This window comes from Ambystoma mexicanum, chromosome 1p (assembly GCF_040938575.1).
Source record: "Ambystoma mexicanum isolate Mex_15411 chromosome 1p, UKY_AmexF1_1, whole genome shotgun sequence".
NCBI lineage: Eukaryota > Metazoa > Chordata > Amphibia > Caudata > Ambystomatidae > Ambystoma > Ambystoma mexicanum.
In genome coordinates, this window is record NC_090921.1 from 1,236,637,737 (window position 1) to 1,236,781,915 (window position 144,179).

The following is a 144,179-nucleotide window of genomic DNA, read 5'->3' on the forward strand; positions in this document are numbered from 1 at the left end:
TTCCTGATGTCTAACCGCGCTCTAGGTGTACTCGGGTGTCTTTCCTGGGGTGTGGGTTGGCATGCCGAGCTTGTGGGTGGTCCTGTTCTGCACATTCTCTGAAGGTGACCTTCCTGGCCACAGTGCCAGCATGTTCGTCCAAAGGCTGGGTATGGTTGTCTGTGGGTGTGTTTCCACGCTCGCTCGTGGCATTGTTCTTTGCTCGGGCTTTCTTGCCAGTGTCTTCTCCTTTCCCTCCTTCTCCAGGGTCGAGTGGGCTCAGAGTATTGCGGTTGCTCTTCCGTGAGGGCCGCGATGGCGTCGCGTTCAGTTTTCCTTCCAATGGCGGCTGCCTCTGCGTCAACTCTCTCGCATGTTTTTGCCATATTGAATATTTCCGCTAGGGGTAGGGGCTTTATGAGAAGGTGTTTTCTGAACGCTGATGAGGTGCACCCTTCTATGATCCTTAGTCTTATAGCATCTTCATCATTGAAGTTGGCGAAGTCGCACTCTCCTATCCTCTGCTGGAGACGTATGACGAACTCTCCAATCGATTCGTGTGGACGCTGCCTGTGTTGGTTGAATGCAAGGCGTTTGTAGTCTTTGTTGGATCCTACTATGAGTTTGTCGTTGATTGCATCAAGGAGACGTTGGTACGTGATTTTGTCTGTAGCTGGGATTGTCTTGATGATGTCCTTTACCCCTTTTTCTACCAGGTTCCTAAATATGCTGAGTTTGTTTGGCGGGTCTTTGTTCCCAATTGCACCTAGAAAGTCCTCAAATTCTTTGACCCATTCCTCCCATCTTGTTCCTTTGTCATGGTGCGGGATCAAGGCAAATGGGTTGGGCCTTCTCATGACGGTGGCATATGACGTGGGGCTCCCGTCTGTTAGGGATTGTGCACTTGCGGCGGTAACTGCTTGCTCTAGGTCAGTCATGGTGTGGGTGCGTTGTGGTGCTCCGTGTGGTAGTTGGACCTGGGTTGTTGCTCCTGACCCTCTGGATGGTTATGGGTGGTTAGTTGGCCTGTGGTGTGGTTACTCGCATCCTCGGGTTGAACAGCGGCAGTTCAGGCGCCGTTTTACTCATTTGGGGCTGCTGGCAGTATCCAAGTGGGTTCCCTTGGTCCTCTACAGGGGTGTGAGAGGTATGATGGCTCTCCACTTTGTTATTATCCTCATTCTGTTGCACAATTGTGTTTGTTTCGTCCTTCTGTGGGCCTGTCAATATTCTGCGCCGGTGGCCTGCGTGGTGGGGCTACTAATGTGTCTCTTAGCCGTTATGGAGCTGTATTGGGTGTTCCACTGACATAGGTCCACTGGGTAGGTGGCTCGGGGTGTTTTGGCGTGGTGTGGGTGTCCCAGTTAGTGCTCTCTGTTTACAATTGTCCAGTTGTTTTGTTCCTAGGGGTGGTACTCCCCTCTCTGCAGCAGTCTTCCTATTGTGCTTCTTACCCCTAGTTCGGGACACCGTTGTAGACGTGCGTTGGTTGGGGTGACCGAGGGTGCTTTGCTGGCGTCCTATGGGCCGTGTATCTGGGTCATGGGCTTCCTGCCCAAACTTGCTAGTGTTGTGGCTGAGCATTGGCATCTGCCGCATCCAGAGCTGACATGATGGCGCTGCTATGTATTGGGTGGCACGTGGGCACCGGTCTTAGCCGTTTCCGGGGCGCTGTGGGCACTTGTTTCGTGTGCCAGCATGTGTTCCTTCGTTACAGGTCACGTCGCCTGCTTATTCGTTAGGGTAAGGGCAGCCGTGTGATACTTCTTGTCTTTGGTCGTGCCTGTGAACTGTGGCCGGGCCCTAGTGTTTGCCCTTTATTGGCACTGCCAAACTTGTCCCTGTTATCCCCCTATTCTTTTTTTTTTGTATTTGTTTTTTTTTTGTACTGTCACTGAGTGGGAGACACGGGGTTAATGTTGGTAGGCCATGTTTTGTGCCATTATCCACGTTTACTTTCAATGTCACTTGCGTGGGAGACGCAGGGATTCCTTCCCGACCCCCGTTGAGACTCTTACCTTGATTCAGCGTGACCGCAGCTGTTCCCTATCTGCTCACGTCCTCCTCGGGTGGGCGGGAAGACGCGATCGGGCAGCCAGGCCTGCTGCATAGTCACAGGTGTTGCGGGCGCAGTCTTCTTTCCGGTCCGGCTGTTCTACAGCCGCTGGTCCTTTGTTCTGGGCGCATGGGCCCCACTGCTGGGCTCACGGGTCCACCTCCACTGCTGGGCTCACGGGTCCACCTCCACTGCTGGGCTCACGGGCCAACCTCCACTGCTGGGCTCACGGGCCAACCTCCACTGCTGGGCTCACGGGCCCACTTTCACTGCTGGGCTCACGGGCCCTTCCACTCTGGGCTCACGGGCCCACCCTCACTGCTGTGCTCATGGGCCCTTCCACCTTGGCCTCACAGGCCCACCTTCACTGCTGGGCTCACGGGCCCACCTCCACTGCTGGGCTCACGGGCCCTTCCACACTACGGGCGCACAGGCCCTCTGTTACTGTGGGCGCGCCGGCCCTCGGTCACTGCCGGCACACGGGCCTCCGGATGCTGTTGGGCATGCAGGTCCTGCACCTGGACTCCTCCGCTGCAGGGCTCACGGGCCCTCCGTCTTCCTGTTCTGCTGGGCGCATGGGCCATTCACCACTGCTGGTCCTGCGGGCTCGCTGCGTCACTCCTCAGACCTTCTGCCAACACGGGGCTCCTCATTCCAGGGTAGTCATCACGGCAGTGCTAGCGTTCGCATCGCCTCGTCGCCAGTTGTTAGACCCCCTCTTGGGGGCTATTTCACACGCACTCAATGACTGTACAGGAGCCATAGTGTGTTTCTGACCTTCCCTTTATTCATCCATTCCGTTACTGACTTCCCTCTTCCCTTGCCCCTCCCTTTCCTCCCGCTTCCCGCTCCCTCCCATAGTCTTGAGCTCCCCTCTTAAAGGGGCTCTGTCCTCTTTCCCTTACAACAGGGGCCAGTGTGCCCTGTCTGGGCGCTCTTCCCCTTTGTGGGGTCCCAACCGCATCTTGGGCGGCACCACCGTCGTTGTTCATGACGGCAGACTGCACAGCCACCTCTCAGCAGGGTCGGATTGGGACAAGAAATAGGCCCGGTCACCCAAAAAAAAGTGGCCCACCCGTCGCTTCACGACCCTTGACCTCTGATGACATCACCAGAAGTGATGTCATTTGTCCCCACCCCAAAGTGACATCCCGGGAAGCGATGAAAAATGACCTTTCAACCCTTGACAAAACAGGAAGTGGCATCAAATAGTATTGTTCCTAAGTACACTACAAATGATATGGTAATGATTTCACTAATGTAATATACATTTCATACAAGAATGGATCACTATATGTATCATTAATATCTGTGTGCATAGATCCATATTGTCAAATTACTGTGAATCCAAGCAGACTTCCAAGGCCTAATGATATGTTACTGTATGCCACTTACGCTTAAGCTCTTTTTTTATAGAACAAATATGCATACAATATCACCCAACCTGTGTTGGTACTCATTTATCAACCTAAGAAGGATGAAAGGCCTTTTGGAAGAAAAAAAAATGTCTTCACTTTTTTTTCCCAAACTGGCCCAGGCATGGCCAGAAACCATCCCCCACTCCCCAGCGACGATTTTAGTCCGGCCACAGGCCGAAAGGCCAATCCGACCCTGCCTCTCAGGCACGTGGAGGCCGCAAATCTTAGTCTTCTGGTGGTCTTCTATGGTGTTGTGAATGCACAGGCACCCACCCTAGGGCCACAGCGTGGAATTGTTCTGGGCTCCCGCCTCAGGAAAAATGATGGTTGCTTCATGGAAGGATGGCCATCCTATTCATGTTGATGGATCGGTGTAGGGGAAAAAAAATTGTTTTTGGGAAGGGGTCCCTCTTGGCACCCTGCTGTGGAGCCGCAACCACAGATCACAAAAAATGGCGGTGTAATTTTCCCTGCGATGTCGTACGTTCCTGGCAGGCGTCGGAGAACAATGCTGAAGCATTAATTGCCATCGGATTGTAAGCACCGTGCCCACAGCCGTCCTCGTTGCCAGTGTGATGCTTGTATTATGCCCCAGGCCCCCCGTGGTTAATCCTTGCCCCCCCGTACCTGAATGAGACGCGGGACACAGGTCTGAACGCTTCGGCTTCCCGGCACGCACTGGCGGGCATGCCCACTTTATTTAACTGACATAGAATAACTACATGGGCATCTATGCCCTAACCACTATTGACTCATTCCAGTCAGTCTCCACAGTGCTTCACACAGTAGGTACATTGGCCAGCAGTGCACATGGTGCGCGCTTCTTCTTCTTACTGATAGATTTGTATCCATCGGCTGTGATTTTAGGATACCGAGGCTTGAGCCTAATTACTCTATCTTCTCTGGTTGAGTATGTAGTCCTGGGTTAGAATTCTTCTTGGTCTGTGTGGTCTTGTCACAGTAGGGTGGGTGAAACATGGTGTAAACATGGTTTACTTTTATAGCCTCGCATACTTGCCAACCCTACCGATTTAGGCGGTTGGATACCGCTTTTTAAGCAGTCCTACGCCTACCGCTTTATTGGCAACAAATTCCGATTTTTTTTTTGTTTATTTTATTTTATTTTTTGTAAAAAATGTTTGCCCACGCCAGCTCGGGGGAGTCTTTCAACGGCTCGCCCGAGCAGGCGTAGCGGGAGAAGGCGCAGCATTCAGGCTTTTGATGTCAAAAGGCACCCGCGGGCTAAGTGCGCCCCTCCGCCGTGGGTGACTTTGACAAAAGGCGCCATTAACCCCCCACCACGCCAGCTCGGGGGAGTCTTTCAAGGACTTCCCCGAGCTGGCGGAGCGGGATAAGGCACAGCATGGAGGCTTTTGATGTAAAAGGACGCCCACGGCGATGGGCTAAGTGCGCCCCTCCGCCATGGGTGCCTTTGACAAAAGGCGCCATTAGCCCCCCACCACGCCAGCTCGGGGGAGTCTTTCAAGGGCTCCCCCGAGCTGGGGTGGTGGCTGAAGGCGTGGCAGGCGCCTCATTGTCTGATTACACCCGGCGGCGGGATCATTCAATAACAATGGGCTGCTGACGTGCCCTATTCCTATCATTACCTCCTCACCTGACTATTTTTGAAACTTTAAGATTCCTACAGATTTTTGGTCACAGAATGTCGGCATGTATGGCCTCGTAGATTGAAAAAGCTGTTGCAAACCATGTGAATAGGAAACGACCATCATAGAACGGGACTGAGTAACATTTAACATTGTGCTTTTAGCAAGTGACAGAGGTGGTGTTAAGGCGACCATTTCGCGAAGGAATGGACTATCGAAAAAGGACCAAGAATGTACATAGCTATGCGACGAGTAAAAGCCTTTTACTATGTGAAGTAACTAGCAAGTGGGATAACTCAAGATACAAAATCAGTTTATAAGATTAAAGCTGTAAGTAGTAAACTGATCAAAAAAGTATTTAATTTCAACAGTATAACAATCAATGTATTTCATGTTTAATTCTCTTTATCTAAAACTATATTCTCACATTTTTTCACTGCCTTAAAGACATGACGCTCCGTTTGAAAATGGCCGCCCTATTCGTGGACAGTGAGTCGTGGGCCCAAAGAGTGGCTCCGCCCCCTGAAAGACGTTCTCAATTTCAATGCCCATACGCTACGCCACAGTTCGTTTGTGCGCATGCTTGGTGATCGTACTGTTCGCATTAGGAGGACACGTGTGGAGTAGGAGAACCGGACGGAAGAACAAGCGACATGAGGCCAGGTATCGTTGCAGCGAAGTGGGGGTATATGTGGGTACATGCGTGAGGCGCTGGAACGAAATCGAGTGGCTTGTGGTATAATACCGCGAAGAGGATAACGTCTGGAGATGTGTAATCTTGTAGTTTGACTCGATCGGCTCTTCGCCAAACTCTTGAGGAGCGGGAAGGGTGTTGATTGCAAAGATTAAGGTTACATTTTGTTTCGAAATCCTTTGCATCGTGTGGCAAGGTGTTGGTTGCCCCGTGAGAAGTCGAAGGTAGAGTGTATGCAGTTGCATTTCGTGAGGAAGGCGTCTGAGTAGATTTAGCTATGCTTGTCTGTTATAGTGTGCCTGGCGGGAGTTGGAGGCGCAGTGTTTGGGGTGTGTGCACGCTTTGGATGCTGGGCATGGTGTTGGTGGAGCCCTCGGCCGTGCGTCGGAAGTCCATCCAGGGACGTCACCAGGGCCCTTCAATCCTCAGTTCGGGCCTTTCGTGTTTTAGATCTCCCCCCCCTCCCCCTCCCATTCATCGCCTTTCTGCATTCCTATGACCTTATTATATCGTAAGTTCCACATGAGCGCCTCTGTTTTTGCCAGCTGTACGGCAAGCTCCACCCCCACCTCAAAACATCATGTTGAAATGGCCCCCACCAGCCCTGCCACTTCTTCAGCTGCTCCTGAGGCCAACACTCCCTTCCGCTTCTGTGACTTAGTAAACGTTTTTTTTTATTGTATATGTTTTTACTTAACCACTTGAAATGTAAGAAAACTGCACATTCCAGAAATACAAAACCGTATTGAGTGGCCTTCACGTATGGCCAGGGGAAACTGGGTGTTAGCGGAGTCTGCCAGGTTGGTTGGATGCTCAGTCTTTCGCGGGGGGAGGGGGGAGAGATGTGTGCTGCCTGTGTTGTGGTGGGGGATATGTACTGCCTGCGTTGTGGGGGATATTTTATTTACTTTTTTACATTTGTATAGTGCACAGACAGCCCATGGGCATCGTGGCACTGTTACTTGCAGGGAGCTTAGTTACAGGAAGGAACATTTTACAGGGAAGTACTTTTGACATATTTTGAATTGATAATTTACTTGCATCTAGCTGACTGTATTATTGTGTTATCGGGAGGTGTGGAGTGGTTGCATGGGGACTGTGGTGTTGAACAAGGTGGTTTGTATGGCTCTGCGGAAGGCACTGAGTGAAGCTTCAGCCTGGAGAGTCGTAGGGGGAAGCTAGCGACTCCTGCTCTAGCTCTTTTTACCCTGGTCACGGTGAGCATGTTTGCATAGGGTGTTCTGGTTGGCCTTGTAGATGTGGCGGGGTGAATTCTTTGTGATAAGCATATGTGCTGCCTGTGTTGTGGGGATGGGCGGGATATGTGCCGCCTGTGCGTTGTGGGGTGGGGATGGGGGGGTATGTGCTGCTTGTGCGTTGCGGGCAGGGGGTGGGGATGGGCGGGATATGTGCTGCCTGTGCGTTGCGGGTGGGGATGTTATGTTAAAGGTACTTGTATAGCACACTGTCACCAACGGAATTGGTCCCCAGGTGCTCTGGCGGATCTGTAAATAGAAAGGAGGGCGAGTAGGTTTAGTTGGGAGGAGGCATGCACATTATTGGCAGGAGATTGGGGGGGCATGTGCTGTCTGTGAATTGTGGTCAGCGGATGGGGGAATGCATTGCAGGAGGGCTGAAGGGGGAGAGGTGCGCTTTCTGCATCATGTTGGTGGGGGTTGCGTTGCCTGCGTTTGCAGACAGGGTATGTACTTATATAGCGCACCATCACCAGTGGAATTGGTCCCCGGGCGCTCTGGCGAATCTGTAAATGGAAAGGAGGGCGGGTAGGGTTAGTCGGGAGGAGGCATGTAGGAGAGTGGGGGGATATGTGTTGCGGGCAGGGGTTAGGGGGGATATGTGCTGCCTGCGTTGCTGGAGAGGTTGAAGGGGGGTGGCGGCGCTGTCTGTCGTGTTGGGGGGGATATGCATTGCCTGCTTTGCAGGAGGAGGTTTAAGGGGGGGTGCGATGCACTGCGTCGTCTTGGGGGATATGCACTGCCTGTGTTGCGGGCGGTATTATGCACTCCTTGCATTCTGTTCCTGCCAAAAGCTTGGCCCTGCATGGAGACCGAACATATAGATCAGATGACAGTGGGGAATTGTGCACATAGTGCAGGACTATGATGCATGCAACTCAGCATTTGGAGAGGATGGACCCAAGTTGGACCTGGGAGGGTCGATCGGAGAGGAAAGTAGTCTGCCAAGCCAGGGCCTGACTGGTGATAACCAGGTTATCACGTAGACGGTTGAGCAGGGTGGCATGGCTGACCACATCAAATGCAGAAGAGAGATAAAGTAAGATGTGGACACGGGGTGTTGGGATCAAGGTCTTCACGGATGTTCAGGGGAGCAGTTTCCGTGCTTCTGGCAGCTCTGAAGCCAGACTGATGGTCATGAAGACAAAAACCGATTCCGTGTGAGGATTAAGCTGGGAGATGGTTAGCTTTTCCAGCAGTTTGCCCAGGAAAGGGTGATTGAGCTTGGCCGAGAGTTAGCCGGGCCGGACGGTTCGGTAGAGGGTTTCTTAAGGAGTGTGCACAAGGGAGTGCTTCGGGGGGGGGGGGGGGGGGGGAGACTCCAGTGGTGAAGGAATGGTTGCAGGAGTCAATGTGGTTTTGGGGGAACAGGGATAAACCTGTTTTGACAAGACTTTTGTAGATCTAGACTTGTCTAGAGACCTTAGTGCCAGGGGAAGAGCATGGAGTAGAGGGATGAAGAGGAAGAGAGGACACAATGTCCTGAGTTTTAGAGATGAAATGAGAAGCCAGAGCCATGCAGATGGCCTTGAAGGGGACAGGAGAGGTAGACTGCAGCAGGATTGGCCAGTTCCTTGCAGATTTTAGAGAGTCCGGCCGAGTTGTTAGATGCTTCAGAGACGCAGGCTTGGATGTGAGCTCTCCTAGTGTTGCAGACAGCAGGTATTGCCTTTGGAGCAGGCCAGTTTGTCAGAGGATGTACCAGACACATGCCATTTCCTCTCAGCCACCCTGTACTTGCATTGGAGGGTGACAAGGCTTGAGTCGTACCAGGAGTTGCACTTGGCTTTGGGCTTCAAGCGGATTCTCATTACAGGGGCAAGATCATCAATATAGTAGAGTGGAGCATGGAAAGGGCTGTGTCAGGGTGAGTGTCAGCCGAGGGGGGAGCGAGAAAGTGGCAGCGAAAGCTTCAACTGACACACGTTTCATGGGTCTGATAACTGAGAAAGTGGGTGGCAGTGTTGGAGTTGGCTTGGCCTGGGGGTAGAGAGGGTGAGCTGGGAAGAAATGAGAAGGTGATCACTCCAAGAGAGGAGTGGTGAGAGGCATAGCAAGTGGAAGGTCTGAAGAGATGAGAACATCCAGAGTGTGCCCTGCGGAGTGAGTCGGGCCAGGGGGGAGAGTCGCAGAGGTTGCGAAAAAGTCCAGAGGAAGGACTAGGAGCATCCAGGTGTGGATGTTCAACTCCAAGGAGCAGTTGAGTGGTCTAGACCAGGGGGGAAGAGGAGAGGAAGGAAATCTGACCATGTGGACGATAAATGGTAGCCACAATAGGGGAATGGGTAGGAGAGGGAGCCTACAGAGGAGGCATTCGAAAGAGTAGGCCTGCGTAGGAATGAGAGGCAGTGATCCACTACGGGGAGATCAGGGCTATACCCCCTCCAGATCATTTGCATCTGGGCGCAGAGAGGATCTTACAGTCATCGAGGAGAGTATAAAAGCTTGTGACAGCTGACCATAAACCATGTCTAGGTGAGTCCAAGGATGTTAAGGTGCAGTTCTTCCAGGAGACTGCAGATGTCAGTGGAGTGTTTTGACAGCAGAGCGAGAGTTGGGAGTGGCAAAATGGAGAAGGTTGCAGTCCTTGAAAGACTTCCGGGGAGGGGTACGCCCTGCGGAGTTGTAGTAGAAGCCTCCGGGGGTGGGGGCTGAGGAGGATGGAGAGGGCAAGGTAGCCAAGGAGTAGAAAGTAGGGGGATGCAAGGTAGCTGAAGGGTGTGTGGGGCAGCAGGAGAGGAAAGGAAATTTGAGGTGTGGGAAGCGTCTATCAAAGAGAAGGTTGGCCTGAGGGCCTTGGACCCAGGCGGCACCATTCGGATAAACCTTAATGATGACCTTGGAGGAGTGGAAGGGGGCCAGGAGGGCCTCCCACCGGTTGCCGCCATTCATGTGAGAAGAAAAAGGAGAAGGCACAGAGACCATATGAAGCCCATAGGTCTGGAGAGGGAACGAAAAAAAACTAGTCTGAGGGTTTGCCTGGAGGAGGCGCTGGTATGTCAGTGATAGGGGCGGTCTGAGTTGAGACCAGGAAGTCCCTTTTAAACTTCTTCCTGCCAGATTTAGTGAGTAGAGCAGGATAGTCGATTGAGAAGCAGTTTGAAAAGAGAAATGGAGAGCACCATAGAGTAGGTAGGGGAGAGCAGAGGGGGGGGCACTAGGGGAGGAGCGCAAACAGACAGGAACTCAGATAATGGTAGAAACGTTTGCTAGTTGCCTTCTTTGCTAAGAAGGCAAGACCACATGATGGCACTAATTTTACAAAATAATTTTAAATACCAGAGAAAAACACACCAACGTCTGAGATCCCTGTATAGTGGAAAAAAATTCCTAGGTTTCACACTGCAATTTTAAATACTGGAGAAAGGAACAGATCTAAGTCTGCAGAGCTATGTGGCTGGGTTAACTGGGTACAGTGGAGGCTCTATGCCTGACCCGGGCCCCTCCTACCTTACTTGGTTGCTTCTGGTTGACAGCTGGCAACTGGCTCCCCCTGCTGACTCGTGCAGACACTAGTTGACGCTGCCCTTTGCCTCGGGGCCCTTAGCCACAAGGGCTGCGAGGAGGGAGGGAAAGCAGAGGGAGGATCAACATGTGTGCCAGGCCCAGTCGGGTACACAAGGAGCAAAAAACAAATTTACAGGGCCTAGGAGGGTTGTGGCAAGAGCTCACTCACCTTAGCAACGCCTGGTGCAAGTGTATAAGGCAACCAACCATCTTTGCTCTCTAAATCCTCCTGTTGTAATTCCTCTGTATAATAAGGTCCAGAGAGTAGGAAGATCATTGCCACACAGGCACCCAAATTGTGCAACGTTCCTCCCACCTCAAACAAACTGCTCTAATTTGGGCAACTGCTCAAATGCTTCCCTTTCAAAGCCGTATGCAAGTTAACTTAAGACTTTATTATTTTATTTTTTTTACACCGTCCCAATATTGCTTGCACGTTTTAACTTGGGGTGACCCTGCCTGTGTGTATATGGGGTTCTTGTGTGCCTGGTTGACTGAGGTGTAGTGATTTTATGTACCGAATTGGGTGGGGCAGATTTGGAGATGCATTTGTGGGTGATTGAGAGACTTGAATTTGATTCTTTCTCTGATGGGCAGCCAATGTACAGCTCTGCAGGCAGCTGCGATGTTCTGATCTTGGAATGTTGAGGGGGGGCACGTAAAGCATGGTGAGATGGGTTTACATGCTGCACCTCAAGAGAAGGTTGCATAAAAGTCTCCTTGACATTGGCCCACTATTGGCCATATCTTTACACGCTCCACATATTGTATTTGGCCATGTTCCGGCCACTCCATGTGCAACTTGCTAATGCCAGGGCAAGTAACCATGCACACCTTTGACCATAAGGATTTATCTCTGACCTGCATTTGTACACTTATATCCGTAATACTCATCCTACTGTGCATTTTTATCAATGTACTTATCCTGATATCTATTTAGTGGTCAGTGGAATGATGGTAATGATGCACTGTTACAAAGGTGTACTTCCTTGCACTGTCCATGATCTAATTTGAATTTAGAAATGGTGCTAATTCTGTTTAGCTTAATGTTACTACCATTATGTGTTGAAGTGGTAGTGTGTTTTTTTTTCTTTCTTTTCTTCCCTGGAAGGTATTGTAACCAACTGACATGCCACATTGATCTGGGACACTGCTGGCTCTGGCGTCTGTCCTTAAAGGCAAACGCTACCCATTTTTTAAACTTTGTTTTACAAAAATACCATATTGCCCTACAAAAAGTGGAAAAGCTGCTGCACCCGTAGTCCTGGAAATGTCATAATCTGTCGTTATGGGCATATTTCAATTTAAGATTTGGAGCAGTCTACTTTGACCTTGATTCGTAAGCCTTGCCTAGATGCCCAAGGCCTTATTACGTCGTGAATTCCAGCTCATCCTCTCCATGATTAATACCTTTTCAATTTGACAGTGTGGTTCTGTTCTGCTTCAAGCACAACAAGGAAACATCAGTTACATTTTTATTTAAAAACATGTGTTCTTGTTTGCTAGGATTCAGTCCACGTGGTAGAGGCTTTGGTGACCGCGGAGGAGGCCGAGGCAGAGGTGGATTTGGTGACCGTGGTGGTCGTGGTGGATTTGGGGATCGAGGCGGCTTCCGGGGTGGCAGAGGTAAGTTAAATACAATGGCTGAGAAAATACTTTTTCAAGATTTGGAATTATCGCCATTATTTCTTTGTTATAGCTCCAACTCTCTGCAGATCTGGCGCTTCTCCAAGCAGTGTGGGAGGTAGATCTCAGTTCGGCAGGAGCCTCCCTCTGGAATGGCCTCTCTGCCTCTGACTTAAGCCGGAATCTGCTCAAGTAATTGCTTTTCTCTAATTTCTTCCCCCTTGCCCTCCCCTGCTACAGCTTCTGTCTGCTGTGACTGGTGACCAGGTCCCTTATGAATCTTGCAGGAAACCAGACCCTCCTCCAGTCTACCCCAGTACCTGACCTACTAGCACTGCCTTTCGAGCCCCCTCCCTGACTAGCCTGGGAGATTGGCATACCTCCTGGATCCTGTCCACCCCTTTCTCCACACTTGACGGTGATCCCTGTCATCCCCTTGCTATTGTCCTCCTGTGCTCCCTTTAGCACCTGCCTAACCCTGGGCCCTCCTTTCTCTACCCCTCCCCCAGCTCTTTTTGCTTTTGCACTTGCAGGATCCGAATGTCACAACGCCTAGTAGGATCGTTATTTGTGTTTTTTTTCTTTCCCGTTATACGTTTTGAAAGAAATGGGTTCTGGTTCATCAGTGAGGCTGGTAGGGGGTTGGCTAGCTTTCTTCAGGGGAAAACTGAAGTGATGCATGCATTTTTCAATTGATCATACATGTTGGCATGGTTGTCTTTCAAACTATATATTTTAAAGCTTTTCTGGCATTACACTGTGGCAGGGTGAAACATGCGGGCGGCCGCATATTTTGTACTGTCCGATTGTAGCCTAATTGACGGGGGTAGGGGTGTCGATAAATGACTGGTAATCTATTTGCAAAAAAGTCTTCACTCAGGCTGCTGATTTTCAACATGGAGTGTCGAACAGAACCTTGGCGGTGCTTGTGTGTGCGCGCCTCGGAAGACCTACTAGGGTTGGTGAATCAGATGACATTTTTGGGAGGGGTAGAGGCAGTTAAAGTGAGTGGAATCATTGCAGGTTTTGTTTAAAATTGTACGTGTGATATATGCATAGCGAATCCCATTATGCACAAGTTGCATAACACCACTTGGATAATGCAACTAATGAGACTTTGTTCTTTAAATTTAGCTTGTCCACTAAAGTGGGATGGCCGGGGACCAACGTATGTTTTACTGCAGTGGTCTTCAAACTTTTTTGGCCAGGGCCCCCCTGAGCAAAATTTGGGCAGGTCGGGACCCCCCAGAAATGCCAAATGGACAGTATATATTGCGCGCCGTCACCTGCTCCCATCAAAGTCGCTGGGCTCCCTCATCCCACTCCTACCCAGTCGCTGGTCTCTCCCCACCCCATCACACACCCAGGGCTCTCCCCACTCTGCTCCCATCACTATCCCATGGTTCCCGCCCATTGTGCTCCCACCATAGTCCCTCGGTTCCCCCATCCCGTTCCCAACGCAGTCTGAGGGCCAGTGGCGGCTGGTGAATCTTTTTTAAGTGGAGGGGAGGTTCGGGGGGGGTTCCCCCTGTGAATTTTTTTTTAAATAATAGGTTAAAATGTTGCATTGTAGAGCATACTTTTAACAAAAAATGGGTAAATAGCCAAACAGTTTGCAATTGTTGCTGGGAGTCCAGGGGGCAGGCATTGATATTTTATTTCTATCACGCTCGTACACAAGTGTTTCAGAGCGTGACAAGGCAAGGGAGGGGAACAGAGGAGAATAAAACAGCGATCTTACTAGGCCCAGTGACATTGAGAACGCGCAAGTGTGAGGGGAAAAGTGCATGGAAGGGGGGAGAAGTGGAAAGTGCGAAGCAGAGGAGAAACAGATAAATAACAATAAATAAATAATAAAGGAAACAAACAGTGGTAGTGCAGCCAGCAATTTGCAAGTGCTACGTTTAAGGCAGCAGACAGGGTAGGTCTGATAAGTGCAGGAAGAAAGATGGTTCTCCTCAAGTTTTAGAGTGGCAGGGCGCTGTTCCAGAGGGAGGCCCCAGCCGAAGACGGAGATCTACCCCCAGCTCGTTTCTTTGATAAACGACTGACCCCGAGGGAGTTGGAGGTAGAGGAGTGAAGAGCTCGAGAGGGGAGGTATTTGCGGAGGAATAGCTGAAGGTATTTTGGACCCAGGCCCCAGAAAGCCTTGTGGACAAGGCAGAGGGTTTTGAATGATAGATGTCCGGTAAAAAGATACCATCCCTGTCCCCTGGGCCCCACTGGTCCTAACACAATGAACATGATTATGTGTATATGCAAGGCGCTGCACATTCATACAGCAATCACTCTATCATTCACATGAGCATCCATCACCATACACTCACAACGCATCCATACACCTGTTTAAATAAAAACAATGAACATAAACGTACCTTCTGCATTGGCCTGTGTGTGGGTGCTGAAACGGCCTGCTCCAGCTGCTCTGTCCGTATGTGCGAGGAGGCGCAGGAGCTCCCCCTCGGACATACAGACATGCAGTGCCCCAGCCAGCATTTCCAATGAGCTATGCAATGCTGGCGAAGCAAAACGCCCCAGCACTTGCATGGCTCAGTGAGCATGTGCGGCTGGGGAACTAAACTGTCAAAGGGAAACAGTGTTTCCCTTTGACAGTTCAGCCAGCCCAGGAGCACTACATTAGCTGGATAAAGCAGCTGAGGGAGTGCTCACTTTTTCACTGGGCTGGCTCCTTGGCTCCACCATAATGGGTGAGGGGCCACTGGGTGGGCGCCTCTTGCCATTATGGATGAGCCGCCAGGCTCGGACAGGCCTATAGGGCAATGCCTGTACCAAAAATGTAAAATGCTAGTTTGGGCCAATCAAAATGGGCCACCATTTTGGCCAATGTGGACCATTTTGATGAGTTACTTAACTATGCAGTTAGTAATGTTGACCATTGTTGCTGAATATATCATAATTTACTTACATTTTAACACAAAGCACCCCTTTGGGTACTATTGAAACAGTGAGCTTCATAACTACTCTGGCGGTAGCTGTGCCGGTAAAACCGGCACGACTGCCACTGGAGTTGCATCCGGGTCTGGCACCCGCGAATGGGCAATTACTAGGTCATGCCGAGTTAGGCGGACATGATAATTGCCCTTTCGAAGGTGCCGGTAGATCCCCATTCGAGCCCCATATGGCTCAAATGGGAATGGGGAGCTCGGAAACACCGGCACCGTTAATAACGGTGCCGGTGCATCCGACGAGCTGAGGTCAGACCTGGGGGGGGGGGCTGTCAAGCACCCACGAGCACAACTTACTATGGCGGAACGGTAGCAATGGTGCCGGTAGCTTACCAGCACCGTTGTTACTGGTCCGCCATAGTAGTAATGAGGCCCAGTCTGTGACTAAAGGAATGAATATCCATTTACAACTGTGGGCCACTTTTTCATTGTTGCCTGAGACAGTTTCATGCTTCAGCCCGCCCATGTGGGCCACCCCTGCCCATTTCTTTCAATCTAAAAAAAAAAAAAAAAATCTTTTTTTTCATGCTGAGCTCTCAGGGCCCCCCTGGGATGCACCCGCGGACCCCTAGGGGGTCGCGACCCACAGTTTGAATACCACTGTTTTACTGTAAGACTGCCGACCATAATGTACAAAGATGCCTTTATTACATTTCATACTAGCAAACTGACAGTTTGGGGAAACAATGTCATTATTTTGGGGTTCTCTTGCCCCACTTCGTGGGTCCCCTAAACGTTGTTTTCTTTTGGCTGGCTTCCCTAGTTTTATTTTTGTGAGCCGAGGTTTTTTTATCTGGAGGGCAGAGGTACTTTTCAAGCACTCGCATTGGTCCTGTTCATCTTAAAGTATGCAGACGCGTAGGCTCGTGTGTTCCTCTTTCCCCCTGCTACACCATACTAGTATCACTTTTTACTGCATTAGTAGCACAGTTCCCCTACATTGTAATCGTCTTTTATATAGCACCTTTTACCAATACTAGTCTCAATGAGCTTGTGTTGGGTACACCCTTGGGGACCGCAGAGCATTGGAAATTTGCATAGAGGTTTAGAATGTATGTGTGCATATGGCCAAGATTAGGTATTTGTTGGGCTGGCTAGTCTCCAGTGTGCAACCTGAGTGATTAAGCATGTGGGTGGGTGCTGAAGGAGGTCACGATTGTGTACCAGTGCAGGAGACTCGTCATGTGTCCAGCTAAACTGGAATTATGTTGTAGGTTGTCGCTGTATTCCAATGGCAGGTGTGTTAAGGCAAGTCTGAGGGGGGAGTAGGCACAAAAGTGCCTAGCTAGAGCGAGTTTTCATAGGTCATAGCTGCATTCTAATGTGCATGGATGGATAGATGTGCATGCGACAGATGGCCAATGGTGTTTTAAAAAAAAATGTTTTATATGTACCTGAAGCTTATCTTTAATGTAACTGTCATTGGATCATCTGAGTGGGCAAAAAGCCAGCTACCATTTGTAATCTCTGCACGCTTTGTAGGCTGCCCTCAAAGTGCATGCAGGCTACTATGGTATCAAGTGTATAAGATTCTGACTTCGTGATGAACATACCCATACCCATAGCTTTAGGCTCGAAGGGTGGGCTTGCATTACATGCTGTCTTATCGAAGTGCTAAGTATGTGCTAGTCTTTGAAAATTCAAATGCAGTGCATGTTACTTACCCAGTTTGGTCCCAGTGCAGCACACTAGTTGGCCTATGTGTGCAGTCTGTGTGCAATGTCTGTCGTCCCCACCCCTCCAAAGACATCAAGTGCAACGGTGATTCTCATAGCAGGAACCATCTGTGCACAATCCAATTCCTATCCCCCAACTGTCCATCCAGGTGCAACACATTTCCTGTCCCTCACGAAAGCCCTGTAGGCATAGTACATTTCCTACCCCCAACAGTCCATCTAAGTCTAACACCTTTCCTATCCCTCGGATGGCCGCTGAAAACCTGTGTGCCTGCCTGTTGTGATTGATGGGCTGGTTTAGCCATCCACTGCGTTGAAGATTATGTAGTTAGTTGGGAGGCCATGCCTCTTGATCACTCTTCTGAACTCTTGAGCATGCTGGTGTAGCTGGGCTGCTTGTGAAAATTCCAGGCTTCACCTTTGGTTATTTAGTCCTCGTGTCTTCTACTGGTGGAATAATTTGGCTGGCCAATTTCCTTTGCTACTCTACCATCGTCCTAGCTGATTCGACTTACTGCACTATGGATGAGATGTTTACCTGTCATCTGCAGTGCTCTCTTCCCTACGAAATCCTCCTGGTATAAGCTCTTCGATATAGCAGATTTCCAGACCTGGACGAGTGGTGGGTGTCTGCACTCTGCCTCAGCTCAGTTTTGTGCCGTCCTGAGCTTCCTCCTGCCATTTGCCCATGTTTTGAGACTGTCCTCTTGCTGCTGGTTGAGTTCCCAATACCACGTGTGCTACTAAACCCTTGTTCTGGTTCGTCACTCGTCCTGGTGCTGTTCTCGTTGCTGCGTCTGCCATGTGGATCATTTCAGCTGGTTCTTGGCAGCTGAGAATTCAACTCATTTGTCTTGGGGGTGGGGGATGCAGGGTGGGAGGACCGGTGGTCTGGGGGATTGAGGGGGGTTCTACAAATGCTAGCCATTCCTAAATTAGGAAGCTATTGGTTTTGTGGTTCTGTGCTGTCTCCCATGCTCTGTGATTACTTGTTCCAGGATCCTGGTGGGGCTTGAGGTTTTGTATTGACTGGCACTAACCATGTGCTCTATACCCAGTTCTTCCTGGCCTGCTGGTTCTCGAACTCTGGCTGGTACTCTCTTGGGGTGAGAGGTCAGCTCTCCTCATGCTACCTTTGGCTGGTTGTTGGCTCAATCTGCTGCACCTGTCGTCAGTCTTCATTTTCTCCGTAGCCAAGGAGCGCCCATGTGTTTTTCCAATAGGGAAAGTTGGGACTTTAAAGTGACTGGTAATATTACTTGCCATACTGCCTTTTTTCTGTTCCTTGAACTTATTTTTGAGAGCAAAGGCCAGAAATGCAAAACGTAATTCTTTGCAACATTTTGTAATGCATCGCTGCAGCTTCCTGTCTTCCTATTTCTATCTACTAATGCATTGTGTGAGGGATGAATGGCTGTAGTAACCCTTGGGGAGACTACACAATCCTTGTCCTCTTGGCATTAGGTAACCCACCTTTTGGTATAGGCATTAATACAAAAGTTGATAGTGTGACTGAGCAGCCATTCCCCCCCCCCCACCCCCTCACCCGGCACTCTGTTCCAGCAGCAGCAAAGAAGTACAGCCAGTCATGGAAGGTGGTCCAGTGGAGTTTCTCTGGGTTAGTTGGTCCCCGTAACCCAGGGGGAAGAAGTCATCCCTACCGGGGCTTCTCTTGTCGATCAGAAAAGTTTCAGCACAGCAGCAGGGCTTCACCGGGTTAATTCAAAGATCCAGGAGGCTACAGCAAGCTTTGTTCATGGTTTCTTCATCGGGTTATTCTTCCCAGTAGTCAAGTCGACTCTGCCTCTAGTCCCAAAACCCTTGTCTCTTAAGCATGTTTCTCCCATCTCATGCACAGCCTAGCTGTCACGGGACTGGGTGCATTTAGGCATCCCTAAAGACAAAGGATGAATTTCGGTAACCTCCCTCACTTCCTGCCCTTCCAGACAGACTGGAGCCAGAGGCGGGTTTCAGTACTGTAGCCCGCCAAAGGCAAAACTAACAAAGGGCTCGAACCTGGCTTGGCGCGCAGAGTAAAACCCAAGAAAGACCTCCCAGACAGAAAATGGTGGAAAGACTGGGGCCATTTTAACAAAATGGTCACACCTGGGTGCTATACTACAGCTGAGGATTCAGCCTGCGGTTGAAAAGTACAATAGTAGGAAAATCAAACCATCTCCACCAGCCATTTAAAGTAGTGAGGGTAACATAAACCTTTTTAAATGATTAGGTAGGATAAGGGGCTTTTAAGTACCCCCCACTCCCTCACAGCACTCCACATATGCTGGTGTGTGCTGCACCTACAAAGAGAAAAGGAAGTGACGTCAATTTAACTTTTTACTATTACTGTAGTTCACACAAGAAAAGGTATTTTAAACCTTACGAGAAATCTAAACGATTTCTGACACTACACTGAAGGTGCAGTGTCACCATAAAAAAAGTAGATGCCTATGGAATTTGTTAGACTCCAAAAATAAAGCAAATTTATAATCCAAATCAGGACAAAATACAGTGAGGAGAAAGGGCTCACTCACTTCAGGGCTAAATTAAAAAGTCCTAAAGTCCAGCAAAAGAGCTGGGGGAATCTCGAAAGTTGAAGGGATTTGGCACAGAAACGAGTATTCTCCCTAACGTTCCTAAGAACGCAGACTGCATTTAATCTGAACACATTAAACTATGCGCTTTAGCAATATATTGTATGGTATACACTTTTTTTGGGGGGACTAACCTTACTTGGTACCCAGCAACACCCCCCTTCGAGTAAAGCTTAACTGCTTTGCCACTCTGTAATTAATTCTCACTCATCGAATATAGAGAACAAATCCACCCATGGAAGTGCCAAGCTGCTGGGGAGAAATCCAACCTTTTTGTAAAACTTTTTTTTATTTTTTTATAACTGCATTTGATGGCCCATATGCTGCTGGTTTTTCTTTCTCCCAAGCTTGACAGTCTGGCTCAGTTTTTGCGCTCTGCCTTAAGGTTTGACCCCTCTGCTTTCGGTACTCCAAAGGTGCACCCTAAAATGTGGCTAGGCGGTTGGTCCCCTTTTATTTTTTTTTTTACCAGTTTGACCTGGTGGAATCTATTTTAGCTGTCGTCCCTTTTGCCTTTCCACTTCAATGTAACTAACATGGATTTGGTCTTTTTACCTGGAAGACCGGAGGGGTCAAATGACCCTTGTTCCTGTCTGAGAGGAAGTGGCATTCTTGGGCCACTGGATGCCTGTATCCAAGCATTGGGGACTGGAGTCAGCATGCACAGCTTACTGACCTAGACCTATTGTGAATTCATTCCTGTGGTAAACCCTTCCAGGTGGCACGGACATGCTTGGAGGGATGGTCTCGATTGGGTGCTGTGTTGGCCCGCTGCCTCACGAGGGGAATAAAAGCAAGGCTCCCCTTAATCTACTGCTGAAACTCAGTACTTTTTAAAAATGTATATTTTTTTTCCCCGTTCTGGTCCTGTGCCTTGTCCGTCTCTGCACAGGTGGACCCAAGGTCGTATATCAGCCCAATGCCTGCATCATTGTGCTCAAGGACTGAGGCAAGCCCGGCAAAGCTTTACTTGAATGGTATTGATCACCATTCTAATAAAGCCGCTGCCTTGTCGACAACACCGGGCATATGCCTGTTTGATTCCATGCCTCCGCCCGCATCTTGATACTCCAATGAATCCTGCTCCAGGCAGTCGGCAGACGATGCATGCCGACTTCTAGGACCTGAAGTTTATTTCCCATGTCGGTCCGTGGCAGCCTGAAAGTGTTGCACCAGTGTGAGTATATGCCCATCCCGTGTCACAATTACATTGTCGGTGCCTACTGACCACCCTTGCCATTCAACGATCCAACTTTGCACTTCTCCCCTGGTCGTGGCATCACCCATGATGCCTTCTTGTGTTCTAGAGGACCTCACATTGATAACCTGCCCAGAAGAGACATGTACATAATCAGTGCCATGTATAGGCAATGCTAGGCGGGCACGCTTCATGACACACACATCTCGGCCCAATGCTCTGTTATGCAGACCAATGACACCTACAAAGAAATGAACATCTGCGGGAGCATACTAACAAAGCCACATGCACCTTGCTGTCCAGGCGGACTCCTTACTATGCTTGTCAGCTATTACAGTAGATTATTCTAAGATTAAACTTGCACTCTGCAGTCCCTTCATGGCTGCAAAAACCTTGGCTCCAGTTGCGCCCGACGCCACCTCTCGGGGCGACCCACCAGTCTTCCTCAATCAACAGATTAGCTCTACCATGCATGCCGCAACAAACTCAGCAATGGCTCAACCACCTGCATTAGGCCAATTCCAGGCCTTACCGCTAATGCCCACAGGTTGCCCAAGGTGCACCACTCAATTAGCTCAGGTAGGAGCTGTGCCACTAATCGCGACACGTCAATCACCATAGGGGCACTATTAAACCATGCCATGGTGCCACAAACCTGCTTCTGCCCTAACCCTTCGCTGGGCTTCTCCCCTTGTGATCAGAACTGCTGCCTTACTAGCACCTCTTCCCATATATGCTCCTTACACAAACCTACGGACCCTATAGTGAAAGGGAGCATTGATTAATTCAAGGTCCATACTAGTTCTCTCACTGGACATCTCTGACCTCATCACCTCTAATAATGCTAGCTATCTCTGAATCGAGGCTGCACTCTGCATCTGACCTAGCCATAGCTGCCGCACCCCCAAATATGCCATCTACTGGAAAGACTGATCTGACACTAGAGGTGCTAGGTACGCCCTTATAGCCTGAGATTCCCTCCCTATTGGAGAAATCTCAGTAACTTTACCATCCCAGTAGGAGAACTTCTGACCACCAATGAAACCCTCCCAGTAACTATTCATTTAGTCTATTGTGCACTAGGCCCACCACTCCTAAGAGGCTATCGTGCGACTTCTGTCCATTCCAAATCTTCCACGAACATTCTCATGGCTGACCTCAACTTGGTCTTTATCGATGAGGCCGATATGAACGATTTATCCATAGCCAGCTCCATTAAGGTGCTAGGCTTGACACAGCGTATCCTTAGCCCCACGCACTCCAAAGGCCGTATTCTGGACTAGCTACTGAACTGCTAATTTAGTCGCCTCCAATCTGTCCTGCTTTTCGTCTGATCACATCTTTCAATATACCAGCGTCAAATCCTGTCCCAACTTTGGCTACGCCCTCCCCCCCCCTACACTAACTCGGAGCCCCTGCAATATACCCACTACCCGTATTTTGCCTCTGATGGATGGGCTCACAACTTCAGACACTTGTAAGTGACCGTGCCACTCTGGTAGATATTTATAATCAACTTACCTGGGCTATCACTACTGTGGCTCCCCTTTCACAACGTAAAGCCAAACCCATATTGCATTTTAATTCCTGGTTCTCTGCGGACAGCAAAGCCCTCCGTGCGTAAAAACAAGAGGCTGAAACTAATTGCAGGAACCACCATTCTAATAAAGCCCACTTCACTTCTTCAGCGAAGGCTTACAAGCAGGTAAGGCAAAAAGAAACCTCACCTACAATACAAGAATTGCAGACAAACTCCCGAGAGCTTTTTGCAATATTACAGGAGTTGGAATCTCCTGCGCCCCTGCAACCAACTGCACCAAAGACACCACTTGGTGCACCAACATCCAGAATGCCTGCTAGATAAGATTGCTTAGCTCCAGAAGAAGATTGTATTGAGAAAAGACTCCCTTGCTTCTGTGCCCCCAGCCCCTTTGCAAAACTTATCTCAAACTTTAAATCTCTCTAAAACTGAGGTCCTCCAGATCATCAAAGGACTCAACCTTCCTGGTGCCAAGGGGATATCTGCCCTGCTACGTTCTTCAAGGCATGTGCTGAAGTGCTTGCACCCTTCATCTTCTCCCCCCTTTATTAATGCCTTGTTTCCCTCTGGCTCAGTACCAGCCAACCTTAAGGACACATGGGTCAACACCTTGCTAAATCCCCACAGTCCTCATCAAAATCTTGATATTGCGGCATACTGCCAGATCCAGTCATGTGTCGATCTAACAACCTCCTAGGTCTTCACCAGTCTTGCTTTCCATCAGGCGATGACACACAAACTGCATTTAAAAAAAAGTGCCCCTTCTCCTTTTGTTGGACCTGTTGCCATTGGCCTCTAGGACCACCAAATCATGTCAACACCTCTGCTCGGCAGCTCATTTCCCAGCTGAAGTGATTGCCTGGAACTCCTCCTTTCTGACCAACCGATCCAAGAATTTTCTCAGCCACTGCCTCGGGGCCCCTCCATCACCTGCAGTATCCCCAAAGGCTCTTGCATCTCACCTACCCTGTACAATATCTCTACCAAGCCCCTATTCAACCTGACCTGGTCATATCCTACACAAACTATACACCACAACTCCTGCCGCTCACAGGTGACTACTCTACTAACTGTAGTACGCTGCATCAGTCTAACAAACCATCCAGGCCTGTATGACCTCCCACATGCTATGCCTTAATGACATTAAGACTAAAATTCTTTTGGTCGACCTCGCAAACCCTACTCTGTAAACTTGACCTAGCCTACAAATCTTTCGTCAAGACCTTGGGTGTCTACCTAGATTCCACTCTTAGGCAGGTCAACATCATTGCATCTTCGGCTGCATACACTGCCAAGTTGATTAGTGCCTGCAGACCCTTTCTTTCTACCGATCGCTGCCTCACCGTTGCCTGTCTGCTCCAGCCTGGATTATTGCAACTCCTTATTTGCGGGCACCTCCACTCGAAACATTAGCAAACTGCAGGTCATACAGGATAAGGCTTTTAGGGTTACATTGAACATCCCAGACGAGAGCAGATCTCAGCTGCCAGAAGTGCACACTGGCTTCCATTTCAAGAGCGTGTTTCACCACACTAGCCATCGGCCTCAAATGCCCATCGATCACTGACCCCTCCCCCCCAGTACCTCTTGCAAAAGTGCAGTTACCCGGGTCATTGCCACTAAGAATTTGTACGCCATACCACTGGAACTAATTATGCGATCAATGTTCACCCAGGACGCAACCTTTGAGGCACTGTGACAGGTTAAGCAATGTAACCAACGTCTTGATGTCTCTGGGTTTAAAGCACTTTATAAATGAAAAATAAATGGAAGGCCGGCCTGCTCGAAAGGACTGACTGTGTACTCTTGGATCCTTCACTTCAAAGAATCAGACAACGAAGGTCTGCCTCTCCAGTACGACCATAAGAAACCCACTGACGGTCCCGTTCCGGTGGGGAGAATTGAGTTGCTGTTCCTGCTTGAGGCCGTGTCTTACTGAAACTCCCAAATGCGTTTGCATTTCTAGATCCAGAAGCTGGTACCCCTTTGCTGCCAGGACTCCAAAAGACACTCCATGCCAAAATGACCGGACTCTTCGCCCCATGACATCAGACAAGTGCATTGGTTTCATCTCCCCTTCTAAGAAGCTTCAGTAGCCTTAACTTCCTTTGTTTTGCAACCGCACTGCCAACTCTCAGCCTGGTCATTCCGTTGCTGGCATCTCTGGCGTGTGAACACGTTTCTTTGATCTTTTTCTTTTTTGGGGTCTCTCCAAGCAGTGTCCATCAGAAGCAGAGTCCAGTGCCAGAGGATGACATGGGAACCCTACATTGACTACCGCTGACCACATTAGGCTCTGTATTCTCAACTTGGAATTATCAAATCTTCATGGTACTTCGTTTCCCGAGGGACTCTCCTGCACATGTGTTTTTGTTGTAATTAAAGCTGGTTGCCAAACCATATGCGCAGACGCCGCTTCTGGAAACCACCTACTGTTTTTTTGCTCCCAGGGTATTGCTATCATGACTCTCTGGGGTTGCTGGAGAGCCCCTTCATTTTGGAACCTCCTTGCTGGGTACTTTCCCAGAAGGGACATTTTCCTGCTGGTGACTCCCCCCCCCCCCCCCCCCCCCCCCCCCCAAAGCCACACTAGACCAAGAAACACTCTGCATTGGGGGGGGGGGGGTGTATGGTGGCTACGAAGACTAATCGTGGTAATTTTGACCTGAAAAGAGTGCATAATATGTTAACATGTTGCAGGGAGGAGTGGTAAGGCGGGCCATTTAAAGAAGCCAAGTCTTAACTAACAAAACTAGCACCACTAAAAATGTTAGAAAACCACCTGGAACCAGGAACATTCTATTGCTTACCTGCTGCTCCATTTTCTCATCTAGGAAATACTTTACTGAAAGCAAACAGTCCCTCGAACTCTTACTCACCTGATGCATTGTGGCATCTTTTGATTTACAAAGTTTACCTCGAAGTGTAGTTTTTCGCTTTGCTTTTATTATATATATATATATATATATATATATATATATATATATATATATATATATATATATATATATATATATATATATATATATGCTTGTTCTAGTGTTAAGATATTTTCTCACGGAGTATAAACAAAGTGTCTATTGTACCAGTTAACCACCCCACTTGAACTGTTCGTTTCATGACTACAATCTGGTGTCTGGTGAGCTTGAGGGACTCATTGAATCTGTGCCGACCCTGACTTGCAAGGAAAATCTCTCTAAAACATGTCTCCTTTGTTTAAGCACCTACATCTTTTTTCAATTGACTTTGCTGTTTTAGGTGGCTTTCGATCCCCTGAAGGTGGCTTCAGGCGTGGGGGACCGCCTAGAGGAGGCAGAGGAGGGCGAGGTGGCCGAGGTGGTTTTGGAGCCGGAAGGAAAGTGACAGTTGAACCTCACAGACATGAAGGTGAGAAGAAAATGTTTGAACTGCGGCCCCTCGCGTGCTCTAGGGTTGATAGTTTTTCCAGTGTCTTTACTGAGCATAGTCCGCATGTCACGCTAGACATGGTTCTTTTGGAAACCCAGATTCCAGTTGTTCTCTGAAGCGATCTTGTTGACATGTTGAGCCATATGAACGTGGAAGAATTTAACATTTAGCTTGCTTGTTTAAGCATAACAAAGGGTGATGGCTGACCCTCCAGACCATTGTTATTCACCAGCCAAGCCATTAAAGGGGGAAGACTATGCAAATCAGGCTTGGTCCCACCCCCTAAAAGGGCAGTCCAACCAGAACTGCTTGATCACATCCCTTCTGGGGTGGGTTCAAGAGGAGCATGGATCCCCTTTTGCACTGGTGGCCTCTTAGAAAGAGCCTAATGTTGGGTTTTTCGTTATAAACTATGGTGCAACATACATATGGGATACTGAGAAGAATTATTTACTACACCCGTTGTTCACATATGGGCCTAGGGGTACATGAAAGGGCACTGCCCTCTTGTTTTCATTGGCTTGTTTTCGACATTTGATTTTTGCATTTGTAGAGCGCACATAACAAACTAAATCTTATATTGGCGCAGATGGTATCGGCAGAGGTAGATGAAATTACTAAATATAGGGTCCCCACATGAGGGGGGGGGGCATCTACCTGAAGTTTTCAGTGCTGACGAAATTGCAGAACCTAACTCATGGTTCTAAGCTGTAGTGGTAAAGAGTTCCACAGCTTGGGGCCAAAGACAGCAAATCTATCACCTCAATGTATAGGTTGAATGGGGGATGATCAAAAGATGCACATGGTCCCCATGAAACTCTGCACTGCCAGGTTAGAACTTGGCTAAGCTTCAGTAAGCTGCCCGAAGGAGGGGCGGGTGGGCGCGCGGAATTGTTGGTTTAGGATGGAGTGCTAGTGCTGGAGATTCGATGTGTGCCCAGCTGAGGAATTTAATCGATGGTCGCTGTATACTAATATCAAGTGTTTTAGGTATCTCTGGTTTAGGTGTGGATGCCTATGCAAGCTGCTACACCGGAATTGCATACCCACATCTGAATTCTAGAGCATATGGATGGGTGGCCGTGACTGCGGCCTGTGTCCAGACGTGGTGCAAGGTATACATACCTGTAACTGGGATGGAGTTCGTTTTTGTAGGTCCCTTGGATTGGAATGGCTCGCCAGTTGTGGTCTCCTCAGATTGAAAGTCTGAGCAGTTGGGGGGAGGGGGTACCTGGAGGGACTGGGAAGTGATTGACATTGTCTGGGGGTGGAGGGTGATATTTGTGTCACTGCCAGCACCTGTGGATAGGTGTAGTGTTAGGTTTGGGCTAGTGTTTGTGTGTATCGAAAGTATAAAGTGCAAGAGTGTCAAGAGGGGGAAGGGAAAAGACAGGATTTGAGGGCCTTTCTGAATGCCAAGTGATTGTCAATGTTGTGGATGTGCAGGGGCAGAGTTCCAGATCGGCGCTTGGCTGGAGAAGGAGGATCCGCCCAGTCTGGTGGAGTTGTAGTGTGGGGCAACTAGCAGAGGTGCTGTGCCAGATCAGGGTCCTTTTAGGGGTGGTAGTGAGCGATTTTTGTCTTTGAGGAATTCCTGGCTGGTGTTGTGGATGGCACAGTGAGTGATGCACATGGCTTTAAAGGTAGTGTCGACCAATAGGGAGCCAATGAACAATGACGGACTCTTGGTGCACGGCTGATGTGCAGCATTTTGGATTCTTTGCAGTTTCCTTAGCTGAAAGGCTGGTGCGCCTAGTTAAAGGTAGTTTGCATAGTATAGGTGGGAGAGGATGATCGAGATGATAGTTTGGGTGAGATAATGGAAGATACATCGTAGGTGGAAGAAACGGGTTCTGGATACAGTTTGTGTTGGGAGAGGGATAAATCTGTGTCCACCGTGCAACCAAGTTTTTTCAGAGGTGGAGGTTTCTGGGGGAGACCTAGGGATTGAGGCCAGGGAATTGGTTGGAGCGCGGTTTTCCTTTACCAAGGATTGAGGATGAGGTGGTTGGTAGTCATCCGGTAGTCCATATCCGAGAGGCTTGATGACCGAACTGGATGGTTGGAGCCTGGCGTTTTGGGGGTGTTAAGGATGATCTGGGTATCTGCCTAGTTGTAGCAGGTGAGATTGTGGCAGTGGACGAGTGCTGGGAGTGGTTTCAGATGTGAAGCAGTGGGGAATGGGGATGCTCCTCGTGGGACCCCTTTTGGTACTAGTTGTAAAGTAGAGGTGTAAGGGTGGAGTATAATTTGTGAGCGATGAGCGCTCCGGGTGAGGGCAGTGCCGTTGATTCCTTAAGAGTGTTAGCCTGTCTAGGAGAATGGTGTGGTCCATTTATCGAAGAAGTCATGTCAAGGAGAATTACAGTGCAACCTTCTGCGTCTGCTGTTGTCGTCCCATGCGGACACTAGCGAGGGCTGTGTTCCTCAGAGTGGTCTGAAGCAAGAGTCCGGGAGGCTGTTTGCTTCAGTAAAATGGGTGAGCTGTTCGTATGCTGTGCATTCCATGAAGCAGATGTTGGAGGTGGGTGGGTAGTTCGGAGGGGAGTGGTTCGAGCATCGTTTTTTAAGGCTTCCAGATGTTGGGAGTGGTTGAGCATCGAGTGTGATGCTGCCTGCACAGGTTGAGGCTGGGATGTTTTTTTGTGGGAGGAGGGGGGTCTGATGGGTGGCTTTGTGCTAGAAGCGAGGGTAACTCCTGGTGTGAGATTGGAGGGAAGGTGGTGAAGGGTTTGTACCGGGAGGCGGTTTGGGCGGTCTGTGGATGGGTAATAGGTGGGGGCATGATTTCTAATTTGGAGAAGGCAGTCTATCAATAGCGACGTTGTGATAGTGTTGTGATTGCATAGGGATTGGGAGTTTGGTGGAGTTGGGGGTGGATCAGCCCAGAGAATTTCAGAAATGATTCTCTGCAGTTCCTTGCTCGAGTTGCAAGAGTTTAAGATTCTGTTCACAATCCTTGCTTGGGTTTTGATTTCCAATCTGTATGCCCTTGTCTTGCTAGGGCGGTTTTGTTTGGGCGGTTGGGTTGTTTCTCCAGGTCCGTTCCAGCCGGTGCTTGAGGGTTTTATGTGATTTGAGGTTAGTGGTGTGGGGCCTCATCTGAGGACTGGTTTTGTTGGGTGCGAGGGCATTTGGAGAGCCAAAGGTCTAGGAGTTTGAAAGGGGGTGCTGGGAGTGAGGTGAGGAGGGAGTTGGCTAGATCATGGTTAACTACTTCGTTACAAAATGAGGTGTGGTGGTAGTGTGGCCATGAGCTGCTGTAAGTGGTATGGAGAAGATTACTGAGTGATTTGTCCATGTGGGGTGGGAGGGGGCATGTGGAGGCAGTGCAGATAATGTTTGTGCTACTAAAGCCTCCAGTGTGGGTGGGCGTGGAGATACGCTGTCGGATTGAAGGTTTCTGGGTTGTCGTCGAGATCGGGTCATAGGGTTTGAATGGGAGTTAAACCAGATCACCTAGGCTGGTGTGTTGGATGGAAGTTGGTGTTGTAGCCAGCAGGGTCTGTAAATGATTAGGAAGCTGTGGGAGCTGAAGGGTGGGAGTTGGGATTCATTGTCTGTGGTGGTAGCGGAGGTGCCCTTAAGTAGTGGAAATTGGTATTTGTGTAGTATCTCAAGTCCCCCAACCCTTCTTGGTCTGTTCCGAACAAGGTTGTAGTTGAGTGGGAAGGTCTTGTTCGCAATGGGCACGTAAATTGTCAGCAAACCAGGTATTTGTGATGAAAAGTACGTCTTCTGAGATAGTCAAATTTGTTGAGACTGACCTGACGTAGATGAGGATGCATGAGATTTAGTGAGGTTTGTTTGTAAGTGCTGGGCGGTTTGGGGATTGTAGGAGGGAGGGGGCATGGCCAGGGAGGGCATGGCAGTGTTGGTCGTGGTTGGTGGGGAGAGGTGGTTGGAGGAGGGGGTGGGAGGGCTACGTCTAGTTTGGCTACCAGCGGGGAGGCTTGGGCCCGCGAGGTGGCATCGTTTGGGTTGGAGCACAGGTGTTGCTAAGTGGGTCCTGAGGTAGCCTAGGTCTGGGCCTTTACTTGGCTTTTGGGAAACGGTCAAATGGAGACAAACCGGTGTAGATGGTATAGCTAATTAACTGAAGAACCTTTTCAGCAGGTCTACCTTTCAGGGGCGGCGGGAGAATGTAGCTGAGCATCTACAATGTGTTGCATCTATATGCACACTTGTACACAAACAAGGGTGCCATGAAGGCGGCATAAAGAACCAGTTTGGCTGTCGATGGGCTTCAGAACTTTGATTTTAAACCCCCAGTGTGCTGGGAGCTCTTAATCCTCGACGTATGTTGAAGGGGCGAGTGGTATCTTCCCGTGCTGTCAATCAAATCAGCATGCAGGAGGTCCATCCTCATGTTACAGCTGTCTACTCCGGGTTGGTGCTGCAAGATGAGTGGCCCTCGTTTGTCGTAGAGAGCATTGGCAAGCTCTTTAATTGTAATTAACTTGGGTGAAAATTGGTGATAATTATGGAAGTGAACTAAAGCGAGATGTTTACAAAGGGGATGGAGCAGCAGCGAGTTGTAAGATGCGTTATGACGACATTAGGGCAGTCTGTACAAGAATGGCAACCCAAAAGGCCAGATCGTCCCAGCGTAGGCAGGGCAATGTACATGTGTATATGCGTTTCCAATACAATCGTGCTTCCTGGATTGGGAAAAAGTTTCAAGGCGCACACTGTAGTGCGTTCATCAAAGAATCACCAACTTCCTCACCCTAGACTGTACATTGTCCTCCCAGACTTCGTCTCGTACACCCTACAACTATTATGTGTGCCTGGGGCTTTGAGTTGAGGGGTGAGTGCAAGATTGCGAGGTGTCCAGCAGTTGGTAGAGCCCAGAAACTGTATCAGGCTGTGGGATATGGGGGGTCACGCAGTGTGATGCACAAGCTGACATATGAGCAGGGGCGAAAAGGGATATCTGCTAAGGAGAGATGCCAACCACTTCTATTGAAGAGGGTGAGCGATATTTGCCGAACTATTTGTAGGCCTTCTATGGGAGAAATGCAGCGAAATAGTTCAGAGATAAACCAGAGTGCAGGCCAAGGGTATTGAGTGGGTGCAGTGACCGTGTTGGAGGGCTGCACTCTTACATTTTAAAGGGCTTTTGAAATTGGGTGACTTCTCATACAACCTGTTTGCGTTTGGAGAAAAAGGGTTGCAAACCGTAAATTACCTATTAACACGAACATTTAAGAAAACAATTAGCGGAATGTCCTCTGCACGGAGCCTTGTGGGCTTGAGCGACTCCATCCGCAGCCACTCGAAATTATTTGTCTAGTAATTTTCACTTTTCAGAAAAACAAAGTGCGATTTTCAAACTGCCTCTAAAGGGCAATATTGAGCACAGCTTTGATTTTTTTATATATCAAGCTGCAAATCTCTAGTAACAATGTTCTTGCCAGTCTTTCCCCTGCCCCTTTCTACCCATCTAAGAAAGACGGTGTACTTATATATCCTTTTTCATTTCTCACGAATAGATTAGTGGTGCAAATAACCATCATTTTAACAGAAGTGAAGAGAATGTCACACTTCTAGTCGACGAATATGACTAAGACTTAACCAGTTAGGTTCCTGACTCGTTGGATCAGAAGCAGGCGTTCAACTTCCATTATTTTACCATCTGAACATCTACAAGGCGCTATTGCGTTGTTATAGATGTAATCGTTCTTTACACCAAATTCTTACTTTGGTTTTTAGGGACTTGAAAAGGATTCTGCTAAAAGTGCCCTGAGCAAAAGAATATCCAAGGGTATGTTATCATCCTTTCTTTTCTGAAGGGCTTTAAAACGATTGTCAATGTTTAGTACTCGGCCTATCCTGGGCTCTATGACCTAGGCAAATTGGGCAGCTGGGAGCTCTGGAGCAGAGGGCATCACCAAAAGCAGCTACTCGGGCTGGGTGCGTCTTTAAACTGCAAAGTGTATGGAGTCTGGCTCCGTTCTGTGACTTTGATTCATCTTTAGGAATCCGCAGTCCATCTGCAAAACATTACAGGTAACTAACTTATTTCTGTAACTTTCATCTAGATGCTGGGGTATGGCATCCAAAAGCACTCCTGATGCTTCAAGATCTTGTATTAAAATGTGAAATTACTGCACATCTGTCTGCTTGTTTTACCTAGTTGACGCTTGCAATTTTTGTTTTGCATATTATGTTAATTGTTTTCCCCATACCTGTGCAACGACCCCTATGAGCGGCTCCAGTGAACACCCCCTTAGAGTTGACGTCCAACCAGTCACCTGTTGCTATCTTGATCCATGTGCCTTTTTAATAAATCTTCAATATGGAGTCATAGAGCATGCCCTCTGGCACGATTGCTATTTGTCTGTCTTGTATACGAGCCAGCCTGACCCTCACTGTTTCTTTTCAGGGGTGTTTATTTCCAGAGGAAAAGAAGATGCGCTGGTCACAAAAAATATGGTGCCTGGCGAATCTGTGTATGGCGAAAAAAGGATATCTGTGGAGGTGCGAGTTTTGTTATTTTTCATGGTTTGTGAAAGGGAGGAGGGAAGTGATGCACACCAGTTACGAAGACCGTGTTAAATCGGGTACTTTTGGAGATTTGGGGAGGGTGTGGGGGGCGACAGACATATGAAGCAGTGTAGAAGTTCTCCTAAAGCCCACCCAAACGTGAAATGCTGTTACAGGTCTGAAGTATGTATCCCAATAAAGTGTTCTGTTGCAGTTTACCGCGGTGCATCCCAGTGTTTGTGAAAGACTGCAGCTTCACCAGTGGTAGAGCACCTTTCCTGTTTTTGCGAAGTGTGAACCTGTTTAGTTAACTTGCTTGACAAAGTGCGCCTTCTAGTGGTTGGTCTGCAGTATTTTTTTTTTTAATTTATTTTACTGTAAGCCTTTTAATGCTGCATATGTCGATTTAATAGGATCAACATGACAGTACCATCTCCTGGTAGTTTTTTCTGAAATTGCTTCGGAAATTTGGGGAGTTTTCTTTTTGCAACTTTCCTCCGTTGACTTCCATGGAGCCCATAGTGTGTATATCGCTTTCTATCTTGGTCATAGCTGCTTTTGGGGCAAGTGAGGCCCTGTTGCGTCGCTCGCCTGCTTCTCTCATTAAGTTTGTGATGCCCCTTTCCCTACCACTGTATGGAATGTTTCCCTTTTAGTGTAGCACCGTCAACCTTTAGCGAAATTTTGCATGCACACTGTCGCTTACAAAATGGCCCTTTAACCATCTACTCTTGTATATGTACTAAGCAGACATGGTAGTAGTGACCTATTTTTCCCCGTGCATCTGTATTTTATTTGTATGTAAAATCATATTTTAGTACAGATAAGCAGATACAAGAATGGGAATGCACCTTTCTCTGGGGCATGCCATCCTTATTACTATTACTGTGAACTAGTATTGGACTAGCCGAAAGCCGAATACACATTTGTATCAATTAGTCTATAGAAGATTTGTCGTCAAGTGTGTAAAGTGCACACCATGCCCAAATCTGTGCAGATCATTTTATCTGTGTGCCATATCTGGCAAGGTTGCAGCACTGGATATGGGCTTTGTGTTGTGGTAGGTGGGCAGATGGGATGCTTGGTATGTGACTTGCCAGCTCCACTCATGTTTGGTACTTAAGCCAGATCACCCTTCCTCGCTGAGCTCCACCATTCATGAAATCTTATTAGCCACCTCCGTCACACAGTGGCACAGTGACCCTGGCCACTGTGTTCCTGCTGCTGCAGAGAAATGTTTTGCTTGGGGACAGCTGTGTAACATTTGTTTTTGTTAATAGATTGCGGCTGTTGAACATCTTGGTATGCTCTGTACTTGAGAACTTGGTTTGACGTCTCATTTTTAGGTTCCTGCTAGGTGGGCCATGTGTGATTAGTTGTGTGCTGAGATCAGAATCTGGAACCAGACTACCGCATACTTTACTCTCTTGCAAAAGTGAAGACTCATTTTTACTCTCTTGAAATGTCATTTACTTGAAAAAAGAGTAAAAATACCCCACCTCCAAAATCGTATCTGGAGCACTGTGATCCTAGAAGTATATTTACAGATTTACGTGCTACCAGGCTGCACCTATAGTGTAATATAGGTGCAGACTGTTAAAATGCGACATCTGCCGCCTATGGGGGACTTTGTCTTGTGGCTGTCTAGGTGCCTTTGAACTTAATCTGTGCCAATGCAGGGCTGGTGCAGTAGATGTCGGTAGACTGGTTACTTCAAGGCACCAGGTTGCACTATAATGTTGGCATGGTGCATTTTGAAATATGGTGTCTGAGTAGGAAACCACAATTTTAGTGAACGAATTACCTGCGTCATTGTAATGTTAATCAAAGCCAAGAATTTCACATTTTGGCTGATGACCCGGGTTTCTCTCAGCCCCTTACTTTAAATTGCTGCTCTTCATGGTGCACGCCCTGTTGTCTGTGCTATCATCTATGTTGGCAATCTTCCTTCCTCTTCAGGTTGGAAATGGTCATTAAGGGCATGCGCTTTTGCGGTAGTCCATCCTTGGATTCCCAGGCAGTGGTTGGGTTGGGCAAGAGTACAGGGAGGAGTAGTGGCTAAAGAGCCTACTCTGCCCACACTGTCACACCTGCAGTGGGATTAAACGGACTGTTTGAGGGGTATACAGCCTTCCCCTTTTGTGATGGCGCAGGTCGTGGGCACGCTATACACTGGTGGGGGGTGAGGGCAGTAGCAACCCAGTCAACTTGAGTATAATAGTCCAACAAGGTAATGTTAACGTTCTATATAAATACAGACTTGAGTAAAATGGAATCTACGACTAGAAAATACTAGACCAAGCACCCCATTCAAAGAACATGGACAATGCAGATTTTCAAGGGGCACTCTGGGTAGATGGTGTTCATGTACAAGATTGACACATGGTCACTCTTCATAGTAAACCGTTAAGAACAAGGTCGAGAAAGTGGGTTTAAATTCACTAGTGTCTCAAAAGGAGATCCAGGGGGAGCAGAGCCTCTTCGCTGTACCTTTATTCTTTGGCGCTCCAGAGTGTTGAGCCAGGCCTTTCGGTGTAGGCACCAGTACCACAAGCACTCAAACCTGGTTTAACGATGCAGTGGAGACCACTTGCCAGTCAAAGATGGTGGTGTCTGGTCGGTGGAACTGGAAGACTGGCCTCGGGTGCAGCGACTGGCCTCAGCTGGCTTAACATAGCGTTTGGTTACTGCAGCATTGTCCATTTTAGTTTGTGACCTGGCCGGCTGTAGCCAACTGTGATTGTGTCTTGCATGTTGAGACTGCAGAGCTTTGGTATTTGGCGGAATGCAGAGGGGGTCGGGCATCCATGTTTGGGAGGACACCAGTGGTTTCCATGCAGCCACTTGGTCAGAGTAAGGTGCCAAAATAGGCATCTATACGATTCAGGGGGAGTTGGGGGTTCACTTCGTTGGATCTTTGGTTGCTGCTCCCAAACCACGGGCTCCAGGAAAGCAGGAGTCCTTCTGCATTCCCACTCAGTGAGCTAGGCTTGCACCTCCAGTGAACACTATCTTGGTTCCAGTGCAGCTGATATAGAAGCCTTGGCCCACCAGCAGTCACCCCCACTATTACCTGGAGATGGTGGGTGGTGATGGGGGTAGTTCTTCTCTTCCTTGGATGATTCCTGCTTACAACTCCCTGGCAGAGGACTTTGGGATAGGTGGTATCCTCCACGGAGGGCCAGATGAATTCTTCTTGTCCTTGTAGAAGTCCAGCGATTGGCTCTGAGTGCTTTCCCCCCCCCCCCCCCTTCCTTGCAAAGGCTAAATGACACATGGGATTGGTGCAAAGCAAGTAGCTCTTAGGGGTCACTCCCCCTTTGCCTTATGACCTCACACTCCTGAGTACCTGGTTTGTTGAAAATGGAGGGGCCAGTAAAGGAAAAGTGCCTCAAGAGAAATTAAGATGATGAGGCTATTTTCCATGAGTACCTTTCTGTTTGGCTACTCTAATCCTGCCCCCTTTGCATGTCTGCTGGCTGCAAAAGAACTCCAGTGATCAGCACCCTGGCATGTGCCTGGTTTTGTTTGGTGCCAGCTCTGAAGCACTGTTCCAGGAGACTCGTGGGGGATGTTTCTGCTCCCTCGGCAATCCAAGGGCTGGAGAATCAAAAGGGCAGCATCCTGGCTATTCCACATGGCAGGTGTGAAGACAGTCTGCCTATACCCAAATATACATCAGCCCAGTCATAGTTGGGCTCTGCTTACAGAGCCGACACTGGTGTGAAATTAAATCACTATGGCTCCATTTGTGTTCAGCCGGCGAACCGAGCATTTTTTTATGCATGTGCATCTTATACATACGCCGCATTAGACTATTTCACACACATTTACCCAACAGCCACAGCATTTGTATTTGAAATTATTTCCTTTCCTGCGTGTAGTTGGTACTGCAGTATGTTTTAGTGTACAGGAAGTCTTGTGCCATGCTGCAGTTCCCCACCCTCGCCTCCCTATTAAAGGCCAATGTCACAAAACTGAACCGGCCCGCCTGTGAACATGGGAAGCCACATACACATTAGTTTGGACTGTCCTCGTTCCGAGGTGAACACAAAACATTTTCCCAACTACTTGCAAGGCTTCCTCTTGTGCTAATGTTATGGTGCGTTGGATTAAGTGGGTCTCCGACCTGGAAAAGGGCTAAATCTCGTGTGCTGCTTAATTTTGAAAACCACAGTAGAGGGGTTTGTTAAACGCGCCGAAGGCCTCTTTGAGGAATGTTTGTCAAACTTTTACTTATAAGTGCATGCTTGCGTCTCAATGTTTATTGAACCGTTTCTCCTTAATTAGGTTTGCGGGTGCTTGCTTTACCCAGATTTGATTCGCGAGGGTCATGGGCATTCATTTTAAAGCACTGCAGTGGTGGGCAATCGCGCTTCAAAACAGTGTCGCAGGATCCCACGTTACTTACTATAGAAATAACACGTAGCTCGGGAGTTCCTCATCAACACACTAATTTGAAGGGGTTGATATGTACATATTTCACTCCGGTTGTAATGCATCATGCTAAAGTTTAAAGGAAGGACTTTAAAATGAATGTCGAATTCAATAAAGTAAAAAAGGTGATTTTTTTTTAAACCGCATATCTAATGTACATGAGCATAGGTTAAAATATCGAACATTCCATGTGTCCCTAATCCATGACGCATTGATTGGATACAGAATGCATTTCTACGTACTCTACATTCAACACATTTCCTATATCCATGACTATAGTCACATTCGCAAAAAAATACCTTTTTTTTTTATTTCAGTATCACAGCCGTCTTTGTGACACATTGTTTGTGCTTTTCTTTCTAAACCGATAGTGGGAACGGATAAATTGCGTGGTTTACTCCCAGGAAAATGATGCAAACCAACGCATGATTGTTATCTGCAGAACATTTTGATATGTAAGCAGATACAGGAATGGGAATGCACCGTTCTCTGGGGCATGCCATCCTTATTACTGTGAACTAGTATTGGACTAGCCGAAAGCCGAATACACATTTGTATCAATTAGTGTATAGAAGATTTGTCGTCAAGTGTGTAAAGTGCACACCATGCCCAAATCCCAGCTTCGCCTCTTGAAAACTGATCTATGCAGATTATTTTATCTGTGTGCCATATCTGGTAAGGTTGCAGCACTGGATATGGGCTTTGTGTTGTAGTAGGTGGGCAGATGGGATGCTTGGTATGTGACTTGCCAGCTCCGCTCATGTTTAGTACTTAAGCCAGATCACCCTTCCTCGCTGAGCTCCACCATTCATGAAATCTTATTAGCCACCTCTGTCACAGTGGAACAGTGACCCTGGCCACTGTGTTCCTGCTGCTGCAGAGAAATGTTTTGCTTGGACAGCGAAGGCCTATGTAACATTTGTTTTTGTTAATAGATTGAGGCTGTTGAACATCTTGGTATGCTCTGTACTTGAGAACTTGGTTTGACGTCTCATTTTTAGGGTCCGGGCTAGGTGGGCCATGTGTGATTAGTTATGTGCTGAGATCAGAATCTGGAACCAGACTATCGCATACTTTACTCTCTTGCAAAAGAGAAGACTCATTTTTACTCTTGAAATTTCATTTACTTGAAAAAATAGAGTAAAAATACCCCACCTCCAAAATCGTATCTGGAGCACTGTGATCTAGAAGTAACCTGTCAAACCAGGACTGGCTTATATTTACAGATTTACGTGCTACTAGGCTGCACCTATAGTGTAATATAGGTGCAGACTGTTAAAATGCGACATCTGCTGCCTATGGGGGACTAGGAAACCACAATTTTAGTGAACAAATTACCTGCGTCGTCGTAATGTTAATCGAAGCCAATGCTTTCACATTTTGGCTGATGACCCGGGTTTCTCTCAGCCCCTTACCCGATTTTTTTGGGTAGGAGAGGACCTGCAGTCATTTCAGGTAGTCTACCACAAGATCCAGGTATCTGAAGCCAAAGGACCACCACTAGCCAGCATTGGTTAAGACGGCAACTGTGTCCAGAGTCCTTGCCTTCCAATAAATTGGAAAGACTTAATGTGGGTGGCTTCCTCCTCTGGACGGGTGGAACCCCACCTGGCTGAATTAGTGCTCTGTATACTTTTTGCTTTTCCAAGGTCTGAGATGACTCGGTCTGCATTTAGTTTGGACCAGCAGTTTAACTTTGCTGGCATTGAGAGAAGTCTGCTGGGACTACACAAACCTGCTGATCCAGACTCCCCTTGAGGAAGGGCCTGCTGAAACCAAATGAGAGCTGCTCCTTGGAGCAAACTAACCATGTCCTTGAACACAAACATCTGCCACTATTGAGGGGAATACTATGGTGCTGCATCCAAAATCAAATTCATAACCCTGTCCTGAAACCTGTACCTGATGGAGTCACTGGATGCCTTAAACCTACTACAGCCAACCCTAAGATGAGCCACTGATTCCCTAACCTGTGGTTGTGCAAGTCTGATCCTGTTTGATACATTTTTTGGAAACCTATTTTATTAGTTCCAACTCGATAACCATACAGTGTAGCAGCAAGTATGCATTTCAATTCTCATGTACAGTTTCATGTTTTCCTTCCTACCCCCCACACCTTCTGAGCCTACCCCACGCCTCAGCCTTCCACAACCCCTTCTCTGGGCTTCCCTCTCCTCCTGAAGCTGTCTTCCTCCAGACTTGCCCGGTCAGACCCAGAGTGTAGCTATTTGCTTCCAGGCTATCAGCGTGTCCACTTCTTCCTCCCCAACTCTTTGCTGCTTCATTCCACACCACTGTTTCAGCATCTGCCCATTTCTAAAGATCATGCCACTAGGCGCCTACTTTCGGTCTTCTTGCTTTCCAACTCGGTGCTATCCTGCGTCTAGCAAGTATGTACTCCAGGTCTTTGCGTTTACTCACGTGTTTCAGTTTACGTGTCCTGGGGAACCCCCTAACATTGCCCAGCAATAATGGTGTTCATACAATTAAAACCTGTAGAGGAACAAGCACTGCCAAAGCAAATTGGTTCAGAAGGGGGCCTTTAGGGAGACAGGGCAGCCAAAGTCAGTTCTGATGCTCCTTTCTTAGAAAATGTGTTTAAAGTAGTCAGTAGTGCAAATCGAAAATCGCAGCAACTCAAGAGGAGTCCCCTTAACTCAAGATGGGGTAAAATGGCACTTCCCAAGAAGAGAAGCACCGCAAATGGCAAAAGGATGATGTACCCCAAGGCCCCACAGTACCTTTGAACTGAAGATTATTTCCAGCTTGATGCTTTCTGGTTGCAGTGCTGCAGACCCATGTTCCTGGTCTTTGGTCGTGTTGCTGAAAGGGAGGACGTCTGGCAGGCTTCTGTGGCAGCACTTTTTTTTTTCCAACAAAGATCAGTAACCATCAACTGAGACAGTACAAGACAACTCTTAATAGAAGGCTGTACCAAAGGAGTATATGGTAGCGTAGACCTAGTAGCCAGGCTTATCCTAAGAGGGAGAGGGGCTGTAGGAGTATACTGAACATGTAGTATATCAAGGATTCAACATAAACACTTGCAACCAGAAGCATTATAAAAAATAAAGGTTTAGTTTAAATACAAGTAGGCCAAGTTGCGTCTTGGGGGTGGGGGGGAGGGGGGGGGGGGAGTACTGGTCCTAGTCATCAACTTAATAAAAAAACACACCAATGTTTGAAGGGACACATACCAAAGCATACAGCCTTCTTCAAAATGCCTAACAGTAATTCTAGGGAAGTCGGTTCTTATGATACACATTTAGTATAGGCCACACACCTATTCATGGGGCGTTGCTTCTAGATTACTTTATGTAATATTAGACTCTAGCAGTTGTACTGTGACGCTCAGCAAAGAAATGACCTAGTAAACCAACCTGTAAGTATACTTTTCTGAACAGTGTAACACTCATTCAAGGACCAGTACAAACCTAGATCTACTTTGAGGAAAAGTTTTTCTAGGTGAGTAGGACCTTTTTGGTGTAATTAGTTGCTTTTCAGGTCAGTGGAACACCAATTGAGGTAAGTACTAAATTATTTTAGTATCACACACAGCTAACTAAAGGTAAGTAAAACCTAATATACCTTTTTTTAAAGGAGCCATCAGCAACTTTTAAAGGTAGGTAAACACTTTAGCATCTGTATAAAGCAGACCAGGTAAAGTAAAACCCAATGTTACATTTTATGACTGAGTCATGTTATTCTTGGTAGATGAAGCCTATTCTGAACAGGCTTTACCGCAAATTGGGGGATTCAAGACCCAGTTGGGGAACTTGTACAACTATTCTCTGAACAAAATAGTTTGTGAAGCCAACCGCGTTACTTTTGGGAAAGAGGCCCAACCAATTCACAGTTGAGTAAATTAACAAATTAACCTTGTATATACTTTTCAGAATGGCACAACACACATCAAGGCAAACACTGTTCACTGTTAGTTACTGTTGGGCAAGAAGGGATGTAGTAACCCTGTGGGAGACGCCACCCTTGTCCTCTTGGTATTGGGAAACCCACCTTTTGGTATATGCCTGTACTACACAAGTTGGCAGTGTGACTGAGCAGCTAGGCTTATCTCAAGAGGAGTAAATGTGAGCTGTAGCAATGAAATCCACAAATAGCCAAGTAACACTACTGAAAGTTTTTGTTATAAAGTTAGATGTAACCATCAAATATAATTTTAAAATACTTTTCTGGAATCTCACAAAGCTAGTACACTCTATGGATGCTTCCTACACCCGGAGGTGACTTCACGAACTAGGACAGTAATGGCATTTATATATCATTAGTACACGGTTTTGCAGAAAGGTTAAGGGAAGGAAAAAGGTTAAACAGGTTCTCGGAGCATGTGAGCACTTCCAAAGAAGTCTAGATAAAAACCTTTCACAGCAATAATGGTTAAAAATCAAGTTATCACCTATGAGGGACAGTATCGGCGTCAAATGGACTAGATTAGTCTGCAGGGAGCCAGGAATTGGAGCAGTCTATGGAGCTGAGTCACTTCTTAGATAGCTAGTCTTGCACAAAGTTTGTTGCAGAAAAATCACTGTAGGGTCACAAGCAGTTACACCTGTGAAGGGTAGAGCTGAAATCCACTCTAGCAAAGCAGCTACTGCAAGTCTCAACTGAGCAGAGCAAAGCTAAAGACACTGAGGTAAGTACCCCAAGTTAGAACAGTACCTTTGGTTAGAGTGGTTCAGCTGGCTTCTCTGGTTGCAGCGATGCAGATCCTGGGTTCCTGGGCCTCCATGGGGACAAGATGGAGGCCGCCTAGAGGACTCCTGCGGCACAGGCTTAAGATCGGCAGCACTGTTAGGGAGAATTATCATTTCTGTGCTAATTCCTTTCAACCTGAGACCCCCAGCTCTTTTGCTGGACTTAAAATTTTAACCCTGGAGACAGTGAGCCACACTTCCTCACACGTGTTTTGATCTGATTTGGAGTGTTTTAATTTTTGGAGGCTGACAAACTCCATGGGCATCTTGGGGGTTTCCGGAGCTTCTCGATTAGGAAAAGGAGCTTCAGCACAGGAGCAGGGCTTCACCGGGCAGTGCAACAGCTCCAACCGGATTTGGCGCACAGAGTAGAACCCAATGAAAACTCACAAATGGTGAAAAAGGACCAGGCCCTTTTGACAATGGTCACCCATGGGTGCTATACTGCAGCAGAGGATTCAGCCTGTGCTAGAGAAGCACAATGGTAGGAAAACTAAGCTTCTGCCACCAGCCAATTAAAGTAGTGAGGGTAACATAACTATGTTACATGAGTAGGTAGGATAAGGGGCTACTATGTAACCCCGAGCACGCCACATAAGAGGGTGTGCTGGACCCACAAAAGTGAAGTAAAGTCAATTTCACTTTACTAGTCTTGGAAACAGTCGTTCACGCACAGTATTTAAATCTTATGAGCAATCTAAAGGATTTCTGTCACTGCACTGAAGGTGCTATGTCACCATACAAAAAGTAGAGGCCTATGGAGTTTGTCAAAATCCAAAAACAAACGAAACGCATAATCCAAATCGTGGCAAAACAGTGAGAAAAAGGGCTCGCTCACTCCAAGTCCTAAAGTCCAGCAAAAGAGCTGAGGGTCTGTAAAGTTGAAGGGAATTCGCACGGAAATGAATTCTCCCTAACAATATTACTTTTCAGTTTCAGCTCCAGTGGATGACTTGTCAGCAGGTTCAGAGTTTTTATCGGCACAACCTCTGCGATCTCTCTCAGGGGATGAAAATCCCTTTTTACTACTTTATTGTATTTCACCCAAGTACATGAAAGATATTTAACAAAGGGGCAACCCAGCCGAAGCCCAAAAGTTGTATAACTTCAACCATACACTATAGTCATAAAAAGGTCCCCCCATAAAGAGTAAAGGACTAGGTGAGGTGGGGGTGGGGATTCCCTTTAACCTAGTGACCAGGTAAAACAGTTACCTAGTCAAAGCAAAAAGTTCTGGGGTTGATTTATCATTGATGCCTAACAGTTTATATAGCGCCTTTTACCATTACTATAGTCAACAGTGAGTCTTGGACAGACCCTTCCCATGCCTATAACTGTTGTAATATCATGCTGGTGGCACATTTGAAATGTTAAAGGGGGGGCCGGGGCGGAGAAAAGTGTCCCTAAACTCATTGAACTACATAACATGACCTGGAATTGCCATGCCAGTACATTAATTGTTCCCACAACCTCTTAAGTTATAGGATGCATACACTAAAGGGGAACATTTAACTTCTAAACAAACCCAATGTTCTTGTTTCAGTGATTTTATAGTACCTTCCCTAATCGCTTCCTTCTACACAGTACTTGGTAGAAAACTAAAGGGGGAACCAAGAAAAAATGTCTACGTCCAGACAAGAGTCCCTTTGTCACTTTAGGGGATCTTTGCTGCTTGGTCAACATGGGGTGGGGGGTTGGCCGAAGAGACTGACTTGTAAATCTCACGGTCTACGATTTGCTGAATCTTGACCTTATTTTATCCACCGAGGCTGGGGATTTGGTGTAACCTGCCTTTTCGATGGCATGGACTGACCATTTTATTATGTGACCTCAGGGCCCCAAAGCTGGACCCCTGCACTCGTCCTGGTTGGTGATCTGGGCAACCTGATATTTCGTGCAAATCCTTGTCTGCCATTCCGATAACCTCCCATGTGGATTTTGGCTTGCTATCAACACCTTTTTGGCAGCAGCCGATCGCCTTGCCCAAGAGGTCGAGGCCGCCAGCGCAGTCTATGCACCCATGGTTATCGTAGGATCTGCGAGCTGTGCGCCTGACGTGCAGACAGCTCGAGCGCCAATGGAGACTTTCTTATGCCCAGTCAGCAAGGCTTGCATGGACTCCTCAGGCCATGCTGCAGTATCATTGTGCCATTGCTAATGCTGAGCAGTTCTTTGCCTCAATGATATAGCTCAACCAGCCTAAACAACTATTTAAGGCCGTACGTGGCCTCTTCTATGGTTCCGGTTTCCCTTCACAGGATGTCTGCGATTCCCCATCCCTTTTTCCTTTTATTTTTTTTTAAATACTAATTCGGTTTAATATCAGTTCAGGGCTTACTCATCTGCCCCACCGTTGCTCTCTGTAGTGCCATCTGCTATGGCATCTTGGTCTGTCTTTTCCTCCCACCGATATTGCATGCTCTTCTTCCCCTCAGGATCCGATTCCACTTAGCATTATTAAAACCATTGTCCCATCTTTTTCACCCGAGCATGGTGGTGAAAACCTCCCTGTCTACCGGGGCGATTCCAGCCCCACTCAAACATGCTAGTCATTCTATTACTGAAAAAACCCTCAATTGATCCTTCAATCCCAGCCAATTTCTCTTCTCTATGAAGCTTTTGCAATCTTTTCGTCCAGGGCGTGGCAGTGTCCAGGTCTGTTGAATACCTAGCATGGTTTCATGACAAAGGCGGCATTAGCGCTCTTTTGCTGCTTGATCTATTTGCTGCCTTTGACACCATCGATCATGGAATCCGGGATCGCCGAGCTGGTCTATCCTTTTCATGGACTGCCATCAAACCCTCTGTTCCCCCTTTTCTCTGGCGGCTGACCTTGCGTATCCCGCAAGGGTCTGCTATCTTCCTAGTCTCTTTCAATGTCTACGGTCAACTGCTGACAAAATATCTTCTCCCACAGCTTCCTCTGCTATTCATATGCAGTAGACTTGCATATCCTGATCCGCCTTGACCTGTCCATTCCAGAGTCTGCAGCCAGGTTCTGGGAGAATGGATGCAGAACTGGCTCAAGTTGAACAGGGACAGGACAGAGGTGCTGGTAGTAGGTCCTCCCACGGCTTCTACTTTTTGGACCCCTGATTTCTGGTTCCTCCTCTCTTGGCCCCTTTCCGAAACCTGTCACTATTCACCTCTAAGTGAAACACTCTTCCTCCGTGTCCATGGAACCCCAGGTCGGTGCTGTTTGTCAATGGGGTCATTTTTAACAAAAAATCCTACGTCTGGTTCTTCCTTTCCTGTGCACCTTCACTGCCATTTCTTTGTTTTAAGATCTACTTGCTCCCTGTGATCAAGCACATCCATTTTAAGTCTGTTTGGTTCACATGCCATTTATGGATGTCGCAGAATAACTAGTGTCTAAATTTCAGCCCTACGTCTGCTGCTTGTCCCTGTGGTAAAATACTGCCGCATTGGTGGCCGCTCTTTATCCGTGGCAGTGGCAGGCCTCTGGAATGCCCTACCTCGTCCCCTCAGCTACAACCAACCATCTGACTCTTTGTTTATTACCTTTCTGCTAGATTAGCGCGAACATGCGCTCCACAAATGCTTATCAAATCCTTAATGGCAACTAACCCTAGACTGTCCAATCTTGTATTTGGAGTTTAAACATGTTTCACCCTAAGATATCAGACTACCACTCACATGACTTTTATCCTGCCTGTATGAATGGTTTGGTGATGGATGTAGCACACAAACTGTTTTTTTTTTTTATAAATGTTTGTAGCTTTGCTTAACATTGTCATAGTTGGTATATAATTGGTGGTAATCCTGCTAAACTAGTCGTCCATATCTTCTGGTATGTTACTCTTGGGATTTGGCATGTGATTTAAAACATTTCTAATTTTTTTAAAGAATGTTAATCTGCCATAATATCCCAAATGGATGTATTCTTTTCTTCCATAGGATGGGGAAAATAAGATTGAATACAGAGCCTGGAATCCATTCAGGTCGAAGCTGGCAGCTGCAATTCTTGGTGGAATTGATCAAATTCATATCAAGCCGGGTATGAAGGTCTTGTATTTGGGAGCAGCTTCTGGCACCACAGTCTCGCACGTGTCTGATGTTGTTGGGCCGGTAAGTGTTACTGGGATTAAGCCATCTTTTTAAAATGCTTTGGTATTCATTTCAAGTTTTCTCAACATGATGCGTATGCTAATTTTCATGGACAAATTGAACAAAAACGGTCATGGAGAGAATCCTATTAAATAGCCCTTTCCATGGTTCGAAAGGTATAGAATTAGTTGAACTTCATGGTCATCAAACTGTAAGGCAGACCCCTCTAGAGGGCCCGGGAGGAGGGGGGGTGCTGTGAGGCACTTCGTAAAGGAAGTAGAAATTGGGATTGGAAAAAAGGGGAGCTAAAAGCAGCTCCTGGTTATCTAGCATTAATAAGTGACCAGGAGCTACCACTGGGGAACGATGAGCTAGTACTTGGTGTTCTGTAAATCCAACTTCCACATGAAATGTAAACCTATTGTCAATTACTTCAGACCCCTTATGCTATAAATGCTGTATGGAAGTATCCTAATGTTTATAGATTGTCCCAAAATATTTTTACAGCACCTTTCCCTTAGTTTTTATGGACCTCCAAACCTTGTGCTCTGTATTTTTGAATTTGACCTGCGCTTTTTAGTGTAGTGAAGCCTTCAACTTCAATACGCTGGCTTTTGCTCATTTGTCATGGGGAAACTGATATGTCCTTCAGGCTGTCAGTCGGTACTGTTCATTGCCACTTCTCGGATGCATTTTTCCCTACCTCTCCTACCCGAACAGACTTGTCGCGGCTATGTCTATTGTGATGTTGCGTCTGGACAATTTGCAAACTCCCTATACCTATGTGCTCCGGCACTCCAAAGAGCCCAAAATGATGCCGCAAAACTACTCCTCCTCCATCATAGGGTCTGGCATGGATTCACATGCTCATGAATCTTCCCTGTCGTTGGGCTGGGAATCATCGGTAAAAGAAAAAAAAAATCACTTTCACTTCTGAACTGTCTTTCTCCTAACGACCAATCACTCGTCTCTGGGTCATACTGCCCTCTACCTAAGCCCCTCCTCTGGCAGGCATTTTCTGATTTTTTTACCACACGTTCGAGTGGTGGGAGTGATTAGCTATTGGGGTTTTTGCTGCATTCTGTGCTTTTTTTTAAAAAATTTTTTAATTCTATTCGGTCAACCAAGCCTCAAGCTCCACTGACCCATCATCCAATTAACAGGGACCCGTTTTCGGATTTTTTTCCAGTGCCCCTCAAGGGCAAGTTTTCGTCAAATTTGCTTCTCGGAGGATTCCACAAGATTCTTCGAGGCCTACCCCGCGTGGCATGGCGGAGAAGGAAGACTTAACGGCCCTTTTCAGGGTTTGCCTAGGATGTGGCCTACGGAACATCAACTTGGACGGCGGACATCCCTATGCCTTTATTGCCTACATTCGGACCACACGTGGAAGAAGTCTGTGTTTTGCAAGCAGATGGTCCCCCGCACCATGAAGGATCGGCGCAGGGATCTCACCAAATGTCTTCAGGCCAAGGCCCCTGCTATGGGTGAGTCCCGGCAGCATGCCTCACATGGCCAGAAGAAGAAAACTGAGCGGTCTTCGACCTTTGAGGGCGCTCTGGCAACAGGGTGCCCAACAGAAGGCTAAGCACCATGAGTCCACCAGCACTAGTAATGCCGTTGCGACGGGCTCCCCGGTGGCCAGGGTGGGGTCAGTGTCGCTAGTACCTTCAACCACGAGTTCAGCGAAGAGGAAGTCGGACCATCAGGTAAGCTTCTAGAGAAAGCCCGGACAGGCCAGTTGGAGAAGGCCAAGGGGGAGCGGGACACAGACCCTTCCCCAAGGTGAAGGCCCCTAGCTCGACCAAGGTTGTGAAGGCCCAGATTCACCTGGCGAAGCCTTCCATTGAAGGCGTGGTGGCGTCCCTAGTGAAGGACGCAGGTTTGCAGGGCACGGCTCCCAAATTGCAAGTTTCCCTGCCTGCCAGGAGGGAATCGTCTCTTCAGCCCGTGCAGAAGACACTGGAGAAGGCGATGCCCATCTCCCCAAAACAGTCTCCCCTGGTCTCAGGGATTGGGGGGGGGTGGGCAGGGGCACGGTAGTCCTGCAGGGCACAGATATCTCGGAGGAGCTTTCTATGCTCCAGACAGTTTAAGTTCGTCGAGGCCAAGTCCTACAGGAAAGATCGCGATTAGGGAGACATCGAGAGTGGTGACGAGACGGACTAGGGAGGGCGGGCCGTAGAGGGGTTGGAGAACCCTACGCCGCTGCTTGTCGCACCCACTTCCACCACCTCAACCCCCAGTGGACCTGTTTGAGGTCACATTCGTCCCCAGATTTGGTGGTTGCAGAGGTGAGGAAGAAATCTTATGGCTCTTGCTTCCTTCTCCCTCCCCCGGACAGCGAATGGAAGAAGTTGGACGCCATGGGACGACAAGTCATCACATCGGTTGCGGCACCCATCAAGGGGGCCAGCGCCTTTGCCATCGTGTCGCACTACGACAGGGAACTCTAGTTTAAGATCGCTCTGCTCCTGGACTTCCTTCCGACAAGAGTGGAAGCGTTGGAGATTCTGCAGGAAGGCGAGGTGGCGACCATGCCATCAGTGGCCACGGACATTGCCGACACGGGTTCTGTCAAATGGGCAACAGCGTTTGCCATCGGCGAGGTTGGTTAAGAACTAACTTTCACCAGGCTGTACAGTCAAGGGTACTGGACATGCCCTTCGGGGACAATTTGTCAAGACCGTGGATGAGTCTTTTCAGGCCATCAAGGCAGACAGACGGCTTGTGGCTTGGGCACGCTCCAGCAACGACGGCCGTCCTTTCGGACTTCTGGGGGTAAACCCAAAGATTCCCGAAGTCTTCGGTGGAAGTTATTCGTTCTACCGACAACTGTCCCGCTCTTCGGCCCAGGAGGCCTACAACAAGTCTGGAGGAGGTCGCTGTTGTCCCGAAGGCAGCGCTCCGCGGTGAAGCAAGATTGAACCGGTAGTGACATCAGGCCCCCACCTGTGCATCCCAGCGGGAGGCCGGCTGGCGAACTTCGTCAGCGTTTGGAAGTCCATCTCCACCGACGGTTGGGTGCTGGACGCTGGGGCCCACGGACACACCCTGGAATGAGTGTCCCCGCATACCACCAGTGGCCAGGCAGTTAAACTACATCCCTCTGCTTCTGCTGGAGGTGCGAGCCATGTTGAAGAGCGCAATAGAGCTTGTTCCAAAGAGGGTCCGGGGAGTGTACTATCAGTACTGCCTCATCAAGAATACTTGCGGAGGCCCATCCTAGACCTCCGCCGTCTGAACAAGTACATCAGATCCCAGAAGCTTTGGATGGTCACCCTTCAGCACGTGCTATGACGGCTGGAAGAAGGGGATTTCCTATCGTTGCTGGACTTGGAGGATGCCTACTTTCACATCCCCATTCACAAGGGACACCGCAGGTTTCTGCGCTTCGTGGTACAAGGGCAACAATACCAGTTCAAGGCCCTTCCTTTCGGATTGAAGTCAGCGCCAAGCGTTTTCACCAAATGCCTGGTGGCACGACTGTCTATGAGGGATCCATGTTTACTCCTACCTGGACGACTGGCTCATCTGAGCGAAGTCGAGGGAGATTGCTGTTGCACTCTGTCGGAAACCGTCCAGATCCTAACGAAGCTGGGGTTCTCAGTGAACTATGCAAAATCTTGCTTGGTGCCATCGCAAGATGCACTGTTTCTGGGGTCTCTGCTCGACAGTGTTGTGCCTGGCGTCTGTCGGAGGAGAGGCTAACAGCCATCCTGGGCACGGTACAACAGTTGTTGGCCCTGAAGATCGCATGGGTGAGGTCGATCAAGTCCCTTCTCGGCATGTTTCATGCATATACCTCATTCGGCTGTGCAGGCTGCGGATGCAGCCACTGCAGGAGTTCCTTGACCCCATTGGATTCAGCTATCTGGGAAGCTTCGAGGACAAGATCTGAGTTTGTCGAGCGATATGGTGGCGAGTACATGCGCATCTGTCGGCGGGCACAGACTTCCAGACCCCACCTCATCAGGAGACGGTCACAACAGACTCCTCCTTGGAAGGTTGGGGTGCACACACCGGCAGTTTCCATGCAAGAGGACTGTGGCTGCCGGAGGAGTCTTTGCATATCCACATACTGGAGCTGCAGCAGTGTTGGGCCCTAAAGTCTTTCCTTCCGTCGCTCATGGGCAAGGTGATATGGGGCTTCACGGACAACACCCACGATGTTCTAGATGTAAAAGCAGGGGGCACTACATCCCAGCGCACTCCTTTGAGGCGCATGACCTGTGGCATTGGGCCGTAGCCCAGGGGAATGTTCCTCATCCCGTTTCATCTTGCAGGAGTGAAGAACACCATTGCAGACTCCTTCAGCAGGGAGATCCGTCTTACCACAAGTGGGACCTTCGGCAGAAACAAGTGGATCTACTGTTCCGGTGCTGGGGCTGTCCCAAGTTCGATCTGTTTGCGACTGCGACTAACACCAAGTGCCAGAGGTTCGCCAGCAGGTTTCCCCAGCTGGGTAGCATGGGGGGGTGGGAGGGGAGCGTTCTCATTCCCGTGGGACAGCCTGTTCCTATATGCGTTCCCTCCTTTGCCGTTGCTTCTTCGGCTAGTCGATCAACTCGGACGGTCCAGGTGCAGGATGATTCTCGTCGCGGCAGCGTGGCGAGACAGATATGGTACCTGGACCTTCTGGACTTGTCAGCGTCCCCCTCCAGTCAAGTTTCCGGCGGCCGCAGATTTTACTAGAGAAGGAGGTGCGATCCTGCACCGCGACCCAGGGTCGCTGAACTTGCAGCGCTAGAGTTTGGAGGATATGAAATCCCGGCAGACTGCAGGGAGGTGCTTGCCAAGGCCAGGGCTTCGTCTACACTGAGATGCTATGGACCTAAGTGGAAGGTTTGCTGTCTGGTGCCGTGAACAGAAGATTGACCCTCTACAGATTACGGCTCTGCAGGTGCTGCTTGCTGTCACTGGCTAAAGCAGGGCTGGCTTATGCCTCAATTGTTCATCTGGCGGCTATCTCCCACTACACCAGATCTCCGGAGATGGTCGTCGTTATGGTTGCACCGCCTGGTCAAGGTGTTCATCAAAGGACTTTTCCATTTGTTCCCTGCCGGTGAAGGCTCTGGCACTGGCGTGGGAGCTCAGTGTGGTGCTGACTAGGCTCATGGGTCCGCCGTTTGAACCTATGGATTCGGCGCCATTGAAATTTTGAAAACCGCATTTCTTGTGGCCATCAACTCTGCACGATGAGTGGGAGACATCGGGCCCCCTTGTGAACCACCTTACTTGACATTCCACGAGACGAGGGTGGTGCTGCGGACGTACCCTTCTTTCATGCCCAAGGTGCAGTCGACCCATCTAAACGAGCCCTTGGCGTTGGCTATCTTCTTCCCGACGCCTTTGTCGCTGGCTGAGCGGACTTTGCAATCACTGGCTGTGGCTAGACCGCTGAAGTTCTACATGGACCGCACAAAGTTTTCGGAAGACGTTGCAACTTTTTGTGAACTTTGGCCCTGTGAACCATGGGAAGGCCCCCTCCAAGGCATCCATTTCCAGGTGTCTCCAGCTGAATCACCCTTGTCATTGGTTGGCAAACTGACTGTTGCCTGGCTGTCTGAGAGCCCACTTGACCAGAGCAATCGCTGAATCTACGGCGTTCCTGTCTGGTGTGCCCCTGGTGGACATCTGCAGGGCTGCTATGTGGAGACTCGCACCTTAACAAAGTTCTACTGTGTCGACAGGGATTCCAGGGAGGAGTCCAGAGTCGGCCAAGCAGTGCTGGGCATCCTGTCCACTTCAGCCTGGTGAGGAGGTAAGAGATGCTTAATGTTGAGCCTTGCCACCTCCCGTGGTTGTGCATGTGTACTGCTATGTACTCTTTATTCATTAATCCGTGCCAGACCCCATGCTGCAGAAGGAACATGTAATTTATGTAACTGTTGTTCCCCAGCATGGGTCTGGCATAGATTCACATGCAAACCCTCCCACCTATCCCCTCTGAGGCTCTTCACTTGGTCCTACTGCCAATTTACATGCTACCAAATATGAAGATGGCTGCCAGAGGGGCTTAGGTAGAGGGCAGTATGACCCAGAGACCAGTGATTAGTTGTTAGAGAGTTCAGAAGTGAAACCGATTTATTTTCTTTACTGAGGATTCCCAGCTTGTTGATGGAATATTCATGAGCATGTGAATCCATGCCAGACCCATGCTGGTGAAGTTACAGGTAAGTAACTTGTTCCTTCTGAAGCCTATTGGGCTTTGGCAGTGCTTGTTACTTACAGGTTTTAATTGTTGAAACTATTATTGCTGGGATAAGACTGCCTTACATCCCTCTGGGAGAAACTAACTATTGAACCAGTTGAAAGTGTGCTAATTTAACTGTAACCATCCCCCAACCCAATTTTGTAATGGTGAACAAAAATAGGTGCGGATACTGACCTTGATGTCACTTGTGTGCTGGAACATGTCACATGGAGAATGACTCGCCTGCGATATTGGGCCTTATTTAAATTCTGTCTTCCATTGAATGTTGTTAGTTGATGCTTTTTAAAGTGCTTAATTTGCTTTGTATAAATATAACTGGTGTGCAAGTGTTTAGTGTATTGTGCTACTCTACAGCTGCTCAGTCACTCTACCAATTTGTGTAGTACTGGCATATATTAAGAGTTGGGCTGCCCAATACCAAGAGATGTCTTGTCTAGTCCAACTGGTGTGGGACTTCACAAAACATCTTACCCAACAGTCAGACAAGTTTTAATGTTTGTTTGATTTAATGTGATCTGTGTTTTACACTTTGTCATTGTTACTTTATTCAAATCCATGAAAGTTTTGACTGACTGGAAGGTGACAATTTAAAATTCAGGCAAAGGCTAGTTTTATTGCAGACTGAACAGGCATTCAATGGGCACATGGTTGCCATATAAAGTGGTTCGGTCGAAATGGGGAGTGGCGGGGATTCAGTGAATTGTGAGTGAAGGCTTGTAGGGGAGGAGAGACATCTGGTTTGTAAAGAAGCAACTGGAGAAGACATTTTGTCAGATGGGAAGGGCACGAATAGGGACTAGACGAAGGTTTATCATGGGCAGATTGGTCGCCCTTTGAGGATGGCAAGGAGGCCCTAGAGAGATGAAAGATTCAGTGACCTTGCTGGATGGCATGTTAGAACTGATTTTCTGTACTCTGGTCTGGTGGACAGATGTATAGAAGGCAACTTATGTTGCAATTCAGGGGAAGCTGTAGCCAAACCAGTTCAAGGTAGCACTAACTAGGGTTTAGGTTAAGTCTCAAGAGGTTGTGAGTTTGTATAGGTCCACAATGGGTACATGGGAATCGCAGATTACATTTGGACAGTAAGTATAAAAATAGTTTTTTATGGCCAAATATCACTGAGCAATGACTACAAACAAATATCACGCAACATGAATAAATTAGTCACTGGTAGAGGGCATAATACAGATCAAACCCCTGTAAAAGAAAGTACAGATCAGATTATGTACCAATGGGCAAGAGTTAACCCTAACCTCAAATGGCCTCCCTAAATTGTCTGGGGCTTGATGAAACGTTTCCCAGGGAAGAAATACCATTTGAACACTCTTGAGGCGGTCAAGATGTCATTTGCTTGCTTGAACTAACCACTTTAATAATCCACTAGATCTTAGGTGGTCCACAAAAGGTGCTTTTGAATACCAACCTTTGACCCCCCAATGAGTTTCACAGGGACATTGGAAGCCAGCATGCCTATATTCATACCGGAAAAACGAGCATGCGCTCAACACATTTGTGTTGGTTTGCAAAATCATTCTTCAGTGTATTCAAGAATCATTGCAAGTGAGGTAAAACAACCATTGCACATTAACTGAATGCTCATCCCACAAGGGTCCAACCTTTGAATTCTTTAGCACCCTTCCCTTTTGCAAAGCATTATTGTAGTTAACCCCTGAGCAGATGCACAGGTGTTTTCTAAAAATGTTTAAATAGTGTTCACACATCACTTAAATAATAATCTATGCCGAGCGTTTGGCCCTAGAACTAGATTCACGCTGCTGTTAAATTCTGTTTGCAGCTTTATCTGTTACCTATTTCTCATGCAACCCAGAGAAACAATGTGTTTGTAGTATGTTATTGATTTGTATATTCTTGAAACGGATAGCCTCTAGTGCATACTGAACGAATATTTGGTGTTGCTTGTCCCAGAGGGGTCTGAGTGCACATTAGTTATGCGCCTCTTTCTTGTTTCAGAAAAATAAGTGATGCCTAGATCCATCCACTAGATGGCAGCCTATACAAAACCTGTGAAGTCATAAGATATCCTCTTAAACTGTCAATTTTCTTTCTGCAAGTTAACTTGGTTGCAAGAGAACATGCTCCATTTCAGAATTAGTTCCTCATGCGTTCGTTGCAGCTGCATATTTTTACAAATTGTTTGAGAACTAGTATTAAGATTTTCTGTGATTTGCAACTAGCAGGTCTGCATTGGTTTTTCCATTACGTGGTTCTAAATCCTGATGCCTTTTTTTGCAGGAGGGACTTGTTTATGCTGTAGAATTTTCTCACAGATCTGGTCGTGACCTAATCAACGTGGCCAAGAAACGCACAAACATTATTCCTGTTATTGAGGATGCAAGACATCCACACAAATATCGGATGTTAGTAGGTAAGCTAAGTCCACCTTTTTGTGTTGGCTATCCATGTTTTATATAACATATAACATTACTGCAATTGAGAAGGCAGTTGGCTAGGAAGGAATTGGGTTTTCTTTATTGTGCTACTTAGTTGCATTCTCCTTCACGGAACAGCTTAGTTATAATAACTCAGCTAAAAGGTGTTTATGTATGCAGCCAGCTTTTTGGACATGTTTTTATATAGCGCCTATACACAGGCAAGAGTTTAAAGTGCTCAAGGAGGGTGGGAACACGGGGGTCGGGGGAGGGGTGGGGGGGGAACAGTCGCTCAGAGCCCTTGAAAAACAGACGATAATAGTTTGCACAGGCAGAGTAAGTGCATGAAATACATTCAACAATATGGGGCATAGCAAATAGGTCTGACAGCCATTCTGCAATTTTAACAGTACAATTAGAGTGGAGACAGGGGAGAACAGACAGACGATCTTCTGGCGTGGTGCATGCAGATGGAGAAAGTGCAGTCACATGGAGGGGAGGGTCAAGTGCATCTGGTCGGTTGAGATTGTGTTAAGTGCAGAGAGCCACTCTCTAGGAATAGTGCGTGGAGTATGGGGTAAGTGGTAGGGCCTGGGGGCAAGCACAAGGGAAGACTGGCGGGAGTGCCGGGGACCAGTGAGACTCTGGAGTACACCAGGTGGCCAGTCAGCATTCTATAAGGAATAGAGGGGGGAGAGAGAACTAGGTTAGCCGGGTAGAGGGAGAGAAGGAAGAGAAGAGGAAGGAATTGAGGAGTTTCTGGAGATCCATCTCAGGACTTAGGAAGGCTATGCCAGAGGAAGGCACCTGCTAAGGATCTCCCACCAAATTTCTGCTTGGAGAACCAGCTCACTTGCAGAATGTTGAGGTAGATGAGGAGGGCTCATGAGGGACAGTATTTAGGCAGGCAGCGTTGATGGTAGGTGGGTCCCAGGCCCCAGAAAGCCTTGTGAACAATGCAAAGGGTCATCAATTTGATCCTTGCAGCCACGGGGAGCCAGGGGATGGATTTCAGCGCCAGAGAGATGCAGTCCCTAGGCTTGAGGCCAAGGGTAAGTCTTGCGGTTCTGTTCTGGATGAGTTGTAGAGGGCACAGGGCAGAAAGGAGGTTGAGGAAGAGGCTGTTGCAACAGTCCATCCTGGAGGGAACCGGGGCTCTGGGGACAGTGAGCCTCTGGAGGAAGTGAGGGTAGAGTACCTCTGAGGAGGTGTAGCTGATAGTTGGACTTTTTAGATATGTCTGAAATGTGAGGAGGAGGGTGGAATCAAAGATGACCCCAAGGTTTCTTGCTTCACAGGTGCAGGGCCAAGGGGGGGGGGCAGAGTGAGTGGGAAGGCGGGAGCAGGAGTCGCAATGAGCGCGATCTCGGTCTTCGTGGTGTTGAAGCAGGTCGTTTGCAGCACACCATGATTGACTAGCGCACAGGCAGTCTGATATGAGCAAGACTCTGAGAGCAGCCTGAAAGATGGTTGCATGTCATCCGCATAGCATTGTAAGTTAGAGGGGAAGGTGGCAATCAGCCGTGCCACGGCAGCCATATAGACGTTGAAGAACCAGGGGGATAGGTGGGTAACGCCACAGGTTGAGAGTGATAGTAGAGTGAAAGGCTCAAAGTTCCACCTGGGGATGGGCGATCAGAGAGGAAGGAAGTTAACCATGCCAGAGCCTGACCTGTGATTACCAGGCTGTTGACGTGTGATCAGGATTTTGTGGTTAACTGTGTCAAAGGTGGAAAGGTCAAGGAGAATGAGGATATGAATCTGTTTTGTTGCTGTCTGCACAATCTTTCCTGAATTTAACCCATCTACTGGTCTCTCACTTTATTCTTTGAACATGCACCATGCTCGACATGTATCTCGGCCCTTCAAAGATGGCCCTTTTGTTTTTGATGGTGCTGCCTTTCTCTGTGGCCAGGCCAACTCCCTCTCCCATTGGCTACCCATCTGCAGCTGGGAGGTGGGAGCCGGCACCAGACCACTAAGGCCCACACAAAGGCCCCTGTCAGGCGATGCTGTCTACCCACACCACCCTGATAGTACCCTCTAATTCTCGCATCTGTGTGCTGCCGCCGTCCTGCAACATGGGGTAGGCACCATGTATTTGCCCACTGACTATAGTATTTGTATGCTGTTGTCGCCTTCTAACCGGGGTCAGGCTCAATGGATGTGTTCACCATGTTCTTCTGTTTTGCACTTGGCGTATGTTGCGTTACCTTTTGTATTACCGTTCCATGATGTAATTCACTTCTTACTCTGCCTGCTCTGTAACCTGAAGCACTTACTGTAACTATTCTTTAAAAGCGCTCAGATACCTCTGGGTTTTGTGCGCTATGAGTGTCTAAATAAAGAGATGGGGTGTTGGTGTCAAGATTTGAGAGCAAGTCTTCATGGGTGTCAGAAGAGCATTTTCCGTGCCTCTGGCTTTAGAGTACCCAGATTGCTGGTCATGGAAGAAACCAATGAATTCAGTGTGTAGGGTCAGCTGAAGGAGCTAGTTTTTCCTGGAGTTTGCTGAGGAAGGAGAGAGCGTGGCAATTTGGCAGACTGGAGGGGTCGGCAGAATGTTTTTTGAGCAGACTGTTTACAGGGGGGTGCTTCAGTGCCATTGGGAAAACTCCAGCGGAGAAAGATTGCAGCGATCAGCCAAGGGTAGGGCGAGGGAGTCTATAGCTGCCGTCAGTGTCTTGAAATGCAAAGCAGGCTAGACTATGTTGGGATGACCTATTCTTGCTTCCACAGTATTTTCGTTTCAATCGTCATGACAACCATTCCACACCTTCATAGCATTATTCACTGTATATTACTTTGTTTCGTTACTATTGGTTTACACAGTATTTATTTTTACCTTCATTAGGTATGGTTGATGTAATCTTTGCAGATGTTGCCCAGCCTGATCAGACAAGAATTGTTGCTCTGAACGCCCATAACTTCCTGAAGAATGGTGGGCATTTTGTGATCTCTATCAAGGTAAATCCAGTTGTTTTCATTGGGTTCTACTTTCATTTGGCTTTTGTGCACGTAAGCTAGATTGCTTACTTTTATGTTGTAGAAGTATTTAAAAGTGGTTGGTGTATGGGTTTACTGAAATCATGGACCACCTTAAGGTTCTTTCCTGCAGTTGCGCAGATAGCTACTGCCTCTTATGCTACATAACCTCCCTTTCCATTTGCAGTGTGGGTCTCGCCAATGCTCTGTGTCACTTGAACTGTGAATGAAGAGGACCCATGTTTGCTTGTAGACTTTCCTTGTGAAAGCGATGGGGTGGATGCTGCTCCTCGTAACACACAAGAACACAATTTAACTGCGCATCAAGGGTAAAGCATATTGCAGTGTTATTACTTTGCTAGACTAATCCATGTTGTAGGCCAGTCTAGCCACACAGTAACGCTTATGTTTGCTTTATCCGTGATGCCAAGTTTCACTTTTGATGCCTTATTCAAGTACATGCAGTCTGGCAATACTAGCATCGGTCTGCATATACTTAATGTGGCATAGCATTCTTTTATGTTTGTTTTACTAGGAAACTAGTGCCCATATATTCTTCGTGAATCCTGGCATTTTTGTACTTTGCATCAAAAGTGAATGCAAACTGAGCTTTGTGTGGTACACTGTCCTCAGTCTTGATATAATTTTTCTGTGGAATGGCCTTTTTACTGCCTGATGGGGAAATATTCTTTTCTTTCCCTCCTATATTCTATGCACCCAAACATTTTGCTTTTAACCTGTCCTGACATTGTACAGAGAAGTGACACACTCCTTTTGCTCATGTTGTCATGGGGAAACTGATCAGTCCTTCAGACTCGCTACTGGAAAACAGTTTTTCATTTGTGTTTTTTTTTTTTCTACTTCCTGTTTTGGTAACTTCACTAACCGTGCACAAAACATGTCTTTGGTTACTTTTGTCTGCCTTAAGACAAGCTGGTGGCAGTAGTTACATTTTTGCAGGATTTTTAGTATGAATTCACATTAACAGCTTCTTGCTACAAAACCTTGCTAGTGCCCTAAAATGCCCATGTGTTTTTTATATGGATGCTTGCGTTGGGAGCAGCCTACTACAAGTACACACCTTTGCAGGTTCGTATTTGCTAGAACAACGAACTCGCTCTGAAGAGCGCATTATACTTATTTTTGCAATAAGTAGATAAAAGGCAAATGCAAATTGCGCAGGATATTAAGCTGACAAATGGGTAAATGCACAAATCTCATTACTGTAAAGGGACAGTGTGGCTACCTGTAGGCACTGTCCCGAGTGTGGACCCCAATGGTTGGAAAACCTTGCAACCCATGCTGCGTGGGTGGTTGGATCCTGTGGAGACTGCCTTTTGCCTGGGTGAGGGAGGGGCATGCCCTGGCCCAGAAAACGGGCTACATGCGGAAGCTGGTTCTGTTGACAGTGGTCAATATAGGAAAGGTTTGAACACTGTACATAGTGGACCACTTGTCAAGGGAAGGATGAATACTTCTTATGATAGAGGTCCTAGTATCAAATGGCCACAGTTGATTGCCTTGTTTCAGGCTCTCCCTGCTGCTCTTCTCACAATAAAGGGCACGCTCTGCCTTGTTGCGCTAGTATTGTGGCATTCTGTTTCATTGCACATCTGCATCCCATTTTTAATTGGTAATCCTGACTGAAATGCTATTGATCTGTATAGTGGTGTGAAGTCCTGCTATATAAACGAAATTGGAATCTATTTAAACTCAGATTGTAACATTTTAGTCCAAACAAAATGGATGAAATATGCAAATTCTTGTCAGTCTCCTCAGATATCACTTCTATGGCTTGACTGTAGTCTGCAACATGGGAGTTGCTCATCTTTGCTAGAACTGCAATCGGTGCAGACATTGGGGCGGATCATTAGCTTGAACTGCTTTGGAAAGTCTCCCTCACACTTCGACTGAAACAATCTTGGTGCAAGTTACTTGCCACAGGCTTTCTTTTTTAAATTGGCCTAACTGGAGAAATGAGGCAGTGTAGCAAGTAGCCTGCATCCGAAATTGGGCCCGGCTAGATGGCCTGTGGGCTTGTTCCCTAGGTTAAGCTAAGAACACGGTCCAGGACAAATATTTTATTTAATGTGGTACTGTATTAAATATGCAAGTAGTGGTGGTGCACACTGTGTGGAACCAGTCGCATGACTTTAGCTAGTTCAGAGCAGCTAAAAGGCTCTCCATTTTAGAGGAATTGTTCCAAAAGAATCTTACTTTCAATGGCTCCTGTTGCCTGAAGGATTGACCTTTGACTCTTCGGCAAAGCATTCTGCAACTAACCTATCAAAAAAGAGGGATAGACTACGAAGCAGTCAAAAGTGCAGCAGCACTCAGGCGATGGTATCAATGAAAATGAAGTTGCAGACCCTTGGTCAGCTGCTGGACATTGGGGTAGCAGGAAAGAAACACGGTTCACCCTGAACGGGCTTCGTCTGGTTTGTATACAAAGGATGAGGGTCGCTTGAAACAAGATTAGTCCTTCGTTGCTGTTGGTTGGGTGAGGCCAAGATTCAATACCTTTGGTGTGCATGGGGGCAGACATCTTGGAATGTCATGTGTAAGCGTACGGCTGCCACCTTAACACATTGCTAAATCACAATGTCAAGCAAGCTGCTGATCTATTACAACAGTTGTCTGTAGCAATAGGATGCTACACACGGCTCAAATACAGCATTTAAACCACACTTGAGCACATGATTGTGATGCTGTATATTAAAAAATATGTAGAATATATAAACACTAGCCTACAGTTGGTTCTTTAATCTCAATCATCTGATAAATGGCACGTTGCTGTTAGATATTGAAATTCATTTATTTTTGTGTATGTTTTCGGATGTATGATGCATTGTACCAGGTACAGAGCTAGTGCTAACATACTGGATATCAAAACTTTGCAATATGTTCTGCAAATAAGTCTTCTCCTGTGTTTGAAAATAAAGTGCAATGTGTCAAGTGCAGAAATGTCAACATAGATGACACTGCAAGACTGCAAAATAAAATAGCAAATCTCCTAATGTGCTCACGTGACCTGTTACACACACACACGTTAACTGCTCATGCTCGTCTTGTCTATTGGACTCCTATGTAATGTGCTTCTAAACGACTCGTACCCCACTTGTAACTGTGTAATTGTATTGAACCTGGAGATACTGGAACATTAAAATACATTAAAGCATTGGAAAAATGCAATGTGCAGTACATATGGTATAATCTGCTTGCTGTATTACATAAGGTGCCATGTGCTGTGCAAATAGCAATGTTTTCGCTATACGTTGTAATCTGCTACTTGCATCTCTCCAGAACTATACACTGCCCACTTATGTGACATAGGACTCTGGTGCTGAGCAAATTTTCAACTGGTGTATTGACTTAAGCCTATAAACCAGAGATCTGCAATTTGTGGTTGTCTAGATGTTTGTCTACCAAACCCTTGATTTCTCAGCATTGACTATTGTCTCAGGCTGATGGGAGTTGCAGTTCAAAACAGCTGGAGAGCCAAAGGGTGAAGACCCATGCTTGAATTATTCTGCTTTTGTAATCTACTTGGATTCCTCCTTTATGTGTCTGGTAACGTTAAAGGTTTTCTAAACAATCCTCTTCTCGAGGCATCTCTTAACCACATTTGCCATGTTGTGTATTTCCCACAATCTTGATACCGCAAAGGGTGAATTAATACTGGATCATAGAAGCCTGTTTTAAGAGCAATCTAGCAAAACTGCAATGTCAGATATGCAAAAGTATGTTGTGCCTAGTTACCCTGTATTAAAGCTTTGGCCCATTTAATTCCATTGAGGCAATCTCTTGTCTTGATTAACTAAAAGGCTGTTTTTTAAGTTTATGAAATATGGAAACGTCTTGGCTGTAAATTCTAACCTACAAAGAAGTCGCTCACACATGACTCATGTTCTGTATGGACGCAGTGTGAAATGACTACATATTTGAATCTCGCACTAGTTGCTTAAGCCTGCAGACTGCCCTCCATATTGGTAATCGCATAAAGCTGGGATTTAGTTTGAGGCTACAACAAATTATCTGTTTGCACCAATTCTTCCAACAGGTACCGTCACACTGTGAGACTACACGACATATCTGCTTGGTATTAGGTAGCCCACCTTTGGTATAGGTCCGTACTACACAAGTTGGTAGCGTGACTGAGCAGCTAGGCCTATCTCAAGAGGGGTAATTGTGAGCTGTACAAATGAAGTCCGTCAATACAAGTAACCTGAACACTTAAACTGGGTTTCAGTTATAAATATTTATACCAAGTTTTAGTTAAGCTTCTTTAAAAGTCAATTGTTACAGTCCAGCGCATTTTGGAATAACTTCAACAGTCAACGTTGGTGAATACTCTTTGGATATGCTAATACAGTTCTTACACCCCGAAGTGACTTCAAAAACAAGGATAGTATTGAATTTAGATATAACACCAATATATGTTAGACTGAGTTTCAGGAAGGGTTAAAGGAAAATGGAAAGGTTGGAACATACTTTCTTATAAAGTAAATATAGTTTGGATTCTCCAGTGAAATCTAGGTAAGCCTTTCCCAGCAGTAAGTGTTCAACAAATTACAACCTAGGATGGACAAGCAATGCCAAAGTTGATGGATTCAGAAAGGTGCCTTTAGGGAGCCAAGACAGCCAAAGTCAATTGGACAGTCCATGGTTCTGATGCACTCCTTGGATAGAAGTGTTTCACAAAGTCTGATCGTTCAGAGAAAATCACTGAAGGGACACAAGCTAAGCCTGTGCAAGAAAGTGCAATTCTCAAGCGCGACTTAAGGCGAGAAGGTAAGTACCCCAAAAAAGTACCTCTGGTTGGAAGAAAGGTGGTCCAGGTGGATGCCGTCTTGCTACAGCCAAGCAGGCCCTGGTTCCTGAGCCTCAGTCGTGGGGGCAAGAGGGAGGACGTCTGGAGGGTGCCTGCAGCAGTACTTGGGGGAAGGACTTCGGCAGCTACGGGCTCTCTTTTATTCTGCAGCACTTAGGGTTTCAGTGCCTCGCAAACAGCACTGATGCAGATCTAATATCTCTGGTTGGACTTTCCTTGCTCCCTCAGTCCTGGACTCTGGTGAGGGGACTCTAGATCAGGATTGCCTGCTTCTGGGGTGTTCTTAGGAGGTTCCTGGAGCTTTTGGCCGGATTTATTCCGCAGCAGATCTTGCACTCTTGTTATGGACACTCATCGCCTGGCATTGGGCTTTTGCAGCAACGGAGAGGTACAGAAAGTTGGGAATTGCACCATAGTGGAGTTCGTTTCAGGGTTATGATATATTTTATATCGTGCTCATACTCTGGTGTTTCAGAGCGCGACGGGAGTTTGTCCCACTAATCCAAGGGGAGAAGTCTTTCCATCCAGAGCTTCTGTTCAGGTGAAAAAGGTCAGCACAGCAGTAGGGCTTCAACGGGCAATTCAAGGTCCAGTAGGTTGCAGCAGGCTTCTCTTCAGTTTCTTCCAGTGGTCGTTGCTGCCTCTAGTCCCAAAACCCTCCTAGTTTCCCACTCATTCACAGCCTAGGCTGTCAATCACAAAGCAGGCTGGCTGTCTTTTTAGGACAGCCAGCCGGCCGATCTGGACTGGTTTTGTTCAGGCACTCCTAGAGATAAAGGATCAGTTTTGTGAACCTCCCTCACATCCTGCCCTTTCAGACACACTGGAGCCAGGGGTGGGCTTAATGGGCTGAAGCCCACCAAATCAAAACACAAAGGGCTCAAATCTGGCAATGCACAGAGTAAAAGCCAAGAAAATGGTGAAAAAAAGACTGGAGCCATTTTTGACAGACTGGGACACCCATGGTGCTGTACTGCAGCTGAGGGTTCAGTCTGCGGTAAGAAAGCACACTGGTAGTAAAAATTAAACCACTGCCACCAGCCATGTAAAGTAGTGCGGGTAACAAAAGAAATGTTCAAGAAAGTAGGATATGGTGCTACTAAGTAACCCCCAGCACTCCCCATGACTGTGTTGGGCCTACAAAAGGAAAAAGGTAAGTACGATCATTTTCACCTTGCTGTTCTTGGGAATGGTAGTTCACCCAAGAAAAGTTATTTAAACCTTAAGAGAAATCCGAAGGACTTCAGTGACCCTGCACTGAAGGTGCTGTCACTATACAAAAAGCAGAGGCCTATGGAGTTTGTCGGACTCCAAAAACAGTGAAAACACAAAAACCTAGTCAGGGAAAAACACAAGAGGGAGTGAGAAAAAGGTCCCACTCTAGAAGGCAAGCGAAATAGCTGGGGTTCTCGAAGGTGGGAGGAAATTAGCACAGATTAAAATTCTCCCTAGCGGTACCATACCTTCTTTTGCCGGAGATACTTTAGGCCATGGGGTTGTTAACGGGAGAACTGAAACCAACATCAAAGGAAATGCAGTACTTGTATTACACAAACCACTTAAATTTGTGAATGGGGTGGAGTAAGACAGCAACTTGTAGAACCCATCTTTTTGTATTGAAGCAAATGAATGTAAAGCCTTTCTGCTGAGCGGATGGACACATTGGTTCCAGGATGCTCTGGCATTTGATTGCCCATGGCTAGAAACCGTCGATATGGGGGGGGGATATATTCTAAAACGTTGTTTGTTTAAAGTGTTAATTAAGAACTGTTTTTTTTTTTCAGGCAAACTGTATAGATTCCACAGCAGCTCCAGAGGCTGTTTTTGCCTCAGAAGTAAAGAAAATGCAGCATGAAAATATGAAGCCACAGGAGCAGTTGACATTGGAGCCTTACGAGCGAGATCATGCAGTTGTAGTTGGAATATACAGGTATGTGTAGAACTCTTCATTTTTAGATGTGTAGGATGTCATGCATGTCCCCCTATAGTTATGGTTTCTTGGAATTGCAGTGGGGAAGGGGGGGGTTTAGCTGTGTGCTTCCTATTAGGAAAGTCTTAGCAACTTACCATCTGTAGTTCTAAGGGCCCCTAAACATTTTACATTTGTTTATGAACCTGTCATGACCGTTCAAACTGGGACTGGCTTTTTGTTTTGTTGAAGGGAAATCATTCCTTCAGGCTATCTGGGAAACTGTTTCCCTTTTTGTCTTGTACTTTTGGTAACTTTTTAACATTGCATACAGCATAATGCAATGCAATGGGGATACTTATGTATCGCACTCTTACTTGTGCCTTAAGACAAGCTGATGGCAGCAATTACATTTTTACAATTTGTTTTTTCTAGTGTGCACATTAGCATTTACCGCGTATGGCTTCTAAACGTGGCTAGTGCTCTGAAGTGGCCACACCAAGATTTTCACTTGTTCTTTGGGCATTGTTTGGACTTCTTGCCTTGCCAGGAAATTCCATAGGTCATGCACTTACCGCTTTTGCAGGCTAGTGATAACTGTGCATGGCTCCATTCCTGGTGCCAGTCTGGGTGTGGGGTATGCGTGTGTTGGGGAGAATTCTCATTTCTGTGTTAATTCCCTTTTAACTTGGAGACTCCCATCTCTGTTGCTGGACTCTAGAACTTTTTAAATCCTGGAGAGTGAGCCCTTCTCACTCTCTATTAGTGCTTCTATGACTCTGCAGTCTGACAAACTCCATATGCATCGCCTTTTGCATTGACACGCAGCACCTTCAATGCAGTGTCGCAGAGAAGTCCTTTGGATTTCTCATTTCTCTTAATGTTTAAATACCCTCTCTTGAGTTAACTGTTTCAAGAGCAACAGTGAAATTGACTTAACTTACCTTTGTTACTTTGTAGACCCAGCACACACCATCTTATGTGGAGGGGTTCCTTAGTATCCCCTTTGTCTACTTTCTCATTTAACATTTTTGTTACCCTTTCTACAATTAATGGCTGGTGGCAGTGGTTTATTTTTCCTACCATTCTGCGTTTTTACCACAGGCTGAATCCTCAGCTGCAGTATTGCTCCCATGGGTGCGCATTCTGTCAATTATTTGTAAAGTCCTTCTTGAGATTCACTCTGCGCGCCAAAGCAGGTTTGGTCCTTTGTTTGTTTTTCTTCGGTGGGGGTTCACTGCTGAAGTCTGGCTCCAGCGTGTCTGGCAGGGCAGGAAGCAAGGGGAGATTCCCAAAACTCCCTGTGCTTAGTCTCCTCGGTTACAGGAATGCACCCAAAGCTGATTGGCTGGCTGGCTGTCCTGGGACGACAACCACCCTGCTTTGCGTGACGGCTAGGCTGAGAATGAATGGGAGAAACTTGCATAAAAGGTTAGGTCTTTTGTAAGGAGCCCACTGGACGAAGGAACCGAAGAAGAAACTGGAAGAGGAGCTTTCTGCTGCCTCCTCGACCGTTGGTTTGCCAGTGAAGCCCTGTTGCAGTGATGAAGCTCTGAATTTCTAATTAACTAGAGAAGCCCGGAAAGGACGACTTCTCCCCTTGGTTTGGGGGGACCAATCAACCCCAAGACTAAGTTGCCTGGAACCTCTCTGCTGGCTGTACTTTGCTGCTGCAGGAACGGAGTGCCAGGGTACGGGAACGCCAGGATGATTGCACCGCCTTTAAGCTGGACCTAAGCTCCAGGAAGATCTTCCAACTCCCTTGAAGCAGGACTTCCTGAGCCACCTCAACAGTGTTGTACCCCAGAACCAAGGGGATCCTTTAAGGTGTCAAATATCAGCAGTGGTGCTATTTGTGAGTAGCTGAAACCGGGAAGTGCAGCTGATGTGTGCCCATTGATGCCACTGACCTTCAAACCATAGTGCAGGAGTCCCAGCCGTCCTACCTCTTGTCCCTACGACTGAAGCGTAGGAACAACATGATATGCAGGACTACAACAGGAACAGAAGCCAGCTGGACCTTTTTCTTCAGACTCCTAGCACTGTGTAACTAGGGGTTATGTTAAAGGTACTTGTATAGCGCACCGTCACCAACGGAATTGGTCCCCAGGCGCTCTGACGGATCTGTAAACGGGAAGGAGGGGATAGGGTTAGTTGGGAGGAGGGGAGCGGGAGAAGTGATGTGCTGTTGGCAGCTTCAGCTTGGTATACAGAGTGCTGGGCTTTGGTGCTAGTTTCAGATCGGGCGAGACCTCGAGTGCGATGATTGTGTTAATGCAGTGTGGTAAAGTGTGTGCGGATTGCTGGGAGAGATGGTTGCGTGGTTTAAGTATGCAGAAGATTGAGGGTTGGGGTAGTGGGTCTGTATCCAGACTCCGATCCTTCTGATTCTGTTAGAGTTGTACCCCTGTGGGTTGGGTTGATGCTGGTTCCTCGTGGGCAGATTTGCTTCGTTTGTGCTGACCCTGCTGTTTCATAGTGAGTATTGTTTGGATTTGATTTTCTTTGGGTGTGGTACTGGGATGGTAATATCTATTCTCTTCTAGTGTGACACTGGTCAGTTGGTTCAGGGTCTTGGTGTGGCGTTCTAGTGCTTCCGTCTTGGTGAGCCTGTGGATTCGGTCGTTCGTTTCCACCTGTCATGACTGTCTGTTTAGTTGTAGTTTGTATGATCAATTCCCTCTCTATCTGTTGTCCTTGGGTCTGTTGGGAATGGCTGTAGTTTAAGGTTATGGTCCTCTTGTTGATTCGTCCTAGTGTTTGTCTTTGTCTTGCTATGTTTATGGTCTTTGGTCGCAATGCGGCTGTCTCCCGGTTAGTAGTTTAGTATGTCGTGGGATATTTTCCTGAGTATTTTTCCCATTGATTGCTTGGTGTGGTTCTGGGTCTCTGTTCATCAATGTTTTAGTTGTGTGCGTGCCCCTGTGGCTGGTCTTTCTAGTTATGACGTGAAGAGACAGGTTTTGAGTAATTTCCTGAATAGTAGGTGGTTTGTTGTCTTACGGATGTACTTTGGAAGGTCGTTCCAGGTTTTCGGGGCTTGGTGAGAGGATACTCCTGTTCTTTTGTTGTAGGGTTTCGGTTCCAGGCGTATGTCAATGCTTGATATGTACTTGCCTTGTGTGTGTAGTTTTCTTGGCCTCAGTTGAAACTTGCATTGGCTGCCTTTTGCGGAGTTGCTTGCAGCTTTGTTTTTCACAGGTCTTACAGCTTGTGGCCCAACAGTGATCTCTTAGCCACAAACTCTTAACATTGTGCAAGATTGTTGTGCTATCTTCAAGAAGTGCCTCTGACCCCACCGCCCCCCACCCACCCTCCTAGGCTTTGCTCAATTGACACTGGCTGCCTGCAGACTCGTCTGACCCTTTGACGTGTTCATAAGTAAATTGTATTGCTGGGCGAGGGTTAACCTATAGTTCATTGGGGGGGGGGGGATTGTGAAAGTGCTTACCTTTTCAGGAAAACTTAACCTTTGTGTCCTTCCCTAACCTTTCCTTTTTGCCATAACTCCAGTATTACATTAAGTGTCGGTGATATATCAATGTCCAGTGTCCTTACTATTGAAGTCACCGGAGGGTGTAGGAGGAGTCTGTGTTGTATCTTGCCCTTTCTAAAGAGCCTTCTTAAAAACGCCTTCTTGAAAACTGACAGTTAAATTAATTTTAATAAACCTTGAGTAAAAGTTGTGACTATTATTTTGCATCTGTACAGCTTACATTGACCCCTCTTGAGATTAGCCTGGCTGCTCACTCTACCAACTTGTGTAGTATAGGCCTATACCAAAGGTTGGGTTCCCTATTGCCAAGAGGACCTGGCTGGTGTAGTCTCTCACAGGGTTACTACGATCTTGCCTAACGGCGTGAAACTAATGTTGCTGATTGGACAACTACTGGCTGTTTGGTGCAGATCCTTACCATTGGTGGGCTTGGACTTGCATCCGCGCTGTATTTTGGATAAGAGGACTCCTGCAGTCATTTCTTCAGAGCCAAGACCGTCAACTGACGCTCTAGTCACAGCATCCCTTCCTGTGTCTTCCCGGTGAAGCCATGATGGACTACCTGATCTGCAAAGGCCTTGTGTGGTGCTTAAACGCCTGGACTAGTGGGACCAACAAGTCTCTACGTGTTCTCCAGCATGGGGTCTGACATGGATTCACATACGCATGAATGTTCCCCGTCAGGCTGGGAATCCTCGGTAAAGAAAAAATCGGTTTCACTTCTGAACTGTCTTTCTCCTAACAACCAATCACTGGTCAACCCCCCCACTCCAGCCAATGACTGCCCTCTATTTAAGCCCCTCCTCTAGCAGCCATCTTCAGATTTTTACCAGTCAAGTAGTGGGAGTGCTCGTAATTGGCGCTCTGGTTTTTTTACTGCGTTTTTCGCTAGTTTTACTCTTATTTTTCGGTCAATCGTGCCTCAAGCTCCATCGGCCCATCAGCCGATTAACGGGGACCTGTTTTCAGATTTTCCAGCGCCCCTCAAGGGCTGAATTTTGTCAAGTTAGGATTCCAGAAGTTTCTTCGAGGCCTACCCAGTGTGGACATGGCAGAGAAAGAAGACTTGCCGCCTCTTTTCAGGGTTTTCCCAGGATGTGGCCTACGGAACATCTACTTGGACGATGGGCATTCAATGTGCCTCTATTGCCTACATTCGGACCACGTGGAGGAAGCCTGTGCGTTTTGCAAGGAGATGGTTTGGCGTAGGCGTCTCACTGAGTGGCTCCAGGCCAAGGGCCCTGCTACGTGAGAGTCCCGGCACCATGCCTCCCTGGCCACAAGTAGAAAACTGAGCAATCTTCCAAGACCCTTGAGGGCGCTCAGGCGACAGGGGCCCAACATAAGGCTAAGCACCGTGAGTCCACCGGTAGTGCCGTTGACTGACTCCCCGGCAGCCAGGGCAAGCTCAGTGTTGCCAGCTCCTTCAACCACGAGCCACCGCTCTGATTTGGCGAAGAGGAAGTCAGACCACCCGGGTAGGCTTCGGGAGAAGTCCTGGATGGACTAGTCTAAGGGCAAAGGGGTGCGGGGTGCTGACCCGACCCCAAGGTCAAGGCCCCCTCCAAGGTGAGGCCCCTAGCTCGACCAAGGTTGTGCAGGCCCAGATTCACCCGGCGAAGCCTTCCATTGAAGGCGTGGTGGCGTACCGGCCTTCGCTGGGTGCAGCCCCCAAGGCAACAGTTTCCCTGCCTGCCAGGAGGGAATCGTCTCTTCTGCCCATAGAGACGATGCCCATAATCTCCCCGCAATGGTCTCACCTGGTCGCAGAGAGGGGGGGTGCACAGTAGTCCTCCAGGGCACGGCATCTACTCTGAGGAGGAGCTTTCTACTCTCCATACAATTTTGTAAAAGTTTGCCGAGGCCAAGTCCTACCGGAAGGATCCCCATGAGGGAGACAGGACCGACTAGGAGGAGCAGGCCGTGGAGGATTTGGAGAACCCTACACCGCTTCCTCCGTCGCTTCCGCCACTTCAGCAATCGCCTCAACCCCCAGCGGACATTTCGGTGTACATTCTCCAGGCATGAACACCTTGTGTTTGGAGATTCAGACGAGGATGCCCCTGCCGCCGACGGAAGATCCTGCGGCACTGGGGGCTTCAGGCACGCCCCCGGTCAAGAGATTTCACCCTCCGTCACCTGTCAAAGCCCCCCCCCCCGCCCCCCCCGCTGAAGGAGGATACAGACACAGCGTTGACTGGCACGGATGACTATGGCAGGTTGGGAGACCTCCCGTCTCCACTGCCCAGTGCCTCACCGCCTAACAAGATGGGCCCGTTCCATGCCATGATCTCTATGGCCTCTGACCTCTTTCAGCTGACGCCTCAGGAAAAGAGGGTTTCCTGTACCAATGCTACGAGGCAAAGAGTAAAACCGTGCTGTCGATTCCGCTGTTGGACGACATTTGGGACAAGGGGCTGTCCCTTATGAAGAACGCTTCCTCGGCCCCAGCAAAGAGGGGCCGGTACAAAAAGTACAGGACTCTGCACCCAAGTGTTTGAGGTCTCGGCCTTCCCCGGATTCTGTGGTCGCGGCGAAGAAGAAATCTTCTGGCTCGTCCGCGTCAACGACATCATGCTTCAGCAGTGACTGCCGTACTTTGGGATTTCTGGGGGTAAACCCCAAGGTTCCTCCAAAGGCTTTGGTGGAAGTTCCTCCTACTGCCAACCGTCCGGCTCTTTCAGCTCATGAGGCCTAAAAGGGATGCAGCAAGTCTGGAGGTCGGCATCGTCAAGGTCCCCAAGGCGGTGCCTCCACGGCGAAGCAAGATTGAACCGGCTGTGATGTCGGGTCCCCACCTGCACACCCCAGTGGGAGGCTGGAAGTCCATCTCCACCGACTATTGGGTGCTGGATGCTCCGGCCCACGGACACAACCTGGAATTCCAAGTGTCCCCGCATACCACCAGTGGCCAGGCAGGAAAACCACGTCCCTCAGCTTCTGCTGGAGGTGCGGGCCATGCTGAACAAGGGCACTTGGAGCTTGTCCCAAAGAGGCTTGAGTTTACTCTTGGTACTTCCTCGTCAGGAAGAAGACTGGTGGTTGGAGGCCCATCCTGGACCTCTGCCGTCTGAACAAGTAATCGGATCCCAGAAGTTTTGCATGGTAACCTTTCAGCACGTGCTAGGACAGCTAGAGGAAGGGGATTTTCTGTCACTGGACTTGGTGGATGCCTACTTTCACATCCCCATTCCCCAAGGGAAACCGCAAGTTTCTGCGCTTCGTGGTTCAAAGTCGGCACTCAGTTCAAGGCCCTTCCCTTCGGATTGAAGTCAGCGCCGATGGTCAAGTGCCTGGCGCAGTGCCGGCACAGCTACATCTACGAGGGATCCACGTTTACCCATAACTGGACGACTGGCTCATCCGAGCAAAATCGAGGGGAGGTCGCCGTGGGACACAGTGAAAACCGTCCAGCTGTTGTAGAGCTGGGGTTTTCGGTGCCATCGCAAGACTCAGTTTCTGGCTTCTCGACTCAAGTGTCATGCCTGCCGTCTCTGGAGGAGATGGTAGCGGCCATCCTGGGCAAGGTGCAACGGCTGTTGACCCTGAAGATCGCAAGGGTGAGGTCCATCAAGTCTGTTCTCAGTATGTCATGCATATACCCCTTTCGACTGCAAGCTGTGGATGCGGCTGCTGCAAGAATTCCTTAATGCCCGTTGGATCCAGGTATCCGGAAATTTCAAGGACAAGATCTCGCTCGACAAATTTACGTCGAGCGATACGGTGGTGTGGTGTCCACCCGCATCTGTTAGCGGGCTCAAACTTCCAGACCCCACCTCATCAGGAGACTATCACGATGGATGCCTCCCTGGAAGGATGGGGTGCACACACTGAAGTCTCCATGCAAGAGGCCTGTGGCTACCGGAGGAGAATTTGTTGCATATCAACGTACTGGAGCTACAGTCAGTGTTTTGGGCCCTCAAGTCTTTCCTTCGTCCCTCAAGGGCAAGGTGATGCGGGTCTTCACGGACAACACCACCACAATGTTCTACTTCTGGAAGCAGGGGGGCATCGGATCCCCGGCACTCTCCAGAGAGGCGCAGGACCTATGGCACTGGCTCATTGCCATGGGGATGTTCCTCGTCCCGTTTCCTCTGGCAGGAGTGAAGAACATTGCCGATTCCCTCAGCAGGGAACTTTGGCAGGACCAAGTGGATCTTCTGTTCCGACGATGGGGCAATCCCACATTGATTGGTTTGCGACGGCGAAGAACATCAAGTGGCGGAGGTTCGCCAGCAGGTTTCCCCAGCCGGGGAGCATGGGGATGCATTATCATTCCCCTGGGACGTCCGGTTTGTGACCCCCACGCCCCTCCCCCTGTCACTGTCCCGGTGCAGGATGATCTTCGTCGCACCAGCATGGCCGAGACAGATGGTACCCAGACCCTCTGGACTTGTCAGCGTCCCCTCCATCAAGCTTCCGGTGGTTGCAGATCTTCTCGCAACGGAAGGAGGAGCGATTCTGCATCACAACCCATGGTCGCTGAACTTGCAGGCCTGGCTCCTGCAGCACTAGAGTTTGGAGGATACGAGATTCTGGCCGGACTGCAAGGAGGTACTTGCCAAGGCCAGGGCTTCGTCTACACTGAAGTTCTACGGACAGAAGTGGAAGAGGTTCACCGTCTGGTGCCATACACAGATAAACCCTCTACGGATTTCAGCCCCTCAGGTGCTGCCTACTTGCTGTCGCTGGCCAAAGCAGGGCTGGCGCACGCTTCTGTCAACATTCATCTGGTGGCTATCTCCTGCTACACCAGAACCCCGGGGCGGTCGACGCTGTGGTTGTGCATGTGTACTGCTATGTATTCTTTATTCATGAGCATGTGAATCCATGCCAGACCCCATGCTGGAGAAGGAACAAGTTACTTACCTTGAACTGTTTTCCAGCATGGCTCTGTCATGGATTCACATGCAAACCCTCCCGCCTACCCCTCTGCGGCTCTTCTCTTGGTCCTACTGCCACTTTACGTGCTACCAAATCTGAAGATGGCTGCCAGAGGGGCTTAGGTAGAGGGCACTCATTGGCTAGGGGCAATAGTGATTGGTTGTTAGGAGAGACAGTTTAGAAGTGAAACTGATTTTTCTCTTTACCGAGGATTCCCAGCCTGACTGGGAATATTCATGAGCATGTGAATCCATGACAGACCCATGCTGGAGAACAGTTACATGTAAGTAATTTGTTCCTTCTCTCCTTGGCAATCGGTTCCTGCAGCAGCAATGGAGCTACAGCCAGCTCTGAGAGGATTTCCAGGCAAGTTCGTCTTGGGGGTCGATGGGTCCCACCAACCCAAGGGGAGAAGTAGTCCTTTGCAGGGCTTCTCTAGTCGAACCAATTACCTTGGGTGCATTCCTGTAACCAAGGAGATTAAACAGTTTCGGGAACCTGCCTTGCTTCCTACCCTGGCATACATGCTGGAGCCAGGGGCGGGCTTCACCAGTGAACCCCACCAAAGACAAAACAAAGGGACCAAACCTGGTTTGGCGCGCAGAGTAAATCTCAAGAAGGACCTTTCCAACAACAAATGGTGAAAATAGACTGGGGCCATTTTGACAAATGGGTCCTTTACTGCAGCAGCAATTGCAGCCCATGATAAAAACACACAATGGTAGGAAAAAGTAAACCACAGCCACCAGCCATTAATTGTAGAAGGGGTAACATAAAAATGTTACATGAGAAACTAGTCGGAGGATAGTAAGTAACCTCTCTGCACCATATTGTTAGATGTGTGTGCTGGGTCTAGAAAGTTACAAATGAAAGTTAATTTCGCTTTGCTGCTTTTGGAAACAGTTTAACCAAGCAAAGTTATTTAAACCTTTGGAAAATCTGGAAGACGTCCCTGTGCCACTGCACTGAAGGGGTATCAGGTAATATTATCCCCATATATATGGTCGCCATATATAATATCGCCGAGAAAAGGTTGTGGCGATATTATATGGGTGACCATATATACAGGGGCAGGGAAAAAAATAAAAGTTAAAAGGGTTTGGGGGTTGTGGGGGTGTCCCCCACACGTTCCATGCAATAATGTCCCCACAAAAAACAGTAATTTTTCGGCGATATTTTTGCATGGCGATATTTTTGAGGGGACATTACATGGAACCAATACTGAAGGTGCTGTCGCAATGTAAAAAAAAATGCCTATGGAGTTTGTCAGACTCCAAAACCAAAAGAAAGTGTTCAAATCAATGAAAAATACATGAGACAGTGGGGGAAAAGGTCTTGCTCCCTCGGGATAAAAATTAAGTTCTAAAGTCCAGCAAAAGAGCTGGGGGGGGGGGGGGGGGGGTGTGTCTCGAAGGTAGACTGGAATTGGCACATTTCTGACTTCTCTCTAATGCAATCGTATTGCGTCCTGCCAAATCCATCCAAGTCCTTGCTGAGCTCCAGGTGAACTTGCAGAGACTCAATCCAACTCGTCCAAATCCCCTCAGAGTGCAGGAATCCAAGTAGATTGACATGGTGAGTCGTGTCCTTTGTTGGTGCTGCAGAAAAGGTGGCAAAACCGCAGACTGACCAGAGAAGCTGAAGAATCTGTGCGAGAGGTCCTCCCTCGACTGCTGAGATCCCGTTCATTGTCCTGCCTTTAGTCCCCAGACCGAGTAATCCGGAGACGAGGTCCAGTGCTGCTACATCAAGGAGAATCCAGCCACAAACACTTCTAACCTAAGGTACTGTGGGGTGAAAAGGTATTGCTAACCTTAAACTGAAGTCGCTCCAGAGTGCTGGAGTGCATGTAGAGGTGTACCCAAACTGTCGGCGTGTCCCTTTTGCGAGTTTTTTCAACGGCGTCTCCAACGTTTTGTCAATTCTTCCAGCATCTAGCATCTTGAACTAGACTGAGAATATCCAGGAACTTTTGCTGTTCTGCTTCGTGAAATTTTACTTCTCCTTATAGTTTTCTCCTTATAGTTGGGATCAGACTTTAAGTGTGTGCGGAAACTGCCCCTAGAAACTTAAGCTCTGCTAATGTTTTGACTAACAAACTGTTTCTTTTTTCACAAAAGACTATCTTATGTGGTTTTGCTAACTAAATACAATTACAGTATCTGTCAGTGTGCGGTACTACCGGTAATACGGTAGAACTGTCATTGGTTTAATGAAATAAGTATAACACATTTGTATAATTCTGATCGATATTTTAATATAAATGTATTGGTGTTTCTTTGATCTGCTTTATTAACTGGGTTCAGTGTACTTGCCTACAGCTCACATCTGCCTCTTATGATGAGCCTGTCTGCTCTGCTACTCTACAAAGGTTCCATGAGTAGTACAGACTGATGCTAAGAGTTGGTGTCCTGTATACCATTGGGATGGTTTTATGAAGTCTTACTCATGGGAGTCAACTTTAGGAAAAATCCCCCTGGATGAAAGTGCACCGTCCCAGGCAGGCGAAGAGATTTAGACTGTGCAAAAGCTGCACTTGCAGCATTTATTGGGAGTTTTCCTTGTTGGGGAGAATTTTCATATTTCTGCCAATTCCCTTTTAATCTTAGACTCCCAGTTCTTTAGCTGGACTCTGGGCTTTTGAATTTTTACTCCTGTGAGTGGGGCCTTTCTCTCATGTTTTCCTAAAATGTTCAGTTTTTCTGTTATTTTGGAGTCTGGTAAACTCATAGACATCTGATTTTGCATTGACACATCACCTTTTGTAGTTATCAGGTAATCTTATCACCACCAAAAATATCGCTCTATATGGTTGTCAGGAATGGCCATAGGCTATATTTGTTTGTGGGGATAATAGTGGGGTTTTTTGGGAGCAGGGTTTGCGGGGGTGTCCCCCTGCAGGTTCCATGCCTTAATATTGCAGCAAAAGTATGGCTATTTTTGTATTGCGATAGTTTTTCACGGATATTAACACATGGAACCCTTTTGTACAGTGCCACTGAGAAGTCCCTTGGACTTAACTTAATGTTTAACTACATTTTCTTGGGTAAACTACTGTTCCCATGAATTGTAAGATGACCCCTGTCTTACCTTTACTTTATGGGCACAGCACACACCACACTGCTCCTTTAACCCATTCCTTGTGTAACATTTTGTTACAGTAACTCACTTGACTGGCTGGTGGCAGTGGTTTCTTTTTTTTTACTACCTAGTGATATGTATCTGCATGCTGATACCTCAGCTGCAGTGCTGCACCCAAGGGGGATTTCTTGTTAGTTTCTTCTGGGCTTTTACTGTGGTTTGCATCAGGTTTGCGTCCTTTGTGTGTTTTGCCTTTTCAGGGCTTCAGCCCTGAAGCCCCCCAGGCTCCAGTGTGTCAAGGCATGAAGTGTGAGAGGGTCCCAAAACTTCCCTATCCTTTGTCTCTGTGTGCCTGCATAATAAGCGAGGATTTGGAGACTAAGAGCAGAGTCGAACACTGGAGGACAACATCTGAAGCAGAAGACAGACACCACCAGCAGCAGCAGCATCCTCCTGGACCGCAAAGTGCCTGGTGAAGCCCTGCAGCTGTGCTGACCCAGTTTTCAAATCGACAGGGAAGACGATAGGTGACTACCTCCTAGGCTGCTGGGACCAACTAGCCTCAAGACAAACTATATTTTCACGCAACCCTGACTTGCTGCGGCTTTCCAATGTTGCAGAATCCCAATACCCGGGTACCTCGACCACCTGTGAGTGCATGTGTGAATCCGGCCAAATCTTCGTGGGTATCCATAAGACCGACACTACAGAAGCAGGAAATCTGCGTCCAGTCTCCTCAACGGAGTCCAGGACCAACGATCAAGGAACTTTCTTTGGTGCTGAGAGGCCACAAAGCCACTGAATCAACGGAAATCCATTGCTGCCTGAGTCCCCTTCTGAGTGCTGCAGCCGAAGCCTGCCAGGCGTCCTCCCTTTCATCACCACGACCTATTCTCATTTTGCCATTGGGATGCTTCCTACCTTTGGGAGTGCTATTTAACCCTACTGAGTTGACCTCCACTCACTTGCATTGGCCTTTCAGCTTGTGCTTCTTGAAGGCTTGAGTTGCTTTTTTTTTTTGTTTTAATTTTTTTTTTTACACGAACAACATTTTTCTGAGAGCATCAGAACTTTGACTTTGCCCATTTACTTTGGCTGGCCTGGCTCCCTAAAGGCCGCCTTCTGAATCTATTGGATTGGAGTTGGCAGTGCTTGTTCCCTTTACAAGTTTTAAAAGTTGAACACTGGATAAGACTGCCTGCGTCCCTTTGGGAGACTATAACTGATATTCATAGAATATCAGTCTGTTCTGATGTAACCCTAACCTTTCCTTCCTTAACTCAATACTGCAAAGGGGATACAAGTAACTTTGAATATTCATGAGCCTGTGAATGCATGCCAGGCCCATGCTGGAGAACAGTTACAGGGAAGGAACTTGTTCCTTAAACTGACCTCACCTCTGGGTGCTGGAACATGTGTAACATGAATTACTCGCCTGCTTTATTCACTTTTTGTATTGAATCTTAACTTGGGATTAATGTTACAGCTAATTGCAGCTTTTTAAAGAGCTTTAAATATCTTTGTGTATATAAATAACTATTAGTAAACTTTGTTTACTTGGGTACTTGTATTTACTGATTTCATTGTACAGCGCTACAGCTTCCATTACCCCCCATAAGATAAGCCTGGCTGCTCAGTCACACTACCAACTTGTGTAGTACAGGCCTATTAAAAGGTGGGTTAGCTAATATTAAGATATGTCTTGTGTAGTCCACTTGAGGTAGGGATCCCACACTTCCATTTTTGAGTGCCACCATGCTTTATCAAGTAAACCTGCAAAATACATCCACAGAACCATCTCCCTGTAACATCTTGCCTTCTGAGTTTAAGCATTTTGTTTTGAAGTCAGTTGACCCTCTATCCATAGGCTAACTCATTCAAAGAAAGTCGCTCCCATTGGTTTCTCAATGCCAATAAGAGTATTGCTCCTCACATCGACGACTGGGGCTTACGCACCCAATTGTTGAGATTTCTGTCTGCCATTGCTCAAAATAGGAGTCTCTCTTTCTTCAAAAAGAATCAATATCAGTTGGCTTACCTTCATGCACTTTGAGGCAAATTTAATCTGTTGGAAACAAATGGTGATCAGTGCACTGTCTAAACTATATTGATATCCATGCTGCTCTTGGTGTAGTACTTGATCTAAGGTGATTATTGATGAATTCTGGACCAGCTCATTTCTTTTTTGGGTAGGTTTGTGGTGGAATCAGAAGTTGGTCAAGTGGAAGTTTGCTTTTACATTTGGTGTAAGCATACTTCCTTCCTTTTGGCAAGACTGTACCAAAAACCTTTCTCCAGCTGATTTTCTTCGACTATACTGTTCATGTTTTTTTAATAGAAATTTGTTGAACCATATTGGCATGGTGAGAGAACAGACAACACAATGTACAGTATAATAAGGGTATCAGACACGTGTGGTAATGCAATACATGAGAAATGCCAGCAAGGACAGATGCACAATAGTTCAAATTTGTGGCTCAACAATGGGTTAGTTTACTTCACCAGGAGGGGGGGGCGGGAGGGGGACAGTAGTAAGTCATCCTTGTTATTCAGATGGGTGCAAAATTCCATCCATACATTCTTGGGCCAAGAGGTCAGCGGGAGGGTATCCTCACGCTTGAGTCCAGGTGAGGGCCCCAACCACATCTCAAACGAAGGGGATCGTGCTTCCAACATTGTAATACGCATTATTTGGCTACTGTGGTGGCAACATTCAGAAACCTAGACACCTTCCTCAATTCAGGGTTATCCCACAGGCCGAACAGTATAGCTAGGGGTTCTGGAGGGATAGGGGATTTCCGAGAGAGCGTCTATTATGGCTTTCCAGTATGGGCCCAGCGCATCACAGGACCAGAACATACAAGTGTGATCTGCAGCAGGAGACTTACATTTTAGGGCAGGTGCGAGCCTGGGTGTGTGCAAACCTATCCAGTCTGTGCGGTGTGTAGTATAATCTATTCAGGAGCTTGTATTGTATACATCTATGTCTGGCATTCAGAGAGGTGGTTCGGGTGTGTATGCACATTTCTTCCCACACTGCGTCAGTGATGGGGAGGCCCAGCTCCTCAGTCCACGTATCGCGTGCCTTGAGTGGCACGTCCTTGGGGTCGGCCATCAGCAATTTGTACAGCGAGGACACTAACCCTCCAGCCGAGTTGGATATGTAGTGAATCTCTGGGGGCTCATCAGGGTATGAGGGCCACCAGGCGCGGAACACCACCCTCAACCTGTAGTATTGTAGTAGTTCCAACGCAGTATCAAGGTGTCCGGGGCGCCACGTCTGCAGAGTGATAAACTTCCCATCAGGGTAAAAGTCGATCAGGGCCCGGTAGCCCAAGTTGTGCCAGTGTTTCATTAGGAGTTTATCATGTGTAGGGCTGAGGCCTGGGAACTGCCAGATGGGCAGCCATTTGTAGTATGGGTGATGGCCGGGTTGTGTCTGCAGGATATATTTCCAGGCCCTGATAGTGGCCGCTACAGGGGCGGCCGGGGCATCGGCATGAAATGTATGGTGGAGTATGAGAGAGGTTGTTGACTCCTTCGCTTGCTAGTTTCTCGAGCTTCACATGTGGGGGAGGGTCGGAGAACGTGTACCAGTATGTGGCGTGTTGGGCCTGCGTGGCTGTCCATTATTTAGCGAAGACGGGAGCGGTGAAACCCCCATTTCCATAGGGAAGAGCCATGTGCTGCCATTTCTTACGAACCGCGCCCGAGTGCCATAAAAATTGGGCACATGCAGTGTGTAGGTTCCTGAAGTATCGCTTTCCAGGCCAGATCTTCACATTAGTGAAGACGTAGAGTAATTTAGGGACCATTATCATTTTGATTAGAGATGGTCTACCCAACAGGGAGAGTGGGAGACTGTGCCATTTCAACATTTGAGCCTCCGCAAGCTGTGCCGCAGCCACGTAGTTGTCAGCCAACAGTTAAGCTTTAGTGTGGGGACACGTGCACTCAAAGGTATCTGATGTCCCTCGGTGACCATCGGAGGGGGAAGTGCAGGGCGGTTGTGTAGTGGACGGGGTGAGCGGGAAGATTTCAGATTTGGTGTAATTTATAGTAAAGCCCGAGAGTGCCAATTTTGGTTGTCTCTCAATATCTGGTCCAGGTGGGCAGCCGGGTCTCTAATAGAGAAGCACGTTGTCCGCATATGGTGAAATGATCTCGGGAGTATCGCAAAGACGTATACCTTTGCGCATGTTTGTCCCTAACGTTGTCAGCCATGGGTTCTATAGGGAGCGCAAAGAGTATCGGGGAGAAAGGACTGCCCTGGTGGGTCGCTCTGGAGAGCGAAGGGGGGCCGAGGCCCTGGAGTTGACTAGGACTCTGGCTACGGGGCTTGTGTAGAGCAGTTTGATGTACAATCTCATGCGTGGACCACTTGCCATTTTGTGGAGCACCGCCCACATATATTGCCATGACACAATATCAAACACCTTCTGGGCATCGAGAGTGACCGCCACGGCTTTTGCGTTGGGGTCAATTCTAGACAAAACATTGAACAGGCGACAGATATTGAGGGCGGTGGATCTGCCGGGTACAAAACCACTCTGGTCAGGATGATCTAAGTGAGGCATAATGGGGAGGAACCTATTGCCAATAATCTTGGCAAATATTTTCGTGTCAGTGTTAATTGGGGAAAGGGGTCTATAGGAGCCACATTCGTCCAGCGGTTTATCCGGCTTGGGTAGCAGTTATAAGCGCCTCACGCATGGATTGGGGTAGGATTTTGAACTTTAAGGATTTGTTCCACACCTCCAGGAGTCTGGGTGCCAAAATGGCTACATGTTCCCGATAAAACTGAGGTTAGGCCGTCCGGGCCTGGTGCTTTGCCCCTAGGGCAGTTTGAGATGACCGTGGTTATCTCATCGAGGGTGATGGGAGCTTCAAGTAGGTCGCTAGTCGTGCGGGAGAGGGTCATGGGGATTTGATCTAGCAGGGTGTCCGTGTCTTGCAGGCTATGTTCTTGCTGGGGGCCATACAGGGTCGTGTAGAACGCAGTGAATGTCCAAGGATGTCTTGGTCGGACCAGCACAGGGTGCCTCCTGTGTCTTTGACAGTCAATGCAGTTCCTGCCCCCCTCAGTGCGGACCAGTCTGGACAATGTCCTACCCGGCCTATCCCCCTCACCATACTTCCTGGCCACTACGGGACGGGCGAAGTACCGAACTTCTCTTAGAGCATGAGACTCAAATGTTTCCAATTCCGTTCTGATCTGTGCCAGTATGGTCAGGGAAGGGGCGGAGGCATACACCCTCTCGCTCCTAACTTTGCTTCTGATTGCTGCAAACTATTTTTTATGACTTTGAGGACCCCAGCGATGCACATCCCCCTGATGAAAACCTTGAATGCCTCCCAGCGTACTCCATCGGAGGTGTCATGCCTGTTATTGCACTCAAAGAAGATGTTGATCAGCTGGGATATCAGCTTTGAAGACTGTCTTGGAGGGCCTCCGACTTAAATCTCCAGGAGGAGCAAGGGGGCTGGTCGTGTCCCAGTGTTATACGAAGTGTTACCGGTGAATGGTCCGATTAATGTGCGGGGTAATATCTTGGTCTCTGTGACCCTGCCTACCATGCAACTCGATATGAGAAAAAGATCGATCCTGGAGAGGCTATCGTGTGCCGATGAGTAGAATGTGTACTCTCTAGCCTGTGGGTTGAGAGCTCTCTATACATCCTTGAGACCTAGTGTCCATGTGGGCATGTAACCTATGGGCCGCGCGTGATGGGGCTCTGCGGGCCGTCCCGGATCTGTCCAGGCCTTTATGTAGGATCAGATTCATGTCCCCGCCCCATATGATGGGAATACCAATATATTTCAGAAGCGTGGTGGCGATGCATCAAAGAAATCAGGGGCATCAAAGTTAGGGGCTTATGTGTTCACAAGGAGGCATTCCATATTAGCAAGTGAGCAGCGAAGTATCACATATCTGCCCTTGGGGTCAATGTGGCTGGTACGCAGGGAAAACTGGACTGACTTATGGATTAAAGTTAGGACCCCCCCTTGACTGGGTGGAGTACTTCGTATAGTATTGTCGCCCCACGTGGGGGCGAGGCATGTTGCTAGGCACCCAAGGGCATGAGTTTCTTGGAGAAAGAGGATTTTAGCGCCATGCTGATGGGCATAGGCAGTTATCCTGCAGGCTTTAGTGAAATTGCTCAGACCACGGATATTCCATGTCATAAGGTTCAGGGCCATAGTGTCACATTATGGAACATCCCAGTGGTAGTATTCATTAGCTTTCCACCTTTTGCATTTGCCGTGTGCAGTTATGTTGAGTCGAAGTAGTCTATCTCTCAGCCATGTTTTAACTGTTAACCCAGCCCCAACTTTGCCACCCCCACCCTCACTGCCCACCCCCAACATGCAGTGCAGACCTCCCACCCCAGAACACAAGTCGCCCTTTGGGCCTGCTCCAACTGGGAAATAAAGGTCAGAGGACCAGATCCAACGTGGATAGGGCCACATCCCAGCCCAACAGGGGCCAGTCATTAAAAGGAACAAAATGAAAGCAAACATTGCAAATGCAATGGGGAGCGCTGGTGCCGTGCGGCCGGCATCTGGAACTTGGTGCGGGGCAGCATATACTGTCCCGAATGTGTTGCTGCGGTAAACGGGTATCACAAACAGCCTCTGAGACCAGAGAGTGCACTCTGGTTGGCTGACATCGCAGGAAAGAGTAGGACACAGGGATAGCTCCGAGAACCAAGTGGGGGCGAAGGCGGAGTAAACAGTTTAGGAGCTAGCCTGTGGCCCGCATACATATAAGAGGCCACAGTTGCTAAGTGGACACAGTGAGGTTGCCATCAACACATGGCAAGGATCAGTGGACACTTTATAACATCGTGGGCTATGACGCTTATGGCGCGTGGTCGCCTCGCTGCCCAGGAAGAGGTATATGTAGCTCAATGAACTTCACCGCTTCGTCTGGGACAGTGAAGAAAAAGATCTTGCCATCGTGAGTGATATTTAGCGTGCCAGGAACAAGATGGCATAGGGGACGTTGTGCTCCCTGCGCAGCTTTTTGACGCGTAAGAATTGGCGCCTCTCCTGCTGCACCGCCAGCGAGAAGTCTGGGAAGATTCTGATGGTGTGGGCCTCAAATCGCAGGTCTCCCTTTTCCCGCGACAGACGGAGGATGAGATCTCTGTTGCGGTAGTTGAGTATCTTGGCGATAATGGGTCTGGGAATGTTGCCGGGTCTGGGGCGCGACGATGGGGCCTGGTGAGCCACATATGGGGCCACATATTGCTCGACTCTGAAATATGTGAAATAGGGTGAGAGGGCAGGGTTATCCAGCAGGTCTTTAAGTAGTTTCTCCACTGCGTCTTCCATCCGCCCCTTGAGGGCATTCTCGGGGACCCGATGATGCTCAGGTTGTTCCTGCGAGAGCGAGATTCCAAATCGTCACATTTCGCCTTGACACTTCATGTCATGCGTTAGGGAGGCCACAGTGTCTTGGAGCGCGTGAATACCATCTTCGTTCACCGAGATTCTATTTTCGGCCTCGGTGATCCTCGATCCCGCCTGGCCTACTCAAGTTTTTAGCGAGGCAACATTAGCATTAATGTTGTCCAGCTTTTCGTGGAAGGAGGCAAAGTTTTTAGCCATAGACTCCATTAGTTGGGTGAGGTCAGGTGCTCCGACCACTTGGTGAGGGGTCAAGTCTGGCTCGTCCTGAGGCGATGACACGCGGGCTGGCTCATCTCGAGGGGCAGCTGTAGCGTACTTGTCCATCGTGCCCCCTTGGGCACCTGCCTTGGGTCTGCTAGGCATTGTTGCTGTAGTGGTCCCGGGTGCAGAGAGGGCACGCTTATGAGTAGGATGAAGAAATGGCGAAGGCAGGGACAGACAGGACCAACCCTAGTCTTTTGTGCCGGCAGGCGCCAGAAGGCGGCTGGGGGACCACCGCAGATGGCAGCGTTACTGGCTGAGCAGCAGAGCTGTGATGGCTGATGTGTGCGGCTTCCACATGTGTTCAGGTTGCACGGGGGGGCCAGTGGGGTCTGTCTCAGGGGGGCCCGTGCGGAGACGGTAATAATGCCAGCAGGAAAGTGGGGTCGTTGGCGCCCTAAGGAGGGAGAAGTCCTGGTGTAGCGCAGGCTCATAGGGAGGATGTGGAAATCAAGCAATCGCAGGGCACGGCCTGGTTTAGGGATGTCAAATCGATGCCCCAACATTAGCGGCCCCCCTGGCCCCCCAGAGCTGGCTGCAGCGGGGTTATGATGGAGTGTGCAATGCAGGGCACGCCGCAGCAGCTGGGGGACAGTCTTATAGTGCATTGGGTAGGCGGGCAGGCCGCTAACAGTACAGTAACAATGTGGGGGGGGGTCCAAGGCGCAAAGGCCACTCTCTGCTGCTCGAGGGGGCCAGGCGCCGAGGGCCACAGATGGGACACTGTCAGGTGCAGCAGGGGGAATCTCGGATCCGTTCAGGAGTCCTCCGGGGGTGGGGGGGAGCCTGGTCAATGCAAGGGGAACGGTCGCGGCCCAGAGAGGGGCACAGACGCAGGTGGGACACTTCGTTATGGCAGTTCTGGCACCCAGCAGGGGCCTGCAAAGTCGCAGGCAGAGGCTTCGCCGCCCACTCCAGCCCCCGCTCACCTGGCCCGCCGTGGGGCGAAGAAATCCTCTGTCGGCAACGGGGAGGCTGCAAAGATCGCCAGCGCAGCTGGAAGCTGTCACAGCGCCGCCCGCCAACAGAGGGCCCAGCAGGCGACTCGCCGCAAGTCACGGCGTCCACAGTGGGTCTCCCCGGCGGCCGCAGCAACTCCTCAGAGCGGTGGGAAACGGGGCCACCGTCGCAGCTGCCCCAGGGGCGAGTGGCAGATCCGGGAGTCAGGCAAGCCAGGCGGAAGGCCCGGATGCTAGGCGACCGCCGGGGCCGGGTGGAATGTGAGGCCCAACTCCAACAAGGGTGCCAACCAGGTCCCAGGAGGACCGATCGAGTCCAAAATTGCACAAAATGTCCAGTGCAGTAGCGAAAGCACCACGGCTAGCAGATGGTCCTTCACAACGACTGGGACCGCAGATGTGAGCAGATGAACGCCGAGACCGCACGGAGCTGAAAGGCTAGGCAGCCATCTTGGGCTGCTCCACAGCTCCACCTCGAACCATATTTTTCTAATGTTGCAACTTTGTTTTATTATTTTCTGATGGGGATAATGTGTATGAATGGGATTTATGAAGCACACACCTAGCTGGGGGAAGCAACTGTGCACTGAACAGGCGCATACAGTAGTAATGAATATGAACTTTTACTTTGTAGGTAAGGATTTTATGAAATTATATTTTTTTTCTATAGTGAATTTAAATCCAACTCCCATTTAATAAGCCTTTTTAATCTGGAAATGTGATCCTAGTTCTGAGGGTGGGGTGGCACCTGCATTTACTTGGCCAAAAAATGGAATCCAGAAAAGACAAATGCTGGTGCGCTTAGACATGTCACCTTGTGGTTTTCCAGATTTTTTGGAAATCATCCTGACTTTGTCAATGTTCTGCTACAAATCGAGTGTCTTTTGTCTTTCCTCCTGCCTGCTGCTACAGGTTCTTGGTACTCTTCTTGAGATTATTGGGGTAAATGTAAAGAAAAATTTTGATGCTTTTTCCCAAAGCCTGATCTGCCTGGGGCATCCAAACTGTATTGAAGTGTATGTCCTGCATAATCGGAAAGGAAATGGTTCACTGAAGTCCACGTGTGGAGAGGGCTATGGCTGGTTGAAATAGTAGGCCTCAAATTTTGTTAGCAATTAGCCTGTGAAACATTCAATTTATTGGGCTGTTACCTGTTCATTTATGTATTTATTCATATCTAAGCGCACAGAATCGGCCCTGAGGCATTGTGGCACTGGTTACAGAGATGGCGCTGGTTACAGGAATAGTGCGACTTAGTTACAGCATAGAGGCATACAAGCATACAGGTTTAGACGATAACAATATTTAGCAATGTGTGCCTGTTTGGCTGTTGGTAGAGGAAATTTAGTTAAAGAGCGGTTTTGAGTTTTTTTCTAAACTCTGTGAGGGAGCCTTACGCTCTTAGAGCGTGGGGGAGATTGTTCCAGAGTTTTGGTGCTATCTAGGGGAAACCCCGCCCTCCTGCTGTAGTCTTATTGATGCGTGGTACAGTGAGTTGGTTAGTGTAGCACAGTCTGGTAGGTCTGGATGAGGTCGGTCTGAGAGATATGATGGTGCAGTGTGGTGGATACATTTGTGGGTAGTAGTCAGTACCTTGAAGGTGATGCGTTCTTTGACAGGGAGCCAGTGAACCGATTGTCTTGCCAGTGAGTGTGGTGAATTGAGCCAATGCATATAGCAAAGAAAAGTTGGTAGCAGTCCAAAAAGGATGAGACTTATTAAATGTGAGGGGTAAAGATCGTTCTTTCGGAAACCAAGAGAGCCTTCAATGTACTAGTGGGTGATAAAACATCAGATTTTCTGAAAATATTAAAATATGTTAGTTTTTGTGCAATCGCTTTCTAGCTTTGCTGACTGTGTCCTTTTATTTTACAGGCCACCACCGAAGCAGAAGAAATAAAGTTTTTGGACTAGAATATGTATGCAGCAAACTCTTGTAGGTTGGAAATGAGCTTATTCCAAGCCCCAGCTTATGTGCTCTTTAAAGACAGGATAGGTTGAAGAGCCCTTTTCAAGCCAACCAGGATACCTTTTTGGATTAAGACTTCCACAGACTGTAAATTGTAAATGATAAATTGCTACTCCCTTTATTGTAAATCCATTTAGATATTTGTATAAAACTGATTTTTTTTCTTATTTTTTGGTTCTTATTTTTGCTTGATGCATGGACGTTTTTGGATGAGAATTTTTAATAAAAATATGAACCAGATTAGTTGTGTCAGTTAGTGGTAGTGTTGTTGCAAGCAGTGTCTAGCAAGCAAACCAGTCTTGATGAGTTACCCCATATCTAGGCCTTCACTCTAGGGGAAGGGCAGGTGACTCTAGAATCCAAAGTTCTAAGCGTATTAAATATAGGGAAATTAAAGCCTTGAAGAAATTACCCATTTCCTTCTCTGAACTACAGCTTAGAAAGAAAAAAATTACCCTGAAACACAAAAATTTGATAAAGTACTTGAAAATGGATCAATATCTTGAAGCGCACCAATTGATGATGCATAACCTCTGCAAGGGCAGGGATGAAAAATGTTGGGCAACTGTCAATACTACACTTATGCCTGTAAAAGACAGACTTGATTGCCCCATCCAAGCGGAGGTATGGTGCTCCTTCTGTAAGGAAAAGTTTGCCTTGCCTTCTGTCTTTTCAAGGGAACAGGATTTGGGCTTAGGTCCACCAGTGGTGGGTGATTGTCTGTGGGATATTGAGGATATTATGTGGGCTATTAATAAACTTAAACCATCCAGAGCGCCGGGCCTGGATGGTATTGCCCCTTTTGTCATAAAGGCAGCCCCTTAAATGTGGGCAGAGTTGCTCAAACCCATATTTGATATTTTCAAATACCATATCCCCAAATCTTGGGCCCAAAGCATTATTGTCCCTATAGTCAAAAAAGGGGACGTTTTAAACCCATGGAATTATAGGCCAATAGCGCTTTTAGATGCAGCTAGTGTAAGGTCTTTGGAATTTTACTTCTAAGGGACCTTAATAAAGTGATTGGAAGGAATGCTTCCTTTAAGCAAATTTCAAGTTGGCTTTAGAGAAGGTTTAGGAACAGATTTGAATGGGAATATTTTGGCCCACTTAATCAAAAATGGGTGAAGTTTTTATGGCATCCTTGGACCTTTCTAATGCTTTCGACGGGGTTATCGGAGCAAGACTGTGGAATAAAATGCTAGCAATGAATTTTCCACATAAGATTGTCCAACTCTTGGCTCTGCTACATAGTAATACCTCGGTCAGGGTGCGCTCAACCCAAGAAGGCCATTGATACTAAGTGTTGGGGTCAAGCAGGGCTGCTCACTTGCACCCACGCTCTTCAACCTGTACGTTAGCGATGTGGAGAACATGTGGCAGGGTCCTTCCATCGCTCCGTTAAGGTTGGGGAGTTTGGTTATCGAGTGGATGGCCTTTGTGGATGATTTTATTATTTTTGACCGTACCCCTCGTGGCCTTCGTAGAAAGATGAATATTTATCAATATGCAATGATGAACAATCTTTCCCCTAATGCATCGAAATCACAAACTATTGTAGTTTCTAAGAAAATTGTCAAACCGTACATTTGGAAGATGGGAGATGATCCGGTGGAACAGGTCCAGGCTATAACATACTTAGGGTATACGTTTTCTAATAAATCTAGCCTAAAGATGTGGAAATGGAGTCTTGTTGAAAAAACATCTAAATTAAAGACTCAAATGAAATTTGAGTGTTAGGTTATGTAAATTTTCGCTCTTATCAATAAGATGTTTTTATCTTGCGAAATGTGAGCCGGTTCTTTTGTATGGTCTGGACATCTGTAACCATGACATGGGCTTATATTTGAATGTGGTTCAGGGGAAAATGTGGATAGTATTGGGCCTTTCCATGGCAATCACTAACGCCATTATTCGCCATGAGCTATGTCTTATCTCACTCAAAGCAAGATATTTGTGGAGACAATTAACCTTATTCAGAAAAATGAATGATGATCCCGTTAACACCCTATATGAGTTGTTAAATAAGGTCGTTGAGTCCGGGGCAGTGAAATCTATCAGGGAATTCAATGATAGAATGAATTCTCTGCTAGATACTTTAGGTTCTTGTATATATGACCTGGTTCAACGACCTGGACTAGTTGAGACTTTTATTTAGGGCAGATTGGGTGGATACAGTGAAAGGCATAGAGTCCTTTGCAACTTATAAGGAATATGCTAATTTCGGGCATGCAAGGGAATGTATTTCCCTTTACTTAAGGATTCCCTTGCCATAGGGCGAGAGTAACATTTATACGGTTTAGACTCAATCAGATGCCGACTCTAGAATACATCGCTGGATACATAAATATAAGGGGCTTAACTCAAAACAAATTAGCCTTACATGTTTCTGTGGGGAGACTGACATGATAGAAACCCTTAAGCACCTTGTTCTAACATGTACCCATTTTGGGTCTAAACAAGCTTTCTATCTCAAAGATGGATTTAATGGGGATTTTGAAATATCTACTAATTTGCTTTGGAGTCGCTGTATGTGGGGTGTAAATATCTCCTTAATTCTTGCATTGAACTCTTTGCTCCAAAATATTACGCAGGAATTGGAGGTAAGAAATAAAGAATTTAATGTGTAATGTCTTTACAGTGGAATAACGGCAATGAACATGAGGAAAAAAAGGCTGGGAGAGATTTTAAAGATTTTATGATGTTTGTGATCTTGAAATCTTTTTCTTTGCCATTGTATGGCATTTTAGCATTGTCTCCATTTTCTTATATATTTTTTTTGTATATATATCTAGGCCATCACTCTTCTCTTTTGGTCTCTTCAAAACTCATTGTGACACAAACCCTTTTAAACCTAACCAGATCCTCCCCCCACCTCAACTTACTGTCCCCCATGCCGGGTTGCCTGGCATTTAAAATTGCTTTAAATTCCTGTTACTTGTCTAGAAATCCATTTTTGCTCAGCTTTGTGAAGATACTAGTACAGCGAGTTCCAGTCACCAATCAGTCTCCTGCAGTGGCTCCTCACTGTCACCTTTCCCATAACTCCCACACATAATTGGAATGCTTTCCCTCTGACGATAAAGCAATCTGTTCAGTGGTGCTCTTCAAAATGAGGATGAAACTCCACCTATTAGCAGTGCTAGGAGTCCCCTTGTCTGATCACTCCTGCCTTCCTATATAAACTGCCCACTCAAACCCACCTTGCCTGCATTCTGCCCTAAGGACTACTGTATTTAATTTGTAACTGCTTGCCTCAGGCTCCCAATGTTAGAAATGTTATGACCTTTATTCCCATCTCCTGGTTTGCTCCTAGTTGTGCTCCTTCAACACCTGGAACAGGTCATTCAATTCAGCAATACATAAACTAAGGCCACTCTTGGATAAACCAGTGGAAGATTCTCAATTATTTGGCAAGGTGGTAGATGAAGCTCTAGATGGGGCCAAAAAAGATCTTGACACTCGAACATCTAGGGCAAACATCAGGCCAGGCTTCTCAGGCAACCTGTTTCCCAGCAAATGTATGTTCCTTTTGGACCACCCATGTGAGAAATCGGCCACCCTGCATTCCTAAGCGGGCGACCAGTTGGTACTCTGGGTCAAAGCCTCAACAATTCACCTATTCTGCTCCCCCAAGACACACATGTAGCAGAAAGCCTTAAGGAAGAGGACAAACCTTGTGAAGGGTTTCCTTGTAAGGGAACATTCTCATTTCTGTGTTAATTCCCTTCAACCTTAACCAGCTCTTTTGTGAGACTCTATCCTGGACTAAGTGAGACTTTTTCTCACTCATGTATTTTTGATCTGATTTGGATTCTGATTTCGGTTTTTGGAGTCTGACTAACTCCATAGGCATCTACTTTTGTATGGTGACACGCAGCACATTCAGTGCAGTGTCAGAGGTCCTTTTGGATTTCTCTTAAGGTTTAAACACCTTCTCTTGGGTGAACTACTGTTCCCAAGAATAGTAAAGTGAAGTTGACTTTACTTTTTCTTTCTGTAGAGCCAGCACACAACAATTTCATGTGGCGTGCTTTATTTGATATTTGTAACACGCACTTAGCCCAAAGACATCAAGGGGCACAGTATATGGTTACAGTATGCTTCTGGTATAGTCTACCCTTTTCATGAGGCAAATTACTTAAGTACTGTTACATATTTGCAAGATAAAGTTGGTACAAGCTAATTACGTACTATTACATATTTACATAGTGTTATTGGTGCAGCAAAGTTGACATACTTTGAAATATAAGTTCTAGTATGGATCATTGGGTGGAAGTGTGCTAGTCTAATTTGCTAGTCTTGTGATTTTTATTTTCAGAATGACCAGAGATGTCATTTCTTAGGTGATTCTGTCATGGACAGGGAGCCAGTGTAGGCTTTGTCTGATAGAAGAGATGAACATTCTTGGGTATGTTCAGTGCTGCTCTAATAGCATTATTTTGAACTACTTGAAGTTTATTTATGTTCCTCGTACTGGTGCCTGCGAAAAGTGATCTGCAGTAATCTATCCTAGATGAGATCGGTGCTCTTGCTAAGGTGATACTATTGTCAGCCGAGAGGAAGGGTCTGCTTGATCTGAGGAGTTTATATGTATAAACTGCAGAAGAGACAATGGAGTTGACTTGTCTGGTAAGGGAAAGCAATGTCTATGTAGACTCCCAGTGTTTTTATTTCTTTGGCACTTGGATGTTAGTGCCGTCTGGATTGGTATTTTTTTTTTTTGGGCAGGTTGTCAAGTTTGGTTTTGTTTCCTATTAGGATGAGCTCCGCTTTGTCATCGTTAAGGCACAATTCATTTTGTTGAGACATCCGTGTCATGACATCCTGTTATAGGGATGAGTATGCATATCTGTGTAATTGGTGTATGTGATACCCATGTTAAGTTTGTCAAATAGGAGCTTCGTGAAGGCATTGTATAGTGTTGGTGATACACATGAGCTTTGTGGAACACTGCATGCCACTGGTGTTGGGGGGCTGGGGGGCTGTGGTTGGGAAAACTCATTGTACAGTTGGAGAGAAAGGATTCAATCCATTTGAGAAGTGGACTGCAGTTTCAAGGTATAAGATGTCATGGTTGACCAAATCAAAAACTGCGGAGAGGTTGTATAGGAAAAGACTAGAGGTCTCCTCTGTCGTTGAATTGGTCCATCTGTATTTTGAGATCTAGCAATGCTGTCTGTACGGTGACCAGTTCTGAATCCTGATTGTCAAAGTCCTAGTAGTTTGTTGAATTCTAGAATTTGTTGTATTTGTAGATAAGCTGCTTGGGCGAGGATTTTTAATAAGAAAGGTACTGTTGTGATGGGTCAAATCAGTGGGGATGTTGGGGTCGGGTGTTTTTTTTCTTTCCGTAGGGGTAGTACCCAGGCTTCCTTTAGATCGTCTGGTAGAGAGCTTAGAAGCAAAAGAACTGTTGATTACTGCAATGAATGGTGCTAGTTCCCGTACGCATTATTTTATCAATGTGGTGGGACAAGTGTCACCTTTTGCATCTGGATGGTTTTAGGGCTGATCATTTTAATTGTTTCTGTAATGGTCACTGGCCTGAAGGTAAATTTGTTGGATATCAATAGTTCTGGCGTCTTGGGTGTAGAATGGTGATCGTGTCAAGATTACGTTTGTTTTTTTACTTTCTATTTTACTTTGCAGGAGGGTCATTTTGTCTGCTAGGGCTTTTTGTACATTTGTGCACCATGGTTGGTCTTTGATGAAGTGATCAGGGGTTGGGGTCGGCGATTCAAGCTCGCGGAGGATGATCAGTTCCCTGGGACGTGATTGCGCATTTTGAATTCTGGTGTAGAGCTTACTCATAGCTTTGATGGCTTTCTTAGTTATTGGCTAGGGATTGGAAGACGGCTTTGTTGGTGTAGGTGATTGCCTCCAGTTTTCTGCTGATCTTTTGGCTACAGGCATCGTTTGAAGTTCTGGTGAAAACCAGGTGTTGGTATGGGCTTTAGGTTTATTTTATTTCGTTTTCTAAGTCCATAGCTGTTAGCAATGTTTTATTATAGTTTATCTAGGGAGGAGGGGCTGTTTTCTAAGTTCTCCAGCATGGGGTCTGGAATGGATTCACATGCTCATGAATATTCCCAGTCAGGCTGGGAATCCTCGGTAAAGAAAAATCAGTATCAGTTTAGTTTCTGATCTTTCTTTCGTAGTAGTAACCAATCACTGATCTCTGCGTCATACTGACCACAACAATGACTGCCATCTCCCTAAGCCCCGCCTCTGGCAGCCATCCTCAGATTTTTACCGCACGTTCAAGTGTTGGGATCCTCGTGCTATTGCTCTCGAGCTTTAGTGCGTTTTCACGCTTTTTCATAGGAAAATTCTCTCTTCGGTCAAAAGAGCCTCAAGCTCCACCGTTTCTTTATCTGATCAACGGGGACCCGTGTCGGATTCTTCTATGCGCCTCAAGGGTGAAGATTTCGTCGAGCCATGCTTTTGGAGGACTCCAGAAGTTTCAGGCCCATCTCGGACATGGCCCAGGAGAAGGGAAGCTCGATGCCCGGAAAGCGGTTCAGGCTCTGCCCTGGATGCCAGCTTCAGAATGTCTTCAAGGAGGACGAACACTCCCTTTGCCTCTACTGCCTGCATGAGGACAAGACGCACGTGGAGAAGGACTGTGCGTTTTGCGGGAACATGTCGGAGCGGACCATGAAGGACCGCCATCTGCGTCTCGCCAACTGGCTGGAAGGGAAGAGCCCATCAGGCGAGAAAAAGAAGTCTGAGCGGTCTTCTAAGACCTTTGAGGGCGCCCCGGCGCGGGGGCCTAACAGAAGGCCAAGCACCGCGAGTCCGCTGGCACAGGGAGCGCCGAACGGTCGGGCTCTTCGGTTGCCAGGCAGGGCGCAACCTCCCCAGCGCCATCAACCACGAGCCAACGCTCTGGCTCGGGTAAGAGGAAGTCCGAGCACCCGGCGAAGCTTCTGGAGAGGCCCCGGTTGAGCTCGAAGGCCCTGCGCCCTGCTCAGCCCTCCTCCCCGTCCACGACCCGTGGGGATGATACAGGGACAGACACGGCCGCGACGGGGACAGACGACGAAGTTTACGACGAGGATCTTCCGCGCCCGACGAGATTGGATCGTTTCATGCCATGATCGCCAGGGCATCCAAGCTTTTCCAGCTCTGCCCGGAAGAGAAGAAGGAAGGTTTCCTTTATCAACGACGCAAGACCAAGAGGAAGACGGTCCTCGCTGTACCTCTACTGGACGATATTTGGGATGAGGGTCTCGCCCTCCTCAAGAACCCATCCACAACGCCTGCGAGAAGGGATCGGTATGAGAAGAAGTACCGGGTCCCGGACGCGGCCCCCTTGTGCCTTCGGGCACAGCCGACCCTGAACTCGGTAGTCTCCGCGGCGGCCAGGAAGAAAGCGGGGGGGGGCATCGGCCTCTACGTCAACCACCTCCCAGGTCAGCGAGGGAAAGAAATTGGACACGATGGGACGCAGAGGCATCTCATCGGCAGCAACGACGATTAAGGCTGCCAACGCCTTGGCTATCGTAGCCCGCTACGATGGAGTTGTGGTACAAGATCGCCCCCCTGCTGGACTTCCTACCGGACGACAAGAGGCAGAGGCCCTAGAGATCTTGCAGGAAGAAGTGGCGTAGGACCACGCCATTACGATAGCGACGGACATCGCTGACACTGGGTTTCACCAGTTTGGCAACGGCGTGTTCCTTAAACAGCGTGGATGGCTCAAGGCAACGGACTTTCCGGCAGGACGTGCAGACCAGAGTTTTGGACATGCCGTTCGACGGGAGCAACCTGTTTGGGAAAACAGTGGACGACTCCCTGCAAGCCATCAAGGCGGACACGGAGACGGCCCGGGCTCTTGGTGTTCTCCAACGACGACGGCCGCCCTTTCGGAGCACCGGAGGCAAGCAGGGTGCCTCCAAAGGTTCCGGCGGCGGATATTCCACCTACCGTCAAGCGGCCCGTTCGTCGTCACAGGAAGCCTACATGGGAGGAGGCAAGTCGGGCGGACCCTGCCGTCGTCGCCAGGGAGGACAAGGTGGCAAAACCTCATCGAAGCAGGACTGAACTGGCCGTGGGGTCGGGTCCCGACCGAAGCACCCCGTTGGGAGGCCGGCATGCGAACTTCGTCAGCGTGTGGGACTCCATCTCCACCTACCGTTGGGTGCTGGACGCCCAGGGTCACACGCTCGAGTTTCTAAAGAAGTGCCCGCGTGTCTCCCCCCCCCCCCCCCATACTCCCAAACCCCCCCCCCACCCCCCCGCCAGGCCCGTGGAACATCACGTCCCTCAACTTCTCTTGGAGGTAAAGGCGATGCTCAAGAGCACCATCGAGCTCGTTCCAAAGACGCTTCAGGGCTCCCAAGTTTACTCAAGATACTTCCTCATCTAGATGACCGGAGGATTGCGTCCCATCCTGGACCTACGACGACTGAACAACTTCATCAAGGCACAGAAGTTCCGGATGGTCACCCTCCAGCACGTCCTGGGTCAGCTGAAGGAGGGCGATTTCCTGTCGTCGTTGGATTTGGAGGATGCTTACTTCCATATCCCCATCCTAAAGGGACACTGAAAGTTTCTCAGGTTCGTGGTTCAAGGGCGTCACTACCGGTTCAGAGCCCTACCCTTCGGATTGAGGTCGGCACCCAGGGTGTTCACCAAGTGCCTCGCACCGGTTGCGGCGCGGCTGCACATGGAGGGGATCCACGTCTACCCCTACCTGGAAGACTGGCTCATCTGAGCAAAGACAAGAGAGCTTGCATCGGAGCACACGGCGAGGACCGTCCAACTACTCACGGACCTGGGATTCTCCATACACTACGCCAAGTCCCACCTGGTGCCCGCGCAAGACGCACTGTTTCTGGGAGTGAAACTCGACACTGGCGCTTCTGGCCTCACCGTCGGAGGAAATGACGAGGGCTATCTTGGGCAAGGTGCAGCAGATGCTGGTTGCGGACGCGGCCAGGGTGAGGTCCATCAAATCCCTCCTCGGAATGATGTCTTCTTGCATTTATCTCATCCGCCTGTGCAGGCTTTGGATGCACCCGTTACAGGAGTTCCTGGACGCTCGCTGGATCCAGACGACGGGCAGCTTCGAGGACAGGATCACACTCAACAAGAGTTTCTGACGAGCGATCCAGTGGTGGGGCACCCGTGCGCATCTGACGGCGGGCATGGACTTCCAGACCCCGGGCCACCAGAAAACAGTGACCACGGATGCCTCCCTGGAAGGGTGGGGAGCGCACACCGAAAATCTGCACGCGAGAGGCCTTTGGCTTCCGACGGGGAAGTCCCTCCATATCAACGTCCTGGAGCTCCGTGCAGTGTTTTGGGCCCTCAGGTCCTTTCTTCCGTCCCTCAAGGGCAGGGTGGTGAGGATCTTCACCGACAACAACACCACCACCATGTTCTACATCAGGAAGCAGGGCGGTACCAGATCCCTAGCCCTGTCCAAGGAGGCGCAGGATCTGTGGCATTGGGCCGTTGCCCCAGGGATGTTTCTGGTGCCGTTTCATCTGGCCGGAATAAAAAACACCATTGCCGACTCGCTCAGCAGAGAGCTGCGCTCGTGCCACGAGTGGGGAACTACGACAATCTAGTGGACCGCCTCTTCCGGCGGTGGGGCACACCCCAGATCGATCTGTTTGCGACGGCGATAAACTCCAAGTGCCGGAGGTTCGCCAGCAGGTTTCCCCAGCCGAGGAGCATGGGCGATGCTTTCTCGTTCCCCTGGGAGGGCCTGTTTCTATACGCGTTCCCTCCATTGCCGTTTTCTGATCCGGCTCATCAACCAGCTCAAGAGGTCACGGTGCAGGATGATCCTTGTCGCACCTGCGTGGCCGAGGCAGATATGGTTCCCGGACCTTCTGGACTTGTCAGCGTCCCCGTCAATCAAGCTGCCGGTGGACGCGGATCTTCTCTCCAGGGAAGGAGGCGCTATCCTCCATCACGACCCGAAGTCGCTGAACTTGCAGGCCTGGCTCCTGCAGCGTTAGTTTGGAGGTTACGACTTACCGGCCGACTGCAGAGGTCTTGCAAAGGCCAGGGCGTCCTCAACTCTTACATGCTACGGACACAAATGGAAGAGGTTCTCTGTCTGGTGCCACGCACAGAAGATTACCCCTCTACGGGTTACGGCTCCTCAAGTACTGCCGTACCTACTGACGCTGGACTGGTGCACACTTCCATCAAGATTCATCTTGCTGCGATCTCCTGATACACCAGAACCACGGGACTGACGTCTTTGTGGTCTCGTCTGGTGAAAGAATTCATGAAGGGACTGTTCAGATTGTTCCCGCCGGTGAAGGCCCCGGCCCCGGCGTGGGAGCTCAACGTGGTGCTGACCAAGCTCATGGGACCTCCGTTCGAGCCTCTGCACTCAGCTCTGTTGAAGTTCTTGTCGTGGAAAACAGCGTTTCTTGTGGCCATCATCTCCGCACGACGGGTGGGAGAGATCCAGGCCCTTTCCTGCTAGCCCCCGTACTTGACTTTTCACGACACAAGGGTAGTGCTCAGGACGCACCCTTCCTTCATGCCCAAGGTGCCGTCGGACTTCCACCTCAACAAACCCTTGGTGTTGCCTGTTTTCTTCCCGTCGCCTTTGTCGCCGGCTGAAAGGACTTTGCACTCGCTGGATGTGGCTAGATCGCTGAAGTTCTACGTGGACCGCACGAAGAGTTTTCAGAAGACGTCGCAATTTTTTGTGAACTTTGGACCTGTCAATCAGGGGGAAGGCTCTCTCAAAGGCTTCCATTTCCAGATGGCTCTCCGGCTGTATCATGTACTGTCACCGGTTGGCAAACCGACCGCTGCCTGGCCGTCCGAGAGCCCATTCCACCAGAGCGATCGCAGCTACCACGGCGTTCCTATCTGGTGTGCCCCTGATGGATATCTGCAGGGCTGCTACGTGGAGGTCGACGCACACCTTTACGAAATTCTACTGCGTCGACTAGGATTCCAGGGAGGAGTCCAGGGTCGGCCAGGCAGTGCTGCGCAACCTGTTCGCTTAAGGTGAGCCTGGTGAGGAGGTAAGAGATGCTTAGAGCCTGTTGCCACCTCCTGTGGTTGTGCATGTGTACTGCTATGTATTCTTTCATTCATGAGCATGTGAATCCATGCCAGACCCCATGCTGGAGAAGGAACAAGTTACTTAGCTGTAACTGTTGTTCTCCAGCATGGGTCTGGCATGGATTCACATGCGAACCCTCCCGCCTACCCCTCTGCGGCTCTTCACTTGGTCATACTGCCACTTCACGTGCTACCAAATCTGAGGATGGCTGCCAGAGGCGGGGCTTAGGGAGATGGCAGTCATTGGCTGTGGTCAGTATGATGCAGAGATCAGTGATTGGTTACTACTACGAAAGACAGATCAGAATAGAAACTGATACTGATTTTTCTTTACCGAGGATTCCCAGCCTGACGACGGGGAATATTCATGAGCATGTGAATCCATGCCAGACCCATGCTGGAGAACAACAGTTACAGGTAAGTAACTTGTTCCTTACTAGAGTTTATCAAAGGTGCTAGGAGGGGAAGCTTGTTGTCCCTGTAACATTTTTAGAGCTTCTAGAGGGGAGTCTAGGTGGTGGTGATGGTTGTGTAGGTACTTCCTTATTTTTAGTGACTGGTGGTGGAGAAGACTAGTGTTGTGGTCGGACCAAGGTGTTGAGGTGTTAGTCAAGATGTTTGTCATGCAGTTAATGTCAGCCAGCCAGTCTTAAGTATGACCTTTGTGATGTGCAGGTGTACTAATTCAATGGGAAAAGCCTTGGGCTTTCATAGATTCAGCAAGGAGGCTGGCTTGAATGTCGGAAGGGTCATTCAGGCCAAGGTTGAAGTCACCTAAAATGACTTTAGATTGCGATTTCATATTGTATGCTAGGAATGATGTCATCTTCGAAGGTAGACAAGGTCCTTGGGGGGTCTATAAATAATATATACATGGTGCGTGTACAGGTCTGGGTAAGTTTGTTTTTTTAAAAAAAAAAAGTAATCACTACGGCTGAGGTGATAGATGGTTCTCCTGTTATTCTGATGTTGAATGTGTCTTTAGCTCAGAGCTACTCCGCCTCCTATTGAGGTGGTTCCGCCTTCCTATCTATATCATCTGCTTATGTAACATTTTTTGTTATCCTCACAAGTTTTAGTGGCTGGTGGCAGTGGTTTAATTTTCCTACCATTGTGCGTTTTATCGCAGGCTGAACCTTCAGCTGCAGTATAGCACCCATAGGTGCCCATTTTGTCAAAATGGCCCCAGTCTTTTTTTCAATCATTTCTTGCATGAGGACTTTCTTGGGTTTTACTCTGTGCGCCCAACCCGGTTTGAACCTTTTTGTTCGCTTTGACTTTGGCAGGCTTCAGTGCTGAAACCTGCCTCTGGCTCTAGTGTTTGGCAGGGAAGCAAGGGATATTCCAGAGTCCTTAGTCTCCTTGGTAACCTGAATGCACCCAGTGCTGATTGGCTGTCCTTGCAGGACAGCCACCCTGCCGTGAGTGACAGCTAGGCTGTGCATGAATGGGAGAAACCTGCATAAAAGGCGAGGTTTCTTGGACTGAAGGCAGTCGTTCACTGGACGAAACTTCCGACGAAGGAATCTGAAAGAGAAGCTTGCTGCACCCTCCTTGACCGTTGAACTTCACGTTGAAGCCCTGCTGCAGTGCTGAAGCGCCAATTTCGAATAGACTAGAGAAGCCCCGGAATGGATGACTTCTTACCTTGGGTTGGTGGGACCAAGACTAACTTTGCCGGAGGACCTTCCCTGACTGGCTGTACTTCTGGGCTGCTTGAACCGAGTGCCAGGGGTCGAGAAATCCATAGTCGCAGGAATCGTCTTTAAGCTGGACCAGAGCTCTAGGAAGAACATATTTAACCCTCTTGAGATGTCGGTCTGCTGAGCCATTCTACCAACTTGTGTAGTACAGACCTATGCCAATAGTTGGCTTAGCTAATACCAAGAGGACAAGACTGGTCTCCCTGAGGTGACTGTATGCAATCTTGCTTAACACTGGTGCAGGCGGTGAGGATTTGTGAAGAGTGGTTATTTGCCCTACTTGTGTCTAACCAAACCATCCACAAGGCTAAGCCATTAAAAAGTAAAGCAATTTTAACATGCCAAATATGGATAACTTTAATGAGGCAGCCCTGATTGTTCTGACAGTGGATCAACTGAAAGATATGTGCAAAGTCAGGTGTCTGCCTGTAAAAGGGAAGATGTGAATTAATTGCAAGGTTGTTGAATCACCAAAGTTTGGGTAGTAGGCCTGCAACACCTACTAGCCCAAGTAATATGGAAAATGTTGAGGATGAACGTTTAGAGTAACTGCTTTCTGCAAGAGGAGGTAGAGGAGTCCAAGGAAGAGGGCCTCTTTGCCACAGCATGCCCTTCTGCCTCAGCCTATTTCCATTGGGACCCCAACATTAAGCCCAGAATGTTTCTCTTGAAAACCAGATTAGAGTTGGAGTTCCAGTCTAAATGCTCAAACTGAAGCCAAACAGGACATCTGACTCGGAGTTGGTAATGCGACATGAATGGATCTGAAAAGACTCTTGAATCTGCTACCCTCCCTGGGTCCTCTAGGTCTAGAAGTCCCAAAAGGTCACGCCTGCCCAAAGAAGCAGTGAGTATATGTATGATGTAAAACTTGATGTATTGGTTGAGTACATTTGAATACACCTGTGGCCTTCAAGGATTCAGTGGGAATGATGTGATTCCTTGGTTCATGTCTAGGCTCCCACTGAATGGATGTGACTTTGGATCGACGAAGCTGGCATTAATAGCCAGAGTGGGGAAAACTCCTTCCCAGTACCTTGAGGGGTTTAGGACCCTCAAAGAGACTGATGGTACCCCTTGGCCTCCCTGGGTATGCGAGTGTTTAAATAAATTAGATGGTTGGGTTAAGGGTTAGAGGGAACACCTTTCAAGGAATGAGATGTATTTGTTATCTATTTTTGAGGCCTGCTCTTGTGAGCTGGGACAGACTTCGGCTGACTGAGATTGATCCCAAAAAGTTACCACATGCTGCTGACCTGTGGGTTGCCAACATGGCCACTTACAAGGATTCTGGGGCAACTCACAAGGATGAGGGGGGGGAAGTAGCACAAGAAAGAGGGAAAAGAGAATTCTCCAGCATGTGGTCTGGCATGGGTTCACATGCTCATGAATATTACCTTGTCAGGCTGGGAATCTTCTGTAAAAAGAATCACTTTTGTTTAACTGACTTGCTCGTATAACCAATCACTGAGCTCTGGGTCATACTGCCCTCAGCCAATGACTGCACTCTCTTTAAGCCCCCCTGGCAGCCATCTTCAGATTTCTACTGCATGTCCAAGTCCTTGTGTTTCGCTCTTGGAGCTTTCTGCATTTTTGCTTGGAAAATCCTATTTTTGTTCAATAGAGCACATGGGCTCAATCGCTTCATCCGACTGGGATCAGTTTGTCGACATCTTTCATCACCTCTCAAGGGCAGAATCGCCAAGTGTTTTCGATTCCAGAAGGCCATGGGACTACATGGCACACCGGACCATGTTGGAGGAGAAGAAAGGGGATCCCTCTTCAAGCTCTGCACCACCTGCGGTTTGAAGAATGTTCTGTGGAGGACCAGCCTTCTGACTGCCATGTCTTCACCCAATGCGCAAAGGAGGAAGATTGTGAGATTTGTCTAGGTTTTCCAAAGGGCACGATGAAGGATCGGCACGTCGGACTGGCAGCGTGGCTCAAAGCCAGGGCCTCTACCTCATGTGGTTCACAGGGCATGCCTCATCCAGATTCAGCCAGAGTGGGCTTTTAAGTCCTTTGAGGACGCTCCTTCCGTGGGGGCCCAAGCCAAGGCTAAGCACTGCAAGTCTGCTTCTGTCATGGGTTGTCGTGCAAGTGGGTCCCACAACGGCCAGGGCGCCATAGTCTCCATCCGCCTCAATCTCCAGCCATCGTGCCAGTTCTTTGTCGAAGAGAAAGTCAGCTACCCCGGGAAAGCTGCAGGAGAAACTGTAGAAGGCCAAGCAGGATAAAATGTCCAACCTGCCCATGAAGGCCTAGGTGATCCAGGCTAAATCGGTGGTGGCCTCCCGTTCAAAGGTGAAAGAGGCTGACAACAGCCAGGGTGGCGCTTCGACCAAACAAGTGGAAAAGAGTATGCTGTCCCTTAGCACGAGACAGAACACCCTCAACCCCCCTCTGACCCCAGGATGCAAAAAAGTGTTGGGTGTGTGTGGGGGGGGGGGGAAGTGGTATAGTCTTCCAAAGTGGAGGACGAGGGTTCTGGCCACACTATCCCGGAAGACATTGGGGACTGTGACGGGAACGTCGAGGAGGTACCTGCCCGAGGCGGTGTTGACTGGGACGACATAGGCGCTGGGCCCAACATCCCGATTCCCCAGGCTCTTCCCAGAGATCTCTCGCATGAGTTTCTCTCCACCCGCCACACACTGGTGTCAGATTCAGAAGAGTATGCCAGTAATGACACCAGGGCCACCACCGCATAAGAAAAGGAGGCACCCTACACCCCAACCCCTCCCTGCTTGCCCCCCAGGGGGACGGACACTGCAATGACATACCAGCGCCATCTTGACCTCCAAGGGTTTCTCCACCGGACAAAGTGGGCTCCTTCCATTCCATGATCGCCCGGGCATCAACTCTTTCAGCTAGCCATGGAGGAGAATAAGGGCTTCCTGTATTGGTGCCCAGAGGGGGAAAGGAAGACCATTCTGTTGGTGCCGCTCCTGGATGTCTGGGATGAAGGGCTGGTGCTGCTGAAGAATCCCCTCAGCCCGGCGAAGAGACCAGCTAGAAAAGAGATACCAGGTGCCGGAGTGTGTACCCAAATGTCTGTGATCACAGCCATCGCTGGACTTGGTGGCTGCTCGAAAGAAGTAGTCCAACCCATCTTCAACCTCTTCTCCGCACGACATCGAGGGGACTCAATCGGATGCCACAGGTAGGAAATCTACTAATTGGCGATGATTGTTTCAATGCTTTAGCGATCCTGGCCAGATGTGACCGGGAGCTTTGGTACAAGATGGCTCTGATCCTGAATTTCATGAGTGGGCAAACGGGTCAAGGTGATGGAGATCCTTCAGGAAGGTGAGGTGGCATCTGACTACCCCCTCACTGTGGCCCTGGACATTGCGGACACAGTTTCTGCCAGATGGGAAACAGGATTTTCCTCCGTCATCGTGGTTGATTGAAGGCCACCAACTTTAGACTAGAGGTCCAGACGAGGGTCCTGGACACATCCTTTTGAAAAGGCTGTCGGTCTCTTCAGGCCATCAAGGCTGACGGACTGCCCGTTGCCTGGGCACGCTGCAACAGCACTGCCCGTCCTTTTGTTTCTCGGGAGGGAAGTCAGGCAGATCGAGTTTCGGCAGAGTTTCGTCCTCTTACCACCAACCCTCCCGTTCCACGACCCAGGAAGCCTACAGGGGTCGTGCCAAGAGCTTCGGAGGAAGCCGTTGTTGTCGTCAAGGCTCCCAAGGTGGGGCCCTGGCCTCCAAGCAGGATTGAACCGGCCAAGATGTCAGGCCCCACTCCTGCACTTTGGTGGGAGGCTGGCTGGCGAGATTCATCAGTGTGTGGGGAAAACGGCTCCACAGATGGATGGGTGCTAGAGGCTCTTCCCCACGGACACACGTTTCAACAATGTCCGCATGTACCACTGGAGGCCCAGCAGGAACACATCCTTAAGTTGCTGGAGGTTAGAGCCATGTTAAAGGGATCGATAGAGCTGGTTCCGAAGTGATTCCAGGGCTCCTAGTTGCCTCAAGATACTTTCTAGTAAGAAAAGGACGGTGGCTGGAGACCCATTCTCGACTTACGACGACTCAACAAGTACATGAAGTTCCCAGAAATTCAGGGTGGTCTTGTTGCAGCACGTGCTCTGCCAACTGGAGGAGGGAGACCTTGTCGTCGGATCTAGAGGACGCATACTTCCATGACCCCATTCCCAAAAAAGCCACGTTCCTGCACTTTGTCGTACAAGGGAAGCACTACCAGTTCAAGGCTCTACCCTTCGGATTGAAGTCAGCGCCCAGAGTCTTCACAAAGTGCCTGGCTCCTGTAGTGGCCCATCTGCGACTACAGGGAATTCATGTGAATCCCATACCTCGACGACTGGCTCATCCGGGCCAAGTCAAGGGACATTGCTGTAGATCACATGGAGAGGATCGTCCAGATGACGGATCGGGGGTTCTCGGTGAAGTCGAGCAGGACTTTGCTTAGTTCATCGCAGGACGTGCTGTTCCTGAGGTCCAGCCTCAACATGGTATCCTGCCTAGCAGCTCTGTCAGAGGCGAGCATAGGGACCATTTTGGGCAAGGTGCAACGGCTGTTAGCACTGAAGATTGCCACGGCGAGGACCATCAAGTTGCTGCTCAGCATGTCGTCATGTAACTACCTGATCGGGCTCTGCAGGTTATGGATACGCCCGCTCCAGGAATTCCTGGACACCAATTGGTTCCAGGTGTCGGAAGCTTCATGGACAGTATTGTGCTCGACTAGTTCTGTCGAGCGTTAAGGTGGTGCCTATGCTCTAACATGGCCGGGGCCAGACTTCCAGAGCCTGCGGTACCACAAGACAGGTCACAACACTTGTCCGGTGTGGGCTCCCCAGCCCTTCAGGGAAGTCTTCACGCCAGAGGCTTGTGGCTGCTGGAGAAGATGCTACACATCAACGTCCTGAAACTGGTCAGTGTTTTGGGTAGTAATTTCTTCCGTCCATCAAGGGTAAGGTGGTGAGGGATCTTCACGGACAATACCACAATGTTTTAAATCTGGAAGCAGGGTGTCCCCCAGATCCCTGCACTTTACAGAGGCGCAGGACTTGTACCAACAGGCCGTCGCCCAGGGATGTTTCTCATTCCTTTTCACCTGGCAGGGGTAAAAGGACACCTTTGCCGACTCAGCAGGGAGCTTCTATCACGAGTGGGAGCTTTTGCAGGAGTGGACAAACTCTTCCTTGGGTGGGGAAGTCCTCAGACCGAACTGTTTGCAATGGCGGCAAACCTCAAGTGCTGCAGGTTCTCCCCCAGCCAGGGAGAATGGTGGACGCATTCTCCTTCCCTTGCGAAGGCCTGATCATGTACTTGTTCCCTCCGTTACCCCTACTACTATGAGTCATCAGTCAACTCAGAAGGTGCTGGATGATCCTTGTCGCACCAGCGAATCAGATCTGGTACCCGGACCTTCTCAGCATGTTGGCGTCCCCTCCAGTCAAACTACCAGTAGTCGCAGATCTTCTCGCCAGGTAAGGATGCGCAATTCTGCACAACAGTATCGCTGAACCTGAAGGCCTGGCTCCTGCAGTGTTAGAGTTAGCTGGTTACGAGCTGCTGGCATACTGCGGGGAGGTCCTCGCCAAGGCCAGAGCGTCGTCGACTTTATGTTAAGGACACAAATAGAAGCATTTTGTGACTTGGTGCCGGTCGCAGAAGATTAACCCTCTGAAGGTTATGGCCCCCTAAATCCTTCCATATTTCTCATTGGTTAAGTCTGTGCTGGCGCATTCCTCTACCAAGTCTCCGGGACGTTCTTTGCTTTTGTCGCACCATCTAGTCAATCAAGGGACTGTTCCGATCGTTCCCACCGGTGAAGTCTCCAGCACCTGCATGGGAACTCAATGTGGTGCTGACCAGGCTCATGGGGGCTGAAGGGGCCCAATTGAGCCTATGCATCAAGCTCTGTTCAAGTTGCTGTCTCGGGCTTTCCTCGTGGCCATCATCTCTGCCACGAGAGTAGGTGAGATCTAGGCCCTGTCCTGGAAGCATCCTTATTTGACTTTTCACGAGGGTGGTGCTGCAGATGCACACCCTCCTTCATGCCCAAGGTTCTGTTGGAATTTCATCTCGACTAACCCCTGCTGTTGCCTGTGTTTTTTCCCGACGCCTTCATCGCTGTCTGAAAGGACTTTGCATTTGCTGGATGTGGCTCGAGCGCTGACGTTTTATGGCCTGCACGAAGTGTTTCCAGTAGACTTCCCAGCTTTTTGTGTACTTTGGTCTTGTGAACCATGGGAAGGCCTTGCTTCCATCTCCAGGTGGATATCCGGCTGCATCACTCATTGTCACCGGTTTGCAAACTGACTGCTGCCTGGCCTTCCGAGAGCCCATTCTACCAGAGCGATCGCTGAGACAGCGTTCTGGTCTGGTGTGCCCCTGCTGGACATATGCAGGGCTGCTACATGGAGGTCTAAGCACACGTTCACGAAATTCTACTGCATCGACGGGTGCCAGGGAGGAGTCGAGAGTCGGCCAAGCAGTGCTACGCAACCTGTTCGCTTGAAGGTGAGCCTGGTGAGGAGGTAGGGTACTTGATTCTGTTGAGCCTTGCCACCTCCTGTGGTTGTGTAATTATGTACTGCTGTGTATCCTTTATTCATGAACATGTGAATCCATGCCAGACCCCATGCTGGAGAAGGGTTACTTACCTGTAACTGTTCTCCAGCATGGGTCTGGCATGTATTCACATTCAAACCCTCCCTCCTGCCCCTCTGCAGCTCTTATTGGTCATACTGCCACTGTACGTGCTACCACATCTGAAGATGGCTGCCAGAGGCGGGGCTTAGGCAGAGGGCAGTCATTGGTTGGGGGCAGTATGACCCAGAACTCAGTGACTGGTTATAGGAGAAAGACAGTTTAAAAATGAAAGTGAAACTGTTTATCTTTTTTAATGAGGATTGCCAACCTGACTGGGAATATTCATGAGCATGCCAGACCCATGCTGCAGAAAAGTTACAGGTAAGTAACTTTTTCCTTCTAATTCCAACAATCCAAAAGGGGGGCCACAAACCTAGTAAGGGTAAATTCTATGGGAAACCTGGTAAGGCTAGTGAAACTTCTAACCAGAGGTAAGTTAGAAGGCCCCATTCCAGAGAGCATTTGGGAAATGCTTTGTATGTGGGTCTACCGGTCATGTGAAAGGAGATCAGATATAAGTGTAAACCTTCATGTTCCACACTGCTTCCTTGGCCTTCATCCCTGAGGGAGAAGGTCATATGGCAAGTGGTAACCTTTGATTTCTGGCTGAAGAACCCATTGGAGTCTAAGCCAGGGTTTCTTTAGTGTCCCCGTCTGTGGGAACAGAATGTGGATGTGTACAATTCCATACCAGATAAAACAAAAGAATATTATAAGGAGAGTGTACTTGTAAATGGTCAGGAGACCCCTGTCATTATAGAAACTGGGGCAAGCGTCGCAGTGGTAGATAGCAACATCCTTGGTTTGAAAAAAAAAACTAAGGTACCCAAAGGTGCTGAGGAGCAAGGTGAGTGGCAAGATCCATCCAGGAGAGCCTTAAATTTTTAAAACTTGCAGGCCCAGAGGCCTTTCTTGGGTTTTTTTTTTTTTTTTTTTTTCCCCCCCCCCTGCAGCCCGATCCGACCCCACACCCTCTTCTTGCTTTCCCCTCCCGACCCGCCCAGGCACATTCTCATTGGCACTCTCACCCTTCATCACTGGTCCTCCCAGGGCAGCCTTCGGCTAAGGGCCCCAAGGCCAAAGGCGGTTCCAGGAAGTGTCGGCAGGTGTCCGCAGGGGAAGCCAGTGGCCAGCCGTCAACCTGCAACTACAAGGACCAGTAAGGTAGGGGTGGCTCAAGCCTGGGAGAGGAACATCTGCTCTGCACTGGAGTCCCGGCCACTTGGAGAAAACGTTGCGCAGGGCCAATCTCTCACCCTCCTCCTCAAAATTAGTCAAAATCCAAACTTAGTCTCCAGACTGCACTATATGATATTTAGATTGCACTGCTAGGCCTTTCTCCTATAGTACAAGGGTCTCCAATTTAGCTGGGCTTCTGTTCCCAACTGCACTGTTAAACTGCATTGATAGGACTGCACACTGCATTGTATGATATTTAGATTGCATTGCTAGGCCTCTCTCCCACTATAAAGGTCTCTCGAATTTTGCAGGGCCCCTGTGCCCAGATCTTTGTGTCATTTAGATTGCTTTGCTAGGCCCCTCTCCCACTATACAGGTGTCTCCAATTTAGCTGGAGTTCTGTCCCCAACGGCATTATGATATTTAGATTGCATTGCTGGGCCTCTCTCCCACTATACAGGCGTCTCAGATTTAGCGGGGCCTGTGTGCCTAAATCTTTGTCATTTAGAGTGCATTGCTAGGCCGCTCTCCCACTATACAAGTGTCTCTAATTTAGCTGGGGTTCTGTCCCCAATTGTATGATGTTTAGATCGCACTGCTGGGCCTCCCTCCCACTGTACAGGTCTCAAATTTAGCAGGGCCTCTGTGCCCAAATTTCTTTGTCATTTACGTTGCATTGATGGGCCTTTCTCCCACTACACGGGTGTCTCAGATTTAGCTGACTAACTCACTCAAGTGAAACAGAATCCACGAGTGATCTACTGTGGAGTATCACTCTGATCAGGTACTCGCGCACCACAAGGCGCAAGTTCGGCCTGCGCCCCTCCAAGCCACTCTTCAACTAGCAGATACCCTCCCCAAACCCACATAGCGAGCTCACCGCAGTGAACCGCGCTCAAGGAGATGGACATTAAAGAGAGCCACCAATAGCACTCTAATAACCAACCCTTAACCACCTCCCCATCCCCCTTAAGGACAGGGACTGCGCGCGTCACCAACATCAGACGGAATACCACCAACAGACAGAGCCCAAACTAGTAGCGGACAGCTTTCACACCCACTACTACACCACAAGACCAACTGGACTTCACCAAACAAAAGACTAAACCACTCTAGACTATAATGCCGCGTAAACGATCCATTCCAAGGAAAAGACTAAGAGAAGAAAGAACAAACACTCCAGAACAGCAAATTAGAACAACAACAATAGATTGCATGCCCACAGAAAGGTACACAAATCGAACCAACACTGAGAGAAGGTGCAAATCCCTCTACCTAACTCCATACCTCACCGGCAACCACACCAACCAACCCAACGTTAGAAACGGCAACATCAAACAACCGAACACAAGCAAGTAGAAGGATGAACACCAAAAACAAGCACACGACCCATGCGATAACTCCCTACAGCACCAACGCAAAAGGAACTTCCAATTAACAACCACAACTTCTGGATGATGAACACAATGAAATAACTTCAGACAGAACCTAGAAAAACTCTTTGAAGACGCTGACACCCGAAACCCACAGCTCAACAAGTGGTCGACCGGGAAGGAAACCTCAACACCGATCAGACGACGACCTCAACAAGAAAGTCCAAACCAAACACCTCCATACTTCATTGCAATCTAATAAACGCAAGATCCATATCAAAACACTCAACAGAGATCTTCAACCTACTCGACGACAACGGCATTGACATCCTCTTCATCACAGAAACATGGCTGGACGACAACTACAAAATCGCACTCCAAAGCTGCCTTCCAACTAACTTCAAATGCCTGCAAATAAACAGGAAAAACAAAAGAGGAGGAGGCATCGCAATATCATTCAACGAACACCTCAACATAAAAACTGACGAACCACTCCACATCCTCAACTGCGAAACCATGGTAATGCACTTAACGGTGAACCCAAAAACCAACATCACATTCATCCTGGTGTACAGACCCCGGCATATGATGCAACATTCGTCGACAACTTCATAGAAGCCATCACCAACTTAGCCATCAACCACAAACACCTAATCATCCTGTGGGACTTCCAACATCTGGTTTGAAGACAACCACGCCAACTCCCAAATATCACTGATTGAACAACTCGCCACCATGAAACTACGACAACTAGTCAAAGGGGCAACACACTCGGCGGGACACTCACTCGATGCAATTTTTCGCCAACGAAAAACTCCTCGCTACGGCACTGCCAATACAGATATTATGGAGCGACCATCTCATCATCGCATTCGTGATCACTCTACCTACTCAAGTCTACATCCAACCCCCGAAACTGACAACATCCACAAAGAGAAACTGGAAACACGTCAAAGAAAGCAACCTATTCGAACAAGTGGAATTAACCAAACCCTCAACCACAGAACTAGAGCTACCTGACCTAGACGGGAAAGCGGAGATAATATGCAAATGGGTTGCAGATACAATAGACAAGATTGCCCCAGAAAAACCGTTCACCCCATCAAAGAAAAGAGCAACGGCAAAATGGTTCACCCCACTATTAAGTGCCATGAAAAAGGAAAACAAAAAGATGGAACTGGAATGGAGGAAAGAATACAACCCAAAAAAATGTTCAAAAAACAAATCCGCACATACAAGAAGGAAATTCAAAAGGCGAAGAGAAGACATTACGATGACGGAATCACCAATGCCGCCAACCCACAAAAAGAAATGCTTAGCATCATTAAAGAAATAAGAAACCCACCAGCCTGCGGTAACACCCCCGACACCCTCAGAAAAACGATGCAACGACCTGGCAGACCACTTAAATTAATGACATCCGACAAACCATACAAAAGAGACCAACTACAACATACAACCGAACACGGAACTACAGCACAAATTCCAAAGTTTTCCTGAAATATCGACAGAGCCATTCGCTATGCTGGTAAAACGAAGCAAGAAAGCTGGCTCACCCATGGACCCATGTCCCCCAGACATCTACAAAGCAATCCTCGCACAAGGAACGCCAGCAGAACACTACAGAAACCTTCTAAATCTATCACTAGGAGCTGGGACTGTACCGAGGATCTTCAAATCAGCATATATCGAGCCACTCTTGAAAAAAACAAGTGGCGACGTAGATGACCTCCAACTACAGTCCGATGTCTAACATCCCCATACCCGGCAAAACTTCTAGAAACCTACGTATAAAAACTAACCCAGGAACACGTAGAAAAACACCACCTGCTAGACCAAGCTCAAGTCGGTTTCAGACCAGCAAGAGGAATGGAAACAGCCCTACTTATCCATCTGGGACGACCTCAAAACTAATGCAGACTCGAACACTACCTCAGCCCTTATTCTACTCGACCTCTCCGGAGCCTTTGACACATTGAGCCAAGACACCCTGACCAAAAGACTAGAAGACATAGGCATAACAGACACAGCCCAACTCTAGACCAAATCATTCCTAGCAGAAAGAACAGAGACCGTATGGATTAAACCATTCAAATCCACTCCACGAGTTAACGACTGTGGAGTGCCACAAGGATCCTCACCATCTCCACTATATTTCAACATCTACCAAACTCCGGTCATCAGAATCTTCAAAAAATACATTACATGCTACAACTATGCAAATGATACTCAAATCATCCACAAAATCAAAGACACCGATGCCGATCATTCAACCCTAATTGACTGCCTGAAAGAAGTCTTATGAATGCCAACAACCTCCAAAATCAACCCAGGAAAGACAGAAATCATGATCGTATCCAAAGATCAAAAGAATGAAATCCCATGGCCTACGGAAATGGGAAACGCACCAACACCATCGAAGGTAGTAAATAAATCTGGGCGTCCTAATGGACAACACCCTAACCTTAGAACCACAAATACAACAGTGAAGAAATGTTTTTTCCTCCTCCACACGGCAAGAAGAATTCTACCTTTCCTCTCCTTCACGCACAAAACGCACTATCATCGCTCTAATCATGTCAATAATCGACTATGCAAACGGCCTCTACCTCGGAATACCAGAACATCTGAAGAAACTGCAACGGATCCAAAATGCAGCAGCAAGACTACTCCTCAAACTATACGGAAGAGACCACATCACCCCAGCCCTAAAAACACTACACTGGCTCCCAGTTAAACATTGCATCACCTTCAAAACAATGTGCATAACACACAGGGCAATTAGTGGACAAGTAGCAGAATTCCTACAAAAGAAAATAACAATCTACAAACCGACAAGACCCCTCCGTCCGCCTGGAAATCAAACCATACCTTAAGAAAAAACTTGGAGGCACCTCCTTCTACCACTTAGCCGCAAAAACTTGGAACAGCATCCCAAAAGAAATAAACACAGGAAGATCACCTAAAATTCAGGAAATCACTAAAAACCTGGCTCTTCAACACCACTGACCCAAACTGAAAACCGAAACAGACAAAAGGATGACTAAACTGGAAAGGTCATGGACCGCCCTAGAAATAACGGGGAAGCTCCCACGGCACATAGGTGGGTGACACCAGATAGACTGGAACTCAGGTGACCTGCACGGAGACCGAGTCAACTACACCACCCGCCCCTTAGTTACCACCAGGTACCACAGTGTTGTGGAATTGCTGAGATATTGGCAATTAGCACACAACCTGACTTGTAGACATTGGCAGGTGCACTGGCCACAGGAGTATGAAGGGAGGACAGGTGGGGCTATGAGAGAGCCCGATCGACGCGGGGACAAGAGGAGTAGGGAACCTTGAATGTCAGAGGGGCCCAGATCAGGACAGGCGCATCAGGGGAGATTACACAAGCCCAGCGCCTCAATTCAGGATATCAATTTCCCCCTCTGCATACACCTCACATTCCAACACAACCAAAACCTGCAGCACAACAAACTACACAAACATCACTACACTGCAACAACAAAACAAAAAAGACAGACTCGCACAACAGTACACAATGTCTGCCCGCCGCAAACACCCCAGGCCCAGCCAACGGACCCACTGGGCTGAGGCCGCCAACAGCACATCACTGCTCTCTTGCACTTTTCCTGCTTCCTCCCACTAACCCCGCCCCCCCCCCCCCCCCTCTTTGAGAGCTGCCACAGCACCACTCCGGTGGTGATAGTGCGCGGTACAAATGTCCTTTAACATTAACACTAAACTTGAGGAGGCCCAATCCAAATGGTCCCAATCCTGCCAGCTCTCATCCAGTGCAATAATATGACTTAGGATATGGTCACTGTACAAAATGAGGTGCCTGGGTGTTAGGCAGAGTCATGTGCAGTACCCTTTGGGAACACTACACACAATTAAGGCTACAAGTGTAAGTACAATTTCACCTTTGGTACAAGCCTGTACTACACAGTAAAGTGGTAGCGATGGCTGAGCAGCCAGACTTATCTCAAGAGTAAAGTGAGCAGTAGAACTAGTTACACAAAGGACCAACAATCAGTGATTCAAACAATGTTTCTTGGTAAAAGAATATATATTTATTTACACATTCAGTTTGAAAACCTCAAACTAGCAAGAGCAGCTCAATATCACACACTAATAAAACACAAATGCCCAACCGTTAAGTAAATTAACAAGTTTAGCTCCCCTGAAGTGGGAGCAAAATGGCACTGCCGATACTTAAAAAAAAGGGGTAAAAAGTCAAGGTTATAAGAATAGACAGCACAAATACTTGAATAGGCAGGGCAAAGGGTTTCAGTAAACTACAACCAGCAATTCAGTTCAGAGGTCTGGGCCAAAGTCAATGGTTCAGAGTCTTTGTATAGGATGGCACCGTTCTGGTAGTAAACGGTTCAGTTTGCCACGGAGTTTAGAAGAATTTGGCTAGGCGAAAAGTTTGACGAATGTTTAGGGAAAGACAAGCCTTCAAAGTTGAGAAGGTTTCAAAGATCTTTCGCGATGGCCGAAAAGATATCTGGACTGCATTTGCACAGTACCTTTTGTATTGAAGAGCTGTAGCTGAGGCAGTTGTTCCCGGCAGTTCGAGCAGATCTCGCTGTTCCTGAGCTTCAGTCGTGGGGACAAGGATGTTGGGAGGTTCCTGCATTGCCCAGGGATGAGGCCAAAAGCTTTAGCAAGACGTCGGTTTAAGGTGCGAGTGCCTTAAAGTCCATGAGCTGGTTTCCTTCCCTCTGGCTATCCGGTTTTCAACAGTACTCTGATGAAAATTCGACCAGATGGAGACGGTATCCAGATGGCTTGCGAGTTGGTTGTCCCCACCAAACTCAAGGGAAGAAGTTAACCTTGAAGGGCTTCTCTGTTTCAGGCAGTTCGGACCTCCAGCAGGGCTTCACTGGTTGTCCAGGAGTTGTAGCAGTCCTCTTCTTTCAGCTAGTCTTCGGTTCTTTCGTTCCAGTGGTCGACTCTGCTTTCCAAGTCCCAGAGACTTGCTTTTAAACAGTTTGGCCCCATTCATTCCAGCCTGGCTGTCACTCACACAGCAGGGTGGCTGTCCTTGCCGGACAGCCAGTCGGCCAATCACACCAGAGTGCATTCAGGTCTCCTAGGAGACTAAGCACAGGGAGTTTCGGGCACCTCCCTCAAATCCTGTCCACCCCGGACACTCAGGTGCCAGAGGAGGGCTTCAGCATTGAAGCCCGCCAAAGGCCAACGAACAAAGGGACCAAACCTGGTTTGGCGCGCAGAGACAAACGCGAAGGACCATTTCCTAAAAGAAATGGAGAAAAAAGTCAAACGGAGTTCGTTTTTACAGGTGGGTCTTGGGCACCATATTGGGAAACATGGCCTACCCAACGTTTAGCTACTGTTCGCGGTCGGGAAAAATCATGGTAGTTTGATCTAAACCACTGCCACCAGCCATTTCAAGTAGGAAAGGGTAACATTTGACTGTTACATGAGTGTTTTGACTCCGGGAAAGCTAGGCAACACCTCAGCACTCTATGGGAAGATAGTGTGTGCTGGGTTAGTAAATTTAAAAAGACTACTAAAGACAATTAAACTTCACATGCTCTGGGAGACAGCAGTCAGTCCCAGAGAAGGTATTTAAACCTTGGGAAGTCTGAATGACACTTCTGTGTGTCACACTGCACTGAAGGTGCTGTGTGACACACAGAAAAAGATGATGCCTATGGAGTTGTTTTAAAACTCCATAATCCAAGAACACAAAAGTAAAACACACATCAAAAGACATGGAAGTGGGGGAAAAATAGGGTCACACTCTTTCCAGGTAAAAAAATCAAATGCTAGAAATCAAGCAAAGTTGCTGGGGTGGGGGGGTCCCAAAAGGTAAGGGACATTGGCACATTCTTGAGAATTCTCCCTAACACTGGGTGATTCCTGTTGGGTAATGATTTAAAAACTTGAGTTCTATCTAGCACCCCAGGCCTCCCAGTAATAGGAAGCGGGAGCAAACCAGATTGGCCAGAGAGGCAACTGGAGGACTCAGTGGGAGGTTGAGGAGATTCCTCGAACCCACAGTCCACAGGAAGGACACCCTTCGATTCTAGGCCAAATAAAGAGACAAAGGGGAAACCCAAGGTCTCTAGGAAAAAGAAAGGTATTGCACCTAAACCTGTTCAAAGGACAAGGACATCCCCGAGAAGACAAGCCCAGGTCACCCCAGTGACTCGTTCCCTAGCTGAGTGGGAGGACCATCCGAACTCAGAAAAGAGTCAGCTACTGGTGAAACGGAGTGCCGAGTGTTACGGCGAATACTAATTTCTGTGTTGATTCCCATCAACCTTAGAGACCCCCAACTCTTTTGCTGGACTTTAGGACTTTTATATTTTAACCCTGGAGTGAGGAAACCCTTCCCCCCGCCCCCCCCCCCCCCACCCACCGCCCTTCATTCTCTCATGGTTTGACCTGATTTGATTGTATGTTTCCTCTGTTTTTGGAGTCTGTCAAACTCCATAGGCATCTACTTTTTGTATGGTGACGCACAGCACCTTCAGTGCAGTGCCACAGAGAAATCCTTCAGATTTCCCATATGGTTTAAATACCTTTTTATTGTGTGAACTACTGTTCCCAAGAATAGTAAAGTGAAACTGACTTTACTTACCTTTTTCTCTTTGTAGATCCAGCACACACCATTTTATGTGGAGTGCAGGGGCGTGGGGAGGGTATTGGGGTTTACTTGGTAGTCCCTTATCCTATATCCTACCTACTAATGTAACATTGTTTAGGTTACCCTCACTACTTTAAATGGCTGGTGGCAGTGGTTTAATTTTCCTACCATTGTGCTCTTCTACTGCAGGCAGAATCCTCAGATGCAGTATAAAATGGCCATAGTTTTCCCTTTTCACCATTTTCTGTTTGTCTTTCTTGGGTTTCACTCTGCGTACCAGGCCAGTTTTGATCCCTTTATTCGTTTTGCTTTTGGCAGGCTTCAGTACTGATACCCACCTCTGGCTCCAGTGTGTCGAAGGGCAGGAAGTGAGGGAGGTTCTCGAAACTCCCCTGTCCTTTGACTTTAGGAATGCCTCCAGTCCTGATTGGCTGGTTAAAAGGGGAGTGTTTTGGGACTAGAGGCACAGTTGACCACAGGGAGGAACAAGAGAAGCTCCACAAGGGATGACTTCTTCCTTTGGGTTAGTGGGACCAACTAACCCTGAGATGAACTCCACTGGACCATTTTCCCTAACTGGCCTTTGCTGCTGCAGGAACAGAGTGCCAGGGGTCGAGAAATCCGTAGTCCAGTGCAATGTCTTTGATCCAGCCAGAAGCTCTAGGAGTCTCCCAGGGACCCTCCTGAAGCTGGACGACCAGAGCTCTAGTCCCCTCACCAGAGTGCAGGACTCAAGGAAGCCCAACCGGTATCCAAGATCTGCGGTGGTGTTTACCGAGTGCTGAAACCGCAAAGTGCTGCTGATCTGAAAAGAGCCTGTAGCTGCCTCTGGAGGATTCCTGGGCATCAATTCAGAAGTCCTCCCTCGCATTGCTGCAACCATTTACAAGTCAGCTGGACCACTCTTTTTCTAACCAAAGGTACAGTTCTGACTTGGCGTACTTGCCTCAGTGTCTTAAGCTTTGCTCTTCTTAGTTGAGACTTGCAGTAGCTACTTTGCTAGCATTGATTTCAGCTCTACCCTTCAGAAGTGTAACAGCTTGTGACCCTACAGTGATTTTTCTTCAACAAACTCTAACTTTGGGCAAGACTGCTATCTAAGAAGTGCCTCAACTCCATAGACTGTGCTCCAATTGAATTTGGCTGTCCTGGCTCACTGCAGACTCTTCTAGTCCATTTGACTTCTCCATCATGGATTCATATGCTCATGAATATTCCCTGTCAGACTTGGAATCCGTGGTAAAAGAATAAAGTTTCACTTTCGTTTATAAACTCTCCTATAAACCAATCAATGGGGGTGGGGGTGTCATACAGCCAATTTCTGGCCTCGCCCTAAGCCCTGCCTCTGGCAGCCATCTTCAGATTTTTACTGCATGTCCAAGTGTTGGGAGTCCTCGTGTTTTGCTCTTAGAGCTTTCTGCATTTTGTGCTTTTTTTTTTTCTAGGAAATTCCTATTTTTGTTTGTGTCCGTGTTCTTTCTTGTTTCTTCATCTGACTAATGGGGATCTGTTTGTGGCATCTTTAATTGCCCCTCAAGGGCAGAATCGTGGAGTGTTTTTCTTTGAGGATTCCAGTAGGCCATCAGGCCTACGCTGAACCATGTAGAAGGATGGGGCGGAGGGGGGGTTCCCTCTTCAAGCTTCTCACCAGCTGCGGTCTGAGGAATGTTCATGGAGGACGAGCATTCCCATTGCCTCTATTGTCTTCACCTGACGCACAAGGAGGATTGTGTGATCTGTTGTGGCTTTACCAAGCGCACCATCAAGGATTGGCACAGCAGATTGGCGGTGTGGCTCAATGCCAAGGCCTCTACCCTGTGTGGTTCACAGGGGCATACCTCACTGAGATCTGGCCAGTCAGAGTGGGCTTCTAAGTCCTTTTGAGGGCGCTCCACCCGTGGGGTCCAAAGATAAGGCCAAGCAGTATGAGTCCTGTCGGGGTCGCCGCGCAAGCGGGTCCTGCGACGAGCAGGTCGTGTTCATCTTCTCCATCGGCCTCTGTGGCCAGCCACCGCTCCAGTTCTTTGTCGAAGATTAAGTCCGCTACCGTGGGGAAGCTGTGGGAGAGACCGGAGAAGGCCAAGCCTCAGGATAAGGTGGCCGACCTGCCTGTGAGGGCCCAGGTGATCCAGGCTAAATTGTCATCTACCATCGAGCTGGTGGCGGCCGCCCTTTCAAAGGCGAAAGGGGCTGACCCGGCCCAGGGGGCTCGATGGCGACCAAAGTGGTGCTTCCTCCCAGGTGGGTGTCTTTGGACAAGCCAGTTGAAAAGACCCCTGAAAAGAGGATGCTGTCCCTAAACTTGAGACCGACTGTCCCACCTCTGCCCCCCTCAAACCCCTTCAGGACACAAAAAAAGGGGGGTGGTGGTTCTCCAGGGCACAGATGTTTGTTCTTCCGACGAGGAGGACATGGTTTCCATCCACACAGTCCAGGCGGATGTTTGGGATGACTTGAATGTTGAGGAGGCGGTAGTCGCTAGAGGGGGCTGGGCCCAGCGAATGTACCCCCGTTGCCCCCTGACACCTCCCAGAGACTTGTCGCAAGACGTTCTTTTGGCTCTCCACATGCTGGTTTTGGAGATACAGAAAAGGATGCTGACGGCACCACCGGCGCCAGCAGCCCCAATGAAACTGTCCCCACCACTGCCAAAAAAGAGGAAGCAGCACCCTACACTGCCTTTCCAGCCGCCGCATGCACCCTCCCATGGAATACGGGGACGATGGCCAAAAAAGGTGACATCTCTCAGCCTCCAAGGGCTTCTGGACGAAGTGGGCTCATTCCACTCTATAGTCGCACGCGCACCGGAACTCTTCAGCTCACGTCAGAGGAGACGAAGGAGGGTTTCCTATCAACGTGGGGAGGCGAAAAGGAAGACCATTCCGGTTGTGCCCTCCTGGACAACATCTGGGATGAGGGCCTGGCCCTGCTGGAAAAACCTCACCTCCGCCCCTGCGAAAAGACACCGGCTGGAGAAGTAGCGGGTGCCGGAGTCTGTACCCAAGTGTTTGCAGGCGCAGCCATCCCCAGTCTAGGCGGCTGTGCAGAAGAAATCATCCAACTTGTTGTCCTCAGCCTCTGTTCCCCTGTACAGCGAGGGGAAGAAGTTGGATGCCGTGGGAAATGTAATCTACTCTGTTGCTACGAAGGTCAAGGTGGCAAACGCTTTAGCGATCCTGGCCAGGTATGGCTGGGGGTTATGGTACAAGATGGTCCTGCTACTGCATTTCCTGCCTGAGGACAAACTGGTTGAGGCAATGGAGATCCTTCAGGAGCACGAGGTAGCATCAGACCTTGACATCACAGTGGTTCTTCCAGATGGGGAACAGGGTTTGCCTCAGTCATCGTGGCTGGTTAAGGGCCTCCAACTTTAGGCAGGAAGTTCAGATGAGGGTCCTGGACATGGCGGCTGGGACTGTGTCTTCAGATAGGCTGTCGATTTAACACTTTAGGCCATCAATACTGACAGATGGCCTGTGCCCTACGTATGCTGCAACAGCACTTTCTGTTCCTCTGGAGAGAAGTCTGGCAGATCATTGAAGGGTTTTGGCAGAGGATTCTCTTCGTACTGCCAACCCTCCTGTTCCTCGACCCAGGAAGCTTACATGGGTTGTTCCAAGGCCTTCAGAAGTGGCAGTCGTCAAGGCTCCAAAGGCGGTGCGCTGGCCTCCAAGCAGGATTGAACCGGCCAAGATGTTGGGCCCCTGCTTCCCAGTGGGAGGCCGGCTGGTGAACTTCGTCAGTGTGTGGGAAAACACCTCACTGATCGATTAGTGCTGGGTGCTCTTGCCTACTGACACACTTTGCAGTTTCAGCAAAGGTGTCCGCGAATACCACTGGTGGCCCGGCAGAAACATCCCATCCCTCGGCTGTGGCTGGAGGTTTGAGCAATGTTAAAAAAGGGGCCGATAGAGCTGGTTCCAAAGCGGCTCTGGAGTTTACTCCAGATAGGGCTGGAGGCCTATTCTTGATCTACGACGACAACAAGTAAATAAAGTCCCAACAATTCAGGATTGTCATGCTGCAGCACGTGCTCGGCCAACTGGAGGAGGGAGACTTCCTGTCGTTGCTGGATCTAGAGGACGCGTACTTCCATGTCCCCATTCATGACAAACATTGCAAGTTCCTGCGCTTTGTCATTCAGGTGGAAACCCTACCAGTTCAAGGCTCTCCCCTTCGGAAAGAAGTCAAGTGTACCCATACCTCTGACTGGCTCATCCGTGCCAAGTCAAGGGAAATCCCTGTCGATGACATGGAGTGGACCGTCTGGTGGCTGACGGCTCTGGGGTTCTTGGTGAACTATCCAAAGTCCTGCCTGATTCCCCCCTCAGAATAGCAGCCTTTTTGGGCAAGGTGCAACGGCTGTTGGCACTGAAGATCACCACGATGAGGACCAACAAATCGCTGCTCGGAATGTCATTGTGTATCTACCTGATCAGTCTCTGCGGGTTGCAGATGCTACCCCTCCAGGAATTCCTGGATGTCTGCTGGACCTGAGTGTCTGGAAGCTTCAAGGACAGGATTGTGCTCGACGAGGAGTTCTGTGGAGCGATAAGGTGATAGGGCGTGTGCTCCAACATCGCCAGGGGCACAGACTTCGAGCCCCCTGCACCACCATGCCAGGAGATGGTCTCCACAGACTCTTCCCTGGAGGACTGGGGAGCCCACACCAGACTTCTCCATGCCAGAGGCCTGTGGCTACTGGAAGAGAGGGAGCTACTCATCAATGTCCTGGAACTGCGGGCAGTGTTTTGGGCCCTCAAGTCATTCCTTCCTTCCCTCAAGGGAAAGTGGTGAGGGTCTTCACAGACAATACCACCGCAATGTTTTACATCGGGAAGCAGGGGGGCACCAGATCCACCAGCGCTCTCCAGAGAGGTGCAGGAATTGTGGCACTAGGCTGTCGTCCAAGGAATGTTTTTCATTCCATTTCACCTGGCGGGAGTCAAAAACAATTGCCGACTCTCTCAGCAGGGACCTGCGCTCTTGCCATGAGTGGGAACTTCGTCAGGATCAAGTGGACAACCTTTTCCTCCGGTGGGCCAGACACCAGATCAATCTATTTGTGACGGTGGTGAACACCAAGTGCTGGAGATTCGCCAGCAGGTTCCACCAACTGCGGATGTGGGTTGGTGGAACGTGTGGGATGTGTTCTTCCTGTGGGGAGGTCTGTTCCTAAATGCGTTCCCTCCTTTGCATCTGCTACAATGAGTAATTGGCCAACTCAAACAGTGCCGGTGCAACATGTACCGGTGTGGCCGAGGCAGATTTGGTACCCGGACCTTCTCAGCTTGTCGATGCCACCGCCAGTCAATCTGCCAGTGGTTGCGGTCCTGCTCGCCAGAGGCGCAATCCTGCACCACAACACAGGATCGCAGAGCCTGAAGGCCTGGCTCTTGCAGCCTTAGTTTGGTGGGTAAGAACTGCTGGCAGACTTCAGGGAAGGTCCTTGCCAGGGCCAGTGCATCGTCGCCTCTTTAGTGTTGCGGGCACAAGTGGAAGCGGTTTTTGACTTGGTGCTGGTCGCAGAAGATCAACCTGTTGAGGGCCATGGCCCCTCAGATCCTTCCGTATTTCTTATCTTTGGCCAAGGCAGGGGCTGGTGCACGCCTCCATCAAAGTGCATCTGGTGGCTATCTCCCGCTACACCAGGTCTCCCGGACAGTCTTCTCTTTGGTCACAGTCTTAGTCAAGGAGTGCCTTTTTAAAGGACCATTTCGATTGTTCCTGCCGGTGAAGGCGCCTACGCCGGTGTGGGAACTCAACATGGTTCTGATGAGGCTCATGGAGGGCCCCCTTTGAGCCTATGCATCAAGCCCATCTCAAGTACCTTTCGTGGAAGACTGCTTTCCTTGTGGCTATCGCCTCTGCCAGAAGAGTCCAGATAATGTACACACAAATAAAATGGTGGGCACCACTATATTATCTTGTTATACTTCTTATTTCACAATCTTGTTAGTCTACTAATATTACTTTTGCAGTTCAAGTCTTCGGAGCTCAATGGTCAACGAGCCCTTGGCACATGGCTACAAACGCTGTGTGCTCTTGATATGCTCTAAACTGATCTGCATATAACGTATATGGTCAATTAACACACCTACAATGTGTGTAATAGCTGTCTCACTCTGGGCCACGCTGAGAATCGCTGCTGGGCCTGACTTAATTTAAACTGAGGACTCTTGGGAATCCCTGTGAAAAGTGTGTGTTGACATACGCCATGCAAGTTGAATCTCAAGTGGCAGAGTACAATATTCAAACCTCCGAGCTAGAGATTGGGTTGGAGATGACCTCAACTCCCAACAGCCTATTAAGGGGGCACCTTCCGGAAAAGCCTCATGGGCAATTCCCCCAGCTCCAAGTGCTAAATATCAGGAAAGTTAGGCCCCTGGTGACTGTGAGGCTGAAAAGTCACTCAAACACTGGTATCAACACAAGATTAGCCAAGAAGAGTGGAGGGTTGGACCTCGACCCACAAACAAACACTGGCGTTGAGCAGATTTTCCACTGATGGGTATGGATAAAGGCAGGTCCCAAATTACACTTCAACAAAAACAGAAGGGGGGGGGAGGTTTGAAGAATACAACACCCACCACACCATCTTAAACTGCTGTTGCCTGGATGCTTTAAGATGCAACTGGAAGCTGAAACACATGAGACAACCCCTTTGCATAGCTTGACCCCACCCAAAATTACTTCTTGATGCCAAAGAGAATGTAATTGTATCTTTCATGGAAAACATTAAGCCACATGCAAACAAAAGATATTAAAGCAGTGGGGCCCAAAAAAGCACAAACCTCACTATTGGGTAGAATTTCTTTCAGCCATTTTCGGACCACGAAGAATGTGAAGATATGGGGGGGACAAAGACTAGTATTGGGGCTACATAGATCATGGTAATTATATAATGCCATTGCCTGATTTGGGTGTGTGGGGGGCGTTCAAACTAGTTGCCTCATCTCCAGCTGAAGAGAATTTCCAATCTTGCAATTTGCAGAGGAAAGCAGCTGAACATGTGGATATCATAATGGAACCACTGGACTTTACCAAGCCCATCCTAGAAGAGAAAAAGTTTAACATTGTATCCCACTGCTCTCGTCCATTAAAAAGAGGATAACACCATCCTTAGCCAGACCAGTTTCTGCTAAACCTAGCATGGAGGAAAAATATAAACAGTCGTACTGCCTTCCCATGTACATCAGAGGTCTGCTGGTCCACGTCTTGCTGGTTGTCACTACAGCCAGAAAAATGGCTAACGCACCTATGTCGATCTCAGAATATACTTCAGATAAGGAGACAAGGCACATGTATTCCTTCAGACATAAATCAGCAACTTCGAATGTATTGTGTCCTCCAACGTATTCCTCATCTTTGACATGTAATGTCCACAGCAGGCTGCTTTGGAAAGGTTTCAGTAGAGGGCGCCCTGCGTAGATGGTGTCTGGTCGATGTCCCTTGAAGGCCTCTGTCGAGGGTGACGTCATTGGATGTTATAAGTAGCACGCACTGCGCCTGTAGCCTCGGTTCTGTTTTTTCTGCGAACGTGTTTGCTTCATTGAAAACTTGGCGCACCTCGTGCTTACTGTGAATTGGTGTTCTTGTTACGCTCACCTGGTCTCTGCGGGGACGTTGGGGCGCGGTTGCTGCCCTCCCTGGAACTGGCTCCCCTTGGTCAGGCTTCTTCCCCTGCTCCTGTGTTGTGGACTGCGCTGGTTGTTGGTACTGCCCCTGCGAGAATACGAGAGGCTGTGAGAATGCTGTGATATGACTGTGGTCTCCCTCGAGCCCTTCCCAGAATGTGGTGAGCATGCGCCTACCCATATGGTCTCACCTGTTTAATTATGATGGCGAGACCTCTGTCCTTCTCACTGCAGGGGCCCTTTTAGATAGACTGAGTTTCTTCACTGGTCCTTGTGCATTGCAGCCCAGACCGGCTGTGGCTGAACCACTTCAAAGGCAAGTATCCTTCGATAATGATTATTGTCCATATCCTTTTGTAATGTCTTTTTTCTGGATTATTGTCCATCTCTTGTAATGTCTTTCCTTTTCCCCAATAGGTGATATGAGGCCCAGGGGTAGTTGTGGTGCAAGAAGCAAGCCCCAATGGAGAAAAAGGGAGTTCTCGATGTTCCAATAGGTGGTAAGTTTGGTTCTTAGGTCAAGCGTGAGGATTGGTTTGAGCGCGACCTTAACGTAATGTCTTTATAACCTTATTTTGTCCTTTTCTTTTGCATGGATGGCCTGGCGAAGTCAGACTGGAATGCTGTTATCCGGAGATCTGCCGGCGGATGAAGGATGCCTGGATCCGTAATGAAGCTGGCCGAAAGTGGACTCCCGAGTAGTGTTGTGGCTGGGAGCCGGAATAAGGTAAGGAGACGCTCTGACTGCGGTTGCTGCTGGAATTGGGTAAGGATGTGCTTCGACTGCGGTTGCTGCTGAAATCTGGTAAGGATGCACTCCTACTGCGGTCGGCTGCTGGAATCTGGTTTGGCTGCTGGAATCTGGTTTGGCTGCTGGAATCTGGTTTGGCTGCTGGAATCTGGTTTGGCTGCTGGAATCTGGTTTGGCTGCTGGAATCTGGTTTGGCTGCTGGAATCTGGTTTGGCTGCTGGAATCTGGTTTGGCTGCTGGAATCTGGTTTGGCTGCTGGAATCGGGTAAGGATGCACTTCAGGCGGCGGTGAGCATTAACGCTGCTGTAAGCAGACTAATGCGAAACGCCTGCATGTGGGTGGGGTAGGCTTAAATAGCCTGGTCCCAGCCGCGCCCATTTGTTCCGACTCGTGGCCCCACCCTGCCACTCCTAGAGGATGCTGCACGTGCAGCCCAATTAACTCCTATGGCCACGCCTGACCTGGAGGCACGTGGAGGCCCTGCAGGGAAAAAAGGCATGTGCACCAGAATAAAGTGTGGAGAGCACACTTACTCATGAGCCTGGCGCCAAAGGCGCCAGCACTGGGTCCGACTGGACCTTTTATGTAGTGGAGCTTGTGGTCCTTGCCCAGTGACCATGACAGCTATGTCTTCTACCCTGACAACCCCGAAGTCTGGATTTAAGAAGTGTCAGGATTGCAGCTCCAAGATGTCAATCCTGGATCCGCATCGTATTTGTCTGTGGTGTCTCAGCGAGAGCCACAATACGGACGACTGTTTGAAGTGCCAGTCGTTGAAAACTGACGGTAGGCAAGGTATCCAAGCCCTGTAAATCCCAGACTGCGGACTTTCGACTGAGTCGAGAGTTGACTCTCCTTGGTGGAAGAAGTCCAAGCGGTCAAGTTCTAGGAGTGGTTCCTGCCACTCGTCGAGGTGTTCCAGGAAGCGGCACCATCGGTTGCCTTCCTTGTCTTCGTCGGACGCCTCCCCAAAAAGGATGGTATGCCTGTCCAAGTCATTGACCATGGCGGAGTGGGATGCTTTGCGGGTGGCGATTATGAAAATGTTTGATAAACATGCCACTGTTCTGTCTGTGCCTTCTGACGAAGCCGGCAAGGAATGTTCTTGGCTGGGTACTTGTGCGCCTTCGAGCCAGGTAGTGACACTTCTCCTGAGCTGGAGTTTGGCAAGCCAGACCCAGCGGAGCATGCCGACTTCTCATATCGAACACTCATGTCTAGAGTTGTGGAGTATCTGGGTTGGTCCAGGCCTCCTGTGCACTTTGCGTGCGATTTTACAGATATTTCTGATCACGGTCTGTTTACCGACCCTGTGTTGCCATTTCATATGGCTCTGCAGAAAAGGGTGGCTGCAAATTGGAGTGCCCTGGTGGCTAATACGGCGGTGAATAAGTCTCTGACGAAGAAATACCGCCCATCCAGTAGTGACCTCTGGCTACCTGTCCACTCACCCCACTTCAGAGAGTTTGGTGGCTCAGGCAGCGTACCCTACAATCCCTCCTGAGATGGATGGATGGATGGATGGATGGATGGATGGATGGATGGATGGATGGATGGATGGAGTCTTTCCTGCTGGGAGCATGGCGTTAAAATCTGCCAACTCTACTTGTGCCTTAGCAAAGTTTTCGCAAATTATGTGGAATTGGATTTCATTAGTGGCTGAGCATATTCCTGAAGGGGAAGAACGGGATGACTTTCTGGCTATTCAGGATGGCAAGGATGCTGTATGTGAATCCCTTCAATCTGGGTTGGATACTGCGGACAGTGTCAGCAGATCCATGGCTACGAGCACCGTGAGGCACAGGTTTGGGTGGTTGAGGACATCTGGTTTTGCCCCATATGTGCCGGCTCGTCTTCTCAACATGCCCTTTGACGGGTCTCCTTTGTTTGGCAGCAAGGCTGACGAGAGCCTTGAAGTTGCAGACCTCCAAAGCAGCTACCAACTCAGCCTTTTTGACAATGAAGGGGTGGATCCTTTTGCTTCTACTCCTCATTTGGAAGGGCGAGAGGGATGACAAGGGGCTAACCTAAGTAGAGATGCCAAAGCCGCTCAAGTCGCAGCATCCTCTTTGCCATCAGGCACTGCAGCAGCTGCTTCAAAACCGCTCTGAGGCCTCGAGTCACTGTTCACCGGTAGGGGGCAGGCTGTCTCGGCATCTAGAAGAGTGGCGAACCATTACTTTGGATGCGTGGGCTCTGGAAACAATAGCCCACGGCTACTGCCTTCCTTTTCTACGACGGCCTCACGACAATCCACTGGGGAAGCACTCTTTGAAGATTCCAAATACGGTCCTTGTGCAGGAGATATTGACCCTGCTAGAGAAAGGCACTATAGAACCAGTGCCTGTGGCGGAGAGGACCAAGGGTTGGTATTCCCCATATTTTTTGATTCCAAGAAGGACGGAGGACTGAGACCGATCTTGGACTTACAATGCTTGAACAAGTTCCTCCGGAAGGACAAATTCAAGATGGTCACTCTTTCTCAGATCCTTCAGGCCCTCCAGCTTCAGGATTGGTTGGTGTCATTGGACCTGCAGGATGCTTATTTTCATGTGCCAATCCATCTCAAGCACAGGAAATACCTGAGGTTTGCAGTTGGCGGCTTGCACTATCAGTTTCGGGTCCTGCCATTTGAGTTGTCCTCTGCCCGAGGGTCTTCACCAAGCTCATGGTGGGTGGTGGCAGTGCGTCTCAGGAGAGGGGGGGGGATTCACATCTACCCCCTACCTAGACTATTGGCTGATCAGGGAGAACAAGCCTTGGATCAATTTCAACATCACATGCCACTCCCTTCACAAATTGCGCTTCTGCCTCAATTTCAAGAAGTCACATATGACGCCTTCCCAACAGCTCCAGTACATCGGTGCTGTGTTGGACACATCCTTGGGGATGTGCTCGCCACCCAAGGTGAGGGCTCAACACATTCTCCAGATGGTCACCAAATTTCAACATGCCCAGTGTCTTCTGGCTGTCGAATTCTTAAGGTTGCTCGGCCTCATGGCAGCCTGCATTTTTCCGGTGTCAGAGGCCCGGCTGAGAATGAAATCCCTTCAATGGGCTTTGAGGACGCAATGCTCTCAATTCTCAGGCAAGAGGTCGGATCTCCTTCGGGGTTCCAATCCAGGTCTCGCAGGATCTTCTGTGGTGGGCTTGCAAAGGCAATCTTATGAAGAGAACCTTTTTGCCAGCCATGGCCGGAGGTAACTGTAGTGATGGATGCTTCCGTAACAGGGTGGCTGGGGGCCCCCCCTCGCGTCCAGCTATCTGACTGTCAGTGGTTGTTGGTCTCCATTGGAGTCCAAACTACACATCAATCTTTTGGAGCTGAGAGCAATCAAGCTAGCACTGAAGGCTTTTCTGCCGTCTGTACGGGGGAAGAATGTCCTGATAATGACGGACAACACAGTGCTCATGCATTACCTCAACAAAGGATGTGGTGTAGGGTCGCATCCACTGTGCAGCAAGGCAGCTCTGGTTCTGGGCAATTCAGGAAGGAATCTCCCTAGCGGCGGTGCATCTAGCCGGAGAGGAGAACATTGCGGTGGGTGCTATGAGCAGGCAGAGCATGGTCTCTCACAAGTGGGAAATAGATCAAGAAGTCCTTTACAAGGTCTTTGCCCTTTGGGGAACCCCGCAGGTGGACCTGTTGGCGACTGGTGCCAACCAGAAGTGCGAGAGGTGCTGCTCAAGGGCGTTTCCTCAGAGAGCTCTAGGGGACGCGTTCGTCGTGGATTGGTCATTCCCGCTTCTGTACGGGTTTCCTCCGATCACAGTAATTCCTCAAGTTCTAAGGAGGTTACGGAGGTTCGGACCCACATGATCCTCATTGCTCTGGATTGGGCGGGAGAGTGTGGTACTCGGACCTTCTAGACATGTCCACCTGTCCTTCAATTAGTCTTCCCCCAAAGAGGATTGTCTCTTGTGAGAGGAAGGTCGGTTCGCCATCCAGAGGTCAAGACGCTCAACCTTCACGCATGGCTTCTGAAAGGTTGAGATACAAGGATTGGGACCTCGAATATGATGTAATGGAGGTGTTGCTTTTGGCCAGGCGTCCGGCAACAAAGTCCCTGTACTGTTGGTGAGAGTTTTGCGACTGGTGCAGAGGCCAGAATGTTGGTCTTTTTCAGTGTTCAATTCCGGAGGGTCTCTCTTTTTTTGCTTTCTTTGGCAGACAGGGGTCTTCAGGTGGGAACCATTAAAGGTTATCTAGCAGTGCTGTCCATATTTAGGTGCTCATCCGAAGAATGCTCTTATTTTAAAGAGTCCACTGATCACTCGGTTTCTAAAAGGACTCACAAATGTGTTCCTGCCGTCGTCTTTTCAGGTGCCGGTCTGGGACCTTAACCTGGTCTTAAAGTTTTTTATGGGTGCTCTGTTTGAACCTTTGCAATCCTGTCCGTTGAGGTGGTTAACCTTTAAGACTGTTTTCTTGGTTGCGATAACATCTGCTGGAAGAGTGAGCGAGTTGCAGGCACTTTCTTCTAAGCCACACTTTACTATGTTCCAGAAGGACAGAGTTGTATTGAGAGTACGTACTTCCTTATTACCTAAGGTTGTTTCTGACTTTCACTTAAGTCAGAAGGTTCTACTTCCTGCCTTCTATTCTCCTCTGAACCCTAGTAAGGAAGAGGAACGGCTATATAGGTTGGACCTGACAAGATCGTTCTGCTTTTATTTTTCCAGACTGTCCAAAGTCAGGGTTGACAACCAATTCTTTGTGGGGTACACTGGTCACAAATTGGGCCAGGCTGTTTCTATTTCTGAATGCTATAGGCTGGCTGGGAAAGTCCCTCCTCAGGGATCATTCCACCAGGGCCATTGCTACATCGACAGCCCTGCAGAGGGGTGTACCTGTAAAGAACATCTGTGATGCTGCAACGTGGTCTTCCATACACATGTTTGTTAAGCATTTTTCCCTGGATACTTCACATGCTCAGGATATTGCCTTTGGGAAGGTTGTCCTTTACTTTGCCATTTAATTGGGTATATCTAAATTCTTCTCCCTCCTCCAGTCTTAGATCCTGCTTTGGGAGTCTGTCAAAGATGAGTAATACGTTGGAGGACACAATCCATTTGAAGAACAAGTTACTTACCAACTGGTACGTTCTTTCGATTGGATGTTCCTCCAAGATATTCCTCATCGCCCTCCCAGCCTACCCCTCTGAAGAATTTCCTGTGCTGTTGCAGCTTTCGTTCCAGCAAGGCTGAATGCAGTTGGTGCTATATTGTGGGCACATGGCCTATACGATGAGAGGGGGGAAAAAACATGAACTGAGGCTATGGGCGCTGTGTGTGCGCGCTACTTATAACATCTGATGTTCCCCTCGACGGAGGACTTCAAGGGACATCGACCTGATGCCACCAATGCAGTGCGCCCTCTAACGAACAATTACCAAAGCCGCAGAGCTGTGGACATTACATGTCAAAGATTAGGAATAAGTTGGAGGAACATCCAATCGAAAGAATGTTACCAGTTGGTAAGTAACTTGTTCTTCTGGCATGTATTGTCAGGATTGTGAACGCCAAAGCCCTGATCTCCAGAATCGGGCACAGTGGGACGATAGAGTTTGAAAACTCACTCCCACAGCGTTCTAGGGTGCCTTCTTTAAAATCATCCAGAAAGGGGAAATACAATCATCAAAAATGCACTTGAGGCAGCAGAAATAGGAGGGTGTCAAATTGCAGGGCTGGTGGCTGTTCTAAAATGCCACACCAGGCTGAGAGGAACAAGTTCTAAAAAACCAAAACACAGGCAACCGTATTGGGCCAATCAGATGAGGAGGCTTCACTATTTGGCAATGCAGTAGACTAAACACTAAAGAGTACTCAAAAAGACCACAACACACTTAAAGCTATAGGACAGATGCCTTCTCTTTCCAGCCAAGAGGTGCATCGGCTAACTGCCGTTCCATTCGGAGCAACACATACTCCAACCAACAACCCAGTTTACGCAGGCTGAAGGTACCAACTGGTATTCTGACACGCAACAGTAACACACGTTCCTCTGTCTAGATGACAGCAAAGAGGGAAGCTGCAACGCGTACCTGGACTCCTTGGGAGCGTAATGCCTTCTCTGCCTGTGGACCTGTTACCTGGGCACTTTTTGGATTCCTTTTATGTGTAAACAAGAATAGAAATGCTATAACGTTTATTTTCTGAGAGGTTAATGTAGAACTGTGTACTTTGGTAATCCCTCCCTTCTCACCTGTGCTTATTTTTTGTGGAGCTCTCCATCCTGCAATTCTACAGGGGCGCGTTGGCATGCAGAACAAAACGTTGAAGGCTGATGTGCTCTTATAGATTCTTGCCTTTACAATGTCTTGCTTCTGCAGAATTTGTCTTTGGTAAGTATCTGGACAATATACTGTAGTCTTTTAGATCTTGAATAGTTCCTACGTTGGAGGAGATCTTTCTAATACTTTTCCTTTTACTTGCAGGTTCTCGGAATTCAGAAAGATTAATGGCTGCGGAATGACTGCGACGTTACTCTGAAAGAAGAAACGTTTAACAAATGTACGTTCGTCTTTACGGATTAACTGTAGCCTTCAGGGAAAAGCGCGGTAACAACTGGGAGATGAAAACTTGAACAGTCAGGTATGTAAACTTATTTCAACTTTTTTGGTTAAATTTCTGTTATATTTGTTTGTTAATGAAAATACCTTGTTTGTCAGCAGGTTTTCAGAAAGCTGAGAATACCTTGGGCAGATGCAGATGCAGAGGCTGTGGCATAAACCTCTGACTGAAGATTCTGCGACTGCCAGCAAGACTGCTGCTAGAAGACACTGCAACGGCGAGAGAACGTCTGACGGAAGATGCTGCGGTTACGAACAAACGCTGCTGACTGAACTGCTTCGAAAATATCTTAGGTTCAGTAAATCCTTTCTAGAACTATGGAATTCCGTTATTTTTTTCTCTAAAAACAAATGTCTATTTTCTCTCTTGACAGGTTCTGTGAGGAGAGACAACGGTAGCGTTGCCCACTGTCGGCAGAGCAGACGCGAAGCGACTGCTCCAATTGGAGGTGGGGCTTAAGTAGCTCCCTCTGCAATATGTATAGCGCGTGCTGCAGGTTACCAATGATCTTGCGGTGGCCATGCTTAATGTATGAGATCACTGTAAGCACTGAGAAACTATGGAAGCATATGCTATGAATGATGCAAATTGCATGTTTTCTAGGCTTGAACCCACTTTTGATCTGTTGATTGATGTGTTGTCCCTTGCCTCTCTTGCATGGGAACTGTGTGCACTGACTTGGATCATGACAGTTTTCACCTCCAAGACCCCTCCCAAGGATGAACCTTCGGGTCCTGGCTTAGTAGGTTGGTTCTGATGAAACCTCTGAAGTAGTTTGGGGGCATGATTGTTTGAGCCAGGTTCCCAAGTCCTGTGGAACAAACCCTTTCCAATCTACAAGGTAGAATAATCTCCTTTTGACAATCCTGAATCTAAGATTTATTTTACTAAGAATGCTGGTTCACCTTCTATGATTAGGAGTTTTGGTGGTGGTTGTAATCTGGACGCTGGATTCATTGGCTTTAACAAAGAAACCTGGAATACAGGATGAACTCGCATGTGAGATGGCAGGTTCAATCTTACTGCTAATGGGTTGACCATGTTTTCCACAAGGAATGGACCCAGAAACCTAGGTTGGAATTTATGTGGGCCTTTAAGTCCAATGTGTTTGGAAGATGACCATACCATGTCTCCCACTTTATACTCTGGAGATTTTCTTTGAAGTCTATCTGCAAATATCTTTTGACTTTCATTTGCTGTAGTATAATGTTGCAGAACCTCTTCCTGTACTCTGGTAATGTTATCATGAAGACTCTGTACTGCTGGCACCTCTAAGGATTCTGTTGGGTCGAATGTAGAGGTCTGAGGATGTGAACCGTTAAGTATGTAGAAAGGGGTATAACCTGTGGAAGTTTGTTTGAAGTTATTATAATCATACTCTGCTACCCAGAGGCCATCCACCCAAGAACAATATCTGGAGGAGAAGACATTGAGGGTATTGTTCAAGTGCCTGATTGGTTCTCTGTTTGACCGTCAGTTTGTGGGTGGTGACTTGTAGATAAACGCACTTCGACTTTAGCCAATTCACAACGTTTCCTCCAGAATTGGGAGACAAATTGACTCCCTCTATCAGAGATCACTGCAGATGTAAATCTATGAAGATGTACAATTTGTTCTAGCAACACCTTTGCTAAAACTGATGAAGTAGCAAGCCCCTTGAGGGCAATAAAATGCGCCATTTTGGAAAACGAGTTCACCACTACAAGGATCGTGTTCTAACCTGAACAAGGGGGTAATTCAGTAATAAAGTCCATAGAACTGGTGTGCCAATGTGCTGGTGGGACAGGTAACGGTTGAAGCAGTCCTGCTGGTCTCTGCTTTGAGCTTTTGTTTTGAACACAAATTCCACAAGTACGAATGAAATCTGATATTCTTGCTCCATGTTGGCCACTATAAGTGCTTTTTGGATTGTGGCTGTGGTCTTAGTGATTCCAGGGTGGCCTTCCAATGTGGCTCCATGGTAATCTTCCATAACCTTCTTTTGTAACTCCTGATTTGGTAGGTAACGTCGACTGGAAATAAGGTAAACCTTCTTGAATGCAAAAATTGGGTCCTCTTGATTTCCAGGCCTCTAATTCTGAAGTGGTCATGTTTTGGAGAGTTTGGGCTTTCAAGTCGTCTTCTGAAGAGCCAGTGACTCCCTTTTTAACAAAAGGGATAGCCTGTACTCGGGCAGGATGGAAAGGCTAGACTAATATTTTGTACAGGGGGGTGGTCCCGTCCTCAAACTACAATGGATTGTTGTAGGAACCATTCTAACACACCTCCAAATTAGTGTTAACACATCTACAACAGTATGCATCATTGGAGGAAGGTTCAATTTCAAGTACTGGAAAAACAATTGTGGTGTCCTTTAAGGCCACATGTATGCACATTGGTAATTCAATGTAGAAAACGAAACATTTACACACAAAAAATGTGGTAAATAAATAGACCTTGTCACCAGCTCAGTGAGTGGAGTAAACAAAAGAAACATGTATTGCAAATATTTAGTGCGTATTTAAATCACATTACATGTTCAGTGGTGACAGGTGGTCACTGAATTTGGCCTGTTTTTGTCCGTACAGCCCAGAATTCTGAAGTGACTTCTAGAAATATACACAAAATTCAACAAAAGGGTACATTTGCAAAATTGGTACAGCGTGTTGACTGCACACTCCTGTAATGGGGTTGTATTACCTGTGTCACAAAATATTATATCATATTTGCCAGCTGGACAGTGTATTAGCACAATAACAATATTTACACAGCACAATGCTTATAGCTTCAAGAAACCTAAAAATAGGGTCTGCTAAAAGGCAACGTCAGCATAAAAGTGGTAATGAGGATTCAGGTCATCGTTCAGAGAGGTTTAGGATCCATGCATGATGACATAAGACGTTTCGGCTGTAAGGGGGTAGCAGCCTTCTTCTGGGGCCAGGTAAAACAGGTCTCCCTATGAGTAAAAACAGTATAGAAGTATATTGTTGAATGTTCCAGGAAGTGGATCATAACTGAGCATGTTAAAAAGCCCGTGAGAGGCTAAACAGGGGGGGGTGGCCCTCCGGTCCCAAACACTAACCTTGCACATTGGTGATGCGGTTCATGGGCTGATTAGTAGTTTCCAATGACTACGCTCCAGGAGGTCATGCCTCTCTTTGGAAGGAGAGTATTCATGTCTGCTCTAGACATGAAATACACATTCTTTCATTTTCCTCGCTTACAGAAAATTCCTAATGTTCCAGATTGGGAAACATCATTACCAGTTCAATGTATATGGTACCAGATGCATGACTAAACATGAGGGAAACGTGTCTCAACAATGGTCTCAAGTGTTTGGCAAATGTTTTTTTTTTTTGGTAGTGTCAAAAGAGATGGTAAGTGCTCTGCTTGGTGGATAAAAGAAAACCTCTTAAAAGGCAGGCCTTTCAAACTCCCAACAGTACAGGCTTCACTCACAACAGATGCCTCGTTTTTAGGTTTGATTGAGGAGGAGGCCCTTTATCAAGAGATCACTTCACAGGGAACTTGGACATAAGAATCAACACAGCACATACAAATATTAGAATTACAGTGTATAAAGATAGCACTTCTGTCTGTCCAAATATAATTATACAGCAAGAGTTTATTGATCAATACAGATGTTACCATGGCGATGGCATATGGCATACATAAACCAAGAGGGAGGAACACACTCCAGAACATTATCAGTTCTACCACAGGAAAAAATGGCAGTGGTTTCCAGCACAACCACGAATGGGAATTCTGGGGCACAAACAAATAGATGTTCAAGATGTGTATACAGCCAACAGTGGATCTGTTTGAAACCGAGAACAACAACAAATGCCACACTTTGCATCCAGGTCAACAAAAAGGCTCGCTAGGCGAAACTCTATGGAGGAGTTGGTCATGGTCAGGGATATTTGCTTACGTAACCCCCTCTATACCCGACTTTCCATGCTGCAAGGCATTGCACAAGTTACTACATGAGAATACCTGTAGTCCTAATTGCACCAATGTTGGCAAGACAAACATGGTATCTTCATCTCCTGAAGATAGTGGTACCCCCACCATTCAGACTTCAGCCAGTCCACAAACTACTAACACAACACTGCAAACTCGCACACCCATGCAAACAATGAATTTAGCAGAATGGTTCTGGAAGTCGTATGATTTGGACAAGGTGCAAGCAAATATTAAAGGAGACCAGAAACCTAGCACAAAACATTGTGATTTCAACAAAGGGAGGTGATTTGTTATTTGGTGCACTCAAAAGGACATCAACCCTGTTGAATACGCATCCACACACATTGTTACCTTCTTCCCCTCTTACACTCGGGACCAGTCTATAATTCCCTCAAAGTACACCTGGCAGCTTTAGCAGCATACAGTACAACTCTGCATAAATTGTCCTGGTGGAGAGTGCCAGTGGTAGAAGCTTTCATGAAAGGGGTTAAAATAGTGTATCCACCTATCACCTCCCCACCCCTCGACCCCCACCCACCCTGGGTGGGATCTGCATATCACACATGGTAATTCAGTCACTCAAATGGTGTAATCCACAAAAGCAAGAAAGTTGATGGTTCTAATGTCCCACCTATGGGAGCCCTGAAGTTTTTCTCCGCTTTTGGTCTTTTAGAACGCTCAAACTTATTTTGTGTTCAGAGGGACTTCTACTGAAGTCACCTTCTCACTGAACAACTTTCTTACTATATGGTCGCCCACATTGCTCCTCCAAAATGGATGCTTCTTAAGCACCATATTTGACTGATTAGTTGATTTATATCACCCCATATTGGTTTTGGGAGTGGGCTGGTGGCAGATGTAATTTGGTTTTGGCTGCTCAGGTGTGGCCAGATTTACTGCATTACTAGCCCAATGTACCAGCATGGTAGCCATTGAGCTACTATTGTCTTTTTTTAAGACTTATTCTCTGCAGATTTTTAACCGTCCTTTCTTTTGTGTGGGGGAACCCGTGAGACCGGTCTAAAATGGCTGTTGTGCGAACATGTGCTTGCTCTACTTTCAGTCCTGCAGCCTCTGTAGTGGCATGGGTAGGTTTAAACTGGTCCTTTGCCCTAATTAGGCCAATACACACACTATGGGTGAACTGACTGATTGGCTGGCCACCAAAACATGTGTGTGGCTGCCATTTTGTGTGATTGGAAGGGCTGGGTCAGCCCAGCACTTAAGTGCGCGTGTATATTTCGGGGAGGACTTGACCCTTCCTGAGCTTTGCTTCTTTTAAGCTCCTGGTCTAGACATACTGGCTGGGGTCCTGTGACCTTTCCTCTAGTTCTGGTTTTGATTTTTGGCTGCTCGACTTTCTTCCTGGTCTGTCCATCGTTAACCTAGTCCTAACTGGCTAGAGTTGCTGTCCCATGTTGGGCTGGTTTCTGTGCCCCAATATATCCTTCTCCTCTTGCACCTTGATGTAGGAACCCGCAGTTATCCAGAAGGGGGTTGATACATGACTTCCCTGCCTCTGCTCTTCATTTATGGCACGGGTAGCACAGCATTTTTATGTGTCCACAATAAAGTGATGTTCTTAAAAAAATGCTGATGTGCCTTAACAGCTCATTATATATTTTAAGAAAGAAATATGTGGATCCCCTTAGGATCGCTAGGCTCTCTGTCGGTGTCCTCTTGTTGCCCTAGATGCGTTGATGATGCTATTAGGTTTGCTTGGACACCAGAGGTGTGTAAATTGGGTGTATACCCCTGGCCAAAGGCCACTATACCCGTCGCTAAATTACTTGATTTTGGCATGTGGACTGGCAAACTACAGGCTTGATAGAGCATGCAAGTCAGCATCTTGGCCCCAATATGGACCCTGGTGGGCAGACCTAAATGTTTGATTTATGGTTGAGATTAAGGTGTCGTACTGAAGTGCATGCAGAAATATGCATAGGTGAATGATAACATATTGGCCTGGAAAGCCCTTGTACTGCCTGTTTGATTCCTTGGATGATATGCCCTGCTGAGAGTCTGACTGTGTTGTGAGATATAGTTGCTAGTGGAAAAGAAACGAATCCACACAAGAGATGAGGGGATAGACATGTGGAATTGGGGTCATGGCAGTTATACGCTGCTCTATACCTCAAGTCGGAGCATTGCAGTGTAGGTTTAGAGGTGCGATGACCGTTTTAGGCATGCTGTTCTTTGGTTCATAGTGAATTTGCTTGTGGGCATTGAGGAATATTATTATGTTATTTGGCATTTATATAGCGCTCTATATATCATTGGTATGACCTCAAAGTGCTTGTGGGTTGAATGCCCTCGGGGACCGTAGTCCAGGTCGGTCAAGAGTGTAGAGTATCATAGGGTGCTTGGGTGCACTCAATATATGAACAGCTGATGCGATTGCCTGATGGTAGCTGCATCAGAACATTAGGTGTGGTGGTATTGAGATCAGTTGAATGTGTGCAGTCTGGAGGTTGGTCTCTGAGACTGGATTCTGGCTGCGTTAGGGCTGTGTAGGTCGCTTATGTGTGCAGCTAGGCCGATTTATTTTCGTAGGGTATAGCTGCGTTCAAGCGGGATGTTGAGGTGTTCATGGAGTATTGTTCGTATGTGAGCAGCTAGACTGAAATTGATTGAGGGGTGTAGCTGCGCTCTATTGTGTGTTGGTGTAGAGTAGGAAGTGAGCATAGTGATAGGAGAGGTGAGTGTCTGGAGTGTAGTTTTTATTCTTACGAGCCTACTGTTCCGGATTTCATTTACGCGTTTCGCAATAGCTGCGTTCAGAGGGACTTATTAGTTGCTTTCAGTGGTGTCATTGCTTGGTATCTCATCGAACATTTGTCTACATTTGTCTGACAGCGGAGTGAAGACCTCATAACAGGAACTGAACACACAACTTCACTCATTTTAAGATGAGACACACAACAAAGGAACAAAAATCTTGCAAAAATTGGACTATCCAATTAAGTCAAGAGGGGGGAAAAAAAAGAAAATGTGTCTGCAGGGTGTCAGCGGCCCTAGATGGTCTGAATCGGGTTTATGGAAAGAGACACGTTTTTAGAGCTTTGCGGAAGGCCATGTAATTTTGGGTGTGCCTAATGTGTAGTGGGAATGAGTTCCACAGAGATGGAGCCATGGTTGAGAAGGCGGATCATCCATTCCTGGGTGAATTGGCGATTGGAATCACTAGTAAGAGGGCAGTGCTTGATCTTAGGGTGCGTGATGGGAGGAAGGGTTTTATCTTTTCTTGTAGGTATGTGGGGCTGGTCTTGTGTACTGCTCGGTGGGTAATACATAGGGTTTTGAAGGTGGCCCTTTGTCCGACAGGGAGCCAGTGGAGGTTGCGGAGAGCAGGGGAGATGTGGTCTGTCCCAGGGTGAGAAGGAGTTTGGTGGCAGCGTTTTGGGCTCTTTGGAGTTTAAGTTGGTATGCTGGTGCGCCCAGGTATAAGAAGTTGGCATAATCCAGTCTCGACATAACAATAGACATAACAGCGGCGAGTCTGTTGGGATAGGTGAGGTAAGGGAAAATGCGTTGTTTGAGGTGGTAGTGACTGGATTTTGATACATTATTGATCTGACGGGAGAGGATTAGACCGGAGTCCATAGTGCAGCCAAGGTTTTTAACTATTTTGGAAGAAGGAGGGTTTGGGGGGCGTGGTGGGGCCATGGTAGTGGCTGTGGGAGAAGGGCAGTATTGCTGCACACCACGATTTCAGTTTTATATTGGTTGAGAAGGAGGTGGTTTCTTCTCATCCATCGATCAATATCACAGATATGCTTTGAGGTCAGGATGTGAGTTGGTGCTTGTTTTGGGAGTTCTTAAGATAGTTTGGGTATTGTGGGCTTAGTTGCAACAGGAGAGGTTGCGCACGGGCGGATGATTCCTGATAGAGTGGTGAGATATAGGTTGAAAAGTAGAGCAGAGAGGCAGGTGTCTTGACGGTACTCTAGTGTTCACAGCGCAAACAGTTGAGACAAAAGGGGTGGAGAAAGTTGATTGTTTTCCTGTTGCTGAGGAAGGAAGCAATCCATTTGAGTGCTGAGCGATGGATTCCTAGGGAGTGGAGGCGGTCAAGGAGGATTGAATGGTTAACCGTGTCAAAGGCTGCTGACAGATCAAGGAGAATCAGTGCTGTGCAACCCTCAGTCTGCTGTGACCTTGACATCATTTCAGATCGAGATCAGAGTGGTTTCTGTTCCATGGTGCGGTCTGAAGCCTGATTTGTGCGTGGTCGAGTAGTTTGTTGGATTCTACGAAGCAGTTGAGCTGGGAGTATGCAGCCCGGTCAATGATTTTCTTGGGAAATCTGGTGTTGGAGGTCGGCCTGTGCTATTTTAAAGGCTTCTGGGAAGGTGCCAGAGGTGAGGGAGACATTTAGTATGGATCTTGCATGTTCTCCTGCGAAAGTAGAGGAGCATATTTCTTTCAGAAGAGAGACAGGGCTGGGGTTGAGGGGGATCTGGAATGAGGAATGCTGAAAATATGTAATTTCTCGCATGAAATTGGTGCTTCTTTAAATGCAAATAAATGTAAATGACAAAAAAGAAATCTGTGGATCCTTGAGGGCACACATTGTTTTGAATGACACAAAAAATGTAAGATGTTCTGTAATGCCACTCTCTTTTGTGTTATGTAGATTTGTAAATATATATGTTCACTGAAAAAACGTTGTTAAAGAAACACAAGAAATTTGCCAGTTATTGTAAGCTAAGCAACCATAACTCGCGCCAGTACCGTGCAATGCTAAAACTAACACCCAGGACATGAAAGATGACATTACAAATGTCATTGATGACATCACAATTTGTTTTTGTTTACTGACATGATTAGGCTAGTTTTTTGTTTTTACTGACAATGAAAATTTTCCAAAATGTAAAAGGTACTATGTATCTACATGTTAATCTTTTTATATGTTCTTAAAGTACTTTCCTTAGAGTTTAATCTGAGCTAATGGGGCAATAAGCACGCCTCAAACACAGAGGTAATTTGCATACATGAGTAACTCTAATGTTGTCATTTTATGGTGCTGTTGTTTCTTCCTTCCTTACTTTTGTTTCCCTGTCTGTGCCTCTAATTTGTATGCATTGTGCGTTTATATATCAATTTTTTCTATTAACACAAGTGTGTGGTAAGTTTTCAATTGTTATATATTTCTTCCATGTTTAACATTACTCAAAACTCTCATAAGGTAGCATTTATTATTTTACTATCAGAAATGACCAGATTACAAATATTCTATTTCTATTGTCCATGCTGCAACCAATGTCCAACATGTAGGAATGATGACTAGAATATAATGATTTGTTAACATGAGTACATTAAGTAGTACATGATAGGTCTCCCATTCACCCCTAACATCTTGTTTCCAACATTATAAACTCAACCACTTGTAGGGACTGTTTATTAAAAGGAATTTAATATGTGATGTCATCAGTGACATTTGTGATGCCATGTTTCATGTCCTGGGTGTTAGTCTTAGCAGTGCACAGTGTTGTCGTGAGCTATGGTTGCTTAGCTCACCATAACTGGCACATTTCTTGGGGTTCTCAGTTTTACTTGTAACCTTAATGTCCCTTTTTTCATTGAATTTCATAGGTTTTTATTGCAACTTAACTATCCTTTTAACAAAGTTTTTTCCAGTGAATTTCATGTTTTCCCCCCAGTGCACCCTTAATTTCCTACAACTTAATATCATATGTACGCCACATAGCAACATTTCTGACCAATTTGCAAAGTTTCACCTTAAAACTCTGGGATTCCCCACCTTTTAGCAACATTTTGAACACTTCTATAATTTTTTTGCAGTGTTGACGTTCGCGAACATCTGATGTCATTGTGGACTTTCCAGACTGTGTCATGTGACCATCCGCTCACTCCAGGCATGATTTGTGCGCAAATGCACTTCGCGTATGGGTACATGCTTCCTGAACAGTTCGGAACTGTGTTTTCTGCTGATTTTGAAGATAGAAATATACCCTTGCACAGCTCCTACAACCATTCTTACCCATTGACCATTAACAATCTAGCACAGAGCACATACTTAGGAGAGTATCATCACAACTGCTATTTGTCTTACAAAATGGCATCAGCTATTGCCATCCCTTCTCCCCAAGAGCCACCACCAGCTCGAGGGCCTACACAACAAAAAAATCGCAGTACTTCAAATGACCAAGAAGATGGGTTAGAGGATGTGCCTATCAGAGAGAATCATGGGTGTGACAGTTGTTTACCACTATTGGGAGTGTACCGAATGCTAAAGCTACCCAAGTGAAATGCACGGAGTACAACCTTGTATTCAGTCGCGGACTACCTGGACAGTACTCCTATGGGACCACCTCCATGCACTGTCACACACAATCCAACCAGCACAATGCTCACAAAAGGTTGTTCCTTTCTTAGGAAGTAGTAGGCTGTCTTCCTCCTCTTCCTCAACCAATACTGTAACCACACAGCCTGCTTCAATGGGACACAAACTCCCACCAGCTACTTTGCAAGCTATAAAAGAGGCTGTTGATACATATCATTCGAAGACAGCAGTACTCTGTGTATATACTGCAACACACCACTCTAAAGGGGGGGAACAATTTCGAACTGCTTTTGAAACTGTAATCAAAGAATATGAGAAACACTCCCCCCCTACCTTAGATATAACACACATGCGCAACATCTTCCTCTGTCCACCTGCCCCTCCATATTTGGGTTGGTGCCTTTTCCCTCATTTGCCTCCCCACCTTACTTTTTGACCTCTCCTGCAAAAAACTTTTATCAAAAAAACAACAAAAAAAGGTTCCTTTAAGAACCACCTTTCATAGTTAAAAAATAGAACTAAAAATAATTCTTAGTCTCCATCTACTTTACCTTTCTCAATTAAGTAGATACTCAATAAGATTCTATTGCCTTAACTTCAAAGGCCCTCGTGGCACTGATTACATCCCCCCAAACTCCCCTAACATCAATATACGCTCAAAAAGAGAGCCACCTATTTCAAGACGTTGGTGGGCAGCGTAGTCAAACGTACCCTGTAATCACAATGTCATAAGGTTATCTAACGAGGAACTTAAACACACACATCCACAACAAATACAAAACCTTTGTTTCTTTTTACAAAAATGATAGAAACATTTTATTTTGAAGAAAACAGCAATATTCTGGACTGTAACAAGTACTTTTCATTTTGACACAACAATGAAAACATTCAATTAAGTCCACGAAAACTTGGCTAACTTTTTCAAACACAGTTCATAGCTACCGAACTTCACATCGTTATCGTTTTTAGTGAAACTGTCAACAGTGATCTCCTAATGCCAAATCCGGTCATCAATCGATTAATGCAAGTCTTTGCGTTCTTCATCTGAAATGTTCTTTCATGACCGACGAGAAATCTACGCACATGGCGCTCCAATACAGAGGAGAAATAAGTGCAACACTTTCACATCTGCACGTTTCCTGAACCTATACGCTCCCATCTTGCTCCTTGTTACTGCAACCGCGAAAGGACAGATTGTTGTCTGCTGATCATCCCAGATGATTATCACATATCTGTTGATCATTATTGTCCTAATACTGTTGAAGCTGTCGGCCGGTAGACTGTACTCCTGACATGCGAACATCAGTATTATATAACTAAGTAAAATCGAGAATGCACAAACATATTTCAGTAACCACTTTATAGTTACATTTATAGCCAAAATAAGAATATATTTAAGTTACGAGTAACACATACAATGTCTATTCTTTGTGTCCAATTGAACATTCATCTGTCAGAACGTTCATCACATGGCACACTTTCAATCCACACTTCAATAAATATTATTTAAAATCTTAGTTACATTGCATTTTGTGAATCCATTCTTCCGATGTAGCAGAGGACCAAGCTCTTCAAAACACAGTCTAGTGAAATAGAAACTTACTTTCTGATGTCAGCTTTCAATATAGTGAATCTTATCATTTTTTGTTGATTTTTGACACATTTAGTCCTTCAAATTCTTAATGCGGTGTATTCAAGGACACACAACAATGAGACCTTTCATGTAGAATTCACAGCGGGCCTGAGTCAGTTTCGTGTTTGGTAACACATGCCACAAAAATGAACAATATTACTGGCAATCGGTGTACTGAAAAACAATTAAATATGTCAAGTAAACCCCATATAATATTTATTTCCATTTTATCATTATCAATGCACCTTTACCCAATACATGTATGTTTTCTTTCAAAGATGACCTCAGCACCTGTGCAGGTCCACACAAGCATGGTTTTGCCTATGCCAATAGTGATATGACCCCTGCTCTCTGCTATGAGAAGCATTCCCCCAGCAGAGAGTTGGAGCGACAAGATCGAAGGTATCGTGAAGAAAAGCAGTTTGTCAGAAAGAGCTGCAGGTAGTGTGTTCCTGCACCCAAGACAGCCTTGTGGATAATGCAAGGGTCTTGAATTTCATCCTTAAAGCAACCACAAAGGCATCAGAGTTTGTCCAGCATAATTGCTGGAACCTGAAGGGATAATAGTGATGGAAAGACAAGTACAGTGATCACGTACACTTGTAGAGACATGAACAGTGTAGTACAGTCTTACTAGCATCTGTGTATATCTATTCCTGCAATCATATCCATTTCTGCATTCATGCACGCACCTCTCGTTGTGCTCCACAGTAAGATGTAAATGTGCAAAGGCCACAGGTGCATGTTCATAATGCACATTGGCAATACAAATTAATTTGCCTGTTATTTCAATGTTAGCTAACACTGTGGCGCATACACTTTTGGTCTATTGCAATCTGCAGCCACTTACCATGGTACCTACTTTCCAGTGTGTCCAGGCTTCATTTATTTCTTGGTTTGTGAAGCACCTGCATTCAAAAAATAAATGTGCACGCTGGGCCAAGACCAACAAAGGGTGGGGGGGGAGTTGCCATGGAACAACAATAATATGATAAGTAATTTATAATGCGCCGGTACACAGGTGTTTCTAGGTGCGACAAGGAATGGAAAAACAAAGGGAAACAAATTATCTTACTAGGCTGTGTGTCATTCATATTGTGCAAGTGCAAGGTGAAACGAGAGAAGTGCCGGGGGGATGAAAGGGAAGAGTGCAATAAGCAACCTCCAGTAAGGATGCTGTGGTGGCCAGCTCTTACTAAGTGCAAATAGGCATGGCACCATGTGGTTGCAGATACAGTCCATAGTGTGTGGTGGGCCTGAAGACAGTGCATGGGTCTACTGGTCATGAGGGAACCTTGTTCCCATAAGGTTTAGAGGGTGCCCAGGTAACCAGTTAGTGCAGCAGAATGAGAACATCAGCAGGGGAGAGAGCGAGAAAACTGAAGCATAAAGGAAGGTCTTCAATTACTTCCAGAACCCGAGGTGTTCCTGCTCAAGTTTGAGAGAGGCAGGGAAGCTGTTCCAGAGGGACTCGCCAGCCGAGGAGAGAAATCTATCCCCAGATTCCCACTCTCTACCAAGAGAAGCATCTAACCCTCAGAGAGTTGGAGGTGGATGAGCGAAGGGCTCAAGAAGAAAAATGTTTAGGAACAAAAAGTTGTATCTAGTGTGCCCCAGAAAGCCTTATGAATAATGGAGAGGGTCTTGAACTTGATCCTTGCAGCTACCAGTTGGAGGCAGTGCAGAGATTTCAGGACTGGAGATATATCATCCCTTGGATTAAGGCCAAGGACAAGTCTTGCAGCCCTGTTCTGGATAAGTTGCAGAGGTCAAAGAGCAGAGGCAGGAAGATTTAGAAAGAGGCTGTTAAAATAGTCCAGCCTAGAGAGAACTAGAGCTCTTGAGACAGTGGGTTTCTGGGGGAAAGTGACAAAAGCAACAATACCTCTCAGTAGGTGCTGCTGGTAGTGCAAAGTCTTAAAGACATCTGTAATGTGAGGAGAGAAGGAGAGGGTGGAGTCAAATATGACACCAAGGTTTTTTTCCTCCCCGGAAGGCGCAGGTACAGGACCCAAGGAGGACTGCATGAGTGAAAGAGGGAAAGCAGTAGCAGGGTTCCAATATGAATGATCTTGGTCTTACTGGCATTAAGGCAGACATTGTTGGAGGCACACCATTCCTGAATCGCACATTCACAGTCGGCAATAAGCGAGAGAGGAGAGGATGCAGCACACAGCATGAAGGAGAGCTCAGTGTCATCCGCATAACACTGAAAGATTGAAAAGAATGTAGAGATTAGGTGTGCTAGAGGTGCTAAGTCAAGGTTGAAGAGCCACAGTGAGATCTGCAGTCCCTGGTCTGGAGGCCAATGATAAGTCGAGGGGGCTGAGAGAGAAAGTTGGTAGATTAAAGAAGAGGCTGTTGCAATAGTACAGCCTAGAAAATACCACAGCTCTACAGACCTTGAGCTTCTAGGTAAAAGTGAGAGGGGGAGGATGAGGATGGGACAAGCGCGATAGGCCCGGGACACATACATATGTTCATTGCAGGAATGGGGTCTTCAAAGGGGAGTCTGGAGACACTGGGACTGTGGTGGCCATTTGGACAACAGTCACAGTGCATAAGATGCCTTTGAGGTGCATAAGATGCCTTTGAGGTACCACACCTTCAGCTTCCCCATCCACCCAGCCCCCTTGCGAGCGCACGATCACAGGTACCAGCTGCCATTGCTACTGGAGGGGGTGTATGAGGATGAAGCAAGCGCCATAGGCCAATGCATGTGTTATTGCACACCAATATGTAATGATACTCATATGTTTGCACGTGTAGTGCACTTACAAAACCTTCTCCCAACTGTTTAAATTGAATTATTCTCAGTATTTGTATTTAGTTTGGTAAGGTGGATATCAATGACACTACTACACATTATACTGCTATGGTTGACATACTGGCTGCATCGATCCACGGTATTGTCCACTGTCACTGGGGAATTCATCAATAATGGCTCGAACCACACAAACTTACTCTTTGGATGCAAAATCCCAGTCTTCCATGAATCCACCGTGTACATGCAGGATATGCCACAAACCTGCAGCACCTGTGTAACTGATACAGACATAAATTACTGGAATGAAGGCAATAATTGCATTTTCTTTATTTGCATTACCTTGTAAAATGTACAGCATTGTTTTAA

At 47.9% G+C, this 144,179-nt stretch overlaps 1 protein-coding gene across 1 annotated transcript; it reads left to right on the forward strand.

The window, feature by feature from the left end:
- The first annotated feature begins 5,586 nt into the window (after positions 1-5,586).
- Positions 5,587-85,872, forward strand: FBL (fibrillarin). Its single transcript, XM_069604967.1, has 9 exons — positions 5,587-5,723; positions 12,024-12,143; positions 25,376-25,504; positions 31,914-32,008; positions 45,082-45,252; positions 53,705-53,837; positions 56,696-56,808; positions 63,442-63,587; positions 85,539-85,872. Exons 1-9 carry the CDS (start codon positions 5,714-5,716, stop codon positions 85,561-85,563), a joined length of 942 nt encoding a protein of 313 aa, XP_069461068.1. The 5' UTR covers positions 5,587-5,713; the 3' UTR covers positions 85,564-85,872.
- Positions 85,873-144,179: the final 58,307 nt, after the last annotated feature.

Excerpts from the sequence above, each read along its gene's own strand:
- FBL (XM_069604967.1), top strand. Across the intron at positions 25,505-31,913 it reads TGAACCTCACAGACATGAAG|GGGTGTTTATTTCCAGAGGA; the intron begins GTGAGAAGAAAA and ends GTTTCTTTTCAG. Across the intron at positions 56,809-63,441 it reads ATTTTGTGATCTCTATCAAG|GCAAACTGTATAGATTCCAC; the intron begins GTAAATCCAGTT and ends TTTTTTTTTCAG.